Raw genomic sequence first — 144179 nt, 5'->3', positions numbered from 1 at the left:
CAATCAGTCTTATTTTGAGGGTTTTTTATATTTCTTACTAAGAATCCTAGCTCATAAAATATTTAATGGAGAAAATTTAGAAGATACAGAGAAGTATATAAAATAACCTGTTAACTATGCATAATTTCACCGTAAAGTATCTTGTTAATATTTCTCTTTATTTTACTTAATTTCAGTCTTTTTTGCCCCAAGCATTTATATATATATATATATATATATATATATATCTAACCCTCTACTTAAAAATCACTGATACAGCCATTAAAAAAAAAAAGAAAGAAAAACAGTGGTATGGTCATCATTACTAACTGTTAATCAAGTTTTTTAAGCTGATTTCATGGCAGGATTGAACTTCTTTGCATCCTATTATTGGATAGGACTAAATGTCCAGTGGGACTTCCCAGGTGGTACGGTGGTAAAGAATCAACCTTCTAACACAGGAGACTCAAGAGACATGGGTTTGATCCCCAGATGGAAAAGATACCCTGGATTAGGAACCCACTCCATTATTCTTGCTTGGAAAATTCCATGGACAGAGGAGCCTTGCAGGCTACAGTCCTTTGGATTGCAGAGTCGGGCATGACTGAGCACACACACATATGTGTCCAGTCCTGGCCAATTAATGTGTAGTGATTTTGCTATTTTGCAGTCAAGCATTTTACCATCAGTTTGATTCCCTTCTAAGCTTTCTTTGCTGTCTGCCACAAAACCCTACAGTTAGAGCTTTATCAGTCTTGATCACAAAGTGAGCAAGGTCTCCACTTTAATTTTGGTAGATTTAGTGAGGATAAGAAATGAAAGTCTATAGCTTTCATCCACTGAGATTTGGGAGTTTGTTTTTGAGTCAACATAAACTATCCTATTCTGACTGATATGACAGTCATGGTAAGTGATAGTCTATAATATAGGTGTAAAAGAGACCAATAGCATAAACATAGATATGGATATGAGGCGTTTTATGATAGTAATTGGCTCTCATGTGACTATGGGGGCCAATACGTTCCAGGATCTGCCTTCTGTGACCTGGAAAGGCAGAAAAACCTGTGGTGTGGTTTGGACCAAAGACTTAAAAGTCTGGATGGATAAAAGTCCTTAAGACATGATAACAAGTTTGAGTCTGAGGCTCTAAACCATAAACACCAATGGGCATGTGCTGTGCTTGCACTTAGTTGCTCAGTCATGTCCAACTCTTTGTGACCCCATGGACTGCAGCATGCCAGGCTTCCCTGTCCTTCACCATTTCCCGGAGCTAACTCAAACTCATGTCTATTAAGTCAATGATGTCATCCAGCCATTTCATCCTCTGTCATCCTCTTCTTCTGCTTTCAATCTTGCCCAGCATCAGACTCTTTTCTAATGAGTCGGTTCTCCACATCATATAGACAAAGTATTGGAACTTCAGCTTCAGCATCAGTCCTTTCAATGAACATTCAGGATTGATTTCCTTTAGGATTGATTGGTTGGATCTCCTTGCAGTCCCAGGGACTCTCAAGAGTCTTCTCCAACACCACAGTTCAAAAGCATCAATTCTTTGGCACTCAGCTTTCTTTCTGGTCCAACTCTTACATCTATACATGACTACTGGAAAAATCATAGCTTTGACTAGATGGACCTTTGTTGGCAAAGTAATGTCTCAGCTTTTTAATATGCTGTCTAAGTTTGTCATAGCTTTTCTTCCAAGGAACAAGTGTATTTTAATTTCATGGCTGCAGTCACCATCTGCAGTCATTTTGGAGCCCAAGAAAATAAATCTGTCACTGTTTCCATTGATTCCCCATGTATTTGTCATGAAATGATGGGGTCAGATGCCATGATCTTCGTTTTTTTAATGTTGAGCTTTAAGCCAACTTCTTCACTCTCCTCTTTCACCTTTATCAGGAGGCTCTTAAGTTCCTCTTTGCTTTCTTCCATAAGGGTGGTGTCATCTGCATATCTGAGGTTATTGATATTTCTCCTGGCAATCTTGATTCCAGCTTGTGCTTCATCCAGCCTGGCATTTCACATGATGTACTTTGCATATGTGTTAAATAAGCAGGGCGACAATATACAGCCATGATGTGCTCCTTTCCCGATTTGGAACCAGTCCATTGTTCCATGTCCAGTGTTAACCTCAACCTTTTGTTATGTTTAAGCTCCCATTGAATTGAATGATGAGTATCTGTGTTGGTAAAGATTTTGACTCAATCTGCTGATTCAGTGCTAATCTCTCTTAGAGACATCCTCACAGACATACCTAGAAATAATGTTTTACCAGCTATCTGGGCATCTGTTAGCCCAGCCCAAATTGACACATAATATTAGCTATTACAGTAGGTGAAGTGCTAATTAGTATAAATTCTAAAATAAATTCCAAATAAAAATTATCCCACACAACTTGCGTCTTTGCTGCTGAAATCTGGCTCTTCAGTTCCTCAGGTGCACTGTTCTCTACCCAGTGTCATTGCTCTCAAGCATAAGACCTGTTTTGGAACATTTGCCCCACTCCTCCCTCTCCCTCCATTGTCCTTCAGTTGATCCTTGAGGTCTCAATTTAAGTATCATTTACTTATCAAATCTTTCTCTGGTTCCTAGGTTCTGGCTGCTTTCATTGGTCTCCTTTGATATTGTATGCTTTCTCTGCTTAGTTTGTACTACAATGATAATTAAATTATTATATAATTAAAGTATTTAATGCTTTATCTTACACTCAGATATAAACTTTATGAGGGTAGGAACTACAGGTGGCTTGACTTTTCAGAAGTTCACTTTATACTGCTTTGCTTTTTACAAAAGACCTATATTAGTACTTGTTTTTGATAATGGAAAGAAATTCAAAGAGGATTTTCACTTTTAGGAAAAAGGGGAAAATTGAAAGTGTTTAGTGTCTGTTTAGCAGGAAGCCTATCTGTTATAGAGGCAGTGCTCACCCTCAGCAGTGAGAGTGACACTGCCAAGCTCCTTCCCAGGGAACAACACTCAGCACCAAGTCACAGAAACTTTGAACCAAGTCTGTGCTTTATCTTCATTTGTTTTGTGCATTTATTAGCAAGATATGCCCTGTAGTAATTGCCTCCTCGATTTACACCATTTCAGCTTCTAAAGTATTTCTTTACTTTCAGGTAGTGGGGAAAACCTACACATATTTTGCTTGTTACTTTATCCCTAATTTCTAGAACAAAGAGTAAACATGAGAGCTTAAAACAAAACATCTTTCATAAAATCCAAATTTACTAAGGATTACCCCTTTTTAGAGAGACTTTGTCTCTTCTTTTCTTTCTTTTGAGCTTCTAAATTATAATATCCTTTATATTTGAAGTAAAATTACCTTTTAGGAAAAGCTGAATTTATTCAGTCTGGGAAAAATAAAACTGATATACTAGGGAAAGAAAATATAAAAACAATATTAAAAACAAGTTTTATATTTACCAGAAGAAATATGATAATAAACATGATAATAAATAAACATGATGCTAGTCCTATAATTTATTAGTAGATATTGAAAATGTGATATTGTTGCTTTTGGAAACCAAGGATGTTTTGCTTTCAAAGAGTAAACAATAAACTTTTAGGGTAAATGAAAACCTGAATCACATATATAGTATTGACATATTAAATGAAAGAACACTTGATTATTTTAGGAGTAATATAGACACAAGATGACAGAGTAGAAGGATGTGCACTCATCTTCTCCTTCAAGAACTCCAAAATTACAACTCGCTGCTGAACAACCATCCACAGGCCAATGTTGGATCCCACCAAAAAAAGATACCCCATGTCCATGGATAAAAGAGAAGCCCAGCATGATGGTAGGAGGGGTGAAATCGTGTTTAAAATAAAACCCAATACCCAACAGAGACACTTGGAGGGCTCAAAAAAAACTTTGTGTGCACCAGGAGACCCCATAGAGACTGAGCCAGACCTGCCTCTGAGTGTCTCCTGTGGAGGAATAGGTCAGCAGTGGCCTGCCACAGGGACAGGGGCTCTGGGTGCAGCAGAACTGGGTGTGGCATAAGCCCTCTTAGAGAAGATCGCCATTAACCACACCATAGAGCCACCAGAACTTACACAGGACTGGGGGAACAGACTCTGGGAGGGTGCAAACAAAGCGTTGTGCACATCAAGACCCAGGGGAAAGGAGCAGTGACCCCACAAGAGACTGACCCAGACTTGCCTGTGAGTGTCCAGGAGTCTTTGGCAGAGACATGGGTTGGCGGTGGCCTGCTGCAGGGTCAGGGGCACCCAGTGCATCAGTGCATGGATGGGACCTTCTGAAGGAGGTTGCCATTATCTTCATTACCTCCACCATAGTTTGGTCTCAGATCGAAGAACAGGGAGGGAACATCCCCGTCCATTAACAGAAAATTGGATTAAAGATTTACTGAGAATGACCCACCTATCAGAACAAGACCTAGTTTCCCCCACAGTCAGTCTCTCCCATCAGGAAACTTCCATAAGCCTCTTTTCTTTAGAACTGACTTATTGGAAAAGACCCTGATGCTGGGAAAGATTGAAAGCAGGACAAGAGCGGGATGACAGAGGATGAGATAGTAGGATGGCATCATCGATTCGATGGACATGAGTTTGAGTAAGCTCTGGGTGTTGGTGATGGATAGGGAAGACTGGCATGCTGCAGTCCATGGGGTCGCCAAGAGTCGGACATGACTGAGCAACTGAACTGAACTGAAATTATCCATCAGAGGGCAGACAGAATAAAAACCACAATCACAGAAAACTAATCAAAGTGATCACATGGACCACAGCCATGTCTAACTCAATGAAACCAGGAGTCATGCCATGTAGGGCCACAAAACAGACGGGTCATGGTGGAGAGTTCTGACAACATGTGGTCCGCTGGAGAAGGGAATAGCAAACCACTTCAATATTCTTGCATTGAGAACCCTATGAACGTATGAAAAGGCAAAGAGATATGACACTGAAAGATGAACTCCCCAGGTTGGTAGGTGTCCAATATGCTACCGGAGAAGAGTGGAGAAGTAACTCCAGAAAGAATGAAGAGATGGAGTCAAAGCAAAAACATCACCCAGCTGTGGATATGACTGGTGGTGGAAGTAAAGTCCAATGCAGTAATGAGCAATATTGCCTAGGAACCTGGAATGTTAGGTCCGTTAATCAAGGTAAATTGGAAGTGATCAAACAGAGGTGGCAAGAGTGAACATCAGCATATTAGGAATCAGTGAACTAAAAGGGACTGGCATGAGCAAAGGTAACTCAGATGACCATTATGTCTATTATCATGGGCAAGAATCCCTTATAAGAAATGCATTAGCCCTCACAGTCATAGTAGATCTTATGGCAGAAAGCAAAGGAGAACTAAAAAGCCTCTTGATGAAAGTGAAAGAGGAGAGTGAAAAAGTTGGCTTAAAGCTCAACATTCAGAAAACTAAGATCATGGCATACGGTCCCAACACTTCATGGCAAATAGATGGGGAAACAGTGGAAACAGTGGCGGACTTTATTTTCTTGGGCTCCAAAATTACTGCAGATGGTGACTGCAGCCATGAAATTAAAAGACTCTTACTCCTTGGAAGGAAAATTATGACCAACCTAGACAGTATATTAAAAAGCAGAGACATTACTTTGCCAACAAAGGTCTGTCAGGTCAAGGCTATGGTTTTTCCAGTAGTCAAGTATGGATGTGAGAGTTGGACTATAAAGAAAGCTGAGCATTGAAGAATTGATGATTTTGAACTGTGGTGTTGGGGAAGATTCTTGAGAGTCTAAGGGGACTGAAAGGGGATCAAAGCAGTTCATCCTAAAGGAAATCAGTCCTGAATATTCATTGGGAGGAGTGATGTTGAAACTGGAACTCCAATACTTTGCCCACCTGATGCAAAGAACTGACTCATTTGAAAAGACCCTGAAGCTGGGAAAGATTGAAGGCAGGAGGAGAATGGGACGACAGAGGATGTGATGGTTGGACCGACTCAATGGCCATGAGTTTGAATAAATTCTGGGAGTTGGTGTTGGACAGGGAAGCCTGGCGTGCTGCAGTCCATGGGGTCGCAAAGAGTCAGAGATGACTGAGTGACTGAACTGAACTGAACTGAGCCCTCGTAGTCAATAAAAGAGTTTGAAATGCAGTTCTTGGGTGCAAACTCAAAAATGACAGAGTGATCTCTGTTCATTTCCAAGGCAAACCATTCAATATTAGAATAATCCAAGTCTATGCCCCAAACAGTAATGCTGAAGAAGCTGAAGTTGAACGGTTCTATGAAGACATACAAGACCTTCTAGAGCTAACACCCAAAAAAGATGTCCTTTTCATTATAGGCATCTGGAATGCAAAAGTAGGAAATCAAGAGATACCTGGAGTAACAGGCAAATTTGGCCTTGGAGTACAAAACAAAGCAGGTCAAAGGCTAACAGAGTTTTGCCAAAAGAACACACTGGTCATAGTGAACACCATCTTCCAACAACACAAGAGAAGACTCTACACATGGACATCACCAGATGATCAATAACAAAATCAGATTGATTATGTTCTTTGCACCAAAGAAGGAGAAGCACTATCAGTTCAGTTCAGTTCAGTTAATATGCTATCTAGGTTGGTCATAACTTTCCTTGCAAGGAGTAAGTGTCTTTTAATTTCATGGCTGCAATCACCATCTGCAGTGATTTTGGAGCCCCCCAAAATAAAATCTGGCACTGCTTCCACTGTCTGCCCATCTATTTCTCATGAAATGATGGGACCTGATGCCATGATCTTAGTTTTCTGATTGTTAAGCTTTAAGCCAACTTTTTCACTCTCCTCTTTCACTTTCATCAAGAGGCTTTTTAGTTCCTCTTCACTTTCTGCCATAGGAGTGGTGTCATCTGCATATCTGAGGTTATTGATATTTCTCCCAGAAATTTTGATTCCAGCTTGTGCTTCTTCCAGCCCAGCGTTTCTCATGATGTACTCTGCATATAAGTTAAATAAGCAGGGTGACAATATCCAGCCTTGATGTGCTCCTTTTCCTGTTTGGAACCAGTCTGTTGTTCCATGTCCAGTTCTAACTCTTGCTTCCTGACCTGCATACAGGTTTCTCAAGAGGCAGGTCAGGTGGTCTGGTATTCCCACCTCTTTCAGAATTTTCCACAGTTTATTGTGATCCACACAGTTGAAGGCTTTGATGTAGTCAATAAAGCAGAAACAGTTTCCTCTGCCTTTTCTAAAACCAACTTAGGATTACCTAAGAAAGGTAATCCCAAAGAATGTTCATACTACTGCACAATTGCACTCATCTCTCACACAAGCAAAGTAATGCTCAAAATTCTCCAAGCCAGGCTTCAACATTACGTGAACTGTGAACTTCCAGATGTTCCACCTGGATATAGAAAAGGCAGAGGAACCAGAGATCAAATTTCCATCGGCTGGATCATTGAAAAAGCAAGAATGTTCGAGAAAAGCATCTACTTCTGCTTTATTGAGTACACCGAAGCCTTTGAGTGTGTGGATCACAACAAAATATGGAAAATTCTGAAAAAGATGGGAATATCAAACCACCTTACCTGCCTCCTGAGAAATATGTATGCAGGGCAAGAAGCAACAGTTAGAACTGGACATGGAACACAGACTGGTTCCAAACTGGGAAAGGAGTCATCAAGGCTGTATATTGTCATCGTGCTTATTTAACTTATATGCAGAATACATCATGTGAAATGCTGGGCTGGTTGAAGCACAAGCTGTAATCAAGATTGCTGGGAGAAATATCATTAACTTCAGATATGCAGAATTCACCACCCTTATGGCAGAAAGTGGAGAGGAACTAAAGAGACTCTTGATGAAAGTGAGAGAGGAGACTGAAAAAATTGGCTCAAAACTCAGCATTCAGAAAACTGAGATCATGGCATCCAGTACCATCACTTCATGGCAGACAGATGGGGAAACAATTTAAGCAGTTAGAGACTACTTTTTGGGCTCCAAAATGACTGCAGACAGTAATTGCAACCATGAAATTAAAAGACGTGTGTTCCTTTGGAGAAAAGCTATGACAAACCTAGAGAGCATATTAAAAAACAGAGACATTACTTTGCCAACAATAGTCCTTCTAGTCAAGGCTATGATTTTTCCAGTAGTCAAGTATGGATGTGAGAGTTGGACTATAAAGAAAGCTGAGCATTGAAGAATTGATGATTTTGAACTATGGTGTTGGAGAAGACTCTTGAGAGTCCCTTGGACTGCAAGGGGATCAAACCAGTCCATCCTAAAGGAAATCAGTTCTGGGTGTTCATTGGAAGGACTGATGCTAAAGCTGAAACTCCAGTACTTTGGCCACTTGATGCAAAGAACTGACTCACTAGAAAAGATCCTGATGCTGGGAAAGATTGAAGGCAGGAGGAGAATGGGACGATAGAGAATGACATGGTTGGATGGCATCACTGACTCGATGGACATAAGTTTGTGTAAGCTCCAGAAGTTGGTGATGAACAGGGACGCCTGGTGTGCTGCAGACCATAGGGTTGCAAAGAGTCAGACATGACTGAGTGATTGAACTGAATATAGACACAATCACCAGATCTTATGAAAAGTGTTTCATGTTTACAAGCCACAATCTGAATTTGAAATATCAGTACAACAAATATAGACGAGCCAGAGAACTTATTCTAGCACTATAAATTTCTGTTATGTTTGGTAGGTGGTTTCCAATACTTATAGAATTTTAAGAAATATTATATTTTAGCTTCAAGATAAATAACAATAATGCAACAACTGGCCTATCTAGTGACTTCGACCTTTGTGTTATTGGCCAGAACAGCTTAAAACCAAGAGTAGCAAAAAGGTTAATATTTTCAATTGCATAACTTTGCCATATAGGATAAACTTGAGGTTATGAGTAAATAGGAAGGAGAAAGCAGTAACTGGGCAGACAATTATCTATGCTTGCTGCAATATCTCAATAAATGATGATTATCAATAATAATAATAATGAATATTATTAACCCTTTTCACAGATGAGGAAGCTAGACTGACTGAATGTTTAAGTAACTTGCCTTAGGTCACAGAGCTAATGGGTGGTATAGCCATACCACCAGGTTTTTGAACCTGGCAGCTTGGCTCCAGACTGTGCTCTAAACTGTTTTACTAAAAAAGCTTAAAAATGCATGAATAGTCTTAAAGCACATACATACCTGTACATTTGTATATTTTAGCATCAAAGATCATGGTTCAACTGGTATTAAGAATGTAAAAGTCTTTGGAAAAAGCCAGTACATGTTTCTATTTACTTTAACTCTTTAAAAGCCTCTTTTAAATTATTTTTAAGACCAAATTTTTTAAAGTGAAATAATGAAATAAAAGTGCACATGAAATAAAACTGAAACTATGGTAAATAATATAGATGCAATATGAAAATACAAATAGATGCAGTAGAAAGCAAGTCTCTCTCTCTTACCCTAGACTCCAAGTTTCTGGAGGCAATCACAGAAGCAGTCCTTGTCCTGTTAGAGGTTGTTATTACTCCCTCCATTCCAGGATGTCTGGTTCTAGTATCCAGACTTGCTTTCTTCCTTTCAATAACTGACCATCTAATTTTACCTGGCCACATGGGTGCTTTGCTCAACACTATTCTTTCTAGCTTTTGTATTCTTTCTAGCTTTTGTTATAGCTAGGTGTGAGCATTTGACTGAATCCCAGGCAATGGGGTGTATTGCCCATTGCAATGATGTATATAAATGATATATATATAAATTCCTCCACCTAAATTATGCAGACAGTGGCAAATGGCATTTTTCCTAGATTAAAGAGAATTCACCCATTTCCTATCTATGGCTCAACTGTGAACAGTTATTTAGGAGGGAATAAAAAATTTCCCCTCATTAGTTTAATGCACAGACTAAGTTGCTGAAACAGAGTCACAGAAATAAAAATAACATTTCTTTAGTCTCTAATCATTAAAATTACTTCTTAGTTCATTTGATAAATACTAATGATAATATATTAATACATGTTTTGGCTTCATAAACATTTTTGAATTTTCAAAGCCTTAAATTTCCAGTAGGAAACACTGTGGATCAAATTTCTCATATATCAACCCTCTTTCTTAGGAGATAAGTTTTATTTTAACATGTTCTTTTCTCAAAGATGAAATTATGTTAAGAAGCAAAAGTTGATAAATTTGATTGATTTTGCTTTTCTGGATGAAAGCCTACCTTTTATGTTTTTAGAGTAGTTATATAATGTGGACACTAAATAGGGACTGGCCATAGTTGTTTTTTTTTTTTTAATCTTTGTAGATGGAACAACCAAAGGATCTTACTTATATCATCTAAGTGTAAAGGACAAAGTGCTTTGTGTTGTGTGTGTGTGTGTGTGTGTGTGTGTGTGAGAGAGAGAGAGAGAGAGAAAGAGAGGGAGAAAAAGGGAGAAAGAAAGAGAGAGAGAGATTCTTTGTAGATGTTTTAATATTAAGAGACCAAGTGTTAGTCACTCAGTCATTCGTGTCTGACTCTTTGTGACCCCATGGACTGTAGCCCACCAGTCTCCTCTGTCAATGGAATTCTCCAGGCAAAAATACTGGAGTGGGTTGCCATTTCCTTCTCCAGGGGACCTTCCTGTCCCAGGGGTGGAACCCGGCTCTTCCACATTTCAGGCATACTCTTTACTGACTAAGCTACCAGGGAAGCCCTTTAAGTGACCAAAACAAGGCAAATACCTCCACACTAAGTTGCTTCTTCTTTTAGTCAGTTTTGTTAATATAATTCTGGAGATTACTTTTCTGCTCAAATGAGTTTAAAACAGCAAGTTGTGTGACAAAATTTGAATTGGTTAGAACCACGTGTGTTACTAAGCTGACTTCCAAGCTAGTTGGTCTTGCCTTCTATTTCCTAACTTTCTATGCAGGGAGAATGCAAGTACTGATTAATGCTCTCTGAGATCCTGCATAAACCCCACAGAAAACAGGAGGAAATGTAAAACAGGGATCAAAATATATTCAATGTCTTTTTATGTACCTTTTTATTTCCTTTCATCTCTGTTTCTTTAAAGTTTTCATTACATGAGTTAGTGTTTATTTTTTGTAGTGGATACAGTTGTTTTTCATATGAACCAAACACCTTGTAGAAAAGAAAAAATGTAGTTCAAGGTCAGTGAAGGATTTTACAGACTAATTAGAGAAGCCATAAGGAAAACAAGAACCTAAAGGCATATGGCTGTTTTATCCTAGTTCAGAGGATGAAATTTCTTTTAGTTTCTCCATAAGTTTAGTGTTTGTTCTATTTATAATGTACTAAAATTAATTGGAAGGCTGGTAGAGAAAGTAAGGTTAAACTCCTTTTTAATTTCCTTATGGGTTCATATTTATTAGAGAGTAAAATGTGTATATTTGTTGGACATAATAGAGAATATTCCATATCTCCAAAATGTGTTATATAAAACTGAGTCATTTTTCACATCCCCTGATATTGTTGGTAGTCGAACATATGAAGTTGAGGGAGCAAAGTCAGTCACATTGAAGCTTCTGAAGCAAATGTCAGTCTCACATTTTGAAGAGTTACTTCATGTATTTTAAACATGTGGTTTAATAAAGGAAATATAAAAAGATCTCGACAGTCTTTCTACATACATTTTGGGTCAAAGTATGGAAATTTCTGGGTGAGCTTTAAATACCCTTAATGACTTTTACCATTCTGTTGCCTTGTAGAAATATGAGCCTATTATTAAGATTCGGTCTGGTTTCCACTAAAGTCTGAAGGCTACCATCTTTATCCAGAGGTTTTATTTTACAGGGTAAGAAGTTAACCTGCCTCCTGCACCATCTCCATCATCTGCTCACCTCTATTTCTCTCCCCTGTGGCCACTACCACCACCACACCCCACAGCACTCCTTAGAGTCTTCAAGTGCTTTTAAGAGAACCATTTGCTTATAGATCAAAAGTCAGCAGTAGGGTACATTATTGAGGAAAGGAGTTTTCTGTAATTTATTTCTCTCTCTTGTTCTGTTTTCTGTAATGTGCCTGTCCTACATCTCTTACTACAGGGCCTCCATTTCTCAGTGGAAGCTCTATTGGCAATTTGGGTGAGACAATGCTTTATTTAAGTGCAGAATGTTGCTTCTCAATTTTTGACATTTAGCAACCCTGGCTCGCACTCACTAAATGTTGTAGCACTTCCTAGCCATTGTGAAAAGCAAAAACGTTTTCTCACATTTCCAAAACCTTATAGGAAGCTAGTACTAGCCCTTGTTGGGGACCACTAGTAGACTAAAGCTCCACAAGGATATTGGTAGGACATATGTATTTCTGCTAGTCAAGCATTAAAATTTACTCTGGGTAATATTATGACAGATGTGGAAGCATGTAAAAGTCAAGACTTGCCAGCAAGACAATCAGTGAGCAAACTGGGGCTCCCAGTTTCTTCACACTGTAATAATTCTCACACAAAATAAATGGATAGGTTTTGAAGTTGTCTGCAGTTGTTCTGGTTCTCCTAAGAACTATAATCTACTGGGTAACAGAAGGAAATTCAGTTTCATTTTATGATCTCACTGTAATCAACAATGTCCATGACTTTCTATATAACCCAAACTCTTCTTAGATGCCTCAGGAAAAACACTTGGTCTTTTCGGATTTGCTGCATTGCCAGGAAGTGCTGGGGTATAAAGGGAAAAGACGGCTGAAGGCATCCACTTGGCAGCAGAGAAGATGAAGCCCTCTAATCATCCTGTTGCTCTTTAGATATTTTCTGTTGGTCTCCTCTCTGATGGATTCCTGATGCACTGTAGCTCACCGTGTTTAGCTGTTTGAATAAACATGATCTTCCAGGTGAAGACCAGGGCTCACCTGAAAGTCTTTGACCTTGACATCCCCACAAGAGATAGCTTTCTTTTCTCTGGGTCTAGGGAGTTTTTTGTATTTTTTTTTAAACTTTCTTTCCACATATAGGCAAAGACTTCTCTCTTACACATAGGCCATGGAAAGACAGAAGGACTGTTTCATTTTTACCTGTCTACCTGCCTTGCAATATTACCTTAGCTCTGATGCCAAGGCTTGATTGGAAATGTCAGTGTGCAAACTTGTAGAAGTTTACTCTCTCGCCTTGCAACTGCCTGGGTATTCTTGGCCACCTCTGTACTTTCCCTGGAGTTTCTAAATGTTACCCACCTCCTCCATCTTATCCCAAATTCCTTGGTACTGCAAGGGGTAGGAAATAGCTTCCTTAATTTTTCTTTCTGTTGCTGTTCAGTTGCTCAGTTGTGTCTCTTTGCGACTCCATGGACTGCAGCATGCCAGGCTTCCCTGTCCTTCCTATCTCCTGGAGTTTTCTCAAACTCATGTCCATTGAATCCATATGTAAATTGTGAAGTGTGCCAAGCATCTGTTTTAACAATACCAAGATTTGAAACATATATTTTACTGTACTATTTTTTTGAGCAAAAACAAATGAATATTAACAATTTTTTCTATTTCTGTTCCTCTTATTGATATTAGTAAACTAATTGGACAGATGGCTACATTTGGCTATTAGAGGAGAAACTTGTGTTAAGGAAATGCGTATACATGCATATATATATATATATATATATATATATATATATATATATATATATATATATCAGTTCATTTAGCTCAGTTACTCAGTTGTGTACAACTCTTTGTGACCCCATGGACTGCAGCATGCCAGACTTCCCTGTCCATCACCAACTCCTGGAGTTTACTCAAACTCATGTCCATTGAGTCAGTGATGCCATCCAACCATCTCATTCTCTGTTGTCCCCATCTCCTCCTACCTTCAATCTTTCCCAGCATCAGGGTCTTTTTAAATGAGTCAGTTCTTCGCAAAAGGTAGCCAGAGTATTGGAGTTTCAGCTTCAGCATCAGTCCTTCCAATGAATATTCAGTACTGATTTCCTTTAGGATTGACTGGTTGATCTCCTTGCAGTTCAAGGGACTCTCAAGAGTCTTCTCCAACATTACAGTTCAAAAACATCAATTCATCAGCACACAGCTTTCTTTATGGTCCAACTCTCACATCCATACTTGACTACTGGAAAAGCCATAGCTTTGACTAGACAGACATTTGTTGGCAAAGTAATGTCTCTGCTTTTTAATATGCTGTCTAGGTTGATCATAGTTTTCCTTCCAAGGAGCAAGAGTCTTTTTATTTTCTGGCTGCAGTCACCATCTGTAGTCATTTTGGAGCCCCAGAAAATAACGTCTCTCACTGTTTCCTAATCTATTTGCCATGAAGAGATGGGACTGGATGACATGATCTTAGTTTTCTGAATGTTGAGCTTTAAGCCAACTTTTCCACTCTCCTCTTTCACTTTCATCAAGAGTCTCTTTAGTTCTTCATTTTCTGCCATAAGGGTGGTGTCATCTGCATATCTGAGGTTATTGATATATCTCCCGGCAATCTTGATTCCAGCTTGTGCTTCATTCAGCCCAACATTTTGCATGATGTACTCTGCATATAAATTAAATAATCTGGGTGACAATATGCAACCTTGATGTACTCCTTTCCCTTTTGGAACCAGTCTGTTGTTCCATGTCCAGTTCTAACTGTTGCTTCCTGACCGACATACAGGTTTCTCAAGAGGCAGGTCAGGTTGTCTGGTATTCCCATCTCTTTCAGAATTTTCCATAGTTTGTTGTGATCCACACACTCAAAGGCTTTGATGTACTCAATAAAGCAGAAGTAGATGTTTTTCTGGAACTCTCCTGCTTTATTGATGATCCAGTGGATGTTGGCAATTTCATCTCTGGCTCCTCTGCCTTTTCTAAATCCAGCTTGGACATCTGGAAGTTCATGGTTCACATACTGCTGAAGCCTGGCTTGGAGAATTTTGAGCATTACTTTGCTAGTGTGAGAGATGAGTGCAATTGTGTGGTAGTTTGAGCATTCTTTGGCATTGCCTTTCTTAGGGATTGGAATGAAAACTGACCTTTTCCAGTCCTGTGGCCACTGCTGACTTCTCCAAATTTACTGGCATACAGAGTGCAGCACTTTCACAGCACCATCTTTTAGGATTTGAAATAGCTCAACTGGAATTCTATCACTTCTACTAGCGTTGTTTGTAGTGATGTTTCCTAGGCCCAGTTGACTTCGCATTCTATGATGTCTGGCTGTAGGTAAGTGATCACACCATCATGGTTATCTGGTTCATAAAGATCTTTTTTGTATAGTTCTTCTGGGTATTCTTGCCACCTCTTCTTAATATCTTCAGCTTCTGTAGGTCCATCCATTTCTGCTCTTTATTGTGCCCATCTTTGCATGAAATGTTCCCTTCATATCTCTCATTTTCTTGAAGAGATCTCTAGTCTTTCCCATTCTGTTGTTTTCCTCTATTTCTTGGCATTGATCACTGAGGAACGCTTTGTTATCTCTCCTTGCTATTCTTTGGAACTCTGCATTCAAATGGGTATATCTTTCCTTTTCTCCTTTGCCTTTCACTTCTCTTTTCACTGCTGTTTGTAAGGCCTCCTCAGACAACCATTTTGCCTGTTTGCATTTCTTTTTCTTGGGGATGGTCTTGATCACTGCCTCCTGTACAGTGCCACAAACCTCCATCCATAGTTCATCAGGCACTCTCTCTATCAGATCTAATCCCTTGAATGTATTTGTCACTTCCACTGTGTAATCATGAGATTTGATTTAGGTCATACCTGAATGGTATGGTGGTTTTGCCTACTTTCTTCAATTTCAATCTGAATTTGGTGATAAGGAGTTTATAATCTGAGCCTCAGTCAGCTCCTGGTCTTGTTTTTGCTGACTCCATAGTGCTTCTCCATCTTTGGCTGCAAAGATTTTGTTATTGTTCTCTGGTGATGTCCATGTGTAGAGTCCTCTCTTGTGTTGTTGGAAGAGGGTGTTTGTTATGACCAGTGTGTTCTCTTGGCAAAACTCTGTTAGCCTTTGACCTGCTTTGTTTTATATTCCAAGGCCAAATTTGCCTGGTACTCCAGGTATGTCTTGACTTCCTACTTTTGTAATCCAGCCCCTATAATGAAATGTTTCTCTATATACCTTTTATGTATGTATATATAGAAATGTATACAAAGAAAAGCATACTGATTTATTTTTTTTTATCAGCAACATATAACAGCCATGTGTGTTGATAATTATGAATCATTAAGTAGATCAAGTGTTATCTGTGGGTATTATGGATCATGGGAAAGTTTAATGTGACGTATTCGTGTGGTATGAAATCTGATACATAGAAGTAAGAAAGTGAAAGTCACTCAGTCATGTACGACTCTTTGCGATCCCGTGGACTATACAGTCCATGGAATTCTCTAGGCCAGCATACTGGAGTGAGTACCCTTTCCCTTCTCCAGGGGATCTTCCCAACCCAGGGATCGAACCGAGGTCCTGCACTGCAGGTATATTCTTTACCAGCTGAGCCACAAGGAACCCCAATTGGTGTGGATGAAAAGGAGAGAGATGGCACAATTACCACGATTTTACTGTACTTTTGTATATCTGAAAACATAATGTAATTTTAAACTGTCTGAAAAGTAACTATATGAAAGGGTATAAAGTCACAAAACTGACCATTATAGAGCTTTTCTAATTCTATCTCCAAAACACCATAGGAAATACCTACAAACACATAAAAATAAGAAAGACAAGACAAAAATCTAAGGAAGACCTTCTGCTCTTTGTAATAGTTATGTTACTGTTGTTAAAAAACATTCTTTTTTACTTACTCAGTGGTTTTGTTGTATGCTAGTGCTTACTAGTGCGTGGAGAATCCCAGGGACGGGGGAGCCTGGTGGGCTGCTGTCTATGGGGTCGCACAGAGTCGGACACAATGGAAGCGACTTAGCAGCAGCAGCAGTAGTAGTGCTTACTAGAGGAATATGGTATCAGGGCCCAAAGGTTTATAAGATTTTTTTTTTTTTTTTGAGAGAAAATTTAAAATTGTGAAAAATACTTAGTTCTGCAAATAATTACTTTTCCCTTTGCAAATTGGAAAAAAGGCTATCTTCATTCAGTTTTAAGAACAGAAAGCTTCCTTAAAGATGGCAAAATTATTAAGAAAAGATAGTCTCAGTTTTAGGGTTCCTAGGTGGCACTAGTGGTAAAGAACTTGCTCCCAATGCAGGAGACAAGAGAGGTGCATGTTCAGTCCCTGGGTCAGGGATCCTCCAGGGATCCCCTGGAGGAAGAAATGGCAACCCACTCCAGTATTCTTGCCTGGAGAATCCTGTGGACAGAGGAGCCTGGTGGGCTATGGTCTATAGGTTTTCAAAGAGTTGAACACGACTGAAGTGACTTAGCATGCAGTCTCAGTTTTTGAGATAAATATATTCTAATCTAGAAGACAGACAAATGTATAAACAAATAAAAATAGAAAATGATATTATTATCATAGAAATAGTAGCAAATTCTTGGGGAAATGCCAAGAGATGTACCAATATCTTTTGGGAGCTTATAGCTGAGATGGATCTTGAAAGATGAATAATATTTTGCAAGGCCAGTGTTAATCTGGAATATCATCAACTCCATCTTAAGGCTGAATTTTAGTTTGCCATATATTTTAAATAATGTTAAGAAAATGTTCATCTATTCCCTTAAAATATTTAAAAACATCAAGAATCATTTTAAATTTTATCAAAAAAAGTTTGGTGTCTGATGACATAATTAAAGATTATTTCTTATTCTAGTGTAGCAATTCTGGGGTGAACCTCTGTGCAATTTACAAGTAATATATTGCTTAATTCTTCTTGTCAGGTTTTTTCTTTTAAAATGCTATTGAGGTATATTTTACAATATGTAAAAGGTATCTATTTTAAGTGTAAATTTTGATCAATCTAAATAGACAGTGATCAATTTTATAAATCTTTTCCAAGAACCAGCTTTAGATATCACTGATTTTTCTCTATTATTTTCCATATTCTATTACATGGATTTTAGCTTGGACCTTTATTATTTCCTTTCATTTACTTATTAAGTTTCAATTTTGCTCTTCACTTTCTAGCTTCTTAGATAATTTATTTTTTATCTTTCCTTGTTAAATAACATTTAAAGCCATATATACTCCTCTAAATTCTATGTTAGCTGTATCTCACAGATTTTGATATCTTGTATTTTTATTACCATTCAGTTGATAGCATTTTATAATTTCCCTTGTTATTTCTTTGTTAACCATGGTCTATTATCAAATTTATTGTTTAATTTACAAATAGTGGGAATTTTCCAAGTATCTTTTTTCCTCAATATTTATTTTAAAATATCCAGTCAGTACAACTCACTCTTTTTGGTGTATGGTTCTGTGAGTTTTGACAAATGCTTGAAGTCATGTAAGTATCACCATCAAGCTACAGAACAATTTTATCACCCTTACCAAATTCCATTATGCTTACCCTTTGTATATGATATCTTTTTGAGACCTCAAGATGAATTTTGGCTTTGGTTCTCTGCTAGTTATTGTCTTTTTACTTTCATCCAAGACTCAATTACTAAGATGAGAAAACACCTTGACTGCAATTTTGGTATCAGTTTAATACTCTAATGTCCAGCCTTATCTTGTTTACCGCTCATTCTTTCCCTGTTATCTTCAGTCTGCCAACCATGTGATTTTTTTTTTTTTTTTAAGTTATTTTATGTTTCAGTTCCAAAATTTCAATTTGGTTCTTTTTTATATTTTTTATTTCTATGATGATACATTCTGTCTTTCCCTTTATTTCAAGACTGATCATTCTTATTTATTGAAGTATGGATATAAAGCTGTTTTAAAGTGTTAAGTCTTTGAAAATTCCAACATCTATATGTCTTGGAGTTGGTATGAGCTGATTGTCTTTTTCTTTGACATACATTGAAATTTCCTGATTCTTTGTATATTGAGTAATTTTGGATTGTATTCTATACACTTTGAATTTTGTTATGTGAATCTGGATCTTATTTAAATTCTACAGAGAATATAGTTTTAGTTTCTGTTCTTATTTTAACATGCATTTGGCCCAGCTAAATTCAGGTTGCAAGTCCATCAGTTCAGTTCAGTTCAGTCACTCAGTCATGTCTGACTCTTTGTGACCCCATGAATCGCAGCACGGCCAGGTCTCCCTGTCCATCACCAACTCCCAGAGTTTACTCAAACTCATGTCCATCGAGTTGGTGATGCCATCCAGCCATCTCATCCTTTGTAATCCCCTTCTCCAAGTCCATACCTTCCTTCTATAAACTGTTTGTTCAGTGTCAATTTATTTATCAAAACCTTTCAGTAGTACTTGTGTATATTTCATATGTTTGCTATATAGTGGCTAGTCTTGAATCTGGGAAGTACTTTATCCCATAGTTATGTTCTTACAATTTTGATATGCTCCTTAGGGTCAGTTTCACCAAGGATAGCTCAAGGATAGTTTCCTTGAGTATATTTCCTTGAAAGTGAAAGTGAAAGTGAAGTCACTTAGTCGTGTCCGACTCTTTGTGACCCCGTGGACTGTAGCCTACCAGGCTCCTCCATCCATGGGATTCTCGAGGCAAGAATACTGGAGTAGGTTGCCATTTCCTTCTCCAGGGGATTTTCCCGACCCTGGGATGGAACCCAGGGATTGAACCCAGGGATCAAAACTGGGTCTCCCACATTGGAGGCAGACACTTTAACCTCTGAGCCACCAGGGAAGCCATTACAGTATCCTAAAGGATATTTCTTTGAGGATATCCTTTCACCAAGGATAGTTTCACCAGGAATTCATCTATAACTTTTCAGAGTCACTCTGTTGAGGTTTTTCTCCATCAAATATCCCCTTCATTTTTTGGCTCCTAGGTACTCCTTTTTCTTTTCCTTTGCCTGGAAAGTCAGGGCTTTAATTTATATGCTTTATCACACACTTCTTGAAGCTATATTTGCATCCAAGGCCATGCTGCTGCTGCTGCTAAGTTGCTTTAGTCATGTCTGACTCTGTGCGACCCCATAGACAGCAGCCCACCAGGCTCCCCTGTCCCTGGGATTCTCCAGGCAAGAACACTGGAGTGGGTTGCCATTTCCTTCTCCAATGAATGGAGGTGAAAAGTGAAAGTGAAGTCACTCAGTCCTGTCCGACTCTTAGAGACCCCATGGACTGCAGCCCATCAGGCTCCTCTGTCCATAGGATTTTCCAGGCAAGAGTACTGGAGTGGGGTGCCATTGCCTTCTCCACCAAGGCCATGAGGAGAGAAGATATAAAGGGGAACAAACAATGGGATTTTTCAAATGCTCTGTGACTGCAATTCAACTGAGCTAAGAGAAGGGTTTCCACTCTTTGTGGTGGTTTGTGCTTGCCCAGAAACTATGGCTATTGCTGTTAGCATTGCCGTGAGATTTCCTGATTGTTGGGCTACAAGAGAAAAGGAGAAACAAAAAATCCAGATTTTTTTTCTCGCACTCTTTCTTTCATTATTAGTATTCTTTAAAAAAATTTTTTCCTGTCTTTGGACAAGAAGTATAGGGCTTCTCTTGAGACTCTTTCTGTCTTACTCTGGTATGCATTTCCAGCTTTTTGCTGCCTTTGAGTTCAGCCTGGGAGATATTTGAGAAAGAAAAAACTAACTTCTGATTTGGTGGCACTTTGTGTTCTAGTTTCTTTTACTAGTCCACATATGCATGCGGAATCGCTTCACAAAGAGTGTGTCCCACTCTTTGTGACCCTATGGACTGTAGATTGCCAAGCTCCTCTGTCTAGGGAGTCTCCAGACAAGAATACTATAGTGGGTTGCCATGCCCTCCTCCAGGTGATCTTCCCGACCAAGGATCGAACCTGCATTGGCAGGTGGGTTCTTTACCACTAGCACCACCTGGGAACCCCTTTACTAGTCTACTTGCTATAATTTACTTTTCAGAATCTTAACATAGGTATTCTGTGAATTGTATTCTGAATTTTAGGTGTATTCAGGGTCATTGTAAGGGTAGAAGTTAGTTTATTTTGACTGGAACTGGAGCCTGAAGTCTTTAAAAAAAGAGGTAGAAAGGCATTTATGAAGAGGAGAGGCAGTAAACTCATAGATAAAAGATGAAAAGGAAGCTGGGACTGGTAAGAAAATAATGAAGAAAACAATGAATAATTATAGAAAAGAAAACCACTATCAGAAGATATTATTCTTTCTATAAATAGGTTAAATTTGGTGTCTTCAAGGAACTAAGGTTGAAAGGACTCAAAAAGAAATTAAAGAACATTGAAAAACTTAAAGCTTACAGCTGGTAGCTGTAGCTTGTATCCTAGTTTGAATTCTCATTATCAGTGGTAAGTGGGAGCACCATAAGGAAAAATGGATGTTTTGTGTGGGCAAGTAGAGAGGAGAACTTGTGAAACCAGAATATGTTTTGTGTTTTTTTTTTCCATTTATTTTTATTAGTTGGAGGCTAATTACTTTACAATATTGTAGTGGTTTTTGCCATACATTGACATGAATCAGCCATGGATTTACATGTATTCCCCATCCTGATCCCCCCTCCCGCCTCCCTCTCCACCCAATCCCTCTGGGTCTTCCCAGTGCACCAGGCCCGAGCACTTGTCTCATGCATCCAACCTGGGCTGGTGATCTGTTTCACCCTAGATAATATACATGTTTTGATGCTGTTCTCTCGAAACATCCCACCCTCACCTTCTCCCACAGAGTTCAAAAGTCTGTTCTGTACATCTGTGTCTCTTCTCCTGTTTTGCATATAGGGTTATCATTACCATCTTTCTAAATTCCATATATATGTGTTAGTATACTGTATTGGTCTTTATCTTTCTGGCTTACTTCACTCTGTATAATGGGCTCCAGTTTCATCCATCTCATTAGAACTGATTCAAATGAATTCCTTTTAATGGCTGAGTAATATTCCATTGTGTATATGTACCACAGCTTTCTTATCCATTTGTCTGCCAATGGACATCTAGGTTGCTTCCATGTCCTGGCTATTATAAACAGTTCTGCGATGAACATTGGGGTGCACGTGTCTCTTTCAGATCTGGTTTCCTCAGTGTGTATGCCCAGAAGTGGGATTGCTGGGTCATATGGCAGGTCTATTTCCAGTTTTTAAAGAAATTTCCACACTGTTCTCCATAGCGGCTGTACTAGTTTGCATTCCCACCAACAGTGTAAGAGGGTTCCCTTTTCTCCACACCCTCTCCAGCATTTATTGCTTGTAGACTTTTGGATAGCAGCCATCCTGACTGGCGTGTAATGGCACCTCATTGTGGTTTTGATTTGCATTTCTCTGATAATGAGTGATGTTGAGCATCTTTTCATGTGTTTGTTAGCCATCTGTATGTCTTCTTTGGAGAAATGTCCGTTTAGTTCTTTAAATGACCCAATCAAAAAATGGGCCAAAGAACTAAACAGAATATGTTTTTATTAAAGTAATTCCATCTTCATCTACTGTCTAGTAACATCTATGAAAAGTTTGATTATAGGAAGGACATATCAAACTGAATTTTGAAGATAGACTTATTCTATTAATAATGTATTGAGAAATAGTAAAAGTAGATTAGAAATGAGTGCAGCAATTTAGCTACTGAGTAAATGATTTACAATACCAGAGAATGTTTGTTTAGTCATAGCAGAAAGTACAGTAAGGCATAGTAAATTACTTTAATTCAAATCAGCAAAAATCTTAAAGATATTTGGTTCAGTAAGTACCAATAGAGTTGATACTTATTTTTAAAAAAGAAATAACATGCAAAAAGAAATCTATAGCTTGATTAGTCTTGGCCATTATTTCTTAATCTTGGACACAAGAGAGTATTTATAATCATGCTGAAGAGATGAGACTAAGCATCATAAAGACTTTTTTCTTTATAATATTACCAAAGTTAGAATGCAATCTATCAATTATTAATTGTAAACAAAATGAATTCTGATTTGAGTAATCATGGTGTTTCTGTTCTTGGTACTTTACATTTGATTCTAGGATCTTATTCCTAATTTTTATTTTAGACTTTTAAGTCTGAATTTTCTTTTCCTATGCATTTTGTTTAATTTTTTTCATCTCTACTCTACTGATTTAGCTAAATCCATATGGCTTCTCTGGTGGCTCAGTGGTAAAGAATCTGACTGCAATGCAGGAACTGCAGATTAGACCCCTGGGTCAGGAATATCTCCTGGAGCAGGAAATGGCAATCCACTTCAGTATTCTTGCCTGGGAAATGCCATAGACAGAGGATCCTGTCATGCTGCAGTCCATGTGGTCACAAAAGTGACGTACACAACTTGGCGACTAAAACAACAACAACAAATATAGCTTTAGACAGTCTTCTTTCTCTTTCCAGATGTTTCTTTCTTTTTTCCCTCAGACGTATTTCTTGGTTTTTCAGTCCTCTTATTCTTACTGGAATCACTCAATGTATTTTCTACTTCTGCTCCCTACCCTTACTCCATTTTGTTGTTTCTGACAAACTATCTCCTGTTCTTAGAAATAAAAGAGCTTGTAGGGTCATATTAACTATTACATGTTTACTTTTGAATGAATGGCATAATGACATATTTTAAGATTTCAATGTAAAGTCATCTAGTAGTTGTGATGGAATTCATCTTTAGAGAGTTCTCTATGTCTTTGTTTCCATTATTTGTGGAATCTGATCATGTTTGATTTAGCTGTATGAATTTTATCTATATATTATTGAGTACTAAGATATAAACTTGAATTATCATGAGATAGCAAAATAGAATGGATTAATAATAAGATAGAAAGGAGATAAATTGACCAGGGGGTCTAAATGCTTGGCTCCCATCAGAATCAATGATCATTTACCACAATTAATTCCTTTTTATTTGTTTCTTCTAACATGTTAGCTTGGCATTGCCTTTGGAAATGTCCAACCATCACAATCCCAATAAACTTCAATTTTAATGTTCTTTACTGAGCAATGAAGTCCTAATATGGCATAGCATGAGTCAGCAATTAATAGGAGACAGATGGGGGTATTCCAGTATGGCTCTGACTTGGATTTTATTTAGTTCCAAAATAATACTGAACACTGAAAACACATACACAAACATACACACAGAGTTGCTCTTTCCAAGGTTAATGACTTAATTTAGGAACCTAAAGGAAATATTCATACTTGAATGGTCTACTGGTTTTCCCTGTTTTCTTCAATTTATGTCTGAATTTGGCAATAAGGAGTTCATGATCTGAGCCACAGTCAGCTCCCTGTCTTGTTTTAGCTGACCGTATAGAGCTTCTCCATCTTTGGCTGCAAAGAATATAATCAATCTGATTTCAGTGTTGACCAACTGGTGATATCCATGTGTAGAGTCTTCTCTTGTGTTGTTAGAAGAGGGTGTTTGCTATGACCAGTGCATTCTCTTGGCAAAACTCTATTAGCCTTTGCCCTGTTTCATTCCATACCCCAAGGCCAAATTTACCTGTTAACTCCAGGTGTTTCTTGACTTCCTCCTTTTGGATTCCAGTCCCCTATAATGAGAAAGACATCTTTTTTGGGTGTTAGTTCTAGAAGGTTTTGTAGGTCTTCATAAAATAAAATAAAATCCCTTACAATTATACAGTGGAAGTGAGAAGTAAATTTAAGGGACTAGATCTGATAGACAGAGTGCCTGATAAACTATGGACAGAGGTTCATGACATTGTACAGGAGACAGGGATCAAGACCATCCCCAAGAAAAAGAAATGCAAAAAAGCAAAATGGCTGTCTGAGGAGGCCTTACAAATAGCTGTGAAAAGAAGAGAAGTGAAAGGCAAATGAGAAAAGGAAAGATATACCCATTTGAATGCAGATTTCCAAAGAATAGCAAGGAGAGATAACAAAGCCTTCCTCAGCGAAGAAATAGAGGAAAACAATAGGATGGGAAAGACTAGAGATCTCTTCAAGAAAATGAGAGCTACCAAGGGAACATTTCATGCACAATAAAGGACAGAAATGGCATGGACCTAATCGAAGGAAAAGATTTTAAGAAGAGGTGGCACGAATACCCAGAACTGTACAAGAAAGATCTTCACAACTCAGATAACCACAATGGCGTGATCACTCACCTAGACCCAGACATCCTGGAATGTGAAGATGGGCACAATAAAGGGCACATAAAAGACACAAGGGAACATTTCATGCACAATAAAGGACAGAAATGGCATGGACCTAATTGAAGCAAAAGATTTTAAGAAGAGGTGGCAAAAATACACAGAAGAACTGTACAAAAAAGATCTTTACGATTCAGATAATCACAATGGTGTGATCACTCACCTAGAGCCAGACATCCTGGAATGTGAAATCAAGTGGGCCTTAGGAAGGAAGCATCACTATGAACAAGCTAGTTGAGGTGATGGAATTCCAGTTGAGCTATTTTAAATCCTAAAAGATGATGCTGTGATTGTGCTGCACTCCATATGCCAACAAATTTGGAAAACTCAGCAGTGGCCACAGGACTGGAAAAGGTCAATTTTCATCCCAGTCCCAAAGAAAGGCAATCCCAAAGAATGCTCAAACTACCGCACAAAATTGCACTCATATCCCATACTAGCAAAGTAATGTTCAAAATTCTCCAAGCCAGGATTCAACAGGATGTAAACCATAAACTTCCAGATGTTCATGCTGGTTTTTGAAAAGTCAGAGGAACCAAAATTCAACTGCCAACATCTGCTGGGTCATCAAAAAGGCAGGAAAGTTCCAGAAAAACATCTATGTCTGCTTTATCAACTATGCCAAAGCCTTTGTGTGGAACACAATAAACTGTGGAAAATTCTGAAAGAGGTGGGAATACCAGACCATCTGACCTGCCTCTTGAGAAATCTATATTCAGGTAAGGAAGCAACAGTTAGAACTAGACATGGGACAACTGACTCTTCCAAATAAGAAAAGGAGTACTTCAAGGCTGTATATTGTCACCCTGCTTATTTAACTTATATACAGAGTACATCATGAGAAATGCTGGGCTACATGAAGCACAAGCTGGAATCAAGATTGCCAGGAGAAATATCAATAACCTCAGATATGCAGATGACACCATCCTTATGTCAGAAAGTGAAGAAGAACTAAAGAGCCTCTTGATGAAAGTGAAAGAGGAGCGTGAATGTTGGCTTAAAGCTCAACATTCAGAAAACTAAGACCATGGCATTCAGTCCCATCACTTCATGGCAAATAGATTGGGAAATAGTGAAAACAGTGGCTGATTTTATATTTTTGGGCTCCAAAATCACTGCAGATGGTGACTGCAGCCATGAAATTAAAAGATGATTACTCCTTGGAAAGAGAGTTATGACCAACCTAGACAGCATATTAAAAAGCACAGACTTTACTTTGCCAACAAAGATCTGTCTAGTCAAGGCAATGTTTTTTCCAGTAGTCATGTATGGATGTGAGTGTTGGACTGTAAAGTAAGCTGAGCACCAAAGAATTGATGCTTTTGAACTGTGGTTGGAAAGAGTCTTTGAGAGTTCCTTGAACTACAAGGAGTCAAACCAGTCCATCCTAAAGGAAATCAGTCCTGAATATTCATTGGAAGGACCAATGTTGAAGCCGAAACTCCAATACTTTGGCCACCTGATGTGAAGGGCTGACTCACTTGAAAAGATTCTGATGATATCATAAGAGAATACTACCAGCAGCTATATGCCAATAAAATGGACAACTTGGAAGAAGTGGACAAATTCGTAGAAAAGTATAACTTTCCAAAACTGAACCAGGAAGAAATAGAAGATATTAACAGACCCATCACAAGCAAGGAAATCAAAACTGTAATCAGAAATCTTCCAGCAAACAAAAGCCCAGGACCAGATGTCTTCACAGCTGAATTCTACAAAAAATTTAGAGAAGAGCTAACACCTATCTTACTCAAAGTCTTCCAGAAAATTGCAGATGAAGGTAAACTTCCAAACTCATTCTATGAGGCCACCACCACCCTAATTCCAAAACCAGACAAAGATGCCACCAAAAAAAGAAAACTACAGGCCAATATCACTGATGAACATAGATGCAAAAATCCTTAACAAAATTCTAGCAAACAGAATCCAACAACATATTAAAAAGATCATACATCATGACCAAGTGGGCTTTATCCCAGGAATGCAAGGATTCTTTAATATCCACAAATCAATCAATGTAATACACCACATTAACAAATTGAAAGATTAAAAACCATATGATTATCTCAATAGATGCAGAAAAAGCCTTTGACAAAATTCAACATCCATTTATGATAAAAACCCTCCAGAAAGCAGGCATAGAAGGAACATACCTCAACATAATAAAAGCTATATATGACAAACCCTCAGCAGACATTATCCTCAATGGTGAAAAATTGAAAGCATTTCCCCTAAAGTCAGGAGCAAGACAGTGGTGCCCACTCTCACCACTACTATTCAACATAGTTTTGGAAGTGTTGGCCACAGCAATCAGAGCAGAAAAAGAAATAAAAGGAATCCAGATAGGAAAAGAAGAAGTGAAACTCTCACTGTTTGCAGATGACATGATCCTCTACATAGAAAACCCTAAGGACTCCACCAGAAAATTACTAGAGCTAATCAATGAATATAGTAATGTTGCATGATATAAAATTAACACACAGAAATCCCTTGCATTCCTATACACTAACAATGAGAAAACAGAAAGAGAAATTAAGGAAACAATTCCATTCACCACTGCAACAAAAAGAATAAAATACTTAGGAGTATATCTACCTAAAGAAACGAAAGACCTATACATAGAAAACTATAAAACACTGATGAAAGAAATCAAAGAGGACACAAATAGATGGAGAAATATATCGTGTTCATGGATTGGAAGAATCAATATTGTGAAAATGACTATAGATTCAATGCAATCCCCATCAAGCTACCAATGGTATTTTTCACAGAACTAGAACAAATAATTTCACAATTTGTATGGAAATACAAAAAACCTCGAATAGCCAAAGCAATCTTGAGACAGAAGAATGGAATTGGAGGAATCAACCTGCCTGACTTCAGGCTCTACTACAAAGCCACAGTCATCAAGACAGTATGGTACTGGCACAAAGACAGAAATATAGATCAATGGAACAGAATAGAAATCCCAGAGATAAATTCACATACCTATGGACACCTTATCTTTGAAAAAGGAGGTGAGGATATACAATGGAAAAAAAGACAATCACTTTAACAAGTGGTGCTGGGAAAACTGGTCAACCACATGTAAAAGAATGAAACTAGTAATCATAATTTAATTTTACAGAGGACAATTTCTCTTGACTTCCACAATAAAATGATCATACACAATGCACCATGAAGGGTGATCCTCCCAGTTCTCCATTCTTACTTTTCATAGGTGTTGATCTCCTTATATTTCATGCACAGAGTTTCCTTAACAGAACCCTCTGCATCTCATTATAAATATATCTTTGCAGTTATAATAAGTATATTTTTGCAGTTAGAATATGGCCAATAGACTTTTTTTTTTTTTTTTTTTCAGATCATCATGAAGAAATGTTAAGCCTCTGAATCAGAGGCAGAATGAGTAACCCAGATCAATTGTCCTAATATATTTCCTAATGTAAATTTTGCAAATCAATTAAGTCAAATAAATACATTATCTAACATCAGGGTTATCAATCATTTTATTTTTTGTAATTCATAGTTTTCAGAGCATGACTAGATTTTAAGGAAGGATATTGATGTTATGAAGCAAATGATGGGTACCATAGTTTGCAGAGCATGACTAGATTTTAAGGAAGGATATTGATGTTATAAAGCAAATTGAAGGGATAATGATTTATTATCAGAAGTTTTAGATCATTAGTAAAAATTATTCAATAAATCTTAGGGCAAATGTAATGTTTTGGAGAAAGGTAATCATAAACAAGTTTATTATGAAAATGGGGATGTTTTTGAGGAGTAAAGTTGACATTACTATAACATTTTTGCTAGTATGGAAGGCAACTCAGGATATATAATATACTAGTTATGTGGAATTCCAACTTTATCAAGAAGTATTATATAAAACAATAATTTTATTGATTAATAAAAATGGGAAATACATCAAACTTCAATTGTCTAACTCTAATAGTACCCCCTGATGTCACCAATCTAATTTTAGCAAATTACTATTGAAAATGACTTTGAGGCTCAAGTCAAGAGGATTGAGTTTCACCAGTCTGCTTTGTGTCTTTTGCTTGCAAAGGCCCATTAAATTTTCCTTTACATGAAAAAATAAATGTTTGCTGATATTTAAGTTCTCTTTAAGTATTGATATAAGTTTACATAGAAGCAGTATTAGGAGATCTTTTGTACTTCTTATAATACTTACTCATACTGTGGTTTTCTATGAGAGTAGTTCCTTTCCCTTGAAAATCTGTTGGGGCAACACTGATTAATCTAATTATTAGAGGTCACACTAGCATTTAGTGGGTAGCTCTTGGGATGCCAGATACCTTTAATGCTTAAGAGCCCAAAATGATGAATTGTATTCCTTCCCTCACAACTTTTTCAAGTTGGAGAAGGAAATGGCAACCCACTCCAGTACTCTTGTCTGGAAATTCCCATGGATGGAGGAGCCTGGTAGGCTACAGTCCATGAGGTTGCAAAGAGTCAGACACAACTGAGTGATTTCATTTTCCTCACAACTTCAAAATGTTCCATATATAATTTTGATCTGAGAAACAAAACCACTTTATAAATAAATGCAAAATAATTTTGCATAGTTTAAATATGTGATTTTCAGGAATTCTATTATTGTGAAAATTGGGGAAAGTTGTGTTTTATTTTGTTCTTTGCCTGAAATTATTAATCATTTTAAAAAAGCATGTCACTCTTTGAAGTGCTGCTCAAGATATTACATACACCTAATTCACTGTGCATCTGTAACTTCCCACTGATTCTACTAATTTCATCATTTATATTGAAATACATAATATTTAAAAATATATTAATTTATTTCATAATTAACTTTCTTTTGAAAAAATATTATGTGTGTAGATAGATTGTATTATCTATGAATTTCATTTTATGAGAGTAAAAATATCATATACAAAGGTGTATTGAGTCTGATAGGGTTGAAAATTACAGCCTTAAGGAAAAGCTTGTAGCATTTTAGTGATGAGAGGAAATTTAGAATTCAGCCTGCATAGTGGATGAAGCAATGGACTAAGATTTGAAGGCCTGAGTCCTAATTACAGTTATGACATTAGTCAGATTACTTTTGCAAATTATAGTATTCTTATATGCAAATTTTAAAAGTTGGGATGACTTGAAGTGGAGGCAATAGAATGTTTCTATATTGGTCTTAATCCAAGATACATAGCTAGCAAATACATGGAAATAGAACATTAATTAACATATAGAAAAAATCCTCAAATAATTGGAGCTGTGCAAAAATGAATTTACATACATTTAAGGTATTTCAAGCTTTGCCTGGTTACTCATTTGCTATGACTGGTATGCTTAGAGGAGGACAGATTCAGTAAGGGCTACTCAACCAGAGATGCATGTCAAAATCATCATTGAGGCTTTTATAAATCAGGTACCATGGACCTGGTGGCCTATAGACACTTCTAGAGTTTCATGTATGATTTTGGTACCCACTCCAGAAAGAAAATAAAGGTATTAATTATCTCCAATATTTTCTTTGGTTGTAAAGTTATTTCCTACTACTGTATAGAGTTATCTCTTAAAAATAGTGTTAAAGCAATACACTGCAAATAGATAACTCACCAAGTAGTATTTAACTCATAGATATCATTCAATTGCGAGAACAATTTGTATTCTCCAGGGATTTGCTAATCATCTCAGATGTCTTGATATTTAAATTTGCTTTAGAAATTATGTGTGATATAATGCTTTAAGAAAAAGGCCAATATATGAAATCTTAAAAGATTTAAGGTGTTTTTCCAGTCTGAGTGAAAAGTCAGAATTCACTAATACGACCAAGAATTCAAAAGAAATATTGAAGCTTATGGAGTTCCTTTATTAGGCCTTGCTCTTTAATTTTACCACTTAGTCTATGTACTGGTCTTTCTGATATTTGTAGCCTTGATCAGCTCTGCTCACAATGAAAGTGAAAGTGAAGTCACTCAGTTGTGTCCGACTCTGTGCGACCTCATGGACTGTAGCCTACCAGGCTCCTACATCTATGGGATTTTCCAGGCAAGAATACTGGAGTGGGTTGCCATTTCCTTCTCCAGGAGATCTTCCCAACCCAGGGATTGAACCCGGGTCTCCCGCATTGTAGGCAGATGCTTTACCATCTGAGCCACCAGGGAAGTCCCAATGAAACCACTCCATAATTCCATGACACCAAGTTTCTGGAGCCATTTCCTTCTCCAAGTATGTCCTGGGCTTATTTTAGAATTTTTTTTTTTTAGAAAAGTAAACTGAAGTTACTCAAGGATTAATAGTTTGAGGGAACTAACAAGGTCATGCTAATAGTATTATTTGAATCTTATTGGCCACTGTTTGTTGAAGCTGAAACTCCAATACTTTGGCCACCTGATGCAAAGAGCTGACTCATTTGAAAAGACCCTGATGCTGGGAAAGATTGAGGGCAGGAGGAGAAGGGGACGACAGAGGATGAGATGGTTGGATGGCATCACTGACTCAATGGACATGGGTTTGGGTGAACTCTGGGAGTGATGGACAGGGAGGTCTGGCGTGCTGCAGTTCATGGGGTCGCAAAGAGTCAGACACGACTGAGCGACTGAACTGAACTGTGTAAGTTATACAGTTAGTCTCTGTCTAAAAATCTGATCTAAATTCAGTTCAGTCCCCGTTTCAGAGCTCCATGTTCTCTCAAGTAATTTGGGAGATCCGTAGGGCATGGAGCACATTCTGCAATGAATCTTAGCCACTGCTCACTTTTGAAGTGCTTTACCCTCTACATGTAAGCCTTCTACTAAGTTTGGGTCATTGTGCCTGGAACCTTCTTCACACAGGCTATTGATTTGGGATTGTAAAGAAGAGGTGTTCTTCAGTCTCTGCTGGCAATTTGGCTTCTTTGGCTGCACATTCTTTCTGTCAGATCACAGTGATATCAAGGTCTAGTTGAGGATGTGACTGCATTTTTCATCCGGGAGGCTCTTTAGCCTTCCTGTAAATCAAAGTGTATATGGGTTGATCAGTACTCCTTAACATCACTCAGAAGGTACATCCACACCTCAGATTTGCCTTGAATCTAGGAAGATGACTTATCATTGTGAAGTGGGGAAAAGAGTGAAGGTTAGTTAGAACAACTGAATTTTAGATCACACTTTTAGACAGAGACTAACTGTATAACTTTAAATAAATCTTGTAATTTATATGACCTTAGTTTCTTCATCAACAAAATATCAAAGGTCTGAAGTATATCATCTGTCAATGCCTTCCAGATCTAAGGGTCCATCATTTTAGGTATAGGCTCATTGACAGCAGGAAATTTACACTTTTCTCATTGTACTCATTCCAAGCTAGTACAGTACTTTCTGTATCTTAGGACCTTGCATGATAAAAGAATCAAAGTTTTGATCGGTTAGCCAGAGACTTCGATTTGAGTTCCAGCTGTGTTTCCATAGAGTCCTGTGACTACAGACAAATTATTCACTTAATCTGTTTACTTGTAAGATAGTGCTCTTGAAGGTGCTTTACATCTGTGAGGGGGAATGGTTAAGGTACTGACTATATTATTTATATGCCAATATCAGAAGGTATGTCTTGGACTTTTTTCTTTGTTTAGCCTCTTATTTTGTCAGAGGATATCTCTAGAGGAGATTTACTCAGGTATCAAATCTCCACTATTTATCTTCAGTGAGAAATCTTCTACTGAGTGGGAGAAGAGCATTTGAAATTCTGTGTGTGAATTATGTTTACTTAGAAAGGCTTTGCCTCTTTTCTTTTTTCCTTGTTGTTTTCTCCTTGTCTCTCTATGATGCACTCAGGGGGCTTGCATTAAGCTTATGATGCCTGGCATGATTGATTGTGTTTCCAGTGGCTGGACACTTTGCTGGGAGCCGTGGTTATGTCTTGGAAAATCACACTAATCGAATTTGAAGACACCGATGTGCATTCTCAAGTAAGAGCCTGGCTCTTGGGGCTTTCATCTAGGTCAGGCCTTATAAATTAAGTGATGATTTTTTTTCCTTAAGTCAGTAAATAAAATTCATCAGTGGCCTCACATTGCCTTCACACTTCTGCAGCTCAGTCAACCTATGAGTCAAGCAGCATTTTTATTCGCTTTAAAGCTAATGTTTTGTGGTAGTTGGCAATCCATTTATTAAAGGAAGAAGGTGGGAACATGGGGTAATTTGAAAACAATTTCTGAGATCATCAAAACACTAGAGAAAAATGATCTTTAAACATATGTCTCAGAAATTGTTGGAGAACATATGTTTACTATAATTTCTTTTATACAGAAAGTAATGTAGAATTTTCCAAAGGCCTCAGATCAAAAGCAGTTTTAAAATGGGAAAATGTCTTTTTAAATTTTATTTATTTATTCATCCACTTATTCAAAAGTATCAAATACCTCCTCTGTGTCAGGCATAGGTGCTACATGGTATAGTAGGAAGCTCATGGGCACTGTAAGGAGGCAAATCTGTATCTGAATTCTGTTTTGCCACTTACTGGGTAAGTGATAACACATAAGGAAAATTACCTTTAAAACCTTAGAGTTTTTTTGTTTTTGTTTTGGCCATTTGGGTTGAAAAAACAGCAGATACTGAGAATCAGCTTACAAGAATGGTAACACTAAAATGATAACACTAAGTATTATGAAATATTAACAAATGGCACCTGGGTTATAATAGATGTTTGTCTATGTTAGTTTCTTTTCACTAGTGAGAGATGAAGCTGAAAAATGTAGATTGTTCTCAGACCATGGAGGATTTTGAATGCTATAGTACTGTGTGCTGTGTACTAATCCATGGCCTTACTAAGCACTTGTGGGTGCTTAATAATTTATTTATAATGAATTAACAGAAAATACAAAGTCACTGAAGTTATGATAAATCTGTTGAAGATGCTGTGGGTAGCTTTTGCATTAGATGGGATGTTACTGTTGGTGATCTTTATGGGAAAAATATTTGCAGAACCAGAAGAAAGGGACAGACACCACTGAAGTATGAAGTATGGTTTATTGAGGAAGCAAAGAGTCATCAGGACTCCTAAGCTCTCATCCCATGGAGAGGTATGCTTGACTAGAGTGTAGTTAGAAACTTGGAAAGTGATGCAGGAGCGGGACCCTGTACCCATCCTGATTTCCACTTATATAGAGAAGCTGGGGGAGGGAGCAGAGAGCATTTGATCCACATTGTATAAAGTTTTTTGGTAAATAAAGTTGAGCTTTGAACTTCGGGAATTCATACACTTTTTAACGTTAGTTTGCCTAACCAATATTAATGCCTAGTCACCAGTATTAATGAAACCTGCAGAGGGAGAGTGCCTCTAGGCCACCTAAGAGAGAGAAAGTCACAGGGATTATCTAGTAAATAGAAGTATTGTCTCTTCTTGGTGTTGATGTTGATACCATCATTTGTGCTTTCAAACTGTTGCAGGTCCTAGTTGCTGCTATGACCCGAGTATCTGTATGAAGAAGGAGCCTTAGGTTTGTTTCTCCGTAGTCATTTTGTTAACTATTGCATGCAAAGCATTAACTGTTATGAAGAACTGTCATTCATGGGGATTTTTTAAAGGTAATCTGAGTTTAGATTTAGTTTAGGAAGGAGATTCTTAGAAGTCTCAAAGTGAGGATGGACAAAAGCAAAGTGAATGTTGAGAAGAAATCTGCAGGCCGGGTGATAGTTTTAGGGATTCAGATTATTAAAAATTGATCTCTATGTTAAGACAGAAATAAAGAACAGCCTATTGTTGGTTACCTTGAGGATGGATTGTCTAGAGCTGGGGTACCTACAAATATTTGGAATATATAGTAGCAAGTTGGAGGAGAGAGGGTGAGGATTATACATCAGCTTTCTAATTTTACCTTTTAGGATTAGCTTTCTTGGTTATGTTGTTCTCTCATTAGCTGCTGCAACAAGCTGGGAGAAGAAAATCTAAAACATGGATTGGAACCTCTGAAGTTTGGATTTATCCTTAGCTTGGAAACTACATTCTGAGTGGACGCTCAAGGAAATGAGTGATATTTCTAAATTTCCACATAATAGGTTCAGTATAATCTTGGACATAATTTATTCTCTTGGCTAACTAAAGCTAAGCAAAACCAGAATTTCTCTTTTCAGACACTTTTCTCTTAATTGTAAGCACTTGCATGGAAAGTTAATTTGTGTGGGTTTAATTTATTTACATATATTTACATTTGACTCATTAAAATCTTCCTTCCAAGAGTTGTTTTGCAACTGTTTGAGCATTTCAAGTTCTTTTGAAAAATGAAAATATTCTTTTTGCCAACTGAGAATAAATTTAGAAGCCTTAAACTTTGGATTGTGGTGTGACTAACTTCTAAATATGAGAAAATATTTTGTACTGTCCACCACTACATAGCCAACAAATAAAAACAGAGCTCCAAAGTAAGCAATCAAATCCTTCTCTCATATGTGCACCTTCCTATTTGCACCCATACCAAATCTTTATGAAATCCATAGAGTTAAGGTAAAAGTGACATGCCCACATGAAAACTGGCAAGAAAAATGGAAGATGGATATAAATTTTAGCTCCATATTTGTGAATACTCAGTCACTTGTCCAAACATTTATTAAATACCTACTTTGTATAAGACATGATATTAAAACCCAGATTTGTTATGAACTGTGCTCCTTGTTCTCAGAAAACTTATCAACCAAAACTTAAAAGTGTTACTTATGATGATGATATAAATTTATCATCCTTTAACCTTCCTGTATTGTTTTTTATCCCATCATGAGCTAACAGCATTTGTCATTTGATGAACCCTAACTTATCACTATACTATATGCCTATGTCATATGTATCACTTCATTAAAAGTCATATCGCCACACCTGTGGTACATGGAATAATGCCCATATGATCATTTAACAGAAGAAAAAGACTTTGGGAACTTGATGAACTTTTCAAGGCCTGTCTGACTAGAAAGCTAACTCATTATCATTGTCCTTTTTCAAGTAGTTGAAAGAATTAAGATATCCTTAGGAGTAAGGACTAAGTGATAGAGGATTGTAGAGGATAATGTCTCATATCTTATCTAGATAATAGTGGTCTTTTGTAAGAAAAACATGATAGAACAGCTCCAGTGAAACATATGGATTCTTTAGTTATAGAGCAGAGGCAGTGGGGCTATGAAACTAAATATTTAGAAGGAGGAATAATGTTTAATTGCTTTGTTTGGACTATTTTGATGAACAATCTAATGGCACTGAATGATTTCTGATTGTGTCCAAAGACATTTTATCTGACTAAACTATGTTAATCTTTTAAATTCTGACCACTTAATAATGGCCAGTTAAGAACTCCAAATAATTAAAATAACTTTGCTTTACCTAAACCTTCAAAGAAACCACCTAATAGTCTCACTGAAGAGTGAACATTATGATCTAAAGGAAAAAAAAAAATCAATCCTGTCAAATTCATTATCTACCCTTTTGCCTGAAACTGGATTGAATGAAAAAAAGATGCATTGTTGGATTCTGAATCAAGGAAGATTTAGGCTTTAAAAGTTAGATCTCCAAACACAGAATTTGAAATACACCCTAGGGAATGAGAAGAAGCTGTCACCTTTCACTAGGATAAGAGAAACAGTGTTAGGAAACATTGTTTTTAAGAGACTCAAATAATTTTGGCTGCCCCAAAGGGTTTTAGTCTTTATAGTTTCATCTGTTTCCTTCTAGTAATGGTATTTATTGAAATAAATGCATGATCCTAAGTCCTGGGAATACCTAAAATCTGTGGTTATGTTGATCTATCTTTGATTTCACTAGAGTTTCCCATTTTAAATCTTAAAACATATGTATAATATGAAACATACTTATAATACATTTAGTATTTTGAAAGTAAAAAATACTACACGTCAGTCTAAGCTTATGGCTGTTCCAAAGGAAATTACTCTAACATTATTGAATCAGTCAAAAAAAGTTTCTTTTATAGTAAAGTGATCAGATACCTATCTGGTTAACATGGGTTAGTAGTTATTTTGTCACTTCATCATTTCACTTTGTTTTTTTAAGAAAGAGACGCTCAAGAAAACATTTAGTAAATACAAATTTAAGTAAAACTTTTAAAATCTCTTAAGAAATTAATACTTCATTTACACTGGTTTAATTAACTGAACTATCTTTTAGCACTAAGAAAAAATAATATAATTTTGACATAGTTAGAACAAAACAGTTTACTGCAACATATACTAGTATGGAAATGTTGCTTCCTGTATTGGTCAGAATAGGTATATCAATGCTGTGATAATAAGCAATCTTAGTGGCTTAAGTAACAAAGGCTAATCTTTTGCTCACACCATCTTTTCACTCTCACACCACCTTCTCCTAAGTGGGACACTCTGTGTTGTAATCGTTCAGGGACCCAGACAGTTGAAGTAGCCACTTATTTGAAAATTGTTGATCTTCATGCCAGAGGCAAAAAGAGAGCTTTAGAAGGTCTTACCCTTCTTATTAAATTCTTGACAATAAGACTGAATTATTGCCATTAGAATATACATTACTTATAACTCATTAGTGAAAACTCATTATTCTTCTCTGCTTCCCCTTACATACTGTTAAAAAAATTAAGAGGAGTATTATACTTACAGTCTGGAAGTGGTAAGAATTTAGTGGATGTAGAAAATTGTACCAGATGACTAATAATACTTCTACTTACTGCCAACTATTTGATTCACCTTCCTTCTTGCACATGAAATCAATTACTTCCTCTCCAAGAAAAATAACAAAAAAGCATTACTCGTTCCTTCAAGGTCAAAGCTGAGATCATTAGTTTATACATGCTTCTTTCTAAAAGAGGTTTGTATATGGCTTCTCTAGATCCAGGGTCCTATGAATTAGAAAGAAAAGTTTTATACCATCAGAAAACTAATATTCAGCTAAATAATCACAGTAAATATTTCCATTAGTAAAGAGAAAGATTTGGAGGTACACAGCAATTTTACTGCTCTGCTGAATGTGTAAAATCCCACTAATCCAAAATTTTTAAGATCGCTTGTCCTAGGAATGAAGAATGTTGCTTAATGAAATTTTCTAACCAGCTTCCTGGAGCTCTCAAATTACATATTCTTTATGGCTCTTAGCTCCAGGCTCTGGGGTTTCCTATTTCTCATTATCCTCCTTGGCTGTATTTGAGAGAGCAATGGAGAATAAGCTCTTGTTGGTGACTGAGCAGGTTTCTTTGCCTGCTTCTTTCCTATAGAAGTTTAAGGCCCTATGGGTCATTTTAGGTTGTAAGCAGTTGTAGTCCCTTTTAATCCAGATTGTAGGGAATTTTTTTTTCTCAGAATATCAGACTCAGTAATGTACTTGGTTTTTTATCTCTTTGAATCCAGTAAGAAACATGCAGCAATAGCCAAGCTTATGGTTCTTTTTGTCATACCTATGTATTTTCTTTCTCAACTTAAATGTAGTTATCTTGAGCCTAAGAAACTTTGTGTGGGAGAATGTCATTTTTTAACATCTTTCCAGGGGGCATTTTGTAGAACTGCTAGAATTTCTTCAATACCACATTAATTCAACCTGTTAATTCATTCAGAGGTATAAAAAATGGCTACTCCTTACCATAGGGTGAGATTTGATTGGCCTTTATAAACATATTTTATAAATTTTTAAATTACTATTTTCTTTTACAGTTGCTTTTTTTTCCAGTGCTAGAAATCCCCCTGTTTTGGACCTATCGTAATCTTTTACGTGCTTGCTTACAAACTGATCATTTTCCCCAGTTATTCTTGTATTAGTAATATCCTGTCAAATGCCACCATTAGCAGCCACCACATATATTGACAAGCTGTTTTTCTTGTAAAGTTACAAGTTCTTAGAGTACATTATCTGCATTTCAAGTTGCTACAGTTAACATTTTAACCAAATGCTGTACTTTTTGTATAACATAAACTACCATCTTTCTACCCTTCAATATAATATCACTCTTTCCTGTTTTTTTTTTTTTTACCAGCTAGTCAAAACAAGTGCCATGCATTTTAGGCTTTATTACAGCAATACTGTACTTCTAGGGAAATTATTATCAGTAAGGATAACTAAGCTCTGCTGCTGTAAGAATCACTCTCCGTGTTTCAGGGCTTTCAACAAGGAAGAGTTCTTTCTCTCTCTCTCTCTCTCTCTCTCTCCTCCCTACACTCTTCCTTCCTCCCTCTTGCTCTTTTTTTCTCTTTTTCTCTATTCCATGCTACATTCATCATGAGTCAGCTGGGGAACTTTTCTCATTTAGTGAAGGGGCCACCATCTCAAATGCTTTCAACCTCTGTCCTGACAGATAAAACAAGCTGCTCTTGAGGGCCACCAACAGTTAAATGCTCAACCTCAAAGGGGCTTCCTCTCATTGGTCAGAATTAAGACAAACAAACAAAACACTTGATCACAGAGAAAATGTGCTCCAAAGAATGGAGAAAAGAAGTATATGTGGAACATTCTAATGGCAATCACACTCTCTTCTCTCATATCTTATATTCAAAATATCTAGAGTCTATTTTTCATCACCTCTATCATTACAAACCTGGCCCTATATTATTTCAATAGCCTCCTGAGCTGCTTTTTTGAAGTACTGTTATATAATTTCCCTGGCTGAGGAATATCCCTTCAAATTAATTGGATAAGCTTTGAGTATTTCTTAGGTATAAGGCATTACTCTAGCTATGGGAGACACTGATCTTAGAGAAAGGAGAGGAGAACACCAGGTACAAAGATGAAGAAAAAATTCCCTAACCACTAAGAGTTTGTAATATTGAGTAGAAAGTATATGACTTCAAGAAGACTCAAAGTCAAAAGAAACATTTGGAGTAATTTATTAGGTGTAGAATGCAAAGTTGTAAATTTCAGAGTTGAAGAGATATTTCTCACTATTTTGTCTCCTTTTATTATTGAGTAAGTGAAGAACTCAACGTTCAAAACACGAAATTACCATAAAGTAGATGACTTCTACTGTGGGGTATGCTGGGATGGTATTTGTAGGCCAGTGGGGAAGGAGAAAAAAAAGTAAGATCAAGGAGTGACTTGGATTAGAAGGAATGATACACTTTGGTATAAGAAATACCAGCAGAAAAACAGGGAGTGAAGACAGAATTGTTTTAGGTGAGAGACAATTTACAAGGAAATCAATGTGGGAGAAAGGATGTGCCATCAGGAGATGCAGTAATCCATTAATCTTTGCATATTAGTGCTATTATTGTGTTATAGTTGGTCAGTCCGTAGGAGCATCATGCCTAGACGTTTAGGCATGTACTTTGGCCTCTCTTATGGGAAACGGCAGGACAGGTTAGGAACTAGACAGGGGTTTAGAACTTTGAGCTGGGTTAAGCAGGATTTCACTGTTAGCAAGGCTTTTGAACCTAGCAGTCTTGGTCATAGTAGAAACCAAGCTTAGGATGGAAAGCCTTCCAGTCCATTGTTTCTGAGGATACTTAAGTAATAGCTGCCTGAGTCATGACCAACTTAAAGGACTCCTAAACTCAAGTCTGCAAGTTACAGCAAGGAATTGAACTTTGGGATGGCAATGGCTGACAAAGTGATTTTTTTTTTTTTTTTTTATTATTGACAGGATTGTTGACAGGATCAAAGGAACAAAAAGTTTGATTGATTTTACTTTCTCTATTTTCGACTCTACCATACTTTTGAAAAGATATATAAAAGCAAAGGAAAAGGCAAACTAAAATGGTTAATTTGTTTAACTCTTTCATGACATTTGCAAATATCTGAAACATGAAGGAATTGAGTTACCAAGGGTTTCACAATTTTGCTCTAGGCAGGTCACTTCACATAGATGATGATTTGCTAAGGCACAGCTAGAGTCTGACTCTCCAGCTTGCCAAGACAGTACATCCACCTACTGTGCTGCCTCTCCCAATTTTAATTAAATGTACATATGTTCTGTTTTGGTTTTGTCCTTTTTCTGTCTGAACTCATCATTTCTGTTTAGACCCTGTCTATTGCTTTGGAATGTTCTTGGATTGGAATTCGATTATGGGATTTGGACTCAAATACACATTTGAATTCAAACCTACTTGGGCAAAGTGTTTAAAATTTCTAATGCATTTTTCTCAACTAGAGATAACAACACTGATTCAGGTATTCTATAAATAGTGCTTATAATTCCTAAATGTGCAATTATATTAATTAAGTACTTGGATTACAAATTAAGGAAACACCTTGAGCTATGTTAACAAAAGTGGAAATATTTTAGAAGGTCCTGGAATATGTCATAGAATTTAAAAAAAAAAGGTGGGAAGGGATCTCAGGGTAGGGAGATGCCCTTGGAACAACAGCAGAAGGTATAGGTGAACTTTAATTCTAAGTTATGCCATCATGTAATCCACTCTCCCCTCCCAGGCAGTTTAGCAGTGCAGTTTCTCTTTTTTGCGGGGGCGGGGGGGGGTCTTATTGTGTTGAATCACTTATCTGGCACAAGTTGGTAGAGATGTAGTCACTAGCAGCTCAAAAGTTGTTTGCCATAAATCTAAAAAGAAAGAGATTATTTGAAAATAACCTAAGAAGATAATTATGGCAGAAATTATTAATGGATTCTTTATGTTGCTCAATTTGTCTTGTGTGAAGATCCTAATGACAAATTCCTCTTAATGTTTACATTGCAGAAGAACTTTATTTCTTTTCATCAAATGGATTGCTTTTATGACGGACAATAAGTCTATGTGTTGTATCTTGTGTATTTCTTTGCCTTTATTTCTACAAAGTTCAGAAATAAGTCATATTCTCTCATTTTTTTTGTAGCCTTCTTCAATCAGAAGTTTTGATGTTTCCCTACCATTACTATTTTCTTTTCTTGATGATAAATAATTTTTCTATTATTACCACCATTGAATAAAGTATTTCAAATGTGTTTGGGAGCAGATGTCATTGAAACAAATAGAAATTATTCATAAAGCAAAATGTTGAGGAATTACATTTTATAGGTATGCTAAATTAATGTTATATTTATTTACCATGATCTCTTTGTAACCTATATAAAGTCAGCTAAATTTGAACATCAATCCTACCTCGATAACAGATTGGTAATAAAATGCTCATATAGTTATGTCCAAATATTGCTGTTTTTCCTCTGTCCTCTAGTCTTCAATCTAGTCCCTTATATCTTTTTTGATTCTGTTAATTAAGCTGGCTATTGAATTTAGCATGTTATTCTCCATTTAACTCTGGGTATTGACAGACAGCAGCGCTCCCTGGTGGCCCAATGGTAAAGGATCTGCCTGCCAAGCAGGAGATGCTGGTTTGATCCCTGGGTTGAGAAGATCCCCTGGGAAATCCCATGGACAGAGGAGTCTGACAGGCTATAGTCCATGGTGTCGCAAAAGTGTTAGACACCACTTAGTGACTAAACAATAACAACAACAACAAATTGAAATATAACATATTGGTCAAAAGAATGAACTATATAGTTAGCCTGATTTAAATTCTACTCCTGATTTTGATATTTGCTAGCTATGTCACATTGGGTGAGTTATCTGAATTTCAATTTAATATATCTGTAAATAATCAAATTGTCATATAGATTAAGGTATTTCACATAAAGCATTTAGCGTGACATAATGCAGAATCTAAGTAAATGGTAGCCATTATTATTATTATGGTAGTACATACGTACTTCTATGTACTATATACTTTTGTAGAGTTTTCAACTTCCAGTTATTTTGGTAATTTCTAAGGCTTTATAGGTTTTGCTTCAGTTCATACTGATCCCTCTATTTTCTCCACCTGTTACTGTGCTGCTCGGTACTGATTTTGTTCCTTTGTTTTGGTTTTGTTTGTTTGTTTGCTTTAGTCACACAGCACAGCTTGTGGAATCTTAGTTCCCCACCAGAGATGAGCCTACGCCCACTGTGGTGGAAGCGTGGAGCAAACTGCTGGATCACAGGGAATTCCTGCTACTGACTTCTTTTTTATTTGCTTAGTATTATTCCTTGCTGTTTGTTCTCATGGCATCCTGTACTTTTCACTGTATTGCATTTTAAAAATATTTATCACATATGTCTATCTTCTTAGATAAGTGTAAACTCCAAGTAGAAAGGGATCATGAAGGCCAAGTTCATAGCATAATGCCTGCAATGCAGTAGGGACTCATCAAATGTTTATTGATTTGAATTACATTTCTGTTAGTTTCTCTGCTTTACACCTTGCACATCCCTTGTCTCACCCAATCATGGCTAGTTTTTATATTTCTTCCTCCTTTAAGACCACTGCTTTTTCAACTCTGTGTGTTATAATTGCATTGCTTTGTTCTGAAATCCTTGGTTATTTTTATGAATCACTGAACAAGCAGGCTCACAGGAAATCCTGTCATTTGAGTGGGAAAGAACTGACTTTCTGCAGTGCCACTAGAAAGGGAGTTATCCCCGTGAAACAAACAAACCAGCCAAAAACCTGTTTATCTCGAGTGCCTATTTTCTGTCACTTTAAAATTTTTCCAAGCAGCAGCCCAAAAGGGAGAACATTTAAGTCTATAGGCTGAGTCAGGACTGCTGTCTCAGCACTTTCACTTATAACCCTTTATTGCCCACTGTATGAGTTACAGTGGCACATTATCATCTTAACTGCCATTTAATGGTAATGATGATGTCCTACAAATTGAGAAAAAGAGTTTGGTTGTTAATTCCTAGGAGATTATAGGCCCAATAACTGCTGTTATTAGTTCCAGGATGATTGCCAATAATGCAACATCACTTGGGCTCCATTATGTGCAATCTTTTAGAGTGCTGAGAATCATCTGAATCCCTAAACCATTATGTTTAACTTAGACCAAGACAACTATGATGACAAGAACAACTAGGGTTCAGTCAACAGATATTTACATTGGGAAAAAAATTGCCTTTTTAGGAAAATATCTGTCTAGAAAATAAGAAAGTTTCAGAAGATTAAGAAATAGTAGGAAAATAAATGTTAATCCTTTTTTCCTGCTAGTTCATAACCCATTTTTTCATAAGCAAGATTCTGGAGCTTCAGGATCCTGTTTAATTGGTGGCCTTAGCATTAAACCTCAGAAATCTCACAGTCACTCATGTATAAAATATAGAGATTTCTGTCTGTTCTGTTGATGCTATCAAGCTCAATTCATGTAAAGTATCAGTGTAAGCTCCAGTGATGTTCATAAAGAAAATCAGCATTTTTGGTTATTCTAATTCTTTTTCCTTCTGTTTGGGCTACATTAGCCCATACATATATGATATGAAGTCAATTATCCAGAAGGGAAAACATCTGAAAATCAAAAATTCAGATTTTCTAAAGTAGTTTCTAGGATTTCTTGGTATATAAAACTGGAAGTGTGGTACACTTGAAAGTCTGTAGTTTTGAAATTAGATACAGATACAGCTACTTTGCCATTTTTTACAGCTGAAGGTTTGGACGAGTCACCCTCTCTGAGGCTAATATTTATTTTGCCATAATATTGTTACAACTAAATAAGATAATTTATGAAAAACTATTCAGAGCTTGGAAATTCAGCATAAGAAGGAAAGACAGAAAGGGAAGAGGAGAATATATGTATGGGTTAAGACTGACAGTAAGTTTAGTAGAGATTTTGGGAGCCCTGATGCAACAGTATGAAAAATTTCATTAGAAACAAAAAAGAAATTTGAAAGAAGTATCACTTTAGTTTTCAAGTCTTCATTGTACTAGAAAAATGGAAGTAAAGATTTTAAATTGTTGGAATTACTTTTATTTCCAGACTGTGTTCCTTTGAATGACACTGTCTTGAGGCTAGATTGTTGAGATTGATATAAATGCTTATATGGCTATAAATATGTCTTTCTGCAACTCCCACATTGTTGATTGGGTTTATAAGGTTGCAAAGCAGAGAAAAATCCTTGGTGCATAGGTACTGGTTTGACTTCAAAAGATTACAGGTACAAGTTCTTGCTCTTTCACTTTCGCATTTAAAACATTAAAGATGTTCTTTACCCTCTGATTTTCAGTGTTTATTCTATAAATTTTGGAATATGATAACTCAGTTGTTATAGTGATTATGTCAGTTTATACATAAAAACTTGAAGCATGGAAATGTATTTTATATTATTTGCCAATATTGATATTATGAAATTGAATCAGTAAAGAAGGTACCACAGGAACAAAGAGCAGCCCTGCTGGTTCTTCAATGCTGTTGTCTGTGGGAGTTGCTACTCCACAGAAGAACTTGACAGGGACTCCATCTCTTTCTTCCCTGAGTTTTCATTTTATTATTTGTCTCTCTTGTTTTATACAACTTTCTAAAATTATTATTTTGAATTTTTTTTAGCTTCTGTTTCCAGCCTCCTTTCTCTGTAGGTCATAAGTTATAAAGAATGTACAAGAAATGAAAATTAGAAAGCTACATTTTGACAATTTTGTTCAGATATAGAACAATAATTTCTTCACTTATCCCAAAGGGCTTTACTTAATCTGCATTAATTATGTGTCTATAATTATGTGGCACATTCTATAAAGTAAGATGCACCATGATAGAATCGGGACTATTTTCTTAATTAATACATTGTTATGTTCTGTTTATTATAGCACAAGCCTATTCTGAAGGAAAACCTTAAATAGAAACAGCCTTCCAGAATGAAAAATTACAACGTGATGGTGGTGGTTTAGTCACTAAATCATGTCCAACTCTTGCGACCCCATGGACTATAGCCTGCCAGGCTCCTCTGTCCATGGGATTATCCAGGCAAGAGTACTGGAGTAGGTTGCTGTTTCCTTCTCCAGGGGATCTTCCCAATTCAGGGATCAAATCCATGGCTCCTGCATTACAGGCTGATTCTTTACTCTTGAGCCACCAGGGACGCCAATTGCAACTTGGCTCCACCTATTTAAGTGTAGTTCTCATCCAAGAAAACCACCTGCGCAGGAACATGCAGAATAGGCCCAGCACTTGATGAAATAACCACAGGTTGGCTGGGAGGTGTGCCAAGCGACCTCATATGTCTATTAGAGTTATACATACAATGTGTGATTTAATATAACCTATAACATATAAAACGTCATCTCATTTTAATCTCTGCCTACATCTATCTACTCCTTGGAAGGAAAGTTATGACCAACCTAGACAGCATGTTAAAAAGCAGAGACATTACCTTGCTAACAAAGGTCCATCTAGTCAAGGCTATGGTTTTTCCAGTGGTCATGGTTGGATGCGAGAGTTGGACTGTAAAGAAAGCTGAGCGCCAAAGAATTGATGCTTTTGAACTGTGGTGTTGGAGAAGACTCTTGAGAGTCCCTTGGACTACAAGGGATCCAACCAGCCCATCCAAAAGGAGATCAGTCCTGGGTGTTCATTGGAAGGACTGATGTTGAAGCTGAAACTCCAATACTTTGGCCACCTGATACGAAGAGTTGACCCATTGGAAAAGACCCTGATGCTGGGAAAGATTGAGGGCAGGAGGAGAATGGGACAAAAGAGTATTAGATTGTTGGATGGTATCACCGACTCAATGGACTTGAGTTTGGGTAGACTCCAGGAGTTGGTGTGTGTGTATATATATATATATATAAACATTTATACATGGGTGCATGCATGCTAAATTGCTTCAGTCATATCCAACTTTTTGCAACCCTATGGACTGGAGCCCGCCAGGCTCCTTTGTCTAAGGGATTCTCCAGACAACAAAACTGGAGTGGGTTGCCATGCCCTCCTCCAGCACATCTTCCCAACCCACGGGTTGAAGTCACATCTCCTACGTCTCCTGTATTGGCAGGCATGTTCTTTGTCGCTAGTGCCACCTGGGAAACCCATTTGAACATTGATATATACATGCTTTATATATAATAAAGCATTTAATGTATATAACTGTGTGTGAGAAATCATACATAATATGATTAAAATTTATTTTTCATTCCTTTTCACTACTTATTGATGACATCTCTAGCCAAATATTCTGGTCTGTTTAGGTCTTTTTTTGTTTTGCCTTAGGATTGTGCTATCTCCTAATATTTATGTTATAAAAAATATGTCACTGTTTTATATTGAAATGATTTTTCTTTTTTAGTTCAATATTTAAATATAGGCATTATGCCGTAGTAGGCTCTGGACTTCAATTGTCAACTTTCAGATTGTAGCCTTAACCAGAGCTGTCCTGAAAGCTGACTTGCATTGGCTTGCAAGAGGAGTCAGTGTGCATTTCTTCCTAACTTTCCTTGGAGATATTATGTTTGTTGGTATCTTGAAGTCAGTCTTGGTGGGAGTATTTACAACACAGACACTGGCAAATGCTACAAAGTGGGGTCTTTTTCTTTTTCCTCTATTGAAAGAAAGAAAGAAAGAAAGTGAAGTTACTTAGTTGTGTCCAACTCTTTGCGACTCCATGAACTGTAGCCTACCAGGTTCCTCCATCCATGGGATTTTCCAGGCAAGAATACTGGGGTGGGTTGCCATTTTCTTCTCCCATAGAACCAGTTAAATATTTACTAGCACAACTCTGACTTTAACATTTATAAGTGATACAGTCTTAGGCAAGTAACCATTCTGTGTTACCAGGTTTTAAGGTTGAAAATGAAGGAAACTGTAATCTTCCACACAAACTGTGTAAAATTCTTAAAGAGATGTGAATACCAGATCACCTTATCTGCCTCCTGAGAAACCTGTATGCAAGTCAAGAAGCAACAGTTAGAACCGGGCATGGCACATTGGACTGGTTCCAAATTGGGAAAGGACAACATCAAGGCTGTATATTGTCACCCTGCTTAGTTAACTTATATGCAGAGTGCCTCAAGTGAAATGCCAGGCTGGAGGAAGCACAAGCTGGAATCAAGATTGCTGGGAGAAATAGAAATAACCTCAGATATGCAGATGATACCACCCTTATGGCAGAAAGTGAAGAAAAAAAATAATTTATTTTAATTGGAGGTTAATTACTTTGTAATATTGTGGTGGTTTTTGCCATATTGACATGAATCAGCCATGGGTGTATTTGTGTCCCCTATCCTGAACCCCTCTCCCACCTCCCTCACCACCCCATCCCCATCCCAAAAGCACCAGCTTTTGGTACCCTGCTTCATGCATTGAATTTGCACTGGTCATCTATTTTACATATAATATACATGTAATATACATGTTTAAATGTTATTTTTTCATATCTTCTCACCCTTGCCTTCTCCCACATAGTCCAAAAGTCTGTTCTTTACATCTGTGTCTCTTTTACTCTCTTGCATTTAGGGTTGTTGTTACTGTCTTTCTAAATTCCATGTATATGCATTAATATATTGTATTGGTGTTTCTCTTTCCAGCTTACTTCACTCTGTATAGTAGGCTCCAGTTTCATCCACCTCATTAGAACTCACTCAAATGCATTCTTTTTATGGCTGAGTAATATTCCATTGTGTATATGTACCACAACTTCCTTATCTATTTGTCTGCTGATGGACATCTAGGTTGTTTTCATGTCCTAGCTATTGTAAACAGTGCTTCAGTGAACACTGGGGTACATGTGTCTCTTTGAATTCTGGTTTCCTTGGTGTGTATGCCCAGCAGTGGGATTGCTGGGTTGTATGGCAGTTCTATTTCCAGTTTTTTAAGGAATCTCCACACTGTTCTCCATAGTGACTGTACTGGTTTGCATTTCCACCAATAGTAAGAGGGTTCCCTTTTCTCCACACCCTCTCCAGTATTTATTGTTTGTAGGCTTTGTGATGGCAGCAATTCTTACCAATGTAAGATGGCGCCTCATTGTGGTTTTGATTTGCATTTCTCTGATAATGAGTGATGTTGAGCATCTTTTAATATGTTTGTTAGCCATCTGTATGTCTTCTTTGGAGAACTGTCTGTTCAGTTCTTTGGCCCATTTATTGAATGCATTGTTTATTTTTATGGTATTGAGCTGCATGAGTTGTTTGTATATTTTGGAGCATGAGTTGCCGGTATATTTTGGATAAACAGCCACTTGATTAAAGTGAAAAAGGAGAGTGAAAAAGCTGGCTTAGAACTCAACATTCAAAAAACTAAGATAATGGCATCTGATCCTATCACTTCATGGCAAATAGATGGGCAAACAATGGAAACAGTGGCAGACTTTATTTTGGGGGACTCCAAAATGACTGCAGATGGTGACTGCAGCCATGAAATTAAAAGATGTTTGCTCCTTGAAAAAAAAAGCTATGACAAACCTGGACAGCATATTAAAAAGCAGAGTTACTTTGCTGACAAATCGTCTAGTCAAAGCTATGGTTTTTCCAGTAGTCAAGTATGGATGTGAGAGTTGGGCCATAAAAGAAAGCTGAGTGCTGAAGAATTGATACTTTTGAACTGTGGTGATGAAGACTCTTGAGAGTCCCTGTACTGCAAGGAGATGAAACCACTCAATCCTGAGGAAAATCAGTCCTGAGTATTCATTGGAAGGACTGATGCTGAAGCTGAAGCTCCAATACTTTGGCCACCTGATGCAAATAATCGACTTATTTGAAAAGACCCTGATGCTGGGAAAGATTGAAGGCAGGAGGAGAAGGGGACGACAGAGGATGAGATGGTTGGATGGCATCACCAACTCGACGGACATGAAATTGGGCAAGCGTTGGGAGTTGGTGATGGACAGGAAAGCCTGGCATGCTGCAGTCCATGGGGTCACAAAGAGTCAGACATGATTGAGCAACTGAAGTGACTGACTGACTAGTCCTTTTAGAGCTGGGATTATGGAAGCTCTGGCTGACTTGGTGGAATCTATGGTAGTTTTTTTTTTTTTTTTTTTTTTTTTTTACTATACTTTTAATAGAAACTAGGTCAATTTTCAGCCTAGCTCAAATTGTCCTGATAGCCTGAGTAGGGACAACACTGGTACCAAGTGACTTAAAGTCCCTGACCATAGCTATTCCAACAAGAGATTACCCTTTGGCTTGCAAGCAGCCAATTAGATTATCTTTCTTAGGAATTTGGGTCTGAGGCACAGTTACTCTGCTCATTGTTTTCAGGGTACTTAAACGAGCCAGGGATGACACAGTCTGCTGGCTATAAAAAAGTAGATCAGAAAAAAAAAAAGCTTGTTTGAAGAGAAAGGGAATAAAGCGGAGACATGTAGAGAAAAGCAGAAAATTAAAAAGAGCATACAGACCCTGAGAGTTGCTACTTGGCTCCAGCTGACGTCTAATTCCTAGCTCTCTTCTTCTTCCTGTGATTAATTGAGATTTTCTTGCAACATGCCAACCACACCTTGCTTCCCCTCATTTCACTTAGCTGGTGTAACTGTGCTTCTTCTCCAGGTGATTCCTGACTAAGGAAACCTTAGACATGGGCAGGACCTGAACCGTGCTTGACGGGAGACCACATTCATGGAGCTTAAACAAACTGTTACTGCGGCAGCTCAGTTTTGCCCTTGGTATGTGTGGAGAATTATTCTGAGAGAAGTGGGAGAAGGCTAGAGGCTGCTGTGTGGATAGGAGTGATCACTGTTCCTCTTTCCTCTGTTATGCTTAAATGCTAATGTTTTGTTTGTTCCTCTAAAGATAAGTGTTCTTATAGTAAAGTCTGTCTTTTAATATTTAAATATTATTTTTACTGTTTTAAAATATTCTTTAGTCTCTTTTATTTATCTTACTTCAATTCAAAAGCTTTAATGAAGAATTCTATAAAAATTCTCATGAAATAATGGCTTAGTAAAATTACCAGTTTCTAGAATTCTTTTAGGCTGTGCTTGACTTTGCATATAACTAATGAATATTAACAGAAAAAATATAGGAGGATAAATCCAAGAGTAAATAGTGTATTTTCCTCTCTGTGTATTTTCTATGCCTAACCTTCAGGATGTTCACAACACCTTAAGCTTGATCTGTTATAATTCTGTAAGCTGTTTTCTCAATTCCACAATCATGTGTTTTTAGAAACAAATGAAACAGTTATTCTGTCATATGTAGTGTTTTACTGGTGTCATGGATATTTAGTAATTAATTATACATATTTCAATAACATTGGGAACATGATCTTTGGGTCCATATACTATTCCAGCTATTTAGGTAAGAAGGGTAAAGTACTAGACTGTGAGTGAAATCAGACAAGAGTAGTACTTCCAGCGGGCTTCCCTGGTGGCTCAGTCAGTAAGGAATCCGGCTGCAATGTGGGAGGCCTGGGTTCAATCCCTGGGTTGGCAAGATACCCTGGGGGAGGGCATGGCAGCCCTCTACAGTATTCTTGCCTGGAGTATTCCCCTGGACAAAGGATCCTGGCAGGCTACAGTTCATGGGGTGGCCAAGAGTAGAACATGACTGAGTGACAAAGCAGAGCAAGCACAGCACACTGCTACCAGTAGCACAGAAATCCGTTATTCTGCACTGCTTAAGATATTGCATTTTCACTTTAATAAATCATCATTTTGGCAACATGGTAAATTTGTTGTTCAGGTGAAGACTAAGCCAAGCTTTGAGTCATTTCTTGATATCACTTAATGAGGAGAGGAAAATGATTATTCTGTAAAAGTGTTCATGTGAGTTAGATATAGTTGAGGGAAAAAGTTCCTCCATGTGATATATACAACAGTTTTCAAAGATATATCTGGAAAAATAAACAAGCAAAAAAATTTTTTATATGATTGCATTTCAGGAAAAGGTTAGGCTTTTGTTCATTACCAGCAATGTATACTGAAGATATGCTGATTAAAGAGCAGTGTGCCACCCTTCAGTCATAAAGGTGATAGGAATAATTTCATTGATTGCTAACATTGTCTAGTTTCTGGAGGATACACAAAAATGAGTAAGACAATTGTCTTAGAAAGTTTAAGCTACAATAGTATTAGAAAAGGTTTACATTTACAACTGGAATGAGTAATTAGTGTAAATACATAGTTAGATTGTTCCACACCAAACCATACTCATCTCTGAAGTGATTTATTAGAGATGTTTGCAATTTCTTCCTAGTGGGAACCAAAAAATGAGTATAAGAGTATCAAATTATTGGAAATTACATACATGTTACTAATTCCTAATTTCAAGATGCTTGTGTCATAAGGGTGTGGAGGATTTTTTAAAAACTTGACATTTTGTAATAGCAATAAAACTGTGCATGTTTATGGATGACTGAGTTGATTCTTTGAATTCAAACTGTGATGTTGCATTTAGGTCCACAACTCCAAGATAAAGTGTTCTTTATTAGCCTAGGCCAAAGCAAACTACTTAGCCTGAAAACCTAGAAGGCTTTCACTCTCTCAGTTCAGTTCAGTTGCTCAGTCGTGTCTGACTTTGCGACGCTATGGACTGCAGCACGCCAGGCTTTCCTGTCCATCACCAACTCCTGGAACTTGCTCAAACTCATGTCCATCGAGTCAGTGATGCCATCTAACAATCTCATCCTCTGTCATCCCCTTCTCCTCCCGCTTTCAATCTTTCCCAGCATCAGGGTCCCTTCAAATAAGTTGATTATTTGCATCAGGTGGCCAAAGTATTGGAGCTTCAGCTTCAGCATCAGTCCTTCCAATGAATACTCAGGACTGATTTTCTTTAGGATTGACTGCCTGGATCTCCTTGCAGTCCAACGGACTCTCAAGAGTCTTTTCCATCACAACAGTTCAAAAGCATCAGTTCTCTGGTGCTCAGCTTTCTTTACAGTTCAACTCTCACATCCATACTTGACTACTGGAAAAATCATAGCTTTAACTAGATGGACCTTTGTTGGCAAAGTAATGTCTCTGCTTTTTAATATGCTGTCTAGGTTTGTCATAGCTTTTCTTTCAAGGAGCAAGCATCTTTTAATTTCATGGCTGCAGTCACCATCTGCAGTCATTTTGGAGTCCCCCAAAGTAAAGTCTGCCACTGTTTCCATTGTTTGCCCATCTATTTGCCATGAAGTGATAGGATCAGATGCCATGATCTTAGTTTTTTGAATGTTGACTTTTAAGCCAGCTTTTTCACTCTCATCTTTCACTTTCATCAAGTGGCTCTTTAGTTCCTCTTCACTCTCTGCAATAAGGGTGGTGTCATCTGCATATCTGACGTTTTGATATTTCTCCCAGCAATCTTGATTTCAGCTTGTGCTTCTTCCAGCTTGGCATTTTGCATGGGGTATTCTATCTATAATTTAAATAAGCAGGATGACAATATATTGTCTTGATTTACTCCTTTTTCAATTTGGAACCAGTCCATTGTTCTTTTTCTGGTTCTAACTGTTGCTTCTTGACCTGCATACAGATTTCTCAGGAGGCAGGTAAGGTGGTCTGGTATTCCCATCTCTTGAAGTATTTTCCACAGCTTGTGAACCACACAGTCTGTGATCCACACAGTCAAAATCTTCAGTGTAGTCAGTAAAGTAGAAGTAGATATTTTTCTGGAACTCTCTTGCTTTTTTGTGGTCCAATGGATGTTGGCAATTTGTTCTGTGCTTCCTCTGTCTTTTCTAAATCCAGCTTGAACATCTGGAAGTTCTCAGTTCACATATTGTTAAAGCCTGGCTTGGAGAATTTTGAGCATGCAACTGTGTGGTAGTTTGAAACAAACAAACAAAAAAGATACCCCATGTTCAAGGGCAAAGGAGAAGCCCAACAAGATGGTTAAAGTGAAAAGTGAAAGTCACTTAGTTGTGTCCAACTCTTTGCGATCCCATGGACTATACAGTCCATGAAATTCTCCAGGCCAGAATCCTGGAGTGGGTAGCCCTTCTCTTCTCCACGGAATCTTTCCAATCCAAGGATCAAACCCATGTCTCCCACATTGCAGGTGGATTCTTTACCAGCTGAGCCACAAAAGAAGCCCAAGAATACTGGAGTAGGTAGCCAATCCCTTCTCCAGGGGATCTTCCTTAGTCAGGAATTGAACAGGAGTCTCTTGCATTACAGGCAGATTCTTGATGAACTGAGGTGTCAGGGAAGCAGGAGGGGTAAAATCATGTTTAAAATCAAACCCCATACCTGACAGAGACACTCGGAGGGCTCAAACAAAACTTTGTGTGCACCAGGACCCAGAGGCTCCACAGAGACTGAGCCAGACATGCCTTTGAGTGTTTGAGTGTCTCCTGCAGAGGCACGGGTCAGCAGTGGCCTGCCATGGGGACAGGGGCTCTGGCTGCAGTAGACCTGGGTCACACAGCATGTGGCATAAGCCCTCTTAGAGGAGGTTGCCATTAGCTTCACCACAGAACCACTGAGCAGATGATCCAGAAATTGCAGAATAATTATACCAAAGAAATTCTTGCACTGTTAAGAAAGTTCTAGGTCCCACAACAGATTTCCCAACCTGGGAGCCCAGCAAAGTGACTGAGAACACCCAGTGAATTTGATTTTGGAAGCTAGTGAGATTTGATTACAGAACTTCCATAGGACTGGGGAAACAGGCTCTTGGAGGGCACAAACAAAACCTTGTGCACACCAGGAGCAGAGAGACAGGAGCAGTGTCCCCCCAACAAGAGACTGAGTCAGACTTCTCTGTGAGTGTCTAGGAATCTCTGGTGGAGGCTTAGGGAGACAGTTTGGCCTTAGGCCAAACAACAGGGAGGGAACACAGCCCCAGCATCTACAGAAAACTGGATTAAAGATTTGCTGAACATGGCTCTGCCAATCAGAATAAGACCCAGTTTCCCCGAGTCAGTCTTTCCCATCAGAAAGCTTCCAAAATCCTCTTATCCTTATTTCACTTCCTGCCTCAGTGCAAATCTAGACTTAACCACTGAATAGTCTCAAAGGAAGGTGTGAAACAGTAGAGATGATAGTGCCCATGTGAAAAAGGAAGATTAATTCTGCTGCTATTTACTGGCTTTTCTATTCACTAGGAGACATACATAAGTCTATTTCTTCAAGTCTGATTATTTCTTCTTCTTAAAGAGGAGTTAAAATGGAATTTCAGAAAAGGGTGTGTTTCCTTCCCTAAGGGCCTAAGAGAGAAATCATTATGTAAAGATGTAATTGTGATTATATCTGAGTTATCAGATTGTAGATAATATTTTCTCTTCTAAAGGGCCAGATAATAAATATTATAGGCTTTGGTGGCCATCTCCTGTCTCTGTTACAACTAAGAAATCCTATGTCTGTAGCAAGAAAACAGACATAGACAATAGGTTTAAAAAAAAAAGGGTATCATTGTTTTCTGGTAAAACTTTACTTATAAAAATAGGCAATGGGTTGAATTTGTCCCATGGGCTATAATTTTCCAATCCCTCTTTTAAATAGTTGTCCATATTTTTTCAAGTTTCTATAATATGCATGTATTATTTCTGTAAATGTGCACACACACACACACAATGAATTGTAGAACAAAAAATTTCTAAATTGAGTTGCTCTGATTGTATCTGTTTTTGTATCTTTAGTACTGTAGAGTGTTTCTTCCTGCTCATCCCACAGGAGACTATTGGTGATGTAAATCATCCTTAGCAGAAATCTTGGTAAATTGTTTGCCTTAGTAATTTGTTGTGGCTCTTTGGATAGAGAGAAGAAACCTCTCTTTTCATGATTACTTCTAATAGCTTTTATTTTTGTCTCTGTATTACTCAAAGGAATATGTGAGCAGTGGTTGAAAGAATATCCCAATTATATTGTACTTGGAGCATCTGCAGAGTTGGTCCTGGAGGCTTGGGCAAGGGAAATCACAGCTGTGAGGCTTTGCGCCTGCTCCTAGCACAGATGCCAAAGCAGATGGAAGGGCAGGGATCATCCGCAGAAAGGCTCCAGATCTCCAATGCGAGTGGAGAGTGAAAGGCATAGCGGACATCGCTGAAATGCCTAGATTGATAGGCTCTGTACTCCCAGGAGCAGCAAAGGCGACAAACTCTCCCCACTTCTGTGCCTCAGACAGACATATGATGGATGGTGTACGTGCAGTAGTCTTCGATCCCTTTACAGCTGTGATTCCCTATTTCAACAGACACTGATTTGGTGCCTTGCCTGGAAATTGTTTCGATGCTGTTTGTATTTCAAATGCTTAGGAAAACATTTCTATTAAGATTGCATGCCAAATATAAGGCTATACTCAATACAAGAAGGAAGAAGTAAATTTAGTACTGCTAATCTGCAAAGGAAAATATTAAATATGGTCTCTCTGGAGAGTAGCACTTTGCATGTTGCTGTGCTAAATTTACTGCAGGACTATAAGTGTTAAAACATCAGCTGTGTAAATGGGCTGTGGGGTGGTAAAAGGTTGACAGGATGATTATGCTTGAGGGGCCACTGTTATGTATGTCCTTTGGACAGTAGTTTGGAAGAGCTTCCTAGAGACACTAATTAATTCTGCCCCAGAGGGAGGGGATGGTCACCAGCAACCCAGTGGGAAGCTGAGCTAGAGGGCTCTGTCTCAGCTCAGACAACCAGGAAAACACTTCAGGATATATCCAACTTGATCCTCTAGAGAAAAGCTCTTTAATCTTACTTCAGGTTACCAAGTCTTTGGCCTCATGCAAAACATTTCATCTTGTGCAATTTTCAGCAGTTCTTATCTTTGAATAAACTAATAGGATGAATCAAACAGCTCAAAAGACTAGTAGTACCTCATTCTTTTAAAATGCTGATAATAGTTTAGGAATATTATTTCTCAGACTCTCGTACTTACCAAATCTCTTTCTTGTATACAGTCCTCAATTGTATCTCATACAACTCTAATCATAGGACTCACTGGATTTTTTTTCTGCCTGAAATTCCTAAACAGGGATATACCTGGTAGTGGAAAAAAAATTTGTGAGAAATAGTGCCATCCACAAGCCAAAATGACCATGTAGCATTTAGAAATAGGCAACAGTGTAGCTTTTCAATGGGTGAGGGGTTTTTTGGGTTGAAATTTCTATTCTAGGTTTTTTTATTCTTTTTCTTTTTATTGTTTCAGGTATAATTAGTTAAGGAATATATAGTTTTCTTATAACACATTGAAGATAGGCAATATTTATTAGGTGTTTGTTTTGTACAGGCGTTGTATAAATCCTCTGTATAAACTATCTGATTTATTTTTTCTTAACTTTTAGGAATAAGTATGAGGTTAAATTTATGAAACTTATGTAAGAAATATTTATATAATTGAGACTGCATATTGTAGTATGTTGTGAGGTATTCTGAAAAAAAAGTTAGCTTGGATATGGCTGGGATATAACTATAGTAATGCACTTACTTGATACTGTGATTGAGTTTGTTAATTGTTAGTGCTCCAGTATTTTTCTCTCACCTGTTTATTATGTCTTTGAGGCAGTGAGGTGATATGTGGGAATAAGGAGAGAAAAGAGGAAATGGATGGAGAGAGTAAGGAAGAGGTCAGAGAGGGAAAAAGAATTGAGTATCAAATTAGTGACACAGAAAGAATTTCAGAGGAATGAGTGAATATGTATCTGAAAGAACATAATAATATATAGGTAAAGATTAACACAATAATAGGACAAGTGATTTTATAAGTTTGGAGTGTAATACATTTTAAAATAAAAATTTAAATATACAAATGAATTTTTATTATGTGCTCTTTGATTAATAATATCTTTATTCATTTAAAAAATGTTGAAAGTCTTTATTTGAAATTAACCAATCTGACTAAAATTATTAATTTATCTATCCTTTCCATACATAGATAGCTGTTTTAGAGTGAGGATTGTTTGATGAATGAAATTTTGGTGTGATAACTGGCATTGTACTAATTTGGCCTCTATATGAATTTGACCTAAACATTTAAGCATATGACAAAATATTTTATCTATGAATTAGGGTATTTGTGTGTGTGTGTTTCTTTTTTTATTATATTATATTTTATTTTTTTTTATTAGTTGGAGGCTAACTACTTCACAACATTTCAGTGGGTTTTGTCACACATTGACATGAATCAGCCATAGAGTTACATGCATTCCCCATCCCGATCCCCCCTCCCACCTCTCTCTCCACCTGATTCCTCTGGGCCTTCCCAGTACACCAGGCCCGAGCACTTGTCTCATGCATCCCACCTGGGCTGGTGATCTGTTTCACCATAGATAGTATACATGCTGTTCTTTCGAAACATCCCACCCTCACCTTCTCCCACAGAGTTGAAAAGTCTGTTCTGTACTTCTGTGTCTCTTTCTCTGTTTTGCATATAGGGTTACCGTTACCATCTTTCTAAATTCCATATATGTGTGTTAGTATGCTGTAATGTTTTTTATCTTTCTGGCTTACTTCACTCTGTATAATGGGCTCCAGTTTCATCCATCTCATTAGAACTGATTCAAATGAATTCTTTTTAACGGCTGAGTAATATTCCATTGTGTATATGTACCAGAGCTTCCTTATCCATTCATCTGCTGATGGGCATCTAGGTTGCTTTCATGTCCTGGCTATTATAAACAGTGCTGCAATGAACACTGGGGTGCACGTGTCTCTTTCAGATCTGGTTTCCTCAGTGTGTATGCCCAGAAGTGGGATTGCTGGGTCATATGGCAGTTCTATTTCCAGTTTTTTAAGAAATCTCCACACTGTTTTCCATAGTGGCTGTACTAGTTTGCATTCCCACCAACAGTGTAAGAGGGTTCCCTTTTCTCCACACCCTCTCCAGCATTTATTGCTTGTAGACTTTTGGATAGCAGCCATCCTGACTGGCGTGTAATGGTACCTCATTGTGGTTTTGATTTTTATTTCTCTGATAATGAGTGATGTTGAGCATCTTTTCATGTGTTTGTTAGCCATCTGTATGTCTTCTTTGGAGAAATGTCTGTTTAGTTCTTTGGCCCATTTTTTGATTGGGTCATTTATTTTTCTGGAATTGAGCTGCAGGAGTTGCTTGTATATTTTTGAGATTAATCCTTTGTCTGTTTCTTCATTTGCTATTATTTTCTCCCAATCTGAGGGCTGTCTTTTCACCTTACTTATAGTTTCCTTTGTAGTGCAAAAGCTTTTAAGTTTCATTAGGTCCCATTTGTTTAGTTTTGCTTTTATTTCCGATATTCTGGGAGGTGGGTCATAGAGGATCTTGCTGTGATTTATGTCGGAGAGTGTTTTGCCTATGTTCTCCTCTAGGAGTTTTATAGTTTCTGGTCTTACATTTACATCTTTAATCCATTTTGAGTTTATTTTTGTGTATGGTGTTAGAAAGTGTTCTAGTTTCATTCTTTTACAAGTGGTTGACCAGTTTTCCCAGCACCACGTGTTAAAGAGATTGTCTTTTTTTCCGTTGAATATCCTTGCCTCCTTTGTCAAAGATAAGGTGTCCATAGGTGCGTGGATTTATCTCTGGGCTTTCTATTCTGTTCCATTGACAGAAATATATTTCTGTCTTTGTGCCAGTACCATACTGTCTTGATGACTGTGGCTTTGTAGTAGAGTCTGAAGTCAGGCAGGTTGATTCCTCCAGTTCCATTCTTCTTTCTCAAGATTACTTTGGCTATTCGAGGTTTTTTGTATTTCCATACAAATTGTGAAATTATTTGTTCTAGTTCTGTGAAAAATACCGTTGGTAGCTTGATAGGGATTGCATTGAATCTATAGATTGCTTTGGGTAGAATAGCCATTTTGATAATATTCATTCTTCCAATCCATGAACACAGTATGTTTCTCCATCTGTTTGTGTCCTCTTTGATTTCTTTCATCAGTGTTTTATAGTTTTCTATGTATAGGTCTTTTGTTTCTTTAGGTAGATATACTCCTAAGTATTTTATTCTTTTTGTTGCAGTGGTGAATGGTATTGTTTCCTTAATTTCTCTTTCTGTTTTTTCATTGTTAGTGTATAGGAATGCAAGGGATTTCTGTGTGTTAATTTTATATCCAGCAACATTACTATATTCATTGATTAGCTCTAGTAATTTTCTGGTGGAGTCTTTAGGGTTTTCTATGTAGAGGATCATGTCATCTGCAAACAGTGAGAGTTTCACTTCTTCTTTTCCTATCTGGATTCCTTTTATTTCTTTTTCTGCTCTGATTGCTGTGGCCAAAACTTCCAACACTATGTTGAATAGTAGTGGTGAGAGTGGGCACCCTTGTCTTGTTCCTGATTGCAGGGGAAATGCTTTCAATTTTTCACCATTGAGGGTGATGCTTCCTGTGGGTTTGTCATATATAGCTTTTATTATGTTGAGGTATGTTCCTTCTGTTCCTGCTTTTTGGAGAGTTTTAATCATAAATGAGTGTTGAATTTTGTCAAAGGCTTTCTCTGCATCTATTGAGATAATCATATGGTTTTTATCTTTCAGTTTGTTAATGTAGTGTATTACATTGATTGATTTGTGGATATTAAAGAATCCTTGCATTCCTGGGATAAAGCCCACTTGGTCGTGGTGTATGATTTTTTTAATATGTTGTTGGATTCTGTTTGCTAGAATTTTGTTAAGGATTTTTGCGTCTATGTTCATCAGTGATATTGGCCTGTAGTTTTCTTTTTTTGGTGGCATCTTTGTCTGGTTTTGGAATTAGGGTGATGGTGGCCTCATAGAATGAGTTTGGAAGCTTACCTTCATCTGCAATTTTCTGGAAGACTTTGAGTAAGATAGGTGTTAGCTCTTCTCTAAATTTTTGGTAGAATTCAGCTGTGAAGCCATCTGCTCCTGGGCTTTTGTTTGCTGGAAGATTTTTGATTAGAGTTTCGATTTCCTTGCTTGTGATGGGTCTGTTAAGATCTTCTATTTCTTCCTGGTTCAGTTTTGGAAAGTTATACTTTTCTAAGAATTTGTCCACTTCATCCAAGTTGTCCATTTTATTGGCATAGACTGCTGGTAGTAGTCTCTTATGATCCTTTGTATTTCTATGTTGTCTGTTGTGATCTCTCCATTTTCATTTCTAATTTTGTTAATTTGGTTCTTCTCTCTTTGTTTCTCAATGAGTCTTGCTAATGATTTGTCAATTTTGTTTATTTTTTCAAAAAACCAGCTTTTAGCTTTGTTGATTTTTGCTATGGTCTCTTTAGTTTCTTTTGCATTTATTTCTGCCCTAATTTTTAAGATTTCTTTCCTTCTGCTAACCCTGGGGTTCTTCATTTCTTCCTTCTCTAATTGCTTTAAGAGTAGAGTTAGGTCATTTATATTACTTTTTTCTTGTTTCTTGATGTAAGCCTGTGATGCTATGAACCTTCCCCTTAGCACTGCTTTTACAGTGTCCCATAGGTTTTCGGTAGTTGTGTTTTCATTTTCATTCATTTCTATACATATTTTGATTTCTTCTATGATTTGTTGGTTATTCAGAAGCGTGTTATTTAGCCTCCATATGTTTGAATTTTTAACAATTTTTTTCCTGTAATTGAGATCTAATCTTACTGTACTGTGGTCAGAAAAGATGACTGGAATGATTTCAATTTTTTTGAATTTTCCAAGACCAGATTTATGGCCCAGGATGTGATCTATTCTGGAGAAGGTTCCGTGTGCACTTGAGAAAAAGGTGAAGTTGATTGTTTTGGGGTGAAATGTCCTATAGATATCAATTAGGTCTAGCTGGCCCATTGTGTCATTTAAGGTTTGTGTTTCCTTGTTAATTTTCTGTTTAGTTGATCTATCCATAGTTGTGAGTGGGGTATTAAAGTCTCCCACTATTATTGTGTTAGTATTAATTTCCTCTTTCATACTCGTTAGTGTTTGCCGTACATATTGCGGTGCTCCTATGTTGGGTGCATATATATTTATAATTGTTATATCTTCTTCTTGGATTGATCCTTTGATCATTATGTAGTGTCCTTCTTTGTCTCTTTTCACATCCTTTATTTGAAAGTCTATTTTATCTGATATGAGTATTGCGACTCCTGCTTTCTTTTGGTCTCCGTTTGCATGAAATATTTTTTTCCAGCCCTTCACTTTTAGTCTGTATGTGTCTCTTGTTTTGAGGTGGGTCTCTTGTAGACAGCATATATAGGGGTCTTGTTTTTGTATCCATTCAGCCAATCTTTGTCTTTTGGTTGGGGCATTCAACCCATTTACATTTAAGGTAATTATTGATAGGTGTGGTCCCGTTGTCATTTACTTTGTTGTTTTGGGTTCACGTTTATACAACCTTTCTGCATTTCCTGTCTAGAGAAGATCCTTTAGCATTTGTTGAAGAGCTGGTTTGGTGGTGCTGAATTCTCTCAGCTTTTGCTTGTCTGTAAAGCTTTTGAATTCTCCTTCATATCTGAATGAGATCCTTGCTGGGTACAGTAATCTAGGTTGTAGGTTATTCTCTTTCATTACTTTCAGTATGTCCTGCCATTCCCTTCTGGCCTGGAGGGTTTCTATTGATAGATCGGCTGTTATCCTTATGGGAATCCCTTTGTGTGTTATTTGTTGTTTCTCCCTTGCTGCTTTTAATATTTGTTCTTTGTGTTTGATCTTTGTTAATTTGATTAATATGTGTCTTGGGGTGTTTCGCCTTAGGTTTATCCTGTTTGGGACTCTCTGGGTTTCTTGGACTTGGGTGGCTATTTCCTTCCCCATTTTAGGCAAGTTTTCAGCTATTATCTCCTCGAGTATTTTCTCATGGCCTTTCTTTTTGTCTTCTTCTTCTGGTACTCCTATGATTTGAATGTTGGGGCGTTTCACATTGTCCCAGAGGTCCCTGAGGTTGTCCTCATTTCTTTTGATTCTTTTTTCTTTTTTCCTCTCTGCTTCATTTATTTCCACCATTTTATCTTCTACCTCACTTATCCTATCTTCTGTCTCCGTTATTCTACTCTTGGTTCCCTCCAGAGTGTTTTTGATCTCATTCATTGCATTATTCATTTTTAATTGACTTTTTTATTTCTTCTAGGTCTTTATTAAACATTTCTTGCATCTTTTCAATCTTTGTCTCCAGGGTATTTATCTGTAACTCCATTTTGTTTTCAAGATTTTGGATCATTTTTATTATCATTATTCTAAATTCTTTTTCAGGTAGATTCCCTATCTCCTCCTCTTTTGTTTGACTTGGTGGGCATTTTTCATGTTCCTTTACCTGTTGGGTATTTCTTTGCCTTTTCATCTTGTTTAGATTGCTGTGTCTGGAATAGGGCTTCTCTCTCTTTTTTTTTTTTTGTAAGGTTATAGTGTATTGAAAATGAAAATTAAGGAGTAGTAGAGGAGTACTAGAGGACTTTAAAAGAAATAAGAGAAAAATAAAAATAGATAATAGAAGAGAAAAAGGAAAAAAAGAAGAAGAAGAAAAAAGAAAAACAGAAGAAAGAAAAAGAAAAAAAAATTTTTTTTCCTAATTAAAAAAATTGTAAAAATCTATGAAAATGAAAGTTAAGGAGTAATTTGGGAGTAATAGGGAATTTTAAAGGAAAATACAAGAGAAAAAAATAAAAAAATAAATAAAAACTTAAAAAAAATTTTTTTTCTACTAAAAAAAGAAAGAAAAAAAAAGTAAAAATATATCTAGGAATTTCTCTGGAGCTGTTGCGGTCAGCGTGGGTTCGGCTCAGTTTAAGATAGCTCCTCGTTCCAGCTTACACTTCTCGGTATCTACAGGCCCCTTCCAGTGTTGTTGGTGTTTTCTACAGGGATTTTAATCTGTTGCACCTGTCCCTTCTGAAGCAGTTCCCTTTGTTTATTTGGCTTCTGTTTGCCGGTCTCCAGAGCCTCATTTCCGCCCTGACACAGGCGGGCGGAGGTGGACTCTTATTCAGGTAGCTAGTTCCGTCGCGCTGTGGGGAGGGGCTGCCGCTGTGGGGAGGGGCTGCCGCTGCGGGGAGGGGCTGTCGCTGCTTTCCCCGTCTGCGCTGCTCAGACTCCCGGCTGCTCTATATGGAGCGCGCCTTGCGCTGCGCTCGGTTCCAGCCCTCGGGTGTTCCTCAAAAGCGTGGTACAAAAAGCTGTGCCTGCTCTTTGTGCCTTCCCCGTCAGAGCGGTCCAGGCAGCCAGGGGCTTGACGGGCGCACTCTGCCCGGGTGCAGCACACCCACTCCCTTCCGCGGTCCCAGTCTCAGTTCCCATCAGCGCCAGTCGGGTGCGTGCGCCCTCTGTCCTTTGCGTCTCCAGCCCCAGTCCCCGCCCGCGCCAGTCGGCAGTGTGTTCGGCCGGTTAATTTTCTCTCTCTCTCTCTTTTGCTGTCCCACAGTTTAAGTTGGCAACTCACAAAAGCTCCCTACGATTGTCCTCAGGGCACTCAGGCCCGACCCTACCCCAAGCAATGCCGCCCCGCTCCTCTCCGTTCTGCCCCCACTTGCTGGTGGCGGATGCGGGTGTCTGGGGTACTTTTCTGCTGGGAGTTGCTTTTAGGCTTGTAATCTGTGGGTTTTATTTATTGTTTCCCTCCCAGTCAGGTTGCCCTCCGAGATTCAAACACTTCCCCCAGGCCCGCCAGTGCGAGGGTTTCCCGGTGTCTGGAAACGTCCTCTATTGAGACTCCCTTCCCGGGAGGGATCTCCGTCCTTAGCTCTTTTGTCTCACTTTTTATCCTTTATATTTTGTCCTACCTCCTTTTGAAGACAATGGGCTGCTTTTCTGGGCTCCTGATGACCTCAGCTAGCGATCAGAAGTTGTTTTGTGAAGTTTGCTCTGCGTTCAGTTATTCTTTTGATGAATTTGTAGGAGAGAAAGTGGTCTCCCCATACTACTCTGCCATTTTGATTCTGTCTCTCGAATTAGGGCATTTAATACCTATTTTCCTTTAACTTCTTTCACAGTGACATGGTCAGGATAAAAAAGAAGCTTCCAGAAAATTACTTGATTTTCACAACAGTATCAGAATTTATGAAGTATAGTTTATTTTATCTATATGATAAAATTTTTGAAGACTAGAAAATGATTATGATATAACATTAAAGAAATAAGATCATACTACAACTGTAATAAACAGTTGCCTCCTAAGCATTGAGCTGCTATTCTCTTTTCCAGAGCACTCAGCCTTATTTGGGAATCTAGGTTAATGCTGGAGCATGTGATCTTGTTGTTAGCTGTTCTGTCACTAAGTCGTGTCTGACTCTTTGCAACCCCATGGACTGCAGCATGCCAGGCTTCCCTGTTCTTCCCTATCTCCTGGAGTTTGCTCAAACTCATGTCCATTGGGTCAGTGATGCCATCCAACCCTCTCATTCTCTGTCACCGCCTTCTCCTCTTGCCCTCAATCTTTCTCAGCATCAGGGTCTTTTCCAATAAGTTGGCTCTTTGCATCAGGCGGCCAAAGTATTGAAACTGTAGCTTCAGCATCAGTCGTTCCAATGAAAATACTTAGGGTTGATCTCCTTGATTGGCTTGATTTCCTTATTGTCTAAGGGACTCTCAAGAATCTTCTCCAGCATCGCAATTTGAAAGCATCAATTCTGAAGGTGCTCAGCCTTCTTTATGGCCCAACTCTCACATCCATACTTGACTACTGGAAGAACCAGTAGCTTTGGTTCTAGTCAAAACAATAGATTTGACCAGATAGACCTTTGTTTGCAAAGTTATATCTCTACTGTTTGATATGCTGTCTAGGTTTGTCATAGTTTGTATTCCAAGAAGCAAGCGTCATGGCTGCAGTCATTGTCCTCAATGATTTTGGAGACCACGAAAGTAAAATCTATCAGTATTTCCACTTTTTCCCCATGTATTTGCCATGAAGTGATGGGACCAGGTGCCATGACCTTAGTTTTTTAAATGCTGAGTTTTCACAGAAGAGTGCTCCTCTTTCGCCCTCAGCAAGAAACTCTAATTTCTCTTCATTCTGCCATTAGAGTGGTATCATCTGCATATCTGAGGTTTTGATATTTCTCCCAGCAATCTTGATTCCAACTTGTGATTCATCCAGCCTGGCAGTTTGCATGAGGTACTCTGCATATAAGTTAAATAAGCACAGTTACAGTATACAACCTTGATGTACTCCTTTCCCAGTTTTGAACCAGTCAGTTGTTCCATGTCTGGTTCTAACCACTGTTTCTTGACCTGTATCCAGGTGGACATTCTTTTATACAAATAACTTTTCTCCTTCTAGTATGTTGTGGTATACAAAAGTGAAACTTACAAATGCAGTGCAGTCTTATTGTCCCCATAAAGGAAGTCAACTAGGAAGTGACACTGACACATAGAAGAATGGAACCAAGACAATCACTCAGCCAGAAGTCTGGTCAAACTTGACTTAAGCTTATCCTTCCTCTGTGCTCAGTCACCCAGGCATGTCCAACTCTTTGCAACTCCATGGACTATAGCCCTCCAGGCTACACTGACCATGGGATTTTCCCAACAGTAATACTGGAGTGGGTTGCCATTTCCTCCTCCAGGGCTTCTTCCTGACCCAGGGATCAAACTCAGGTCTCCTACAATGCAGGCTGGTTCTTTACCACTGAGCCACTGGGGAGCCCTCACCCTTTCTAATTACATGGAATTAACTTGTTTTGAAATAAGATATGGCTTCCTTCGTAGCTCAGTCCAATAAAGAATCCGCCTGCAATGCAGGAGTCTGCCTACAATTTAGAGGTCTGGGGTTCAATTCCTGGGCCCGGAAGAGGAAATGGCAACCCACTCCAGTATTCTTGCCTGGAGAATTCCATGGACAGAGGAGCCTCAAGATTCAGTCCATGGGGTCAAAAGAGTTGGACACTACTTAGCGACTAAACCATCATCATATCTGAAAGTGAAAAGAGAAGAAAATGTAGCATTTCTAAGAGCGATCTTTTCAGTCTGCAGTCTGAAATCCACATTGACTGAGAGGTTGTTGATTTGGAGCTTGAGGATTTGGAAAAGACAAATTCTCTAACTGACATTAATATCAGCACTAACAGTTGTAGGGAGATTGATGATGAAGTAGAATGTAAGGTTGGGGCTTGTGTAAAATCACCTTTGAAGTATTTTTTTTTAAATCTTCTTTGCTTGAAAAAGGTAATAATCAGTCTCATTCTGGAGGTTAAGTTGGAATTCAATTTTGAAGTGAGAAAAAAACAAGCAATCTATCCAATGGTTTAAATTGCTTTTAGGTGGACTTCTGCTCTGACCACCCTGAAATAATGGACACTAGTCTAGGCTTCCTGACATAAACTCTTATATAAACCTGGGAAAAACTATAGGAAGCTTGAGTTTCAGGCTTTTTACAATAGGAAGTGGAGGACTATAATTCCTAAGAAAAGGGAGGTACACATAATTGCACACGATTTCACCCTGGATGTACATTTTGGACCACAGTGCAGGGAATGCATTTTGGTGATCTCACTGAACTGAGAAATTAGAAATATGAATTTGTTGCTGCTAAAGGAGTTCACTTTGGCATGGTTAGAGTCCCAGAAAAGTCAGAGGTACACAGATATAGATCTCTCCCAAATTGTCATTGTTGTTTAGTTGCTAAGTCATGTCCAACTCTTTTGAAACTGCCTGGACTGTAGCCCACCAGGCACCCCTGTCTATAGGGTTATCCAGGCAAGAATATTAGAGTGGATTGCCATTTCCTTTTCTAGGGATCCTCCCACTCAGTAATTGGACTCACATCGCCTGCATTGGCAGGTGAATTCTTTACCACTGAGCTACCAGAGAGGCCCCAAATTGTCATGGCAGTAGCATTAATCCTTTGGATGAACACTAAGGTCATATATAGAAGCAGAATTTTTGTAAAGCGTGGTGGAGAAAAGCTAGTGGAATCATTAGTTAAACAGAAATTCCAGTGCTACTACGGTACTGGAAAATGTAGGTCTGATAAGACAGCAAAGAGAGACCTTGACATTTGGTTGAGACCTCCAAAAAGACATGTATTGTGAATAGAGTTACTCTAGCCCTGAACTGTGTGGCACACTTCAAAAAGTGAAAAAAAAAAAAAAAAAAAGCCATGTTGATCTGATCATAAATTAACTGCCCTCAAAAACAAAACTCAAAACTTAAAAAGAGAAAACAACAAAACTCCACACTCATCAATATATCATTCACAGTGTCTAGAACACAATAAAAAGTTAGACCTGTGTAAAATGTTACTTAAGAATTATCCAAATCAAGAAAAATAAGTAAATAAAATACAATAACAGAAATGTTAATGTTAGCAGACATGGACTTTAAAGCACTTATTTTAAATACTTAAATGATATAAAGGAAAAATAAGCATAATAAATGAACAGATAATTTCAGAGAACAGTAAAAATGAAAAAGGAATTAAAATTCTAGAACTAGATAAACAGCTTGTGAAAATGAACCATGCCTCAGTGATTTGTTAAAAAAAAAAAAATCAGTCAGTCCAATAGGTATACATTTGAAATTTGAGAAATAGAGGAGAAATAGGAGAAGGAAATTTTTGAAGAAATAATGGCTGAAAAATATTTCAAATTTCATAATAAATGTTAACCTTTCAGGCTAAGAAGCTCAAGGAATACTGAATAGAAAAAACATAAAGAAACTCACATCTAGATACCACTGTAGTGAAAAGGTCAAAAAGAAGATATTTTAAAAATAATCTTAAAAAGAGACAGGAAAAAAAGACATCAATCAATAGAACACTGATAAGTAATTACATTGGTTTATCATAAAAGCAATGGAAAGTATAAGACAATGGGAAGGCCTTCTTTAAAATGCCAAGATAATATGTAAAATTTGTCAACCTAGACAGTGCTTTCAAAAAAGGAAGGCAAAGTGTGAGAAATGGTAACTGCAGGTGAATATGTTTATCATATTTATTGTTTTTAAATTAGTTTTTTTAATTTTTAAAAGATAATTTTGTGTCTGAAATAAAAACAGAGAATTATGGAATTTGTAGCATGCGAGAAAATAAACAACAATATTACCAAAAGTGGGAATTGACAAACAATTAGCCAGACTCATCAAGAAACAAAGGGATAAAAATCAAATCAACAAAATTAGAAATGAAAATGGAGAGATCACAACAGACAACACAGAAATACAAAGGATCATAAGAGACTATTATCGGCAACTACATGCAAATAAAATGGACAACTTGGAAGAAGTGGACAAATTTGTAGAAAAGTATAACTTTCCAAAATTGAACCAGGAAGAAATAGAAGATATTAACAGACCCATCACAAGCAAGGAAATCAAAACTGTTATCAGAAATCTTCCAACAAACAAAAGTCCAACACCAGACGGCTTCATAGCTGAATTCTACCAAAAATTTAGAGAAGAACTAACACCTATCCTACTCAAACTCTTCCAGAAAATTGCAGATGAAGGTAAACTTCCAAACTCATTCTATGAGACCACCATCACCCTAATACCAAAACCATACAAAGATGCCACAAAAAAAGAAAACTATAGGCCAATATCACTGATGAACATAGATGCAAAAATCCTTAACAAAAATTCTAGCAAACAGAATCCAACAACATATTAAAAAGATCATACATCATGACCGAGTGGGCTTTATCCCAGGGATGCAAGGATTCTTCAATATCCGCAAATCAATCAATGTAATACACCACATTAACAAATTGAAAGATAAAAACCATATGATTATCTCAATAGATGCAGAAAAAGCCTTTGACAAAATTCAACATCCATTTATGATAAAAACCCTCCAGAAAGCAGGAATAGAAGGAACATACCTCAACATAATAAAAGCTATATATGACAAATCCTCAGCAGACATTATCCTCAATGATGAAAAACTGATAGCATTTCCCCTAAAGTCAGGAACAAGACAAGGGTGCCCACTCTCACCACTACTATTCAACAGAGTTTTGGAAGTGTTGGCCACAGCAATCAGAGCAGAAAAGGAAGTAAAAGGAATCCAGATTGGAAAAGAAGTGAAACTCTCACTGTTCGCAGATGACATGATCCTCTACATAGAAAACCCTAAAGACTCCACCAGAAAATTACTAGAGCTAATCAATGAATATAGTAAAGTTGCAGGATACAAAATTAACACACAGAAATCCCTTGCATTCCTATACACTAACAATGAGAAAACAGAAAGAGAAATTAAGGAAACAATTCCATTCACCATTGCAACAAAAAAATAAAATAAAATACTTAGGAATATATCTACCTAAAGAAAGAAAGACCTATATATAGAAAACTATAAAACACTGATGAAAGAAATCAAAGAGGACACAAATAGATGGAGAAGTATACCGTGTTCATGGATCAGAAGAATCAATAAAGTGAAAATGAGTATACTACCCAAAGCAATCTATAGATTCAATGCAATCCCCATCAAGCTACCAATGGTATTTTTCAGACAACTAGAACAAATAATTTCACAATTTGTATGGAAATACAAAAACCTTGAATAGCCAAAGCAGCTTGAGAAAGAAGAGTGGAACTGGAGGAATCAACCTGCCTGACTTCAGGCTCTACTACAAAGCCACAGCCATCAAGACAGTATGGTACTGGCACAAAGACAGAAATATAGATCAATGGGACAGAATAGAAAGACCAGAGATAAATCCACGCACCTATGGACACCTTATCTTTCACAAAGGAGGCAAGAATATACAATGGAGAAAAGACAATCTCTTTAACACGTGGTGCTGGGAACACTGGTCAACCACTTGTAAAAGAATGAAACTAGAACACCTTCTAACACCATACACAAAAATAAACTCAAAATGGATTAAAGATCTAAATGTAAGACCAGAAACTATAAAACTCCTAGAGAAAAACATAAGCAAAACACTCTCTGACATAAACCACAGCAGGATCCTCTATGACCCACCTCCCAGAATATTGGAAATAAAAGCAAAAATAAACACATGGGACCTAATTAAAATTAAAAGCTTCTGCACAACAAAGGAAACTATAAGTAAGGTGAAAAGACAGGCTTCAGAATGGGAGAAAATAATAGCAAACAAAGCAACAGACAAAGGATTAATCTCAAAAATATACAAGCAGCTCCTGCAGCTCAATTCCAGAAAAATAAAAGACCCAATCAAAAAGTGGGCCAAAGAACTAAAAGAACATTTCTCCAAAGAAGACATACAGATGGCTAACAAACACATGAAAAGATGATCAACATCACTCATTATCAGAGAAATGCACATCACAACCGCAATGAGGTACCACTTCATGCCAGCCAGAATGGCTGCTATCCAAAGTCTACAAGCAATAAATGCTGGAGAGGGTATGGAGAAAAGGGAACTCTCTCATACTATTGGTGGGAATGCAAACAAGTACAGCCACTATGGAGAACAGTGTGGAGCTTCCTTAAAAAACTGTAAATAGAACTGCCATATGACCCAGCAATCCCCCTGCTGGGCATGCACACTGAGGAAACCAGATCTGAAAGAGACACGTGTACCCCAATGTTCATCGCAGCACTGTTTATAATAGCCAGGACATGGAAGCAACCTAGATGTCCATTGGCAGATGAATGGATAAGAAAGCTGTTGTACATATACACAATGGAATATTACTCAGCCATTAAAGAGAATACATTTGAATCAGTTCTAATGAGGTGGATGAAACTGGAGCCTATTATACAGCGTGAAGTGAGCCAGAAAGAAAAACACCAATATAGTATATTAATGCATATATATGGAATTTAGAAAGATGGTAATGATAACCCTTTATGCGAGATAGCAAAAGAGACACAGATGTTTTGAATAGTCTTTTGGACTCTGTGGGAGAGGGCAAGGGTGGGATGATATGGGAGAATAGCATTGAAACATGTAAGTTATCATATATGAAACCAATTGCCAGTCCAGGTTAGATGCATGAGACAGGGTGCTCAGGGCTGGTGCACTGGGATGACCCAGAGGGATGGGATGGGAAGGAAGGTGGGAGGGGGGTTCAGGATGGGGAACACATGTACACCCATGGCAGATTCAAGTCAATGTATGGCAAAACCAATACAATATTGTAAAGTAAAATAATAAATAAATTAATTAAAACAATAAAAATAAAAATATTTTTTCTCCCTGAGTTTCTGGGTCTATATCTTCTTAATTTTCATATAATTTAGCAAATTTTATACATTATTTCCTCGAATATTTTCTTCTATTCTTTCTCTTTACTATCCTTTTGTGCCTACAATGATATTATCTATTTTACAACTTGATACTTACTCACATGTCATTAATGTTTTGTTCATTTTGTCCAGTATTTTAAGCTTTCCTCTGAATTATAAATTTTGGATCATTTCTTTTAATATATCTGCATATTCACCAATTTCCTTTGTCTAAATTCTATGATTTGGAAATCATGTCCAGTATATTTTCTTTGTAGTTATATTTTTTCATCTTTAGAAGGTCTTTTTGGGACTCTTAGATCTTCAGTTTTTCTTTTCATCATGTTAATATTTTCATCTGTCATCTTGAATATTTAAAATTTATTTATAATATATGTTTTAATAACTGTTTCCATTAATTTTACCTTAGGTGAAATTCTTGGGACTGTTTAAATCATTTGACCTTCCCCATGATTTGAATTTATTTTCCCACTCATTCAAATTCTAGATAATATGAACTACACATTATTGGCTATTGAGATATTCCTTTAAATACTGTTGAATTTGTTTTGGAAGGTAGTTAATTGCATGGAATTAGTTTGATCATTTTGAGTCTTGGTTTTTACATTGTTGGGGCAAATCCATAGGAGCCTTTATTTTAAGGTTAATTTGGACTCTCTTTAATGCCATTATGTTTTGAGAACTCTACCAAATGTCCCCTGTATTAGGAAGCCTTTCCACTTTGACTGATGTAAACACTACGTATTATCAGGCCTGTGTGAGCCCAAAAGATTATTCTGCTTATTTTCCTTTGTTCTTTCCCTAACACTTTGGTGTAGATTAGTGCTTAGCTCAATCTAATTAGTGGTCATTTCTAATCTAATTAGAACTCAAGAATTCTTCTCTGCCTCAATCTGGAGCTCCTTTTCTCTTTACTTCTACATCTCTTTTAGAATAATTAGGCAAAAAAAGTTACAAGATACATAAAGTTTGGGAATGAAGAAGTAAAGCTCTCTTTATTAAAAATGACATGATTATCCAGGCTGGCACACAGCCTGGATAGGAGTGGGGTTTGTGGGAGAATGGATACATGTATATGTATGGTTGAGTCCTTTTGTTGTTCACCTGGAACTACCACAACATTGTTAATTGCCTCACCCCAATACAAAATAAAAAAGCTTAAAGTTAAAAAAGAAAACATGAATATCAGTTTATAAAGTCCTAAGGATTTTATAAAAAAGGTACTAAGACCAATAAATGAGTTTGGTATGTTTGTAGAATACAAGTTCTACAAATAAAAACTGTATTTCTACATACTAGCTACAAACAATTGGAAATTTAAAATTAAACAAATAATACAATTTATAATAGCATTTGTTTAGTCACTCAACTATGTTCAACTCTGCAACCCCATACACTATAGGCTGTCAGGTTCCTCGGTCCATGGTATTTTGCAGGCAAGAATACAGGAGTGGGTTGCCATTTTCTTCTCCAGGATATATTCCTGACCAAGGGATCGAACCCATCTCCTGCATTGGCAGACAGATTTTTTACCAGTGAGCCATCAGTGAAGCCCTTTTCTAAGAATAGATAGATAGATTTAGATATTGTAAGATAACCACTTTGTGTATGTGCATATATATATATGTGCATATATATACTTTCTGTATATACCTATGTATGTACATATATACTATATGTATATTTATATACTTTCTATATATACTTACGTATATATATATATACTATGCATATATATATATACATACATAATATATATTATATTCTCATGATTATGTGTGTGATGTGTGTGTAATCACAGAAATGTGAGCTTTATTTTCTCTTATGGTAAAATGTTGTGAGTTGTGATAGCTATTGTGAACAACTGAGTAAGAACTATTTTTCTTATACTCCCCTTCATCACACACTCTTTCAAAGTTAGACTCTTAATGTCCTGCTTAAGATTATAGCAGATTTCATGGACTGGCTTGGGGTGGTCAGGAATTTGCATTAACTGAATCTTTTTTCAGTGAGTTTTTACTTCTCTGATACTACCATTTGATCTGAAATTCAAAGGCTATGAATAATTTGACATTCTACATGGCATGTCTTAAAAAATAGTAGAAAAAAATTTGAACTGCCAAAAAAAAAAAAAAGATCCTGGGAATCTTGTAGAATCCAAAGACAGCTCTCTATCTGAAATCTGGGTCACTTTGTTTTGTTCCTATCCACGAGCCTCTGAATCTCACTGAGTATCAGCTTTGTTCTCCGTCAATTTGATTCCAATATTTCGTGTATACAGATATCCTGCATTTGTTAAGTTTCTCCTCTACTTATGAGTCCAGCCAAGACTGGAATTTTCTTCCTCAGTTGCAACCACAAGATTTATAAGAGAGTCAGTCAGTTCAGTTCAGTTCAGTCACTCAGTTGTGTCCGACTCTTTGCAACCCCATGAATCACAGCTCGCCAGGCCTCCCTGTCCATCACCAACTCCCGGAGTTTACTCAAACTCATGCCCATCGAGTCGGTGATGCCATCCAGCCATCTCATCCTCTGTCGTCCCCTTCTCCTCCTGCCCCCGATCCCTCCCACCATCAGGGTCTTTTCCAGTGAGTCAACTCTTCACATGAGGTGGCCAAAGTATTGGAGTTTCAGCTTAAGCATCAGCCCTTCCAATGAACACCCAGGACTTATCTTCTTTAGGATGGACTGGTTGGATCTCCTTGCAGTCTAAGGGACTCTCAAGCATCTTCTCCAACACCACAGTTCAGAAGCATCAAGTTTTTGGAGCTCAGCTTTCTTCACAGTCGAGCTCTCACATCCATACATGACCACTGGAAAAACCATAGCCTTGACTAGATGGACCTTTGCTGGCAAAGTAATGTCTCTGCTTTTTAATATGCTATCTAGATTGGTCATAACTTTCCTTCCAAGGAGTAAATGTCTTTTAATTTCATGGCTGCTCTCACCATCTGCAGTGATTTTGGAGCCCCCCAAAATAAAGTCTGACACTGTTTCCACTGTCTCCCCATCTATTTCCCATGAGGTGATGGGACCAGATGCCATGATCTTAGTTTTCTGAATGTTAAGCTTTAAGCCAACTTTTTCACTCTCCTCTTTCACTTTCATCAAGAGGCTTTGTAGTTCATCTTCACCTTCTGCCATAAGGGTGGTGTCATCTGCATATCTGAGGTTATTGATATTTCTCCCAGCAATCTTGATTCCAGCTTGTGCTTCTTCCAGCCCAGCGTTTCTCATAATGTACTCTGCATATAAGTTTAATAAGCAGGGTGACAATGTACAGCCTTGATGTACTCCTTTTCCTATTTGGAGCCAGTCTGTTGTTCCATGTCCAGTTCTAACTGTTGCTTCCTGACCTGCATACAGGTTTCTCTAGAGGCAGGTCAGGTGGTCTGGTATTCCCATCTCTTTCAGAATTTTCCACAGTTTATTGTGATCCACACAGTGGAAGGCTTTGGCATAGTCAATAAAGCAAAAACAGATGTTTTTCTGGAACTCTCTTGCTTTTTTGATAATCCAGCGGATATTGGCAATTTGATCTCTGGTTCCTCTGCCTTTTCTAAAGCCAGCTTGAACATCTGGAAGTTCACAGTTCACATATTGCTGAAGCCAGGCTTGGAGAATTTTGAGCATTACTTTGCTAGCATGTGAGATGAGTGCAATTGTGGGTAGTTTGAGCATTCTTTGAGATTGCCTTTCTTAGGGATTGGAATGAAAACTGACCTTTTCCAGTCCTGTGGCCACTGCTGAGTTTTCCAAATTTGCTGGCATATTGAGTGCAGCACTTGCACAGCATCATCCTTTAGGATTTGAAGTAGCTCAACTGGAATTCCATCACATCCACTAGCTTTGTTCATAGTGATGCTTTCTAAGGCCCACTTGACTTCACATTCCAGGATGTCTGGCTCTAGGTGAGTGATCACACCATTGTGATTATCTAGGTCGTGAAAATCTTTTTTGTACAGTTCTTCTGTATATTCTTGCCACCTCTTCTTAATATCTTCTGCTTCTGTTAGGTCCATATCATTTCTGTCCTTTATTGAGCCCATTTTTGCATGAAATGTTCCCTTGGTATCCCTAATTTTCTTGAAGAGATCTCTAGTCTTTCCCATTCTGTTGTTTCCCTCTATTTCTTTGCATTGATCGTTGAGGAAGTCTTTCTTATCTCTCCTGGCTATTCTTTGGAACTCTGCATTCAAATGGGAATATCTTTCCTTTTCTCCTTTGCTTTTTGCTTCTCTTCGTTTCACAGCTATTTGTAAGGCCTCCTCAGCAACCATTTTGCCTTTTTGCATATCTTTTCCATGGGGATGGTCTTGGTCCCTGTCTCTTGTACAATGTCATGAACCTCCATCAGTAGTTCATCAGGCTCTCTGTCTATCAAATCTAGTCCCTTAAATCTATTTCTCACTTCCACTGTATACAGTAGTTTGGCTAAATTTAGGTTCAATTTGCTCCATGGGCTCAATCACATATGAGGGCACACCTATAAGAAAAAGAGGTCATTGTGAGCCGGACAGGCCACCCTAAGGGAATTTTCAACTGCAGCCCAAACCAAAAAAACACTAAGCCATAGTCCTATAACTTAAATACAAGCTTTTGAAACACAGCAAGATGTGGCTATGCTATACTATGCTGCTGCTGCTGCTAAGTCGCTACAGTCGTGTCTGACTGTGTGACCTTGTAGACTGCAGCCCACCAGGCTCCCCTGTCCCTGGGATTCTCCAGGCAAGAACACTGGAGTGGGTTGCCATTTCCTTCTCCAATGCATGAAAGTGAAAAGTGAAAGTGAAGTCGCTCAGTTGTGTCTGATTCTTAGCGGCCCCAAGGACTGCAGCCTACTAAGTTCCTCCGTCCATGGGATTTTCCAGGCAAGAGTACTGGAGTGGGGTGCCATTGCCTTTTCTGATGCTATATTACACATGGTGGTAATTCTTTTACTTAGAGTTCGATATATGCCACTCTAATTTTTTTAGTATAAATTTTTAAGTAAACGGTAAATTTAGTCATACACATTAGATTCAATGACAAAAGGAGCACCAAAATCTAATAGTATTTCACTGAACAATCCTTTGGGACTAAGAATAGCAATCACTGTGCATGAAAAAGAAATTCAGGACCTTGAAAATTGCATTCCTGTAGCAAAAATGAGTAGAGAGAAGTAAATCCACTAGACATAAGAATGTGAAAGAATCAAAAGACCTGAGAAATGTGTCACTCCTAACATCAGTCACCTGTGTTTTTTAAGGTTTAAATCCTGATGCTCAGCTGACAGAGATTCTCTGATTATGTTTGATATATATGTATTAATATTTCCTGGTTACTGAAAAAAATCTTTGGGGAATGTGGCTGAATAAGTGTTTTGGGGATGCCATGATTTATAAATAAATTAGCACACAATTCTTACTTCAAAATGGAACACTAATAATAACGTGATGTGAATTTTTTTCATTTATGTGGATCCTGTTTGCAAATGACCCCTGGGAGCAAAGCCCATATGTCTAACAAAAGGAAGTTAGATACTACTGTGAGCACATAGATTGACTACTGAGCACTTATATTGAATTGTCTAGTGAAGAAAGAGGAGTTTTAAGAAATTTGATCAGTAAGCCTATGAATTTGGGATTCATAGGCACAAATTGAAAAAAAAAAAAAACTGCTGGCACTGTTACTAAAAGCTTTGTATCAGGGAAGCACTAAATTTCTCTCATTCCATGTGGCACTGATACATTTCAGAATTTTCTATAGAAACTTCTCTCTCAGATGAATGAAGAATGTACTGTGAGTAAAATTACTGAGACATAAAAATGAGGTTAATAAGTGAAAGGATAGGGTCTCATAAATGGCCTATGAAGTGGAGGATCATAGACCAACCAACTGCTATATGCAGCTGGGCACATTTTCATGTTATTCAGTATAAATTTATTTATATTATCACATAAACCTTAAAAAAACATGTGTTATTCATTAGACTATAAAGCTCCTTGACTTACTATTTAAGACACAGTGGACAATGTTATAGAATTTTTCTTGGTAGTTGTTCAGTTGCTCAGTCATGTCTAACTCTTTGTGACCCCATGGACTGCAGCACACCAGGGTTCCCTGTCCTTTCCCATCTTCTGGAGCTTGCTCAAAATAATGTCCATGGAGTCAGTGATGCCATCCAACTATCTAGCCCTTTGTCAACATTTTCTCCTACCTTTTATCTTTCCTATCATCGAGGTCTTTTCCAGTGAGTCAGCTCTTTGCATCAGGTTGCCAAAGTATTGGAGCTTCAGCTTCAGCAACAGTCCTTCCAATGAATATTCAGGATTGATTTCCTTTAGGATTGACTGGTTTGATCTTCTTAGTAGAAGACATATCTCATGTAGATTTTTAAAAACTGAAACCAATGTCTAGTTTTAAAAGCACTTTAATTTTGAAAACATCACAAACTTAAAGATAAATTGGAAGTACAGTGCAAATTACTTTTTTCTTCAGAACCATTTGAGATTAAGTTGCCAACTGGATGCTCTAATCACTCCTGACTCTCTACTATAAATAAGAAGTTCTCCAAAAAATGACAATACAGACAAAAATCAGATAATCAGAACTGATGCATTACTATCATCTAATTACCAGATTCCACTCAAGTTTTGCTGATTTTCCCAATAGTGTTTTTATATCAAAGTGGCCCAGTCCAGAATTTTGTGCTGTATGAAATTGTCATGTCATCTTAGTGTTCATTTGGAAGAGTTTCTCCATCTTTCCTTGATTTTATAACCTGGATACTTTGGGGCTTGACTGATGTTTTCTCATGATTAGATGCAGAATATGGAACATTTATAGGAATATCACAGAAAAGATATCACATGTTCAAGCATCCTACGAGGTTGTACATACTTTCAATTAATCAGTTCAGTTCAGTCGCTCAGTTGTGTCCAACTCTTTGCGACCCCATGAATCGCAGCACCCCAGGCCTCCCTGTCCATCACCAACTCCCGGAGTTTTCTCAAACTCATGCCCATCGAGTCGGTGATGCCATCCAGCCATCTCATCCTCTGTCATCCCCTTCTCCTCCTGCCCCCGATCCCTCCCACCATCACGGTCTTTTCCAGTGAGTCAACTCTTCGAATGAGGTGGCCAAAGTATTGGAGTTTCAGCTTCAATATCAGTCCTTCCAACGAACACCCAGGACTGATCTCCTTTAGGATGGACTGGTTGAATTTCCTGCAGTCTAAGGGACTCTCAAGAGTCTTCTCCAACACCACAGTTCGAAAGCATCAATTTTTCGGCACTCGGCTCTCTTCACAGTCCAACTCTCACATCCATACATGACCACTGGAAAAACCATAGCCTTGACCAGATGTACCTTTGTTGGCAAAGTAATGTCTCTGCTTTTTAATATGCTGTCTAGGTTGGTCATAACTTTCCTTCCAAGGAGTAAGCATATTTTAATTTCATGGCTGCTGTCACCATCTGCAGTGATTTTGGAGCCCAAAAAATAAAGTCTGACACTGCTTCCACTGTTTCCTCATCTATTTCCCATGAAATGATGGGACCAGATGCCATGATCTTAGTTTTCTGAATGTTGAGCTTTAAACCAACTTTTTCACTCTCCTCTTTCACTTTCGTCAAGAGCCTTTTTAGTTCATCTTCACTTTCTGCCATAAGGGTGGTGTCATCTGCATATCTAGTATAAAATCTCTAGTAGAGACTAAGAAAATATCTTATTTTTCATCAAACTTTCAATTAATTAATTTAATTATATTTGTATGGATTTATGGGTTTCTGTTTTGATTAATAAGTTACAATGTGTTATTATTATTTACAATTAATTCTTATTATCTGTGGTAATTCTATGCTCCATAAAGTCACAGTGAACCCTGAATTGTGAATATTTAAGCCTTATTCCTAGGGGAAATATAAAGTCAGGTTTCTGTGAGCCTCTGACTACATTTTAATCAACTGATCATCAATAATTTTTTTTTAAAGGTACCTATTTAACATATTTTGTAGATTCATTAATATTGAACTCACACCCAACATTACTATAACCCATGTCTGATGAAAAATTATCTCCTACATTATCTTCTTAAGGCATTTCTCCTTCTTATTGCACCTAGAAACATTAGACTGCATACCAGCACTGTACTTGGAGTCTTTTTAAAGAGTAAACTGAACAAAAAAAGCACTAATTATGAAAAACATGGCACTGAGTAGACTGTGAAAAAGACACTTTTTTATAGTGTGAGAGCTGAAGCAAGTAGATGTTGTGTCATCAAGTTTGAGCTCAGCTGGGAATGTGTATATCAGAAAAGTCAAATTTTTTGTGTGTTTCTTTGTTTTTCTGTGAATGACTGAAATTGTCATTAGTATTGATTTTGGCTTTACAAGAAAATTTTAGCACGTAGGCAGATTTACAAATATGGGATCTGTGGATCATGAATATTGAATATATTTGTATACCCCAAGGACTATTTAACAGTGGGAAACTCTTTGGAGTTGGCTTCAAAATCCTTTTGACATGCCTGCATCATTCTTTGGGGTTTCCCTTGTGGCTCAGATGGTAAAGAATTTGCCTGCAATGCAGGAGACCCAGATTTGATCCCTGAGTCAGGAAGATACTCTGGAGGAGGGCATGGCAACCCACTCCAGTATTCTTGCTTGGAGAATTCCATGGACAGAGGAGCCTGGTGGACAATAGCCCATAGGTACTCATTGAGTTGGACACGAATGAAGTGACTTAGCTTGCAAGCATGCACATCATTCTTTGAGCGCTTTTTTGCTTCCTGGTACAAGATGTTACAGGTGCATATTATCTAATTCAGCCTTGAAATTTGTCATTTATCAGAAGATAATCATGAGTTTTTGTGGGAAACAGTATTAGGAATCCAAGATCAAAGAGTTAGTTGTGCTAATTGCTTATGCTTATTGCTATTCTCAGGCCTTCTCATAAGACAGTTCTAGGGAAGATAGATAGGTAGAAAGTATTTGAGAATAGTGTACATAATAGTGTTGTACCAAGGAAAGCAAGTGTAGGAACACTGAATTTATATGTAGTGATGGTGAGAGTTAGAGTGGAGAGAAATTATGTGGGCCAGATGCCATGTCGTTAATAAACATAAGAAACTAATTAGGAGCCTAATTAGCATTGAAGACTTGTAAGTTAATAAACCCTGATTTCATGAACCCCAAAAGAGGTTAGATTGGTTAGAATTTGATTCAGTATGAGAATCAGAAATCTGAAATTACAATATTTTGATTATTGTTATTGCAAGAATATACAAGATTGTTTTTTTCACTTTTAGGTAACATTTTAGAGGTAATAATAATAGGCTGCCCTACTTTCTAGGGTAGTCAGACTGCATAGATCTTACCGCTCCTTCAATAAGGAGCCTCTCCTCCCAAGTTCACTTCATGGTCCAAGATATGGATTCAGCTCTACTTCATAGCTATTAAGACGGAGGAAAGTGAAGGGGCATACTCTTCCCATTAAGAAAAACTTGTGTAAGTTGTACATACACTATTTACATTCCATAAGCCAAGTTTGATTCACATTGAAATTTAGCCTCTACTCCAGGTAACCATGTGCCAAAATAAAATATCAAGATATCTCTTTCTGTAGAAGGAAAAACAGATTCTGAGAGGTAATTGGCAGCATCTGTCACAAAAAGGGGCTCATGTGAGATGAAGGAAAATGAGTAGCTTAAACACACAATGGGGAACTAGAAGCATGTGCAATAAATCTTGGACCTGTATAAGGCAGAATGAATATTATTCTTCCATTAAGAATTATACTTCCTTCATTTCTTTTGTATTCATTACACTTTGCTGCTTTTCTTTTAGTTTATTTACATCTATGATTTGCTATTTTCATGAATGTTTTGGCTTGCCTCTGTATGTCTGTATCTATCTTTTTCATTGAAAATGAACTTGTAGTCAGAGAATGCGAATTAGTGGTTGCTTTTTCTTTCTTTTCTTTTCTTTTTTTTTTTTTAGAAAAACCATATTAGAGTAGCAATAGCAATTCAGAAACCAGATCCTTAAGAGAAATTGTTCTATGTTCAAATCCTGGTTCTGTCACCTGTCAGCTCTATTACTTAGGCAAGTTACCTAACCTTTCTAAAGAGTAACTTCTTTACCTGTGATTATGCATGAAAAGTTCTTAGTATGTTGCCTGTAAGATAATATCTTGAATTAATATTTGTTTTTATTTTTGGTATCCACCACTAAAGTATACACAGTAAATACCTTTTTGATCAAATGGAAATTATTTGACTGAATGGAAATCTTCACTGTTGTTTTCAGATGAAACAGAGCCTGAATAAGTGATAACTCTGTTGCCATTTGATTAGAAATGTTATTAAAAAATTAACTTCACGGCTCAGGAACCCAGAGTCACTATCAACAGATTTCACATCATCTTTACTGCTTAGCTGCAGACCTCCAGGTGCTTGATTATTATTAAATTCTCTCTTCCAGTTAAGTTATTTCACACTATGAGGAAGCAGTGGGCAGAAGTGTAGTGCATAATTTCCAGAGAATTTAAAATGAGAAAAGGGAACATCATGTTTATATTATGGACTAGTGGTCAGACTCTTATTTACAAACCTGTGCCAAAGCACACAGTCATCTTCTAATCTGTTAGATCTTCCACCCCAAGTTATGCAGTAAATATAATCAGTGTGCATGGAATTCACAGGGATAACTGCATTCATCAGCAGTTGAGGTGAGGTGGAACATGGCTGCAGTTTTTCTACTTCCTCTGGGAAAGTTTTAATTTCACACAGCAATCTAGAGCAAATGAGAATGACTCAGGTCTCTCATTCATAGCAGGAAAGGTCAGATCACAAATAGCTTGTCTTTACCCATTTCCTTTAGCATTAGGTACTTTTTTTGCTGACTACTGGCCTATTTGGCATAGACAGAAAACCAGACATATCTGAGGGAATTTACAAGGAAATCTGTAAATGTCAAATGCGAAAACAAGAGTAAACACTCCAGGCAGGGAAATGGTAACAAAAATTCCAAAAGTAAGAACTATAAATCAGATAAGGAAACTGTGGTAAGGAAAATAGACTCCCAGAATATTAAGTGTTAAGTGAGTTATAATATTAGATTCTGGGTCACTGGTATTCCAAGGAAAGATTTGAAGGGCTTGCTCAAAAAATAGCAGTTGAATGGATGAATTAAATTTGTAGAATCTAGACTACATGTCACTTGAAACCATCTCTTTCTTGCTCCCTCTCTTTTTCTGAAAATAAACTGCCCTGCTTCATTATGTTTTTAGTTTTAAATGCAAAATTATTGAGAATTTATCACAGGTTTGGCAAATTACAAATCTACTTTTGAGATTAAATTGCACTTAATCTCAGTTATTTTTTCCTCATTTGAGTTATAGTCCATGGTTGTTGAGAAAGATGGTTAAATGGGATGATTTCCGTAAGGCACACACACAGGATTTGGCACATGGTGCATGTGAGCATGCTAAGTCACTTCATTCATGTCTGATTCCGCGATACTTTGGACTGCAGTCCACCAAGCTCCTCTGTCCATGGGATTCTCCAGGCAAAATTACTGAAATGGGTTGCCATGCCCACCACCAGAGGATCTTCCCAACCGAGGGATCGAACCCACGTCTCTTACTGGCTCCTGCATTAGCAGATGGGTTGTTTACTACTAGTGCCACCCTGGAAGCCTTGGTACATGGTAGATCCACAGAAAATGTTTGGTTATTATTAATAGCTTATGTAGGTTTTACCCATGGAATTGTTAATGTGTGAACTTCACTTAAAGTGGAAGGAAAGTTTTATTTTTTGTTTGTTTGTTTTTAGAGTGAATGAAATGACCTCACTAAGGCCAACATGTTAAATAAAAAAAAGGACTATATAGTTTCTATAATCATCTGGTAACCAGGAAGTATACGCTTCAAATATATCTAATCTTCCTATCATATTAGGGTATTTGCTTAACCCAGAAATCTGCCATGTAAAGTAAACAACTCACCTTCCAGATAGCCTTCTCAGATAATCCTGTAAGACTGATATGTTGAAAGGTGCATATGATTCCAATTTTAGTAATTATAGAGCTTTTAATAGAAAACTGAAAATGCTGCTATTAAAATTCAGAATGTAAATACTATTATAATTAGGGTTTCAAACAGAAGTAGGACATAAAGTGAGACAAGAGACTGTACTTAGAGAGAGGCAACTAGAATCCTCTCCACCCCTGGCACCCAAAATTAACTTCTCTGTACCTGGAGTCATTTCTACACCTCCCAGGGAGTCTTAATACTGTGCTGGTAGAGTTCAGGATCTGAAATACAACTTTTCAGTAACCTTTCCTATAAAGAAACAGAAAGCACAACATAGTTTGGTAAAAATAAAGGACTGTTTGTAGTGAATAGGGAACTCTGTATCAAGCACTTTTTTGTCATTTTCTCTTCTTAGGAAAGTTATTATAGATATCTTTCATATCCTGCATCATAGGGAAAGAGCCCTTCTCCCCTCAGAATTCTCATAAAGAGTATAGAAAGACAAGGTACTTAGATCTAGTAAGGTACTTAGTACTCTTTGGAAAGCACCTATGAAATGCATTCATGTCAGTATTCTATATAATAAAACTTTGAAACATCACAAGATTTTCAAAATATTTCTAAAAAAATCAAAGTCATAAATTTTTACAGTATGCTAAAGTGGGACTTGAGTACCTGAGAATAATTTTTCAAGTCATTACCTTACTACTCTTATTAGAATAACTATACCAAACCCATGGTAAGGGCATAGCTTTGAGATTCAGACCTGATTCCAATCCTACCCTCTTAGCTCCAGGTTTCAGGCAAATTAGTCAGTCTCAGTGTCATTGTTCCTTCTTTGTTCCTAATTTGCTGAATGGGGCAACTTTAATTATAATCCCATGATTTGGGGAAATTTAAGTGAATTATTTATGTAAGACACATTGTAAGGTATCTGGTATATAGTAGATCCACAACAAATATTTGGTTATTAAAAGTTAAATTCTTCACTGACCTGTCAGTATTCCAAATAGCTAATGGAAGCAGAGAAAAGTACAGAGTGTTTGTAATTTGCTCTTCTATAAGGTAAATATTAAAAGTTCCAATACCCAATTATTTTGATTTTAAATTGCTTTAATTTTTAACCTTTTAACAATTATGTACATATTTGGGTTTCTCTGGTGACTCAGTTGGTAAAGAATCTGCCTGCAATGCGGGAGACCTGGCTTTGATCCCTGGGTTGGGAAGATCCCCTGGAGGAGGGCATGGCAACCCACTCCAGTATTCTTGCCTGGAGAATACCCATGGACAGAGGAGCCTGGAGGGCTAGAGTCTATGGGGTCACAAAGAGTTGGACACGACTGAGTGACTAAGCACAGCATGATATAAACATACATTTACATTAAGTAAATGTATGTTTATATTAAATATAAATCTATCTGTCTTCTTGAACTGGGATGCTATTGGCCATTCCAGTGATTAAACAAAATTTTCACATTTCAACCTTCAGCACTTATTGCTGATAAAGCTTTCTAACAATTTTGTTTCAGGAAAATAGTATTTAATTTACCACTACTAACTTGTGACCTCATCTTTAACAGTTTATACCTTAAAATAATGTTTATAAGCATCAGGAATAAAAACTCCAGCTAAGTCATTTGAATTCATTTTTCAAATTGCTTCCTTCTTAAGCTTTCTAAAAGACTGTGATTGCGGTATTAGTTCTGGAGGCTGCTGGGCTTGTAGTTATTTCTTCTGTCTGCCCTCTGGTGGATGAGAATAAGAGGCTTGTGCAAGTTTCCTAATGGAAGGGACTGACTGTGGAGAAAACTGGGTCATGCTCTAGTGGGTAGGGCCATGCTCAGTAAAACTTCAATTCAATTGTCTGCTGATGGGAGGGGCTGCATTCTCTCCCAGTTAGTTTGGCCTGAGGCAACCCAGGCCTGGAGTCTACAGGCTCTGTGGTAAGGCTACTGGGGACGTCCTAAAGGACCTACTCCGAGATTCATCTCCCAGGACTTCTGCTACCAGTGCCCCTTTCCCCATGGCAGGCCACTGCTGACCCGTGCCTCAGAAGGAGACCCTCAAACACTCACAGGTAGGTCTGGCCCAGTCTCCTGTGGGGCTACTGTTTCTTTTATTTGGGTCTTGATGTGCACAAGGTTTTGTTTGTACCCTTGAAGAGTGGAGTCTCTTTTTCCCAAGTTCTGTGGAGGTCCGTTTTGTTGCAGCTTCTCCTTTGTCCTTGCGTGTGGGGCATCTTTTTTTGGTGGGTTCCAGTGTCTTCCTTTCAATGGTTATTCAACAACTAGTTGCAGTTTTAGTGCTCTGGTGGGAGAAGATGAGCACAGGTCCTTCTACTCCACCATCTTGAACCAATCTCTCCTCCAAAAAGTACCAATAAATGCTAAGTATCTCCCTTTGCTAGCCAAACATTCCAATTACAGAACTCTGGGAATGTATTCACTAACATTCCAGGTAGTATGTTCTCTTTCTCAGTAAAAATGATAAAATCATTATTTTTCATTTAGTTTGCACTGGAAAACTATCAACTTTGTTCCAGTGAAAACATAAAGCATAAACTACTTATTGAACTATTATGAGCCTATGAGCCTACCACTGAAAAATTTAGACATATTATCTTATTAACTTCAGATTCACTACTGTTTTTACACTTTTCAGATAATGATACTGAAATGTGGTGAAATTGGCCCACTGTAACATGTCTATGCTATCGTGGACCTTGCAGTTGAAACTGAGGGTTCTAATCATAGCATCTCTGCTTTTAAATACATTCCAGAGAAGCAATAAGTCTATATTGACTCCAGTGAGATCTAAGAATGTCTTCTTTGACCATATAGTCTTAACATTAATATTTCTTCAGAATTATTATAACAATTGGATTCCTCTCACTCATTCACCTTTACCTCCCACACTCAATTTCAGTTTTATTTTTTACTATCTTTCACTTGCATAGTTTCTTCTCCTTTATGCAGAAACCATGGTGTGTCTCAGTAACAACAAGCAGTGTCTTATATGAGGAATGGTATAAAGCACTATTGATATTTGTTGTTGAGTAAATTAAAATAACTCAGATATAAAATATCTGACCTTTAATATTTTTAAAGGGCTATTGTGTGAAAAATAGGTAGCAGAGCCAGAACCTATGGAAAGAAAATAGAGGGATGAAGATTTTGGTTTAACACAAGGAATAATTTTTTGAAAAGGAATGCAATAGTATTATCTAAATCAGAAATGAACAGTTTTGGGAAGCAATGAGCTCTCTAGATCAACTCATATTCTGGAAAGCAATAAGGCAATGATGTTACAGAAAGATGATCCAGCCACAGATTAGACTGGAAAAGATGTCAAAGAAGAGTCTGTAGTTATACAGTTATGTCAGTTTCCTCCTGAAAGTTAAGGATTGGTGAAAGGCTAGAGCAGAAGTCAGAGGACATCCAGATTCCCAGATGAAAGGACATTGCAGAATGGAAAAAGAAAAAGAACAGAATAGAGATTATGAAACCAAACTTTGATTACTTGACAAATATACTTGACAGTAGACCTTTTTTCATTTTCCTGCTCATATATTGACAGAATCTGGAATTACATCTGTCATATCTTTCTACCCTTGAACAGCTTCCCATAGAGGCATCGTCAATGAGCCTGTGATAGGGGCAACCCTTCTTTGCCTTATTTACAAAGCTTTCCCTTAGTGTTTTTTTCATTGGTATGAAAAAGAAGAATTTTCCTTCCTAACAAGTTATATAAAGCCCAATTGTTGAGGGCTTTATCAGCAGATAGTTGGCTACTAATTTTCTCTTCTAAAAACACTTAATAATGAAAGGTCACAAAATTTATCCCTTGAGAAATTTCTCAACTTTTTTAGTCACTAAATTTATTTTACTCCTTCAGTTCAGTTGCTCAGTTGTGTCCGACTCTTTGTGACCCCATGGACTGCAGCATGCCAGGCTTCTCTGTCCTTCACTATCTCCCAGAGCTTGCTCAAACTCATGCCTATCGAATCAGTGATGCCATTCAACCATCTCACCCTCTGTCGTCTCCTTCTCCTCCTGCCTTCAATCTTTCCCAGCATCAAGGTCTTTTCCAAGGAGTCAGTTTTTTGCATCAGGTGGCCAAAGTACTGGAGTGTCAGCTTCAGCATCAGTCCTTCCAATGAATAATTAGAGTTGATTTCCTTTAGGATTGACTGAATTGATCTCCTTGCAGTCCAAGGGACTCTCAAGAGTCTTCTCCAACACCACAGTTCAAAAGCATCAATTCTTCGGCACTTCAGGTTTCTTTACCCCTTAGCAGTATTTTAAATTTGAAGATATTTGTCGTATTATTCTATGAAGCTTTTTAATTGGTTATATCACTAAACTCAAAGCTAAGAATAGATCTTATATTGACATGTAGTGATATGACATGCTGAAAAGTTTATAGGTATAGCAACCAAAGGAATAAGAAGTTTCTAATAAAAAATCTGAAACTAGAAAAAAGTGTTTTGTGAATATAACTTAGCATTGTACAGTATTTCTAAAAAGCTGTCATTACAAAAACCCATAGGCCTAATTACAGTCTAAATTTTACAATATAAAATTGCTAATATTATTTGATCTTCAATATTTTTTTCTAATAGTTTCATATTGTACCACTGGCTCCAGCTGCATGCATTGACCTAATAATTTAAAGCCAGTGGAAAGAATAATTATATAAAAACCTTAATTTCTACCAAGCATAAGTTAATAGAGAATAAGAAGCACACAGATAGGCACCAGGTGGTTCATAGGACCTTTAGGTAAAACAAATGAGATTTTATTAGACTTACACATACAATTTGTGTGTGTGCGTGTCAAGGGATAATAGCAGTGTTTATTTGCGTGGCTTATTAAACAGCCATGTTTAGATCAGCAATATTTCTCATCACTTGGCTTTTTAATCTGCCAAGAAATGGGTACCATTTGCATTTATGAACTGTGTGTAATTATAGTGATTTGGGTTTCAGCTTAAAATGAGTCTGCCCTCTTGGTCTTCTATTGTTTCTTCCTCTAAGTGAAGTGGGACTGAAGAAAATTTCTACTTTGATCCTGGCTTAAGGGTAGAATGTGTATTAATATATCTATAAAAATATTTAGAATGTACATTTTAAAAATTTTACTTACGTTTCCATAGGCTTTATATTTTGGCTATAAGAGAGTAAATTGTCTATACCATTCAAGATGGTATTTTTATATTGCATTTTTATACTGATGGGTGAAGCAAAATAGAAGGAAATCTGGATTTAATTTTAAGCAGCTGAATTTCTCTAGGGAAGTGGAAAATAGTTATGTTTTGTCTTATGTTATGAATCCCTTTTACATTTCTCCCTCAGCGACTTAGGCTACAGTTCCATCTCTGTATTTGCTTCCAGTTATGCCATAATTGATAGAATTGGATGAACTCTAGATCTCAGTGTGTTCAACCCATTAATTTTTACAGCAGTGATCACCAAGTTTCTAAGATGTAAGGAAGCAATCTAAACTGGAACTAGTGCTCCTGACCCAGCCCTGTGATCTAGTTATTACACTACTTTTTCTGGTCTTTACCAGTAGTCTTGTTCCCTTTTCCATTCTCACTCTGATCTCTTTCTTTCTTTCTTTCAAAGAGAAAAACAAGTTTATTAACATCTATACCGCATGTATATATGAGAGATACCCAGAGAAAAATGAGTCATTCTCTGTGATCCCTCTCTTCCTTAAAGTTATTCTCATCTCTGCCAATATAGTAAAGATTTTAGGAGTTAGTGGTATTTTGCCTCTGAGGGTCATTTAAATTAGAAAGAAACTCTACTTAAGGTATCTTTACTCAAAGGAATGAATCTCTGCTAGTGAACTAGTCAATTTTCAGAAACCATGATAGACAAAAGGGTGAAACTTTCCTGTATGGGGATTTTTAGGGGGAGATTCTTGCCCTAAATCCTGCTGTTTTTTGCCTTTCTTTAAAAAAAAAAAAACTGTTGTTATTAATTAGCCACCTGGAAAGTGGAATGACCTGCTCTTCTAGATGAATTTGGAGAGGATGAATTAGGCATATTCAGATTAATTTCATTCTTTTTATTTTGAGACACAACTGCCTGAAGGAAAAAGATTTTCTTGACAAATGAATATAGATGTCCTTGCTCATTATTACAAGTAACTGAAAGGGGAATTCTGCCTAATTCATAGATTATAATCAGTGTTCTCATACTAAACTTTGTCCTTCAAATTAATTTTTTTCATACTAAAATTGATGTTTTCAGTTTTATCTGTTGCTGTTTGTCAATTGGATATGTTAAGAGTGCTACCTCAGTATGGTTTCTAGTTAGAGATTTTTGTTACTCACAAATGGAAGTATTTAGTAAGTTCCTTTGCTATCTATCCCTTTTTCTCATTTTCCTCACCAGACTCTCTGCTTTGAAAGAAGGCTAGTTGATGATAGAAAAGTATTCTCATAGCAGAAGGGACAAAGAGTAGTTCTACTTGATGTCAGCATATATCTGTATGAATATTTTCTCTCATAGCAAATATTGAACACAATTTTGTTCAATAAGGGGAGAGGGGAGAAGGACTAATAGACATTCCTAAGAAGGAGATTGCTACTTAGTCTAAGTCAGTTGGATAGAAGCAATAGAATATGATGTGAGGTGGCTAGAATACTGAAGGTGTTAATGCAGTGGTGCTAGAGAGCAAATATTTGTAACATTGATCTGATATACCTAACTTCACCGTGGAAACTCTTTAAAAAAATCTTATGGAAATCCCAAATATAATCTATATGAATAGTCATGCTTTTGGAGTATGGGCTGATAGATCCATGTTCCCCTGACTTCCTTATTTCTCTCCTCTCTGCCTTCTTCATGTAGCTAATAATGCAACCAAGAAGAACTTTAGGATTGCAGAGAACTCAGAAAGAGCTCACTGTGGTAGGAGGATGTATTTGCTTGTGAATTAGCTCCTGAACAGTCAGTTCTGTAATCACTTTGCCCTCAGAAAGTGTCTCTTCTGGACATTCTGTCCTAGGGCCTGACCATAACTCTTTAGATTAGATTCTTTATGGATTACTCAATTCTAAGGTTGATACTATTGATGATTCCCATTTCATTATATTTTGAAAATTATCAATATATTAATAGAAACTTTTCTCACAGATACCATGAAGGTTCTTGGGAAGAAAGATCTTCTCTTTATAAAAATATTAATGATATTTTATAAAATTTTAATTCAAAGTTTGGGTGGGTAATTTTCTGGCTAAGACTTATTCAGCTACCGCTGAATCACGTTCACACATCTTTTCTCTCTTAATAATAATTATTCTACCCCAACCCCCAAAGCCTAAAAGAAAAAAAACTTTGAAGGATCTATATAGTGGTTTTTGAAATATGAAACATACACATGGATTTCTATCCTTTTTTAAAGATACAGGAAAAGTCATGAGCTCCGATTGCTAATTTCAGAATCTTTGACATTTCATAATGAAAATTTATATGTATGAAGTTTTCACCTATTTGGAGACTTACATGTTAAAATAATTTTTACTTTTTTTAGATTCTGTAACTATTTTTAGACAAGAGAAAGAAAAAACGTTTAACTGAAAACATTTAGTGACAATGTTGTGATAGGACCCAAAATGTCTCCAGTTGACATTATTCATAGGAAAAGAACTTTGTTGTAAGACACTTGGAGCTCTGTTTGCAAAAGTGGCTGGCTATCAGATATTTCTGCTTTCTCTCTGTTACACTAATGGGTAAAGGCATTCTGATAAATTACTGTAGCCGTATGGGGTTCAAACTGGAATGGATGCCAGAGCTCTACTCTTTCTTAAGGGATACCAAATACTTATGGACACCATTACAACATATTTTACAGGAACACTACCATGCCTATGAAATACACCATCGCCCCTATTCTCTTCATTTTGACTCAGTACAACAATTTCTCCTAGAACCGTCTTAATTTCAGTAAAGCCTACAATGGAAACTTCTTTATGGTTTTTCTCTCTTTCTTATGTCTATTCCTCAGCTGCTTAATCTCATTTCTTGTTCTTTCTTTAACACATGCTTTAGAGATGATAAGATGTTAGCTCAGATTTTACCTTGGGCACAGGTAAATATGTGGTCAGGAAAAATGATTTGCTTTCTAAAGTCTCTCTGCTTCCTTCTGTGGGAAATGGAGATAGTGAGCACTCTGCGCTGTGCTGTGCTTAGTCTCTCAGTTGTGTCCTGTGACCCCACAGACTGTAGCCAGCCTGGCTCCTCTGTCCATGGGGGTTCTCCAGGCAAGAATACTGGAGTGGGTTGCCATGCCCTCCTCCAGGGCATCTTCCCAACCCGGGGATCGAGCCCAGGTCTCCCACACTGCAGGCGAATTCTTTACCATCTGAGCCACCATGGAAGTCCAGTACACACTCCACCAGATTTGAATTAATTGAGAAAATGAATACAGAACATCTAATATGTGAACTCATATAAAGAAGTACCTGACACATTTTTATCAGTTTTTTTTGTTTGTCCGTTTTTGTTTTTGGGCTTCTCAATTGGCTCAGTTCACTGTGGTTCTGAGGCAGTTATCAATAGGGAAAAGTTTGGAGTTTTCAGCTTAGTTCTTAACATTTTCAAGAACTACATAATTACTTCATATAATTACAGGTACCTAAGCAGCATATATAGCAAAAATTATGATTATATTGGCTCAATACATCTTTGCAACTACCAATAGAGGTGAGATATACGTGTGTGTGTGTGTGTGTGTGTGTGTGTGTGTGTATTTATATCTACAACCTTTAACTTCTAAATAGTAAAGTTTTGGTCCCATCACTGAACTCTAAAACTTGGCAATTGACGGATCCAGAAAACTTGTTAAATGCTCCAAATCAAAGTGCTCATTTTCACTGGAACTTTGAAATGAAACTGAATCTCAATTTTTTTAAATTATTTTTTTAATTTAAAAGTTATTTACATGTTTATTTTATTGAAGTATAATTGACTTACAATGTTATATTAGTTTCAGGTGTGCAAAATAATGATTTGATATTTCAATACATTAGAAAATGATTACCAAGGCAAGTGGAGCTACCATCTATCATCATACAAAGCTATTACAGTATTACTGACAATATTCCTAATGCTCTACTAGGGTCTCATTCTAGAAAACATTTTTAAGCTGTAAGATTGTGCCTTCAGAGTTCACAGTTGTAGAAAAGAAATTGACTGTCTGTGATTTAGAGGAATGGGCTTAGAAGACTAAGCTTCCTTTTTGAATTAAAAAGTTCAGGACTTTTCTAAGTGTATGAATTCCAGGTACATGTCTTACAAATAGCCTACCCTTAGAACTTAAAAGAGCATGGGTAGAATCCACCATTTCATACTGATTAACCTAGGAAAAAACAATTAAAGAAAAGGTTTTCTGGATGGGTTCAATGACATTTCTGTTAAATCAGTAATTCTCAACTTCATGCATAAATGAAAAGCATACAGAATTTTCGAAATACAAATTTCTGAATCCCACCCTTGGAGAATCTGATTTTGTAGTTTGTAGTTACAGTTTAGGACTGGAGAAGGAAATGACAACCCACTCCAGCATTCTTGCCTGGAAAATCCCATGGATGGAGGAGACTGGCAGGCTACAGTCCATGGGGTTGCAAAGAATTGGACATGACTGAGTCACTTCACTTCACTTAGGACTGCACTTAAACAATACATTTTAGCAATTCTAATATAAGTAGTCCTTGGACTTTACTGAAAAACTTTGCCCTACACCCTCCTTATAAATAAGTTATACAACTGCTTCTTGGGGGCTGCTAAGCAGTGGAGTCTAGTGAGATAGTTGCAATTTCTTGTGCTGAGAGAAAAAAATCCAATTAAGAAATGTAAATTCTTCTTCACGCTGAGAGAATATGAGGCAATAAAAATATGAATTTCTTTATACTGCATGTAAGTTTCTGGGAGCCCATAAAGGGTGAGCAGTCCTTGCTGAGCAGCTGGACTGTCATCATCTTCTCTGGCTTTTATGGGAGAAGATGAGGCACTTTTGGCACTTTTCTGACAACAATCTCTTCAAGAGAGTTTCTGTACAGCCTGCAAGGCTTTCTATTTTAATGCTTGATATCCATAATTAACTATTTAGAATATGAGTACTATTCTTTCTTAGGATGATTATCTGATTTCTAATTGCACTCTCCTCTCTACAATACATTTGTGCAGAAAAGCTCGTAGTTGGGGGAGAAGAAAAGGTTATTCAGTAACATTGGAGGGGACTACTTTTTGCTTTAAAGAAGAGAGACCAGTTCTAACCACTACTAACGCTCCACCAGGGTTGTTTGACTCTGAAGCAGACCATAGTACAGGGCTAAAGCTATTGAGCTACTGTTAAAAATGCAGAAAGTAAAAAGATAAATAAAAAACTAATTTGTATACTGTTGGTGGGAATGTAAATTGGTGAAGTCACTATGGAAAAAAAGTGTGGAGGATTCTCAAACAACTAAAAATAGAACTACCATATGATCCAGCAATTCCACTCCTGGGTATATGTCTAGAAAAAAAAGAAAATTCTACTTCGAGAAGATACATGCACACCAATGTTCATGACAGCAGTGCTTACAATAGCCAAGATATGGAAGCAACTCAAGTATCTATCAACAGATGGTATTTTGTGGGGTTGGATAAATTAGGAGGTAAGGAGTAACATATACACACTACTATATATAAAATAGATAACCAATGAGGACATATGGAACTATACTCAATATTTTTTAATAACCTATATATATATATATATATATGTATATGTGTGTGTGTAACTGAATTGCTGTGCTGTACATCTGAAACTAACATGATATTTTAAATAAATATCCTTCTGTTAAAAAAAAAAACAGATGAATGGATCTGGGAGATGTGATACACACACATACCATATAATGTTATTAAGCCACAAAAAAAAATGAAATCCTGCCAATTGCAGCAATGTGGAAGTACCCAGAGAATATTATGCTTAGTGAAAGAAGTCAGGCAATTATTGTATGAAATCACTTATATATAGAATCTAAAATATAATACAAATGAATGTATATGCAAAATAGAAACAAATTTGAGATATAAAAAACAAATTAGTGTACCAAAGGATAGAGGGAAGGGGGAAGGACAAATTAAGGGTATAAAATTAGCAAATACAAATTACTATATATAAAATTTATAAACAACAATTATATATTATATAGCACAGGTAATTATAGTGATTATCTTGTTGTAACCAACGACAGACTATAACCTGCAGCAATACTGAATCAATGTGCTGTATATCTAAAACTAATATAATATTGTAAATAGACAAAATAAAAATTAGTAAGTGGGACTTTGCTATGGGAGAGTCTATTACCTTGATATACCTATGAAGGGGCAGATATTTCTAATTAGGGGAGATATTTCTATTATTTGAAGTGTTCCTTTCATTTGTATTTTTGAGAAGATATTGTGTGATCCTGGATGAATCCCACCTACCACTTCTAATACTGTTTTCTTTCCCGTTTTGCTGTTATATTTAGTGAGCTTGTTCAGATAACCGTCAAGAAAATTCTTGGTTATGTTTCTTGCCTTGTGCCTCAGCTTTGTAAATATCAATTTCTGACTCAAAGATTCTGAATCCATATCAGATGCATCCTGTATGAATAAATATATTGTTAAGACAGATCCTGAAGCAGCATTCTCTATACCCCTTCTCTCTATTTTTCATTATGTTCCTGATTATTGGTTTAAAGAATGCTATTTGGGGAAAACTAACATGATCTAGGATTAACAGCAATTCCTTTTGTACACCAAGACTATTAAAAATGAATTTCCAGAAGCCCAGTATAAGCTATGTCAGAAAGTCTGAGTTTTTGCCTTCTGTGTGGAGAGAATTCTAGGTTCCTATGTTCAAGGATTGATTTTTTGGACACAGAAGAAACAATTAAAAGTAGAGATTCCTGGAACAACTGTAAATTAATCACTGACTTCAGAAATAACTATTTCAAATGATTTTCAATCATTGAACAAACTTAGTGAGTACAAACACAGTTCAATTCTGGTATGGATCTTAGACATTTAAAGATATTCATAGGTTTAAAATTTAATTTTCTCTTTTCATTTATGGTGAATTTATTGTTTGAAGAAAATGTATGAGAATCCAGCTTTGGAGAATTTAGTCTTCTGTTCCCTACATAATGGATCTAGCTCAAATAGTTAGCTATTTAGGATACACTAGTGCTGGCCTAACAGTCTATATTAGACATTATTGGAGAGTGCCACAGGAAGTGAGTATGTATTAAACATTGCAAATCATTTCAAACTATCTTGTGTCAGGACCTTGTTTAGGGAAGGAAAGCTAAAAATTTGGCTAAAAATCCTTACTATCACATAAGGATTGAATACCTTAGAACATTGCCTCAGCCCTAATATATACTCTTCTGTATCAGCTCTAGTCTGGGACATATTGCTGATTTCTGTAAGCATCCATAAGCATGTTCTCACTGCTATGCTGTTTCCTGTGAAGGAATCTTAAGTGTAAAAGAAAGAAAATCCCACCCTTTCTGAGGTCCAGAGTGGTGCTGTTGCTCACCTAAGGTCACATCCTTTGTGAAAGGGCAGAGGCTTAAAGTTAGATCTTAGGGAAAAGAAGTAAGATAAAGTTCAGCCAAAGTTTGTAATATGTGACTTACACTTAAAGCTTCCATTGATTTCTTCTGGAAAGGAAAAAAGTGGGTGTTTATGGAGCACACTGCTTATTTAACTTATATGTAGAGTACATCATGAGAAATGCTGGGCTGGATGAAGCACAAGCTGGAATCAAGATTGCTGGGAGAAATATCAATAACCTCAGATATGCAGATGACACCACCCTTATGGCAGAAAGTGAAGAAGAACTAAAGAGCCTCTTGATGAAAGTGAAAGAGGACAGTGAAAAAGTTGGCTTAAAGCTCAACATCAGAAAATGAAGACCATGGCATCTGATCCCATCACTTCATGGGAAATAGATGGAGAAACAGTGGAAACAGTGGCAGACTTTATTTCCTTGGGCTCCAAAATGACTGCAGATGGTGACTGCAGCCATGAAATTAAAATATGCTTACTCCTTGGAAGGAAAGTTATGACCAACCTAGACAGCATATTAAACAGCAGAGACTTTACTTTGCCAACAAAGGTCCGTCTAGTGAAAGCTATGGTTTGTTCAGTGGTCGTGTATGGATGTGAGAGTTGAACTATAAAGAAAGCTGAGCACCGAAGAATTGATGCTTTTGAACTGTGGTGTTGGAGAAGACTTTGAGAGTCCTTTGAAGTGCAAGGAGATCCAACTAGTCCATCCTAAAGGAAATCAGTGCTGAATATTCATTGGAAGGACTGATGTGGAAGCTGAAACTCCAATACTTTGGCCACCTCATGCGAGAAACTGTCTCATTTGAAAAGACCTTGATGTCGGGAAAGATTGAAGGCGGGAGAAGAAGGGGACGACAGAGGATGAGATGGTTGGATGGCATCACTGATTCAATGGACATGAATTTGAGTAAACTCCAGGAGTTGGTGATGGGCAGGGAGGCCTGGCATGCTGCAGTCGTGGGGTCACAAAGAGTTGGACACGACTGAGCAACTGAACTGACTGACTGATGGAGCACACAGATTCTGAGTCAGGTAAACTTGGGTTCAAATTCTGTCCTCCACTTAATAGCTAACAGATTTGCCAGAACCACTAAACCTCCCCAAGCTACATTATCATCATTTATGAAAGGCAAATCATAATATTAAACTTTATAAGGATTTTCAAAGCTATTTATAAAGATACTGGCACAGCGCTTACCCAACGTTAGAATTAGTGAAGGTTCATCTGTAAAAAAATAATCTCTCTTCACCATACCATGCATCTTTCCTATTGACAGCATCACTGTATTTGCCATTGTGTATTTCTCATCCACTCTAATGATAGTAGTAGGACACTTTCTGTTATAAGATATCTAAATTCCCAACTTGGGGGATTACTTCAGCCAATACAGTTAGAAAGGGAAAGAAACATGTCATTATATATTGATAAAGTAGGATATAAAATGAGATAACTGAAAGTCTGCTTGTTTATCTTTAGTGAACAATTGGTGATTCTTTTTATTCCCAAGTAATAGGTTGTTATATATTTAATTGCTATTTTGAGAAAGGTATTCTTCCAAATGGGCATTAGGGAAATAGGACAGATTTTAATTAAACCCTTTAACACATACTGAATAACCCCACCAGGAGGCATGATAAAGGTATACTTAATTGGCTTAGAAAGATGGTAGCAATATGAGAACTTCAATACAAAGTTAACTACAGAGATAATTCATGAAAGTGAAAGTTGCTCAGTCACATCTGACTTTGCGATCCCGTGGACTATACAGTCCTAGGAATTCTCCAGGCTAGAATACTGGAGTGAGTAGCCTTTCCATTCTCCAAGGGATCTTCCCAGTCCAGGGATTGAACACAGGTCTCCCGCATTACAGGGTATTCTTTACCAGCTGAGCCACAAGGGAAACCCGATAATTCTATATCTATCTCCTAATCAACAGCAAGGGAAACTGTTGAATGTTTTAAAAGTCAGGCAAGGAAATTTTAAAAAATAGGTTGACTTTCTGCCTTTCATCCAATTTGTCTCCAAAAAAGTCTTTCTCCAGGGTATGCATGTATGTTCTATTTTGTGGATCAATCTACATAAGGGAGAGGCTGCTTTATTCCTAAGGCTATCTGACAGCGTGTTTTCCTCCAGCACTTTGTAGAGTGTATCTGATAGTTTCTTTCATTCTTTTCATTCTTCTCTCTATCCAGTCCACTATTAACAATTTCCTAAATGTTAGTGCAATCACATGGGCAATGAAAACTGGGAGACAGATCTGGGTTTTGTATTTGCCATGCATCTACTTGTCATCATCAGACATTGTAGTAGGTTAGAAGATCAGATGAACTGGTCAGAGAATGGGGAAGCTTTAGGACCAATTGCAGAACAAACAGTTAGACATCAAAATAACTAGTTGAAGTCAACTATCTTTGGGGTATGAAATCCAGGGGGCCACAAGAGATAAAGTAAAAGAGCAGTAGAATTGAAAGAGGTAGACAAAAACCAATTCAGCTCCATTTAATCAGTATATAGAGGATGTCCATTAAGTGCCAAGATTTGTGATAGAGTATAATACCTTTGTGTAAACTTTAGAAAACAAAGGTAAAATAAGCCTACACTTGTTCTTCTGAGATATATTATTGACTCTGAGAGAAGATGTACATGAGCAGATTATATTGAAAAAGAATGGAAAATACTATGGTAGAGGTTTGTATAAGGCACAAGAGATGACCGCCTGTTCCACTTTGATTTTCACTTTTATGATTATTGCTATTTTAAGGATAACAAAAACTTTACAGCATTATTATTTTATTTTATCTGAGCCTTTTTAGCAAAAGTGTCTCAGTATGGACATGTTAAAAAAAAACTTCAAAAAAACTTCATTTTTACTTCTATTTCCATACATTTTAATTTTAATTTTATAGCTTTTCTCATTTTATATCTATCTTCATTTTCCTTTCTGTTTTCAATATAATCTTCTCCCAATTCACATATTTATTATTAAGTTGTATTATCCTCTCCTGTTTATATATTCATGATTTGCACAAGTGTTATTATAAGATGTCTTATTCTTGCTTATATTGTGAATATCTTCACTCATCTCCTAATGTACTATTACACTTATTTTAAATTATTGATCCATACCTTCCAATGTTCATATGGTTTATTCAGTTTCTATTTTCTTTCATGGTCCTTAGAATCCTTATGTACCTAATTATCTCAACTAGATGTCTTTGACTTCATATTTTATGTCTTATTTTGTGGATCCCTTAATTATTTGTTGTGAATATATATGATTTACTATTTTTGTTTTCTAACCTTCCTAATAGCTTTATAAGTGGTTGATCCACTACCCATCTTTATATATATAATATGTATTATATATAGAGATAATATGTATTATCTTTGCCTTTACCATGAGATTTTTCATTTCATAATTTTTGTATTTCTAGTTGTGCCTCTTTTCTTTTTTATAGAAGTCCTTTCAATGTTTCTTGTAAAACTGGTCTGGTAGTGCAGAACTCTGTTTTGTTTTCTGTAGAAATCTCTCCCTTCTTCATATCTGAATTTGAAACTTGACAGGTTGAGTAGTCCTGGTTGTAGGTTTTTTCCTTTCATCACTTTGAATATATCATGCTATTCCCTCCTGGCCTACAGAGTTTTAGCTGAAATGTCAGCTGATATTCTTAGGGGTTTTTCCTTGTACATACCCAGGTACTTTCTCTCGCTGCTTTAAAGATTTTCTCTTTAATTTTTACTGTTTGTGTTTTGGTGTGTACCTTTTTGTGTTCATCTTGCTTCGGACTGTCTGTGATTTCTGGGCCTGGATGTCAGTTTCTTTTCCCATTAGAGGAGTTTTCAGCTATTATTTCTTCAAATAAGTTCTCTATCCCTTTCTCTCTCTTTTCCTCTGTGATCCCTATAAGGCAAATGTTATTATGCTTGATGTTGTCCCAAAGGTTTCTTAAACTATTCTCAGTTTAAAAATTCATTTTTATTTTTCTGATCATCTTGGCTAATTTCTACTACTTTTTCTTCCAGTTTGTTGATCTGTTCCTCTGTATCATCTAATGTACTGTTGATTCCCTCTAGTGTATTTTTTATTCCAGTTATTATATCCTTCAGCTTTGTTTGGTTCTTCTTTATTTTTATAAACTTTTCTTGAAATTCTCACTCTGTTAATCCATTCTTCTCTTGAGTTTGGTGAGCATTTGTTTGCTCATTATCTTGAAATCTAAATTAGATAGCTTGCTTATAACTACTTCATTTAACTTTTTTTCCCTGAAGTTTTGTCTGTTCCTTTGTTTAGAATGTATTTATCTCCTCATTTTGCCCAATTGTATATGTTAATTTCTATGTCTTAGGCAGGGTGATTTAGTTTCTTGATGGAGAAGTGGCCTTAAGTGGGAAACGTCCTATGAGACCCAGCAGCATGCTCCCTGCTGATCACCAGACCTATCGAGTGCCCCTGTGTGAGCTTGTGAGCTCTTCTGCTACAGTGAGGCTGAGTAGCATAGGTGCCCTGGTGGGCAGGAGTGGTTGGCTCGGACTGGCTGTCTGTGAGGACCTGCCTCTTGTGGTGGCTGCTGGCCCACTGGAGAGTGGGGTAGTCTTCCCTTGCAGTCTACTGTGTGACCTGGGAGGTGCAGGGCTGCTGCCAGCCAAGTGGTGGATGGGTAAGCCCCTATTGCTAATAGGTTAAAGGGAGTATTTTAAAATGGCACTTTGCATTTGCCAACACTAGTGTCCTTGTGATAGTGTAAGCGACTAAAGTGACTTACACTGAAGTGACTGTTGCTAGTGTCTTTGTCCCCAGAGTTTCCTCCTGCCTCTCCAGGAAGCTCTGCAATATCAGCTAGTGGGTTTGACCCAGGCTCCCTTAAAACTAAAGCCTCTGTGCTGGGACTCAGATTGTGTGAGATTTTGTGCCTGCCTTTAAGAGTGAAGTCTCTTCTTCCCATAGCTCACTGATTCTCCCAAATGTAACCACTGCTGGTTTTCAAAGCCAGACATTTTGGGGGCTTGTCTTCGTTCAGGAGGAGAAGGAAATGGCAACCCACTCCAGTACTCTTGCCTGGAAAATCCCATGGACAGAGGAGCCTGGTAGGCTACAGTCCTTGGGGTCGCGAAGAGTTGGACGTGACTGAGAGACTTCACTTTCACTTTTCACTTTCATGCATTGGAGAAGGAAATGGCATCCCACTCCAGTATTCTTGCCTGGAGAATCCTGGGGATGGAGGAGCCTGGCGGGCTGCCACCTATGGGGTCGTACAGAGTCGGACACCACTGAAGCAACTTAGCAGCAGCAGCAGCTTGATTCAGGATCCCTGGGCTGGAGAGCTCAATATAGAGCTCAGAAATCTCATTCCTTGGAAAGGACCACTATAATTGTGACATTCCTCCTATTTGTGCGTTACCTTTCTAGGAGTGTGGGTTTTGACTGTAGCACACCTCCAACCCTTCTACCAGTTTAGTTGTGGTTCATTCTTTATATTTTAGATGTGGAAAACATTTTCTGCTAATCTTCAGGTCATTCTCATAGATAGTTTCTCTGCAAGTAGTTGTAATTTTGGTGTTCTGGTGGAAGGAGGTAATCTCAGAGTCTTCCTATTCCACCACCTTGGCCACACTTCAATGCTATGCTTTTAAGAAAAAATGATAGGAGAGATCAAGCATGTTGTTTGGCTAATAAAATGAGAATTAAAATTCAAGGAAGAGAAATCATAATTCCAAACCGAATTGAAGAGAATGTTCTGTTTTTCCATTTTCATATGGAAAGTTGATATCTAAATATTTCAATTGTTCACTTTTGCTTGAATAAGAGACAATAAACTAGAAAACTGAGTCAGAAACAAAAGGAGGAAGGCACAACTTTGCTTGTGGGTACTGTAAATACTGTAGTAAAGTGGAAACTAGAAAAGAGGTATAGAAAGACTGAAGGAACTTCAGGGAAAAAATAAATTATTAATAGAAAATACCTTATGCTCAACTCATTAATAGTATTCAGATCTGTGACCTACTTAGACAAAAATAGGTTTTCTCTCTTAGTCTTCAAAACCTCTTGAATCGACTAAGATGGGCAAGTATATCTAGGGGGAGATTTCCTTCAGTTTATCATTTAAGTTACATGTTGTGCCTTCAATTAAAAGGTAAGTGAGAAACACATTCATAATTTATGCTGCTTAGGAATCCTTATAGAAGCTTGTTTTCCAACTACTAGGTTTATATGCCTTCACCATCTGTGGTTCGCAAATTCAAGAGGCCATGTTAATTCTAACAAAGTGGCTGGCTTGGCAGATCAATCTGAGAAGGAACCTGGAGAATTACCTACTTTGGAAAGGTAATTTAAAACTAAATCCACCTTTAAAAGTGAGTGTCCCCTTTGGTTTATAGGTTTCACTAGAGGGCAGCCCTACATATTGGAAGCATTTCCTTTTGTTTGCCAACAGCAGGGAAGACTAAGGCCAAAACCCAAAAGGATTTGACTTAGATAAGAGTGAGCATATGGCTCTCCAAGTTTTAATCACTAAGAAAGGAAAATATAGTTGTAGCCAGTGGATAAACAGCTCTGTTTTATAAAAATCTCAGATCAGTTTAAACTTGGTCGTCTGGTTAAAAACATCAGCAACTCAAAGGAACAAATCAGTTTGCATGCTAAACAAAACAAAACAAAGCCTTCCAAGGAGAAGTGAGACTGACAGGAAAATGAAAGCAATGGCACAGTTTGGTGCAATAATCTCCTATAAAATAGGCTACCTGAAGCTGAAATATTTTATCAGCTTCTGTGATAGAGTTAAGAGGCAGGAGTTTGTTCAGATATCAAATCTAAAAATGAATGGTCTCACATGATCATTGTTAATAAAATTTCTGAAGTTATAAGGAAACAGTTTGTCACAGACTCTTGTGTCATCACATGATTCACATTATATTAGAATTTTCATGCTAAAATTGACAATTCCTAGTGATGATGTAGGTGAACTCTGAGAGTTGGTGATGGACAGGGGGGCCTGGTGTGCTGCCGTTCATGGGGTCGCAGAGAGCCGGACACGACTGAGCAACTGAACTGAACTGAGGTGATGTTTTTTGACTAAGCAGAAAATTGCAAATCTATTTTTAACTAAAGGTGAAGTGCAAATTGTCCTTATAAGAAGATTAAAATGTTTCCAGTTTTCATAATACTGTCATTCTATTGGCTGATTATATATGTTACTTGGAAATCTTTGGCCCATCACTTATCCACTTGTAAAAAGTTAAAGATTCAGTAATAGAACACAGAGTATTCCTGAATATCTTAATCAAATAAACTTAAGAAAGTTTGATATGCATCCATTTAACAAAACTTTAAACAAATCTAGACAGTCATTAAGCAAATATGTAAATATTTAAGTAGTCCTACTCTGGACTAGGTAGGCACTATTAATTATGTGACACTGTAAACTTGAACTTTCTTAAATATTTATTATCATGATATCTGTGGTTATGCCTTAGTTTCATAGCTTGCACCCTTCCTTTTTCCTTCTTTTTTTCCTTTCCTTTTTTCCTTCCTTATCAAATATATTTTAAGTTTCTTTTACATGCCAGGCACTAAATAAATGAAATGTGAACTTAGTCTTCTCAAAACTCATAGACATGGGAGTTGATACATCACTATGGTAACAAAATTCTGAAAGTTTGACTCAAAAGTAAAATATTAATCAGAGACTAAAAAGCAGAAGTTACATCAGTTATAGTCTTTACTAAATTCTGTGCTAAGCATTCTAGATTGAAAGATGCCAAAATGAGTAACTCAACTATACCCACAAGGAATATATAAGCAGTAGAAGGGAGATGGAAAACTCAGCAGTGGCCACAGGACTGGTAAAGGTCAGTTTTCATTCCAATCCCAAAGAAAGGCAATTCCAAAGAATGCTCAAACTACAGCACAACTGCACTCATCTCACACGCTAGTAAAGTAATGCTTAAAATTCTCCAAGCCAGGCTTCAGCAATACGTGAACCGTGAACTTCCGGATGTTCAAGCTGGTTTTAGAAAAGGCAGAGGAACCAGAGATCAAATTGCCAACATCTGCTGGATCATCAAAAAAGCAAGAGATTTCAAGAAAAACATCTATTTCTGCTTTATGTACTATGCCAAAGCCTTTGACTGTAGTGACAATAAACTGTGGAAAATTCTGAAAGAGATGGGAATACCAGACCACCTGACCTGCCTCTTGAGAAACCTGTATGCAGATCAGGAAGCAACAGTTAGAACTGGACATGGAACAACAGACTGGCTCCAAATAGGAAAAGGAGTACATCAAGGCTGTATATTGTCACCCTGCTTATTAAACTCATATACAGAATACATCATGAGAAACGCTGGGCTGGATGAAGCACAAGCTGGAATCAAGATTGCCAGGAGAAATATCAATAACCTCAGATATGCAGATGACACCACCCTTATGGCAGAAAGTGAAGAGGAACTAAAAAGCCTCTTGATGAAAGTGAAAGAGGGGAATGAAAAAGTTGGCTTAAAGCTCAACATTCAGAAAACTAAGATCATGGCATCCGGTCCCATCACTTCATGGCAAATAGATGAGGAAACAGTGGAAACAGTGGCTGACTTTATTTTTCTGGGCTCCAAAATTACTGCAGATGGTGATTGCAGCCATGGAATTAAAATATGCTTACTCCTTGGGAGGAAAGTTATGACCAACCTAGACAGCATAATAAAAAGCAGAGACATTACTTTGCCAACAAAGGTCCATCTAGTCAAGGCTATGGTTTTTCCAGGGGCCATGTATGAATGTGAGAGTTGGACTATAAAGAAAGCTGAGCACCAAAGAATTGATGCTTTTGAACTGTGTTGTTGGAGAAGACTCTTGAGAGTCCCTTGGACTGCAAGGAGATCCAACCAGTCCATCCTAAAGGAGATCAGTCCTGGGTGTTCACTGGAAGGACTGATGTTGAAACTGAAACTCCAATACTTTGGCCACCTCATGCGAAGAGCTGACTCATTTGAATAGACACTGATGCTGGGAAAGATTGCGGGCAGGAGGAGAAGGGGATGACAGAGGATGAGATGGTTGGATGGCATCATCAACTCGATGGACATGGGTTTGGGTGGACCCCGGGATTTGGTAATGGACAGGGAGGCCTGGCGTGGTGCAGTTCATGGGGTCTCAGAGTCAGGCATGACTGAGCGACTGAACTGAACTGAACTGAGAAGGGAGATGTTGTGAATACATATGTTAAAATAGGAGTATACATAAAAAACCATCCCAAGGCTGTTGAGCAAATGGCCATATATGTATTGTCTCCAAGCAACATGCATTTATGATTTTACTGTCTGTAGTTCAGAGTTTGGCAAGGGTCTCACTATGCTAAGATCAAGGCCTTGTCAGGGCTTTGTTCCTTTATGGAGGCTACAGAGAATAATCTGTTTCCTTCACTTACATGACTTATAGGTGCTATCCTCATTCCTTTGCTTGTGGCTTTTCCATCTTCTAAGTCATTAACACCTCATCTCTACAGATACAAGTTTCTTCTCCTTTTTTTAAATTAATTAATTAATTTATTTTACTTTACAATATTGTCTTGGTTTTGCCATACATTGACGTGAATCCTCCATGGGTGTACATGTGTTCCCCATCCTGAACCCCCCTCCCACCTCCCTCCCCATCCCATCCCTCTGGGTCATCCCAGTGCACCAGCCCCAAGCATCCTGTACCATGCATTGAACCTGGAGTGGTGATTCATTTCACATATGATAATTTACATGTTTCAGTGCCATTCTCCCATATCATCCCGCCCTCGCCTTCTCCCACAGAGTCCAAAAGACTGTTCAATACATCTATGTCTCTTTTGCTGTCTCACATAAAGGGTTATCGTCATTTTCTTTCTAAATTCCATATATATGCATTAGTATACTGTATTGGCATTTCTCTTTCTGGTTTACTTCACTCTGTATAATAGGCTCCAGTTTCATCCACCTCATTAGAACTAATTCAAATGTATTCTCTTTAATGGCTGAGTAATAGTCCATTGTGTATATGTACCACAGCTTCCTTATCCATTCATCTGCTGATGGACATCTAGGTTGCTTCCATGTCCTGGCTATTATAAACAGTGCCGCGATGAACATTGGGGTACACATGTCTCTTTCAATTCTGGTTTCCTCAGTGTGTATGCCCAGCAGGGGGATTGCTGGGTTATATGGCAGTTCTATTTCCAGTTTTTTAAGGAATCTCCACACTGGTCTCCATAGTGGCTGTACTAGTTTGCATTCCCACCAACAGTGTAAAAGGGTTCCCTTTTCTCCACACTCTCTCCAGCATTTATTGCTTGTAGACTTTGGATAGCAGCCATTCTGGCTGGCATGAAGTAAGTGGTACCTCATTGTGGTTTTGATGTGTATTTCTCTGATAATGAGTGATGTTGAGCATCTTTTCATGTGTTTGTTAGCCATCTGTATGTCTTCTTTGGAGAAATTTCTGTTTAGTTCTTTGGCCCACTTTTTGATTGGGTCATTTATTTTTCTGGAATTGAGCTGCAGGAGTTGCTTGTATATTTTTCTCATTGTTAGTGTATAGGAATGCAAGGGATTTCTGTGTGTTAATTTTACATCCTGCAACTTTACTATATTCATTGACTAGCTCTAGTAATTTTCTGGTGGAGTCTTTAGGGTTTTCTATGTAAAGAATCATGTCATCTGCAAAGGGTGAGAGTTTCACTTCTTCTTTTCCAATCTGGATTCCTTTTCCTTCCTTTTCTGCTCTGATTGCTGTGGCCAGAACTTCCAAAACTATGTTGAATAGTAGTGGTGAAAGTGGGAACCCTTGTCTTGTTCCTGACTTTAGGGGAAATGCTTTCAATTTTTCACCATTGAGGATAATGTCTGCTGAGGGTTTGTCATATATAGCTTTTATTATGTTGAGGTTTGTTCCTTCTGTTCCTGCTTTCTGGAGGGTTTTTATCATAAATGGATGTTGAATTTTGTCAAAGGCTTTATCTGCATCTATTGAGATAATCATATGGTTTTTATTTTTCAATTTGGTAATGTAGATGCAAGGTTCTGTAGGCGTATCTCCTGACTTTCTTCTTTTCTTAAAAAATTCTATTGGAGTATAGTTGGTTTACAATGTTGTGTTAGTTTAAGGTGTGCAGCAAAGTGAATCAGTTATACATGACTTTCTTCTGCTGCTTTTCAGGACCCTTGGAATTACATTGGGCCCAGCTGGATATTCCAAAGAAATCTCCCTTAATTCCATCTTCAATCACAATTATCCTTGCTAGGTAACCAAAAATATTCACAGGCTCTGAAAATTAGGATATGAATATCTCTGCTATCACAATGCTATCAAAATGCAACAGAAATTTAGATTGAATGAGATAATATTTATCAAATACTCTGTAAAATATAAAGGTGATGCTCATGTAAGTGTTATGATAGCGGGTTGCTATCCTTTGGTTTGGCTGTGTAGCCTATGGAGGCACTTGAAGTTAGGTCACATTTCCCTTTTCTTCTCTACTCCCTCTAGGTTTCTAATTACCATGTTTGACTTGTTTTTTTCCAAGAGTTTATTTTGGTACAGAAAGTGATGCTTTGGTAATTTAAAGTCATGTTTATTTTCCAGTGTAAGGACGATGGAATCATCAAATATTTTCCTCTACTCTAGGCACATTAATTCTGATATGTTGATCTATCTCTATTGCCTGATTTTTACTGGTCCCAAATCACTTTGGATAGAAGCTTAACCCTTTCCACAGCTGGATTCAGAAAAATGAAGACATGTTTGATGGGCTATGAGTAATGATACATGATTGCCATTAAGAATTCAGTTTAAAGGAGCTGCTGCTGCTGCTAAGTCACTACAGTCGTGTCCAACTCTGTGCAATCCTATAGACAGTAGCCCACCAGGCTCCTCTGTCCCTGGGATTCTCCAGGCAAGAATACTGGAGTGGGTTGCCATTTCCTTCTCCAGTTTAAAGGAGAGTAGTGCCTATTCCAATTTTTTTTCCCCCACTCCTCAGCTCCCATGAAAAAAAAAAAATCACCATAGTTGGAAATATTTTTCTCATCTGTTGATTCACCTTGAGAAGGCCAGCTCCTGTTTATAACATGTTAAATTTTAACCTTCCCTGATAGGCTCTAAGCTTTCTTGATGGCTCAGATGACAAAAAATTTGCCTGTATTGCTGGAAACCAGGTTCAATCCCTGAGTTGGGAAGATCCCTTGGAGAAGGGAATGGCTACCCACTCCATTATTCTTCCCTGGAGAATCCTATGGACAGAGGAGCCTGGCAGGTTATAGTCCATGCAGTCGCCTAGATTGTCTGAACAATTGTGATACTATAAAAATTGAGTTGTAGGGGAGGGACATGCAAAATTTGTTAGAATACTATCACACTTCCTACAGGTTTAAAACTAACTAACTAATTAAAGGCCCAAGACAATGCCCGTGTGTGAGTGCTAAGTTGCTTCAGTCGTATCTGACTCTGCAACCCCATGAACTGTAGCCTGCCAGGGCCGTCTGTCCATGGGATTCTCCAGGCAAGAATACTGGAGTGGGTTGCCATGCCCACCTCAAGACACTGCCCATTGGATGGTAAATGAGAAGTTTTACAGTTATTTAGTTAGAGAAGAGAAGCAAAGGAAGTAAAGTAAAGGATGACAGCTTTTGAGCTTAAAAGTTACTAGAGCTAGGCCTTCAGAAGTTGAAATTGTGACAATTTTTAGGATAGATTAGGAAAGATTGGTAGTACATAGAAAATGATTGAAGTGTTTCCAATTCTAGGCTGTTACAATGCCATGGTTGACATTCTTGAATATATGACTGTGTATGTGTATGTGATTGATAATTCTCCATATATAATTCTTCCTCTCAGTGAGACTAGAATGAAGATTTGCATATATTAGACACTCCTTTAAACTTTACTCATTAACTGAACATGAGGTTGATTGCTTGAATTGTTTCGGTCCAGTGGTAAACTCAGAAGACAGCTGTAATAAAACCGTTCAACCACAAGAGAATCAGAGTAGAACCAACCTTTAGAGATAGAGGAAGATGATCCCATTTGTCTAGTGGTTGTGAAGGAGATTAACCTTAGATAAAGTTCAATTTTGTGCATCATTTAGGATAGAAACTTCTTACAGGAGAAAGAACAATGACTTGGTGTCAGAAACTGTGAGTTAAATTCCCACTTTACTCATTACTAAAACAAGACCGTGAACAAGTTTCTTTATTTCTTTGAACTTTGATTTCCTAGGTAAAGGAGCATGATATTTGGGTGACAGCAGTGAAAAAAAGCACAGTTCAGGGCATGTGCAGTTACATTTGAGAAACTCTAGTTGTTCTTGAACCAGAAAATAAGGATTTGTGTTGTTTGAAAGGAATATGATCACTAGTTGTGATCACTAGCATTTCTGGCATTTCTGTGTATGGCATTGGAGAGCCTGGGGCAAAAGATCCAAGGAGGAGTTTAACAATAAGTCTGCAGACTTCTAACCTAATGTTTATTCAGCACCCCTCAATGAGGTTATGATGTGATTGTTATCAGAGACTGGAGCTGTGCTGAACCTTGGCAAGAGTATCAAGTAGGCATCTCTGAAAAGGACTTCTGGTGTAAGGACTACACAGTAGAAGTGTATTATTAAAGAGCTGGCGTATTTGAATAGGTTCTACATTAATGGTGTGCATTTATACCCAACTCATAAAAACTAGTAGGGATCAATTATGCTTCAATCCAACACACTGAGACAAAAAGATACTATGAAATTGCTCAGCTGTTTCTTCTATATGGTTGAAAATGATCTTAGTAGAATGCAAAGCCTCTTTAACTTGTAAAATATATCATTATACTTTGCTTTGAGTAATGTGCAAGTTAATGTCCCTCCCATTCCAATCATAACAATCCCTCAGCCAACTGTAAAAGATCCTTTAATGATTATTTTCTCTGCTTAATGCCTTTTTTCATTTGTAGTTAGACAAGTGGAGCTGGAGCGCCTTGCCTATGTGCTATCATTTGTTTCAGAGATGCTTGGGAGTTAAAAATTCAAGGCATTTGCAAAAAATGTTGAAAGTTAAGTGGATATATTAACATAGTACTAACCAATAAATTAAAACTGCAATTAAATAAAGTAGAATTTCAAATTCAAAAGGGCTTATCTCATGAAAAACGTAAACCTGTGCTAAATTTTCACTATATATAAAATTGCACAATTAGCAAGGAACTCAGAGGCTAATGGTTTTAAAATATTCATTTTAGTCTTGTAGTTTCCTGTTTATACAACTTCAGGAGAGCTTCAATATATAAACACCACAACAATTCACTTAAAGTGGCATTTTTAAGTTTCCTAAGTGATTTGGACACCCAAGCCTTTTTTAAAAAAGATTTTCTTAGTATGATTATTAGGCAATGGTTCAATTCATTCCAAATGTCTAGTAAAGTTCCTCCTAACTATTAATTATATCTTATGAAAAGCTTCTAAGTGGTTCAAAATTTTCATGTTTCAAAGGGTTATAATTTTCTTGGTCTTAAAAGGAGAGGCTAAATTAAAGAGAGCAAACCTACTGGGAAGGTGAAACTCTGTCTTCATTCGCCCTTGTGCCTAGGTTTATGCTACAGAAAGAGTGAGAATGACAAGAAATGTTTGTCAGGGAAACAGGGAAATGTTTGTATTAGTGAGCACCTGTTTGTTTTGTGGCACAGTCTTCAGTGTTTGCCTTTTCCTCCTAGAACCTAACATTGCTGGATACTGACACTGTGCTACCCTCACCCTAGCTTAGTAATCAAAGGCTAACTTCCTTAAGTTCAAAGATTGTTTCTTATTCTCTCAGTATGTGTAACAGTATATATGCAGTATATATAGCATATCAAGTACTTAGCTGCTTTCCATTTACATACAAATGTCTATATGCACATATGTTTGTGTCTATTGTGTAGTAAAGAATTTGTCTGGTCTTTGTCCCAGATTCCTGGGATCAAGTTTCTAAACCCTTGGGAAATCCTGAGTGATAAAAGTATATTTTTTGTTCATGATGGGCTCCTGAGATGATTACTTATTTTATACACATGGGATGCTTCTTAATGGACTCTTGGATAGCCTATGCAGCTAAGTTTCCAAGTTGACTCAGAGTGGAGGCAGGCCATGCCAGAAAGACCAACCATGTGACTAGAGGATTAGGACTTGGAGCCACACACTATAAGCCCAACCTCTGGGAAGAATAGAGGAACTGAAGATTGAGATCAGTCATGTGGCCAATGATTTAATCACTTGTGCCTGCATAATGAAACCTCAATAAAATCTCCAGACATTAAGGCTTAGGTGAGCTCCTTGGCTAGTAAACATATCAATGTGTTGAGAGGTAACATGTCTTGGTTCCATATGAGAGGACCCTCAGGATTTTCCCAGACCTTTCCATATATTTGTTTTCTTTGACTTTCTCTGATTTGTATCTTTTATAATAAAAGTCTAATTATAAGGACAGCACTTTACTGAGTTCTATGAGTCAGTCTAGTAAGTTATCAAACCTGAGGAAATCGTGGAAACCACTAAATATGTGGCAAGTTGGTCATAAATATCAGAGGCCTGAGGACTCCTGAATTTACAGGTGGCATATGAAATGAAAGCAGTCTTATTGAGCACTGTACACTTAATTTGTGGAATCTACTCTAATTTTGGATAGTTAGTGCTAGAATTGAATTGCATTATAGTATGTGTGTATATATGCAATATATAAATATTTCCGTCTTAGCATCTCTAATTAATGGTGGCAACAAATATTCCATATTCTCAACTTTTGAAATGAATATTTAGACCTTTACTATGAAGTACTTGCAGCTTCCCAGGTGGCGCAGTGGTAAAGAATCCATTTGCCAATTCAGGAGACAGAAGAGATGCAGGTTCAATCCCTGGGTTGGGAAGATCCCCTGGAGAAGGGAATGGCAACCCACTCCAGTATTATTGCCTGGAAAATTCCATAGACAGAGGAGCTTGTGGGCTAGAATCCATGAGGTTGCAAAGAGTCAGACAGGACAGCACACAAGAACTATGAGCTATATGAAGTATTTGTATTGCACTGCCCAATCTGCTCAGAGTAAATCCAGAGCTGGCATTATTAATCTTCTTAGGGAACAGTCTTTCTGGGGTTTGGGAAATTCTTTGAAGGTTTCTACTACTCTAAAGGTACTGGGCAGAATGAGACTGCATTCAGAGGCAGAGGAGTTATGGAAGATAAAACTTATGGAAGACAAAAATGGCTCAATCATGAGTTTTATTCTCTCTTTCCTGTGTCTTCTTTCACTTTGTGACTTTGATTTCTTATTTTTCTTTGCATCTTCTCCATGTCATTGCCTTTTCAAAGGCACAAACATTATGAACTCATTTCCACTGATGAGTAAACGCCTAACTGATCTTTCAGTATTCTCCACCCTCTAAGTAGTCCTCCTCAGTTCTCTTACCAATATATCAAGAAGGCCTCACTACCTATTCTGACCCTGTGAAACTGGTTCTCATGACAAGTTGGATTAAACAGGTCTGTCTTCTCTGAACCTTGTTCTCTTTATAAAGTAACAAGTAGTTTATTGTGTCAGAACGCCTTTAAATGCTTCACTTTTTGTACCTTAAATAAATCATGAGGTAGGTGCTATTTTTGTCTTTGAGGTAGGTACTATTTTTATCCTCATCTTATAGATGATTTTGTGAGACACGAGTTAAAATTTTTGCTCAAGACCCCTCAGCTATTAAGTGGAAGAGCCGAGATTTCAGACAAAGCGGTTTGATTCTGGAGTCACACCCATAATTATTGATTTATGTTCCCTTACATAAAATGTTTCTTAATGTGTGTAGAACTGTGCTCTTGCTCATCCTAGAATAAGTAGTTCATTAAATATGTAAGAATATTCCTCTTATTTCTATAGTCCTGTTTCTCACAATGTTCCTACATGCACTCTTTCCACCATATTGAATTATTTGCTGTTTCTCAAATACCTACTGCTTTCTCCAACGTCCCCCTTGCTTTTTCCTGTACTTGGAGGGCCCCTCCCCATTTCTTCACAACAACTTCTTCCTATTTCTACTCATTCTTCAACTCAGCCTGTGAGTTTTCCCTGATGCCCAGTCTGGGGAAGAAGCCATTTCTCTGACTCCCTTCAGTATCTGCATGCTTTTATTGTGACACTTATCACAGCTGTAGTGACACAAGTTACTTTTGTTTTAATAGAAAACTATAATGTATTTGATGGAGGTGTATTGTGTTACATATATCTACTTCTGGATTTGGCCTAGCATAAATTCTATAATATCATTCATTGAAAAATTTAAAAATAAACAAATTAATGAAACTAGATAATAACATTGCAGGATTTCTGAAACCTAAGTTGGTAGACAACAATTTTCCATTTGCTGTATCCTAAGAGTCTTATGGAACATCTCTAGGGATGGTGAGAAGGAAAGTGTATTCATAATGTATTTACTTGATGTGTGCTTACATCATAGCACCTGCAAGTTTATCCTAATCTCAGACATGGATTGAGGTCAGACTGAAAGAAAAAATAGGGAATAATCTTACTTTTTTTATGCATCCCTTCTTAACTTTAACTAAACTTAAGGGAATTTAAAATTTCTTGAGAGACACAATTAAAATTCTCAGATTTTTAATACTTCAAATACACACAGGCATAATCTCCCACACACATATTCTTGGATACACTATTGGTATAGAGTATCCATAGTATACTAATAAGTATAGTATAAGTATCTATAGTTTACACAGTGTGTGTGTGTAAATATTTCCCAGTATCACCATGTAAAATATGACAAAGTGTTCTATCTCTTTAAGTTACTTTCTTAATATAACAAAATTATAATAAATATTCACTTTTAAAGCTTTTTCTCTTATCCTATCAATTATTACGGCTGTTATTTAGAAAGATTTTCTCCAATGATTTCTGTTTTTATTTGGAAATTTAGTGAAAAACAAAAAGAGTGGCTGTGTGTGTGATTGCAAAAGAACAATTTCATTTATGAAAATACATTTATCTGTCTGCATATTTTGAGATTCCTCAAGATGTAGGGGTCTATTGCAGAATGAAAGGTTCTACTATATGGTTTGAGTGAACTATTCTAATAATAATGAGTTTCCATGTTAAACATTAATTTTGTGTAACTGTGGGGCACTGGGAAGAAAAGCCAATTTGATGGCTTTTGCCTATAGAAGCATACCAGCCCCTATTTTGTTGTGGATCTGATTACTTTTCTCCTAGAAAATGACTGTAGTGGATTGCGAAGTTTTTTTCTTTCTATAAATTCCTAAAGAATGTCGAAAGCCAGTAACCCACAGTTCATGGAGATCATCTGGCTGACCTCTGTAAGCTACAACACTAGTCACTCAAGTTATTCTTGTCTTAACCTGGCAAAAAATGCACCTAAATAAAAGTCAAAAATTTCCATAGGACATTTATTGTGTCCTTAGTGATTAGTATTCTTCTAGCTACCTGTGGTTTACTATTTTGTTCGTTAGGGTTCAGTTCAGATTTTAAGTAAATTTACGGCAATAGGGATCTTGTGCTAAGTCACTGCAGTTGTGTCCGACTCTTCGTGACCCTGTGGACTGTAGCCCACCAGGCTTCTCTGTCTATGGAATTCTCCAGGTAAGAACACTGGAGTGAGTTGCCATTTCTTTACTTCAAACTTGTGTTTGGTTATAGAGCAGTGGTTACAAGATTGTTACTTCACTAATGTTGTAGATTGCTAGTAACTTTCCTTGTTTATATAGTCCTTATATAATGGATGGAAATTAATTAACTGAGAAAAAAAAAGTGTCATCATTTCTTGACTCAGTATATACCAATCCCAGTGCTAAGAGTGTTATATATGTTTATTCATAAAATTTCCATCACAAATTATTTGGTAAGGAGAATTATTGTCTCCTTTTATACATAGGTTTAATGAGACTTCATAATTTGATAATCTATCTAGGATCACACAGCTAGTAAGTGGCAAAGCAACAGTCACAATCAGGGCTTGCTGATTCTGGTAGTCTATATTCACAACTGTTAGACAAATCTGCCTTCTTTAGTGCCAATGTGGGAAGACATTATAGTGCAAAACAGCAAATACCAGAGAATTAATGATGACTGCTCAGTAGAAAAAATTTAAAAAAATTTTTAACTTTGCAAATTGTACTGTTTTTCTTATTTGCCAAACAATGGTATAATCTACAGATCCATCCCTATTATTTCAAAGGAAGCATAGGGTGATTTACAAAGTTAAGAGGACAATTATTTCTGTGAAATATGTGGCTGGCATTTGCAGAGAACACTTTTGAAGAATACATATTTTAAAAAATACTAGTGTTGGTTAAATCTGTGCAATCGAAACCTAAGCATAACAGTAGCTAGTGTTACAGATATTTAATTGACCAAGAGAAAATGTGAACATGGACCAAATGATGGCAGAGACACTAAAAATTATGTATAAAACCTGAAATAATAAGGAAGTGAAAAAAAAATAAGGAAGTGATGATTGGAATACAAACTGGAACTGAATGGATTATTGAAGCAGATTCATGAATAATGCAAAACCAAGGTGATGAACAAGGGATTTAAACAGAATGGTAATAGAGATAATTTTGTTATCCTACCTTGAATAGAGATTAAAATTAATATTTGATTTTAACTGTATATATTTTTAGTTTGTGATTATATATATATGTCTACATAATGGGTTGTATATATGAATCTACACAGTTTGCCACACAACTGAAATTTGTCCTTCAATTTATACTCCCCCTACCCTTAACATGCCCAAAATTTACCTGCAGCTTACTCTGTCAAACAACTACCAAATTTTTCTCTAAAATGTTTATTATATTGCTATTGATGAATTGTTGTTCTAATGAACCCTAGATCATTGTGTATTAACTCTCTAACAAACTGCTTATGATTCCTTCCAGAATATAGTTTTAACCACTCTTACAAAACATCCCTCTGACTATATAGTCTGTAGGAAAAGTTTTCTTTGAGGTATTGTTAACCTAGAATGAGAGAATCCAGGTGACAAGTACAGTTGAATATCTGATGGAACACATCAAAGACCATTCCTTTCTGGGAACTGGGCTAAAAATTTTATACTATACTATGAATTTGGCTCCATATAGTAGTAGTTGGGAACCACCTGAATCCCCAAGTCATTTTTTACCTCATCTAAGGTTTTCTAATGATTTACCATTTATGTTTCTTCTAGTTCCCCACCCCTCCCCTATTTCTTTGCACCCCACTTCCTGCACGTTTTGAACCTTAGTGCACATCCTATTCTGACTTTCATTTATCATTGGTTAATCGTACCATAGGATGCTTCATGAGCCCCATGCTGATTCTGCTTCTCACACAGTCCTCTATTGGGTTTATTCACTCATTCATTTCTTTTTTTGTTGTTGTTGGAACAATTATCTTTCCTCCCTTTCTCTTCATTGCTAGTAATTTCCCCCAGGGCCTATCCTAATAGCAAATTTCAATAGAGACCTAGCCCTTTTATGATTAATCATATTTTTATTTTTAAGTGAAAGAAATGAAAAATATAGGCAAATAGTAGTTTTATAGAGCACTGATTGATAGTAAAAATGTAATTATAAGGCAAAAATAATTTTAATGTTTTTTTGTAGTACATTTGCTTTATTTCTAATAAACTTTTAAAAATAACTGTCAACTAGTTTAATAATTTCATATTTGTATGCAATGACATAAAATGTACTAAAGATGAAATTTGTTTGAAGAGTTAAACAAATTTTAGAGATTGTTCTTATGTTAATAACCAACATCCTGTTCATAAACAACAGAACTCACATATAAATAACAGAACTCACATATAAATGTAGTCAACTCTTGTATTTATGTTGTGCATTTTTTTTTTAATGTTGTGCATTAAAGAGACTGAGTTTAAGCAAACACAAAACATGCACTTTTTATATCACTTCCCTTCCCTTTTGGTCCCTAATAGAACTTCTCTATACCCTTCAATCACCTAACTCAATGTCTGAATTGCTGGTTCACCACTTTTCCTAAGTCCATTTCTTTAAAATGGTGTTTATCTAGTCAGATTTCCATTGATTAAATTTGAATGTCTATTGGTCAGTTACTGTCTTCTAGAACAGGTCAGTAATGCAATATCTGTGTTTTTGCTGGTTGGGTTACAAAGAAATCAGTTCTTCAATTCTGACAAGAACTGATGGCCAAGTTCTAAAACTTTTTTGACCTTTATGGTAGAAATTGACTATGTAATATCCATAAAATGCTGGTGAGATCAGAGAAAATGGTCACTAAAGTCTTTGAAAGAGAAATATGAAGTAAAAACTTTAGAGTAGACAGAAGCCATAAAGTCCAAAATTATACTCCTAAAAAAAATAATTAGTAAGTTCTCTATTGTAGTTTGTTTCATGTTTTAAAACATTAATCTCTGCAATGTTTTCAAACATTAATGTATCTCATAAAACTAATAGCCACTCTGAAACAATAACATTTTATATTTCTTATTAAATGTACATTTAATTGGAGAAAGATTAAGCCTTTTTTTCATAGCTATTGTTTCTTCCTAGGTAGTTATTGATGATTGGTTATTATCACTTTAGTTTTCTACTTGAATTGATATCATCACATTGGGTAGCCAACATTCTAAGTCAACCATCCAAGAAACCAACTTAATGTTAACTACAAAACTACCTGATTGAAATGCATGGAGTTCTAAAAGCCATTAGCTTTTATGTGCAGAGTGAAAAATTTGCTCCATTGGCATGTAATTTCATTTTTATAGTCAGGAGATAACAATAACAGGAAAACATTACTACCAATGAAAATATACCTTATAAAGAAAGTAGAATGGAAGACAATGGAAGATTAGTTATTCTAAGATAAGTGGCTTTTATATATGTAAAAGTAAGAACAAAAATGAATCTACCTTAAGCAATTGGATGACTGTAGCACTAAATAATAAATATAGAGTCCTCACTAAAAATGCTAAATTGATAACCATATAAAGCTTTTCTCAACAATGCCCCTGAAAATTCTGTATTCTGGCATCCATTGATTTAAAATGGGAGAAAGAAGGACTTTTAAAAGAGAATAGCTTATTTCTTAAACAATGGGTGGAACACAAGTTATATGAGTCAACATTGACAGAAGTGTCTAAGTTAATAATTAGCAAATTACTCCCTGTTCTACATTGACTGTTACAATTATCTGCACTAGATCATTTGTTCTTGTTGCAGGTTCTTTACATACCACTTGGGATATTTTACTCTTTAAGTTGTCCTTAGAAAATTAACTTTGTATAGCAAAGTCCTTCACTACTATTATTTTTTTTTTGTTTGGTCCAAATATCTATGTGTGAAAAACCTACTTATGAAAAATATTATTAGGTTGTTGCAAAAGTAATTGTGGTTTTGCATTGTTGAACTTTGCCATTAGATACTGGAATACATTCTTAAATAAATGTAATTATACATAATTTTAATGTGCATTTCTTGCTTTTTGATTTTTGCTAATGACTTCTAACTTGTTGTTTGTTTTATATGTGTTTTATACTACAAAATTATGTTAGACAAAAAGCCAATTCAAGCAAATTAGAACAATTTTCTTATTTGAATTCAAAATGGGTTGTAAGGCAGTGGAGACAACTCACAGCATCAACAACACACTTGGCCCAGGAACTTCTAACGGACGTTCAATGCAGAGGTGGTTCGAGAAGTTTTGCAAAGGAGACAAGAAACTTGAAGATGAGGAGTGTAGTGGCTGCCCATCAAATGTTGACAATGACTGAGAGCATCACTGAAGCTGACCTTCTTACAACCTCACAAGAGGTTGATGAAGAACTGAACACTGACCATTCTGTGGTCATTGTCGTTTGAAACAAATTGGAAGGGTGAAAAAGCTTGATAAGTGGGTTCCTTGTGAGCTGACCACAAATTTAAAAAAATCACCTTTTTGAAGTGTTGTCTTCTCTTATTCTATACAGCAACAACAAACCATTTCTCAATTGGATTGTGATGTGTGACAAAAGTGAATTTTGTGTGATGCCCAGTTCAGTGGTGTGACTAAGAAGCCCCAAAGCACTTCCTAAAGCCAAACTTGCACCAAGAAAAGGTCATGGTCACTGTTTGATGGTCTGCTCCCAATCGGTCTGATCCACTATAGTTTTCTGAATCCTGGCAAAATCATTCCATCAGAGAAGTATGCTCAGCAAATTGATGAGATGCACTGAAAAATTACAGTGCCTGCAGCTGGCATCGGTCAACAGAAAGGGCCCAATTCTTCTCCACAACAGCACCTGACCACACACTGTACAACCAACATTTCAAAAGTTGAACAAATTGGGCTACGAAGTTTTGCCTCATCTGCCATATTCACCTGACCTCTCACCATCTGACTACCACTTCTTCAAGCATCTCAATAACTTTTTGCAGGGGAAATGCTTCCATAACCAGCAGGAGGCAGAAACTGCTTTCTGAGAGTTCATTGAATCCCAAGGCACAGACTTATGCTACAGGAATAAACAAACTTATTTCTCATTGACAAAACATGTGTTGATTAATCCTACTTTGATTAATAAAGATATGTTTGAGCCTAGTTATAATGATTTAAAATTCATGGTTTGAAATCGCAATTATGTTTATCTGATAGGTTGCTCAGTCATGTCTGATTCTTTGCAAACCCATGGACTGTAGTCTGCCAGACTCCTCTGTCCATGGGATTTCCCAGGCAAGAATACTGGTCTCCTGCATGCATTGAACTGCACTGAACTGGTTTCCTGCATGGCAGGCAGATTCTTTCCCACTGAGTCAAGAGGGAAACCCCACAATTATATTTGCACCAACCTAAATATTGGTCCTCAGAGTTGTCCTTACATGTGCTTTTAAAAGTCCCACTATTAAATAAAATTTATTTCTTTGATACTGTTAAACAAGGTAGTAATAATTCATCTGAGTTTATTGTTAGAAGCTTACTATTGAGATTATTGATATAAACACCTGATTCCAATTTTAGATGCTAAGGGTTATATATATTTAAAACAATGAACTTTGTATAGTACTAGCAGTTGGACTATAAAGAAAGCTGAGCACAGAAGAATTGGTGCTTTTGAACTGTGGTGTTGGAGAAGACTCTTGAGAGTCCCTTGGACTGCAAGGAGATCCAACCAGTCCATCCTAAAGGAGATCAGTCCTGGGTGTTCATTGGAAGGACTGATGTTGAAGCTGAAACTCCAGTACTTTGGCAACCTGATGGGAAGAGCTGCCTCATTTGAAAAGACCCTGATGCTGGGAAAGACTGAGAGCAGGAGGAGAAGGGGACGACAGAAGATGAGATGGTTGGATGGCCCCACTGACTCAATGGACATGAGTTTGGTTAAACTCTGGGATTTGGTAATGGATAGGGAGGCCTGGCATGCTGTGGTTCATGGGGTCGCAAAGAGTCGGACACAACTGAGCGACTGAACTGAACTGAGCCTTTTCTTTAATCTTTTCACATATATTATTTGATTTGATCTCTTGATCAGCTATGAATGCCGGTTTATTATTTATAAATGGTGTCTTGAAGAGATTAAGAGATTTGTTCATGCTAACCCAATTCATAAGTAGTTCAATTCAAAAGCACTTATTAAGCACAGAATATATAATAGTTAATGTTCTGGCTCACTAGGATATTAAAAACAATTTCTAAAATGTAAAATGAGATTAATCATGGGATTAATTTCAAGTGTAGAGGTAAACAAATATGTACTCAAATATGTATCCCAAATATGTACAATGTGATGTATATTCAAAACAAAAAATGGTATAGAAAAAGAGATAATTGTACTGTCTTTTAGAGTTATGAAATACTTTATGGAGGATTGGTACTTGAATCACATTTTATTGGTGAATATGAATTTTCCAGTAAGACAAATGAAGGGAGGGAATGTTCAAAAGTAGTAACCTACAATGTATGCACTCTTTAATAATACAACTTCACAACTATGCTTTGCTATATTAGTTTTCCATTGCTGGTATAAAAAAATTAGCACATATTTAGTGACTTAAATGATTCAAATTGTCTCACAGTACTGTATGTTAGAAGTCTGATTTGGGTCTTGATGAGCTGAAATCAACTTGTTATCTAGGCTGTGTTCCTTTCGGAAGGCTCTAAGGAAAAATTTCATTTTCTTACTTTTTCAGCTCCCATTCCTCATAGTCCCCTTCCTCCATCTTCAAAGCTATAAACAGTCACATCCTTTTGAACTTTCTTTACTCATCATCACATCTCTTTTGCTGCCCACAGCCAGGAAAGATGCTCTACTTTTAAGCAGTCATGTGATTAAAACAGGCTGACCTAGGTAATCTAGGAAAATCTTCTCATTTCAAAGTCTCTAACATTAATCAATTCTGTGAAATCCATTTTTGTCACGTAAGGTCATATATACATAGGTTCCAGGAGGGAGATATTATTCTGCTTATTATACATGCCATTATAATCTTAAATTATATGTTGAATAGATTTAAACAGACTTCCTTATTTTTAGGGTTAAATTGTTATACCAATGATATTGTATCTTTTACCAATGGCATTTCAATAAAAGAGAGAGGCTTACATTTTTATATCTTTTTAAAAAATTATTTTAGAGATGAGGGCTTTATATGTGTTCATTGGCTCATATACTGGATGTATTTCTTGTTTACTGTGTTATTACATATCCAGGATTTTGTAATTAGTTTTTTCTCCTTACCACACATATATTTCCTGAATGAATTTCTCCAAAACTGTGTTAATATATTCTGATAACTATAAAATCTGTAGCTCAGACAGTTCTCATCAATCCATTCTACAGTTCTCTCAAAAGGAAATACCACAAGATGACCCGTAATCTCCACTCCACCTCTTTCCACTCTGCTTCTGGTATTAATGAAAGAAATGATTCAATCATTTGCCTAAGCAAAAGTCCTGGAAGTCATCCTGTCTTTAGTCTCACAACTAAATGTTTATCTAATCAGGCCATATTCTTCTACACACAATGCCATGTCCTCAAGTTATCTCCTAGTTTGATTGTACAACAAGTCGTCTCCTTGTCATAGGCATTACTTCTCCATTCAAGTATCCTGTTGCAGCCAGTGAGTTTTGTTTTTGTTTTTTCCTTTAAAGAAACTCAAATGTTGCTGTGTTTCTTCAAAATCCTTTATTGTCTCAAGATAAGCCCCTAACTCTCAAATCTTCCTGAATAATTTTAAATTCCCTGAGTTACCTATACTAGTTCTTATGTTTAGGCCTTTACTCATATTTTCCCTTCTTTACTCCTTTTCCTCCTCCTTCTCTTACTCCAAACATTTCCTCCATATCTTGTTTGTTAGAAACATTTTATTTGTTACCTTCCATAGGAAGTTCTTACTCTTCCCCAAGCCTAGGCTCTACTCCTGCACCCACTGTCTTATAATATTGTTGCTTCTATTATTACAATAGTCCCGTAGTACTGTAACTAAGAGACTAGGTAGAAAGTGAGAAGTTTCAGATCAAAGAAGCACCCTATTAAAATATTTCTCCCATTTTATTACCTGATGATTACATATTAAGAATTTATTTTGTTTGTGCCTCCCATTCCCCTACCCTAGTATTCCCCTTCCTTGTTACCACTAGTTTGTTCATCTGTGAGTCTGCTTCTTTTTTGTTATATTCACTAGTTTGTTGTAGTTTAAGATTCCACATATAAGTGATATCGTATATCTGCCTTTCTCTGACTGACATTTCCCTTAGCATAGTGCTGTCCAAGTCCATCCATGCTGCTACAAATGGAGCATGGCTGAGTGGTATTTGTGTATGTGTATGTGTGTGTGTGTGTGTGTGTGTGTGTGTGTGTGTATGCATACCACATCTTCCTCATCCATTCATCTGTTGGTGAACACTTAGGTTGCTTCCATATATTGGCAATTATAAATTATGCTACTATGAAAATTGGTGTGTATGTATCTTTTTGAATTGATAATTTTAACTCTGTTCAAGTCTCAGGAGTAGAACTGCTGAGTCATATGGTACTTCTGGGCTTTCTCGGTGGCACTAGTGGTAAAGAACCCACCTGCCAGTGTAGGAGACATTAGAGATGCAGGTTTAATCCCTGGATTGGGAAGATCCTGTGGAGGAAGGCATCGCAACCCACTCCAGTATTCTTGCCTGGAGAAACCCATGGACAGAAGAGCCTGACAAGCAATAGTCCAAAGAGCCTGACATGACTGAGCAACTTGACACACACCTGGTAGTTCTATTTAGTTTATCAAACTCAAGTTAATCAAGTTGATGAAAAGGGGTTAGGGTTAAGGTTAGGGTGAAGGTGAGGGTGAGGATGAGGGTGAAAGAGGAGAGTGAAAAGCTGGCTTAAAACTCAACATTCAAATAACTAAGATCATGGCATCAGGTCCCATCACTTCATGACAAATAGATGGGCAAACAATGGAAACAGTGACAGAATTTATTTCCTTGTGCTCCAAAATGACTGCAGATGGTGACTGCAGCTATGAAATTAAAAGATACTTGCTTCTTGGAAGAAAAGCTATGACCAATCTATGTAGAATATTAAAAAGCAGAGACATTACTTTGCCAACAAAGATCCATATGGTTAAAGCTGTAGTTTTTCCAGTAGTCATGTATGGATGTGAGAGTTGGACCATAAAGAAAGCTGAGTGCTGAAGAATTGATACTTTTGAACTGTGGTGATGAAGACTCTTGAGGGTCCCTTGGGCTGCAAGGAGATCCAACCAGTCAAACCTAAAGGATATCGATTGGAAGGACTGATGCTTAAGCTGCAGTACTGAAGGTGCAGTACACCTGATATGAAGAGCCGACTCATTGGAAAAGACCCTGATGCTGGGAAAGATTGAAGGCAGGAGGAGAAGGGAATGGCAGAAGATGAGATGGCATCACTGACTCAATGGACATGAGTTTAAGCAAGCTCTGGGAGTTGGTGATGGACAGGGAAGCCTGGCGTGCTGCAGTACATGGGGTTGCAAAGAGTTGGTCAGGACTGAGCAAATGAACTGAACTGATGGTAGTTCTATTTTTAGCTTTTAGAGAAACCGCCATACTACTTGGCTGTACCAATTCCCATTCCCATCAAAAGTATAACAGGGTTCCCTTTACTCCACATGCTGGAAGACATTTGTTATTTGTGTTCCTTTTGATGATAGCCATTTTGACAGGTGTGAGGTGGTATCTCATTGTATTTTTGATTTGCAGTCATTTGCAGTCCTGGGTGTTCATTGGAAGGACTGATGCTGAAGCTGAAACTCCAATACTTTGGCCAACTCATGGGAAAAGTTGACTCATCGGAAAAGACCCTGATGCTGGGAGGGATTGGGGGCAGGAGGAGAAGAGGACGACAGAGGATGAGATGGCTGGATGGCATCACTGACTCGATGGACATGAGTTTGAGTAAGCTCCGGGAGTTGGTGATGGACAGGGAGGCCTGGCATGCTGCGATTTATGGGGTCACAAAGAGTCAGATACGACTGAGCGACTGAACTGACTGAACTGACTGACTGATAATTAGTGATGTTAAACATCTTTTCATGTGCCTGTTGGCCATCTGCATGTCCTCTATGGGAAAATGTCTATTCAGTTATTCTGTCTATTTTAAAATTGGGTTGTTTGTTTTTCTACTATTGAGTTGTATGAACAGTTTATATATATTGGATATTAATCCATTATTGGTCATATCATTTGCAAATATTTTCTCTCATTTAGTAAGCTGTCTTTGTGCTTTGTTGATGGTTTACTTTGCAGTGCAAAAACTTTTAACTTTAATCCAGTTCAGTTCAGTTCAGTCACTCAGTCGTGTCCGACTCTTTGTGACCCCATGAATTACAGTACGCCAGGCCTTCCTGTCCATCACCAACTCTCAGAGTCTACCCATACCCATGTCCATCGAGTCGGTGATGCCATCCAGCATTTATTTGCTTTTGCTTTTATATCCTTTAGTTCAGGAGAGAGATCCAAAAAATATTTGCTTCAATTTAAGTCAAAGAGTATTCTGCCTATCTTTTCTTTTAGGAGTTTTATAGTATCCAGTCTTACATTTAGATCTTTAATCCATTTTGAGTTTTATTTTGTATAGGGTATTAGAGGATGTTTCAATTTTACTCTTTGCACGTTGCTGACCAGTTTTCCCAGTACCACTTATTGAAGGCTGTCTTTTCTCAATTGTATATTCTTCCTTCCTTTGTTGTAAATTCATTGGCCATAAGTGCATGAGCTTATTTCTGGACTGTCTATCCTGTTCCATGGATTTATGTGTCTTTTTTTTTTTTTTTTGCCAGTATGGTAATGTTTTGATCACTGCCACTTTGTAGTAAAGTCTGATGTGAGAGAATGTGATTCTTCCAACTCTGTTCTCCTTTCTCAAGACTTTTTTGACTATCTGGGTTCTCTTGGGTTTCCATACAAGTTTTAAAAATAATTTTCTAGTTCTATAAAAATGCAATTGGTATTTTGATAAAGATCACATTAATCTAAAGATTTCCTTGGGTAGTATGGCCATTTTAACAATTGATTCTTCAAATCTCATAACATGGTATGTCTTTCCATCTGCTTGTGTTGTCTTTAGTTTCTTTCACCAGTGTCATATTTTTCTGAGTAGAGGTCTTTTTCCTCCTTAGGTAAATTTATTCCTAGATGTTTTATTCTTTTTAATGTGATGGTAAATGGACTTGTTTTTTAAATTTCTCTTTCTGATAGTTTGTTGTTGTGTAGAAATGCAGCAGGTTTCTGTATATTAACTTTGTATCCAGCAACTTTACCAGATTTGTTGAAAACTCTCATAGTTTTGTGATGGTGTCTTCAGGATTTTCTGTGTAGTATCACATCATCTGCTAATGGTGACAGTTTTACTTCTTCCTTTCCAATTTGGATTCCTTTTATTTGTTTTTCTTTTACAATTGCTGTGGCTATGACTTCCAAAATTATGTTGAATGAAAATGGCAAGAGTGGGCATCATTGTCTTATTCTTGATCTTAGAGGAAATGCTTTCAGCTTTTCATCATTGAGTATGATGCTAGCTGTTGGTTTGTCATATATGGTCTTTATTATGTTGAAGTTTGATCCCTCTGTGCCTGCTTTTTGGAGATGTTTCATCATAAATTGTTAATGAATTTTATCAAAAGCTTTTTCTGCATCTATTGAGATGATAATATGGTTTTTATTATTCAATTTGTTAATTTATTCAGTTTATTAATTTGTTAATCAATCACATTGATTAATTTATGAATATTGAAAAATCCTTACACCCCTGGGGTAAATCCCACCGATCATGGTGTATGTTCTTTTTACTGTATTGTTGAATTTGGTTTGCTAGTATTTTGTTGAGGATTTTTGTATCTAGAACATCCTATTTTTTTATTGAATCTTTAACAGATAGTTTAGCAGTCTGACATATTGAATGTATTTATTTTTATTGGAAAAATGAATTATTTTAGATCTTTAAAAATTGAAATATGTCAATTAATTTGCATTAATTTTATGTGCAAAAGTGAAACTTGGAATAAGAGTGATATAGAAGAAAGTGCGTTGACTTAAAAATGTAAAGGAAGAGAACACTTATTGAGACATATGCCAAGGCTTTGCATTGGATACTTTAAATATAATATATCCCTAATCATTCCAACTTCTGAACTATGGTGTTGGAAGAGACTCTTGAGAGTCCCTTGGACTGCAAGGAGATCCAACCAGTCCATCCTAAAGGCGATCAGTCCTGGGTGTTCATTGGAAGGACTGATGCTGAAGCTGAAACTCCAATACTTTGGCCACCTCATTCGAAGAGTTGACTCATTGGAAAAGACCCTGATGCTGGGAGGGATTGGGGGCAGGAGGAGAAGGGGATGACAGAGAATGAGATGGCTGGATGGCATCACTGACTCAATGGGCATGAGTTTGAGTAAACTTCGGGAGCTGGTGATGGACAGGGAAGCCTGGCATGCTGTGATTCATGGGGTCGCAAAGAGTCAGACATGACTGAGCAACTGAACTGAACTGAATCATTCCAACATAACTTTTAAAAGTAATTAGCCTCCAACTAATAAAAATAAATGAAAAAAAAAGTTATTATTAGAGAAGTTACCCAAAAGTCTGTATGGTACATGAAAATTCAGAGTGAATTCATCTGGGAAATACCAGCAGACTGTGGAGACATATAGTGTGACCTCAAATGTTGTGTATTCATAATGATGGACTTGCTTTCATCCGAGAACTAAATTTTCATTAAGATTCCCAATTTGACCACATTCAAGAATGTAGACTCGTGCTAACAAAGTTCTCATGAAGATAATGTATCAATGTGTTAATTTCCTGGGATATTTTTCTCAATAATCAAACTATAGTGGGAAGTCATATAAGTCGATGTTTGTTTAGAATCTACCAGAAAAGGAGAATTTGGTTGGAAGATATAAATGCTTAATAAATAAGGCTTTGAGGATCCTACTCTGTCCTTTTCTATAACATATATTTATTTATCCAGGGGGTCAAATTTGCAGGTCTGCCTGACAAAGTGGTCTTTTCCTGGTTATTGCATGAATGGCCACTGCTAAGAACTGCTTAAGTCTCTTGTTTTTCTTTGCCTTTAGACTGACCATCCTAGAACCCATCTAATATTGCTCTCACTTTTAGCTGTGATTGGTAACTCTGGTCAGGTCTTTCTGAATGAGGATTTCACTTTTCTCAGCTATGATCCATTATTTTTCTCATTATTTAAATTTGAAGAAGGCAAGTTTGTTTGCATTACTAATAGCTTCTATAGACAGTACATTATCTCATTTTATCGTGCAACTATTCAAGTTTACAATATAGGTGGTGTTAATAAATAATTCTGTTTCACAGTTAGGGGGTTTATGCTAAAGAGTTTAAGTAACTTTTCTTAAGGCATAGCTGGTATTCAAAGAAAGCTTGTTTGATTCCAGAGTCTTTGCTCTTCCAAATCTTGTTTTCAATCTTAGTTCTATTTCTAAGTAAATGTTTACTCATAGGCAGACCACTAATTTCCCTCTACTCCACTTTGCTTATCACAAGAGTAAGTTGCTGCTGTAGATTATTTTTAACATTTTTTCCAGGTCTATTTTTTTTTTTTATTAATAGGAAGCTTTATAATTTCCCATCTTCTCTAGCCACACCAGGTAGTCTCTATTTCACAACACAAAGCAAGGATATGCTATGAACTTAATTCTCATTCTAGATGCCTATGTATTGGCATGAGGTTGACTAAAGTCTTATTTTTTAGTGAGATTTCATCTTTTTTTTTCTTATCGGTTAATTTAATGAGGAGTTGATTGGTCCCATTTCTTATAAAGGAAAGAGATTAGAGTTTGTGTTGCTCTTTCAGCTACTTTTTAATTACCTCATATTTCATGTTTTTTAAGATGAAATGACTGTAACTTATTTAAGAGGAAGAAAATTTTGTGATGTGCATTATAACTATAGTACATCAGAGTCCTCATTTTTTTGCACCATGCAGGTGTAGAAATTCTGTGACACAGGAGGATACACCATGGGTAGTAAGAAAGGGAAAACAAAATTACACTGCTTTCATTCATTTGCTTTGCAACAGATGTTTATGTAGAAAAGCATTTTGCTTTCCTATTTATTGAGGAGTGTGGTCATGACAAGCCATGTCTATTTCTTCAGTTATTCTGAAAGCTTTGAGTCTAAAGGGATTGGAGTAGCCTAAATAAATTGTCCTGATGCCAGTAAATAGTGACTTTGTACAAGGGGCAGAGTGAGCATCTGCTTTTCCTAGAATTCTAGAGCCAAGTGTGATATCTGGGGAGAAGGGGTAGAATTGGACTGACAGCTTAGTTTTTCTGCTGCCTGTATTTAGTGGAGTTAGCTGTGAAAATAGCCCAGCTTAATCAATGTAGGCCAGTTTGTCATATCATTGTTTCCTGTGACATTGGCTTTCCCTCTGCACCTGAGACCTGAGTCAGTGATTCCATCTCCCTATTTCATACACACCTAGCTGATAGATTATCATCTTTATACAGAAGTCTCTTAAATAAAAGTTTACCTCCCTTTAAAGTCCTGTATTGATAAAGAGACCATATGGATATTTTGTTAGTAATACTATCTCCAGCATGCAGCCAACAGTTTTTCTCTCTCAGGGAGAAAGAAAGGGAAATAAGAAAGATTTTATTTACCGATTAATGAAAAGATGGGCTTCCCTGGTGGTTTAGCAGTAAAGAAAGGACTGAAATGCAGGAGATGTGGGTTAGATTTCTGGGTTGGGAAGATCGCCTGGAGTAGGAAATGGCAAGCCACTCCAGTATTCTTGCCTGAAAAATTCCATGTAGTAGACAGGTGGGCAATAATAATCCATAGGGTTGCAGAAGAATCTGACACAAGTTAGGGACTAAAATAACAACAACAATGAAAAGCCAAATTATCACTTCACAATAGGAACGACCATAGACTAAAAACAGAAAGAAAGAAGAAAAAAAGATCACATAGTTACTGCCCTCCTAGTACCGAAACTATTTTATAAATTGCTTTGAGATTGGGATGGGTGAACTAACTGTCACCAAAGAATTGGATCCCATGGTTCCTACATTCTAAATAATTCATCAATATCTAAAAGACATAAAAAATAGAATAGATGTGTACATCTTGAGTTGTAAAAAGAATAAAGAAAAAATCAGGGTAGCATTGCTTTTTTTCATGCTTTAAGATTAAGAAAATGGGAATAAATGACAGTGGTGCTAATTTTAGTGTGAAAGTGAAAGTTGCTCAGTGGTGTCTGACTCTCTGAGACTCTATGGCCTATACAGTCCATGGAATTCTCTATGCCAGAATACTGGAGTGGGTAGCCTTTCCCTTCTTCAGGGGGTCTTCCCAATCCAGGGATTGAACCCAGGTCTCCCGCATTCCAGGCAGACTCTTTACCAGCTGAGCCACAAGGGAAGCCCAAGAATACTGGAGTAGGTAGCCTATCCCTTCTCCAGCAGATCTTCCCAATCCAGAAATCAAAGCGGGGTCTCCTTCATTGCAGGCAGATTCTTTATCAACTGAGCTATCATGGAAGTCCAGTTTTAGTGTACTTGTTGGTATAAATTCAGCAACAAACTTCAGCAAATAATCATCTTGAAGAAGTAAACTTTGGACCTGTCCTCTACAACCTATCTTTAAACATAATTGGAAGTTCTGTTTATCCTCAGTGGATCTTCAGGAGGGAGCCTAAAAGTCATCTGATTGTAGGAACAGAATCTGACCTCATTTCTTTCCAACAAGGAGTAACCATTATCTTTAATCCAGTTGGAAAGCTGATTACTTTATTTTCTTAAGCCAGAGGGGACTCTTAACTCAGATGCTTTAATTTTCATTGTAGAGATACTTAGCTGAGTCAGTAACCAGGCATAATATATCACACGCTGGGTCTTTGAAATTTATATCTTAGACATGCAAAGGCAAGAATTGCTTGTTCAGCTCAATTGCTTCGAATACAGAATATTCTATTTGTTGTAATATAAATGGTAAGCACATCAGACAACACAAATAGAGTAACCGAGAATCCCTTGTCTTAAGGACAAATTCCACCATGGAGATATATGACATATCAAAGAGAGATGAAAGTTTTGATTAATCTGGTCACATGTCAACCAAAATTTTGTATCCTAGATGTTTACATTTTTCAATACAGTGTTATCTCTACTCTAGAGAGAATTATTTATGTGTTCAGAAAGCCTTCTATAAATTAGAAAATACAATTACTATCTAAGAAAATTAATCCAGCTGACTTCCTTCTAGAAGTTCTAACAACAAAAAGTGTTGAGGGATGAGGAATCAGAAATAGGTAAACTAAGAAGAATGAAGCATAATACTAAATAAAGATAGAGAAAGCAAATGTGAGTGGAGGAAGGTTGTTTGGAAATGTCTGCACTTCTATACAGTCACAAAATGTGCATTCCCTACCTTGAATAAAGCTCAGTTTCTTGTAAGTAATTTCTTTGTTTCTATACTTAAGCTTTGCCACTAAGCTAGTATTTTGTAAAGAATTATCTTATTGATTTCAGCCTTTTAGTATATTCATCTATTGAATACATTTATTCTTTTCTCTTTTAAAAAATATTAACTTTTAATGGAAGAATAATTACTTTACAATATTGTGTTGGTTTCTGCCATACATCAACATGAATCAGCCATAGGTACACATATATCCCCTCTCTTCTGAACCTTCCTCCCACCCCATCCCACTTAAATGACAATTTTGTTGTCATTAACCTCAAGAACGGGGTATTTTAAAAAGATATGTGAAGAAAAACAGAAGAGAGGCAAAAGGCTTATTTTATACTTAACCATTTGTAGAAAGTCATTTCAAGTAGATGGAAGTCCACATGATGGACTTACGTTCACTGATGGGAAGATTACCATGGCTAAGACATTGTACAAATGAAGGATTAAAAGCAACTATTTTAAAAAAATATTGAAGTATCATTGATTTACAATGTTGTGTTAGTTTCAGGTGTACAGCAAAGTGAATCAGTTATACATAGACATATACACTCTTTTTTTATCATTCTTTTCTCATATAGGTTATTACAGGGCATTGACTAGAGTTCCATATACTATACTGCTGCTGCTTCTGCTAAGTCACTTGAGTCGTGTCCGACCCTGTGCGACCCCATAGACAGCAGCCCACCAGGCTCCCCCGTTCCTGGGATTCTCCAGGCAAGATTAGTGGAGTGGGTTGCCATTTCCTTCTCCAAAGCATGAAAGTGAAAAATGAAAGTGAAGTCACTCAGTCGTGTCCGACTCCTAGCGACCCCATGGACTGCAGCCTACCAGGCTCCTCCATCCATGAGATTTTCCAGGCAAGAGTACTGGAGTGGGGTGCCATTGCCTTCTCTGCATATACTATACAGTAGGTCCTTATTAGTTATATCTTCTATATATAGTAGTGTGTATATGTCAATCCCAATTTTCCAGTTTATCTCTCCCTCTCCCTTACCCTCTGATAACCATAAGTTTATCACCTGTATGCAGGTCAAGAAGCAACAGTTAGAACCTTATGTGGAACAACTGACTTGATTCAAATTTGAGAAAGGAGTACCACAAGGCTGTATGTTGTCACCCTGTTTACTTAACTTACATGCAGAGCACATCATGTGAAATGCTGGGCTGGATGAGTTACAAGCTGAAATTAAGATTTCTGTGACAAATATCAACAACCTCAGATATGCAGATGTTACCACTCTAATGGCAGAAAACAAAGAGGAACTAAACATCCTCTTGATGAGGGTGAAAGACGAGAGTGAAAAGGCCAGCCTACGAGAGTGAAAAGGCCAGCCTAAAACTCAATATTATGTCTGATATAAAAACTGCTACTCCAGTTTTCTTTTGCTTCCCATTTGCATGGAATATATTTTTCCATTCTCTCACTTTCAGTCTATATGTGTCTTTAGGTCTGAAGTGGGTTTCTTGTTGACAGCATATTATGGATCTTGTTTTTGTATCCACTCAGCTAGTCTGTGTCTTTTGGTTGGAGCATTTAATCCATTTACATTTAAAGTAATTGTTGATTTATATGCTCCTATTGCCATTTTCTTAATTGTTTGGGATTGATTTTGTAGATCTTTTTTCTTCTCTTGTACATTACTGTATGTAAAATAGATAGCCAATGGAAATTTGCTGGATGGCTCAGAAAACTCAAACAGAGGCTCTGTGTCAACCTAGAGGGGTGGGATGAGGAGGCAGATGGGAGGGAGGTTCAAAAAGGAGGGAATGTATGTATTCCTATGGCTGATTCATGTTGAGGTTTCACAGAAAACAACAAAATTCTGTAAAGCAATTATCCTTCAATAAAAAAATAAATCAATTAAAAAAACCTCAATATTAAAAAAAAAAAAAAAAAAAAAAACTAAGATCATGGCATCCAGTCCCATCATTTCATGGCAAATAGAAAAGAAAAAGGTGGAAGCAGTGACAGATTTCCTCTTCTTGGGCTCTAAAATCACTGTGGATGGTGACTGCAGCCAAGAAATTAGAACACAATTGCTTCTTGGAAGGAAATCTATGACAAACCTAGACAGTGTATTGAAAAGCAGAGACATCGCTTTGCTGACAAAGGTCCATATAGTCAAGGCTATGGTCTTTCCAGCAGTCATGTATGGATGTGAGAGTTGGGCCAAAAGGAGGCAAAGTGCTGAAGAATTGATGCTTTTGAACCGTGGTGCTGGAGAAGACTCTTGAGAGTCCCTTGGACAGCAAGGAGATCAAAGCAGTCAATCCTAAAGGGAATCAACCCTGAATACTCATTTAAAGTACTGATGCTGATGCTGAAGCTGAAGCTCCCGTACTCTGGCCACCTGATACAAACAGCCAACTCAAGGGAAAAGAGCCTGATGCTGGGAAAGATTGAAGGAAGAAGGAGAAGAGGGTGACAGAAGATGAGATGGTTGGATGGCATTACCGGTTCAGTGGACATTAAGTTGGGCAGACTCTGGGAGATGGTGAGGAACAGGGAAGTCTGGAGTGCTGCAGTCCATGGGTTCACAAAGAGTGATACACAACTTGGAGACTGAACAAAAACAACAACAGCCATAAGCTTGTTTTCTACATTCTGTAACTCTATTTCTGTTTTGTAGATAAGTTCATTTGTACCCTGCTTTTAGATTCCACATGTAAGTGATAGAATATGATATTTGTCTTTCTCTGTCTGACTTACTTAACTCAGTATGATAATATGATAATCTCTAGGTCCATACCTGTATGTCACTTTGCTCAGAAATCTCTCTTTTAGCCATATGTTCAGTGCACCAACTATAATTCTATTTTCTTTTCTTTTTTTTTTTTTTTTTGCACACTGTGTGAGTCATATGTTGGTAAAATTTCTGGAGGGCATTTGTAGCCCTGACATCTTAGAACACCAGGCAAAATGACATCAGGAGAGCATGATACATTTGGTAAATGCCTTGTATAAACCAGAGAAAATGATAGAGGCAAAAAATTTTCTTGAGACTGTGAAATTACTGCATATTTCATATCACGTAACAGATAACATAGGAGGATGGAGGAAATTTGCTCATTTCCACATTGCCCCTTGAAAATAATTCATTGAATTGGAATCTTTGGAAACATGCACATATTCTATATATTTTTTTGCCAGACAAATTTAGCATCTTAATGGAATAATCAAAGCTATCATTTGGGAAATATACATATTGCTTCTCCCAGAGTGCACAGAGGTGTTGGTAGGCACTAAGAAAGGAACAGAGGAATGTGCCCTATGGAAGTCTCCATCCTGTCTCCATGCACATTTAGGACTTCTGCACATAGGAGCAAGTACTGGAAGAAGAGCATGGGGGATGGGAGATGGGATGTGACTGGCATCTTATAAGATTTATGAACTGCTAAATTTAGGAATGTCATTTTGCTATTGCCAGTGTACTGCTGGCATCTTTGTATGAGTCACTAAGAAAAAATAGCAATCACCTCCTTTGCAAGAACTAGTATGAGTAACACAAAATGGTTTCAATTAATCATTTTAACCGCTGAATTCACTCTGGATAAACAAAGTGTGTATCAGATGATATGCCCCAGAAAGGTAGTCATCCTTACAAAATGCTACTCTCTGCAGCTATGCCCTTCTCATTATCGTATTGCAAATAGTTTTCTGAAAGAAAAAACTGTTCAAGCAAAATATTAAACAGCATTCATTTGTCATTTTCCTGTGGGGACTAGGCAGCAACCTGCTGTGGTTGAAAATATGTGGTCATTACGAAGCTGGTATTGAATTGTTTATCTTTAGAAGGAGAGGGAGGTTTCAATGATGCTACTTTTTCATTGGTAACTTGAGGCACTTCTGCTTTCTAGAGGCATAGCCCCTGTCCAGAACTGAAATTAACTGATGTGTGTGTAAACATTCTCTGTGTGTTTTAATGTTCATATAATTTTCTGTACCACAGCTCTTTACAACCTGAGGAGTGATGATAAGTTTCATTTTCTTCTTAGTGTGTGGTGTTTTATATCACAGTGTGTTGGGATGCTTGTTTTCTGGAGACCTGAACATGTGCTATAAATGGACTGAGATGGGATGTCTAACATGCTTTGCTTACTGAAGATAGTAAGGTTTCAGCTAGTGCATCAGAGAGAGAGAGTTCAATATGGTTTGTTGTCTTTTTCATCATGCTGCAGGAAGAGGCAGACTTTTTTAAATCCAGAAGAATCTGGGTTCAATTTCTCTTCTTTCACCCCCATATTTTCTTCCATATTCTTCTTGTTCTTATTCTTTGCTGTATTGATTCTGTGCTACTTGCTAAGTCACTTCAGTCATGTCTGACTCTTTGTGACCCTGTGGACAAAAGCCCGCCAAGCTCCTCTGTCCGTGGGATTCTCCAGGCAAGAATACTGGAGTGGGTTGTCGCACCCTTCTCCAGGGGATCTTCCCCATCCAGGGATCAGACCTGTGTCTCTTGTCTCCTGTATCGGCAGGTGGGTTCTTTACCTCTAGTGCCACCTGGGAAGCCTCACTGACACTGTATCACAGAATAAAAAAGTAAACTGAGATGGTAACAGTCCACACTCATCTACTCAAATCTCTGGGTAGAACCTATTAATAGTTCACGTACAAGTAACTTCAGAATCCATCTATACAGAGGCCATTTCATTATCAACAATATTTACTAAGTCCTTTATCTTGCCATTTAAACCTGTTTCCTTTATTATGTACTTAGAGAACACAAGGAATTTGTCATCATTTTCTGAAATATCCCTTACTCAAAATGTAAAATCATTCCTTCAGCCTGTTTAATTGGAATCAGAATTCTAGCTTAATTAATTTAATCTCTAAACTTTTAATCAATTTATGGAACACTTCTGAGCTTCCTTTGCAGTTTTCCAGAACTCCTTTATGTCAGAGAATGTTGTTGTTCAGTTGCCCAGTCATGTCTTACTCTTAGAGATCCTTTGGACTACAGCCACCAGGCCTCCCTGTCCCTCACCATCTCCTGAAGTTTGCCCAAATTCATGTTCATTACATCGGTGATGCTGTCCAGCCATTTTATCTTCTGACCCCCTCTTCTCTTTCTGCCCTCAATCTTTCCCAGCATCATGGACTTTTCCAATGAGTCAACTGTTCTCATCAGATGACCAAAATACTGGTCAGTATTTTGATCAGAGAAGGTAGAACTCCACATGTATTACAAAAATTATTATAGACCTGGTACAAGTAAACAATAAATGATAAAGTTCAAAATAAAAGGCGGCCAGTTTATATTCTCCATTCTTCTGTTAGCACATATGTCAGGTAGAGTATGCTTGGTGGAGGGTAGGATTTGCTTGTCTGAGAATCTGGTGCTAGTCTCTGGGCAGGTCTTATCTGCAAGAATGCAACATTTGAATAGAGTAAAAAAAAAAAAAGGCTGTCTCTGGATTCTACCCTATTTGTTTCATATTGAGAAAGGCAAAAGAATTTTTGATGAAGAGCAAAAATTTGATGAAGAGCAGAGAGAAAAGTTTGTTTCATTGAGACTGCTGTTGCAAATAAGACTTATGCTTGGAGAATGTACTGAGCCTTGATATATCCTGATAATATTGATTTGTAATCCTTCCCATTTGATAAAAAAATCTTTTCAGAGAACTAGATGAGGGTAGTAAAGTGCAGAGACTTTTGAGGAGAAGAGATAGAGCTGAATCACAATCTCTCTTGTTCAATAAACTATAAAGTTGTTCTTCCAGGCAGAAAGGAGACTATTGTAGGTTTTATTGCTGTCTGAACAAATGGGCTTTAATTGCTCAGATATACTGTTATTCTTCTTTGCCTCATTAAGTGTATTAACAGTCTGATCCGGTGGTGGAAAAAATAGAAAAAATATTAAGTGGGGTAAAACTGTGAGTTAAACAATTAGCTTATAGCAATATACACACAGAGCAATTGATTTTGACCTGATCTTTCCTTTCATTTTTTCCTTTGTGTGCATGATTTGACTCTTTAAAGAACTTTACTCACTGCCTAACAAAAACATTGGTGACATCCAATATCAGTTCAGTTCAATTCAGTTCAGTTGCTCAGTCGTGTCCGACTCTTTGCGACCCCATGAATTGCAGCACACCAGGCCTCCCTGTCCATCACCAACTCCCGGAGCTTACTCAAACTCATGCCCATCGAGTCGGTGATGCCATCCAGCCATCTCATCCTCTGTCATCCCCTTCTCCTCCTGCCCCCAATCCCTCCCAGTATCAGGGTCTTTTCCAGTGAGTCAACTCTTCACATGAGGTGGCCAAAGTACTGGAGTTTTTGCTTCAGCATCAGTCCTTCCAATGAACACCCAGGACTGATCTCCTTTAGGACGGACTGCTTGGATCTCCTTGCAGTCCAAGGGACTCTCAAGAGTCTTCTCCAACACCACAGTTCAAAAGCATCAATTTTTCAGCTCTCAGTTTTCTTCACAGTACAACTCTCACATCCATACATGACCACTGGAAAAACCATAGCCTTGACCAGATGTACCTTTGTAGGCAAAGTAATGTCTCTGCTTTTTAATATGCTATCTAGGTTGGTCATAACTTTCCTTCCAAGGAGTAAGTGTCTTTTAATTTCATGGCAGCAATCACCATCTGCAGTGATTTTGGAGCCCCCAGAAATAAAGTCTGACACTCTTTCCACTGTCTCCCCATCTATTTACCATGAAGTGATGGGACCAATATCAGTAAACTGTAGTAAATGATACATAATGAAGATAGCAGCAACCATTTATTCTGTTCCTACTATGTGCTGGATACTTAATATATCTTATACAATTGCCTTATGTAATTGCTCTATCAAATGTGTTCATTACTGTATACCATGCTCTGGGGGTAAAGACACAGAACTTATGATGTAGGCCTCCTCTTCTAATTTACAGATGAGGAGACAAAGAAGTGTAGAGAAGTTGAGACTTGAAGTGTCATAGCACTTCAGGGGCAAAACTTAGTTTGAACTCAAGTCTCAAAAGCTGGTATTCTATCCAATACATCTCCATTTCTCTGCTTGACTTGTCAAACTTATCTTGCTTCTTATAAAATACATGTAAGAGAACAATAGTTCTTCATCTTTAACACTACCTCTGAGACCGATAAGTGTGCTACGTTGCAATATGATACAATTTAATGCTTTTGGGTTTTTGTTTCCTATCAGAGAAGCCCAGAGAGGGTTATTTTTAAAAAGTCAGAGATAAGCTTGACCCGAGGCTTCTGGTATTTTAATGACCAGTATATTATGAGCACAATGTCATCACAGACTCAAAGAAATTATCACAATCATTATAGTACTATTGTAGTTATTGGTTTTAAAATAAAATGCAAAGTCCCTGCTCTTTAAAATGTGATTAATCTATTTCACTTTCTTAGTCTCTTATGCTATGTTCTTGTGTTTCTTTCTCTTTCTCTTTTTTTTAGTCTCTTTCCTTGGGCATTTTATGTGACCACAAAACTACAGGTCTGTGTCTTATTGTACTTTGTGGTTGGGTAAGTTAGGTCAGTGTGATAACCCAAGGGAATATTAATAATCCTTGTCTTAACAAGCCTAAATTTATACCATTGTCAGAAGTTAATTGCTTTGTTATGCTCCTGGTGCCCAGGATTACTGAGTATTAGAGATAGTGGTAGAGAACAAAGGTACTCCATTCTTGCAAAAGTTACCTCCTTAAAATTTGTGCTACTAGCAAGAAGGAGATAATTACCCTGAAATAGTTGACTATCTATTTCTCAAAAATTGAAAGGCAATTTCTGTAGGTACTAGATAATATTTCTGAGGTTCATGGGGCACAGATAAGAATATATCTGTAAACTTATATAAAGTACCTGAATCTAGATGCCTATGTGACTGAGGAAATACTACTATTTTATCCTAAAACTGCACACTAGTGGTTGTTTGTTAGAAAAGCTGTAACCATTGACAAGATTTACTTTCTAGAAAACTTGCTTTCCTTTGTGAGAGGAAGAAGCAGAAAATATTTTCATTTTAATTCTCTGCATGCTTTCCTGGAAGCTGAAGAGGATCTGTCTGAACTTGAACTTACTTGCCTGGAACCAAGAATGTGAGTTAGGGTTAAGAAGAGGGGCAGCCACAAAAAGACAATGATAACAAAATAATCATTAGATAGTGTAATCCTTTGGAATCTCTCGGACAGTCATCCAGTCATTTGTTCCCACTGAAAGAGTAATTAGAAGTGTTCTGATGGTTTGTCACTATTTCCTAATTCAGTCATTAGAGTGTAAGTAGAGACCAAGCTTCACGGACTTCAGTAAATTTCCTTATCTGAAGAATAGGAATAATATAATCTCTTAGGTTCTTTATGTAATTTTTTAAAGTATTAACAATGTTTGTAAAAATTTATATCATTCTTAGCAAGAATATAGCACCTACATGGAATATGTGCTACTGTGATTCCTTGGACCCTGCCTACCTGGATTATAGCAAGAATTCTTTCTTCCTAAGCTTTAGTGGTTGGATGGCATCACTGATTCAATGGACATGATTTTGAGCAAGCTCTGGGAGTTGGTGATGGACAGGGAAGCCTGGCATGCTGCAGTCCATGGAGTCGCAAAGAGTCGGACACGACTGAGCGACTGAACTGAAATGAAGCTTTAGTGAGACTTCAGAATCTTCAGCTTGGAGAGCCAGACAGTAACTGTCAAATGATTTTTGAAACCTGTTGGCCACCCCTGTTCTAAATCTTAGTGGGTGCAATATAAAAAACTGTTCTCTTCCTTTCCCTTCTCTCTCTTATTTCTTTCATTCTTACTATTCTTCTAGAGTCTCTTCCATCATATTATGTATATACATTTTTTTAGTTATTCAATAATTCAATAAAACTTACCCAATGTGCATTGGGTTGTATGATAAATAATATTGATATTACCATGTCTCAAGCAGGGAGTGGTAGAGCAGCCAGAAGTTGTAGTTAGACTGCTTTGATTCATATTCTAGCTTTATCATTTTCTGGTCACATTGGAAAAGTACTTGAACTCTCTAAACTTTAAATTAGAAGGTGCAATGTGCAATAAAATATGTATAATGTACAATGTATAATGTACATGCTTTAAATATTCAGATAGTAAAATTGGCTGAAAAAGCAAACTCATACCTAAGAGATACATTTATTTATATCAAAATATGACCAACCTAGACAGCATATTAAAAAGCAGAGACATTAATTTGCCAACAAAGGTCCATCTAGTCAAGGCTATATTTTTTCTGATGGTCATGTATGGATTTGAGAGTTGGACTATAAAGAAAGCTGAGCACTGAAGAATTGATGCTTTTGAACTGTGGTGTTGGAGAAGACTCTTGAGAGTCCCTTGGACTGCAAGGAGATCCAACCAGTCCATCCTAAAGGAGATCAGTCCTGGGTGTTCATTGGAAGGATTTATGTTGAAGCTGAAACTCCAGTACTTTGGCCACCTGACGTGAAGAGCTGACTCATTTGAAAAGACCCTGATGCTGGGAAAGATTGAGGGCAGGAGGAGAAGGGGACAACAGAGGATGAGATGGTTGGATGACATCACTGACTTGATGGACATGGGTTTGGGTAAACTCCAGGAGTTGGTGATGGACAGGGAGGCCTGGCATGCTGTGGTTCTTAGGGTTGCAAAGAGTTGGACACGACTGAGCACCTGAACTGAACTTAACTGAAGTTACTTATCCTTTCAATAATTGGTCACCAACACTTCAACTAGTCTTCTTGGGGGATGTTGCTGTACTGAAGACTCAGCATTGCACTCTATTGATCACAGTTGGATATTTGGTATTGTCAGTATAGATCAACATTGGTATGCTAAGTAAATTTTAAGATGTTAAACTTATATGAAACCTCCATCTTGGCACCCTCAGCCATTTCATGAGACCAAGGTGCCAACAATGGGGTAGCCAATGACAGATCCTGGCACCAATGGCCAAATTGTTATATATTCCTGGTTGTTCAGTACTTCTTCCATGATGGTTGCTCTTCAGTGAGCATTATCATGTGATGCAAAAATCTTCATACTTCATGCTTTCTTCCATGTTTTCATTCTACCCCAGAACTCCTTTTGTTGTATTTTCTTCTGTTTTTTTTTCTGGGCCCATGATCAACTAGCCAAGCCATTTGCTACTGTCTTTGAATACATATACATTCAAACGTTGGTCAGTTTTATTTCTACATAAAATGTATAACCAGGTTCCCCATATGAGACTCTGTTCATTGGGGAGATTTTCCCTCAGTATTCTCTCTCAGTGTAATTAAAGAGTCTATAATGCAGCTGCTGTCCATTTTCAAACTGTACTCATATACTGAACTGATACTTTCATAAACAAATCTTGTGCTTTGTCTTCCTCCATATGTTGGATATAAGAGTCCCCTATATTGTTATAGATATGAGATGGGAAAGATCTGTGTGCTAGAATGACACTGGTGGATTAAACAGGGGCTGTGGCAATACATTTGTGTCGTTTTTATGGATCCCCAATCCTGCTTCAGCTTGATATTGGATATACCTCTTAAAACCTTCAGTGATAGTTGAGAAGCCTTCTGACCTTACAGCGTAGTGGGTTTGATGGTACACAGCTCATGATCAACAGCTGTGGCTTAACTATCATTTGCTGCCCCATGGTCATCCGTGCCACCTATACCAGGTTCATTGGTATGTCAATAGTTCTTTAAAAGAGAAAAATGACTTCCTCCAGACCCCCAGCAATCTATGTTGTGATTCTCTCATTGGTACCTGCCATAATCTCTACATGACATCTTTTATCATCACTGATGTCTTGCATGCCTTCCAGGTTGTAATGCCAAGTGATAGAATCACTAGCTATGTGACTGTCATCACATCCCTACCTGGCTTATACTGTGACTTAACTCTGGCTATAGACCACTGGCCAAGAAGGGGGAATGGGGACACAGGTTATCTTGAATGTTCTCTAAATCATCTTTAAGAAGGATGGGAATACTAGATTTAACTAGAGGTTTTTTAGGCTGCTTTCACAGACTCAGAAGGTTTGTGGGAATCTGAAGATTATAGATATTCATGGACATCATCCTAAATGTGTCTAGCTTAGCTGATGATATCTCATACTCTGCCAACCAAGATCCTGACATTGGCAAAGCAAGTCTTCTTTGATTGGGAATTAAAAAAAAATACACACACACACACACACACACATGATGGTGGTTTAGTCACTAAATCATATCTGACTCTTGCAAATCCCTGGACTGTAGCTTGCCGGGCTCCTCTGTCCTTGGGGTTCTTCAGGCAAGGCTACTGGAGTGAGTTGCCATTTCCTCCTCTAGGGGATCTTCCTGACCCAGGGATTGAACCCTAGTTGAGAGAGTCAATTCCTAGGCAGGTTGATAAGAAGTTCGGGGTCCCCAAGGAGGAGATAGGGGTCTGGGACTCTTGAGGAGGAGATATGGGTCTGGAATTATCAAGGAGAAGGAAAGGACAAGTATTTTTTTTTTCTCTACCTTCCTTAGTCTTAGTCACATAAATTTTTTTTTTTTTTTTTAAACCCGGAACTTGACGATTACACAACGAACAACTCAATTTAAGTTCTGTACTAAGGTTTATATAACAACACTGTATCCTCCTTGAGGACAGTTTTTCCTTCCTGAAAAGCTTCTGGCTAATCCTGTTATCCTAAAATGTAAATTGTGGGAGTGGGTCTGGTAAAATTTTTACAACCTTGAGACATTCTTTTGATTTATTGTAATAACTAACTAAAGTATATAACACTTGCTAACATTGGGGGGGGGCACTCTTCGTCCCCATTCTGATGTCTATGTCAGAAACTTTCTCTGTTCCTTTTTTTACTTTAATAAAACTCAGCTACACAAAAGCTCTTGAGTGATCAAGCCTGGTCCCTGGTCCCGAAGCTAAATCTTCTTCAGAGATCACGAATCCGACATCGTTCACCATAAGCTATCATTGTCTCCTGCATCTCCTGCATTGGCAGTTAGATTATTTACCACTGATCCCCTCCACAAAGGGATTTGATAAACCTACTAGAAGGTGAAGAAATTACAAAATATTAAAACACGAGTAAAAGAAAAAGAACTACCAGATCGGGTAGGGACAGGGGAGTAATTACTTGAGTGTGAACTATAGTTCTAACTTTCCTCTCAGCAAAAGAAAGTAGAGAAACACAAAGTCTTGCATGATTTTTATCAGCTAAAAATAACAATATGACCTTTTTCCTGGAAAACTAATGTTTTCCTGACTCTGAAATCTAAGATAGTATTATGAGGGTCATCATGAAATGCTCTGGGCAATATTCTGGATCATAACTTTGATAACAGTTTTATAATCATGGCAAAGCTTTTCCACCTATAATTCTTTCACGAAATCTTTGAAATGTGTTTATTGTGCTAATTGAACGAAGATTCATGTGCTTTAAAAACAAAAAGAACATAATGACCAAAGTTGACATATTATAACATGAATTGAAGAGTCTAAATTGTAATAATTTCAGAAGTAATTCGTGGAATGTAAATGAGAACACTGCTGCACCAATTAGATTTATTCAAAACATTCCCTTCAGCAACTAAGCAATATTTGATTCTTAAATTTCACCATCATAATATGTATTCACATGTGTTAGTGTATGTGAGTGAAAGAAGTTATACTTCAGCATGAGGTTGTTTATTAATCTGTTTAAATTTGACTTTATTTGCTTTATTTTGACTTAATACAACTTACTTTAAAGTTGTGTGATTAGACAGGAAATAAAAAGATGTCTAAAAAGCAGTATTATTTTCAGGAAATTATATTCTTGTAAGAACAGGAATATATACAAATACAAGTGTGAATGAACTCACAACACACAAAAGATATTAAAGTTATCAAAGGAAAAAGAGATGATACTAAGTGGGGATGTTATTAAATTTTTTAGAAAGGAGGCAGCATTTAAAATAGGCCACGAAGGATCCCTGATATGTAGTGAGCTCTCAATAGATATTACCTAGTGTTACTAGTTCAGTTTTTCCTTAACTTATACCGAGCTGAATACAAACAAATGTTAAGTTAGGTCACATTAGCTGAGTACAACACTTTTGCAGATTTAATCTCACTTTTACCTCAAGGCAACATCAAAAA

Source organism: Dama dama, chromosome 29 (genome assembly GCF_033118175.1).
Source record: "Dama dama isolate Ldn47 chromosome 29, ASM3311817v1, whole genome shotgun sequence".
In the NCBI taxonomy this organism is placed as follows: Eukaryota; Metazoa; Chordata; class Mammalia; order Artiodactyla; family Cervidae; genus Dama; species Dama dama.
Note: the sequence above shows the minus strand (reverse complement) of the source record.